Below are 135,396 nucleotides of genomic sequence, written 5' to 3'. Positions count from 1 at the left end.
AAGGGTGTAACTTTGCTTAGGATGGCACTGTTAATCATGTGTGCTAGGCTTTGCTTGGTACAATATTCAAATGAACTGAACTGTTGCTGGATTGTGATAAAAATAATTTTAAATTAACATCACTTTTGGGGATTTGTATTCATATTTACAGTTCTAATAACAAGTAAGATTTGGCTATGGGGCTATAACATGTTGATAATTATTGGTACCAATGAAATTGCAAAACATTAATAAACTTTTTTACTGATTTTGCTAAATCGGTCTGTAATAAGGAGTTAACTCTGATTATATTAAATTTCTGTTGGAAAACATGAAAGGAATATCATGATGCTTTTCAATTGTTTGGGGGAAAACAACTTATGCCATAGAGCTGTTACATTTTAGTGTATACTGAGTGATATATAAATAAAAGATATTGTTTTTGCCAGAAATGTGACATCACTAATAATTCCTGAATATTGCTCCTGGTTAGGCCTGCCAACATTTACTTCTGCCTTTTAACATATACCGGTAACTTGACAGAGGAAAAAGGCCATTTCTACTTTGCTTAATAAGCTAGTATTGTTTGCTTTATTTAGACAGGTAGCTTTACTTTTAAGGATTAAAAGAAGAAGAAAATACTTATCCTTCTTTTCCTAATGATTTTTTTAATGTCTGTACTCCTTTGGCATGTTATGGACCAAGACGGTTTGACATGGTACGGAGATTAGTTTTTCTAGTCATGGGAGATACACAATGCAATTCTATGTAGCGTTTCTCCAGTTTAAGCCCACTGAAGTAACTCTGCCTAAGACTGTACTGACCGTCTCCCATCTGCCTCCAAATGTGACTGCTCACACAAGAAGACCATTTGTGTGGACTTAAGCTGGTTACAAGGAGCCTCATGGTGCAGAGTGGTCAGCTGCAGTACTGCAGTCCAAGCTCTGCTCATGACCTGAGTTCGATCCCAACGGAAGTCGGTTTCAGGTAGCCAGCTCAAGGTTGACTCAGCCTCCCATCCTTCCGAGGTCGGTAAAAGGGACCAAACAGCTGGGGGTAAAGGGAAGCTGACTGGGGAAGGCACTGGCAAACCACCCCGTAAACAAAGTCTGCCTAGTAAACGTCAGGATGTGGCGTCACCCCATGGGTCAGGAATGACCCGGTGCTTGCATAGGGGACCTTTACCTTTTTTAAGCTGGTTACAAATGCCTGAATTGGCTCTCATTTGGTCAATTGAACCCCACCTTGACCTGACATATCCTTGTGTAGCCACCTGGGCAGCCCTGTGGGAGCCAGGATGCCATCTGGGTGCTCCTGACAGCCTGGGCAGAAGGAAATATAGCTGGGCCAGAAAAGACACCAGGATACCAGTGGGAGGCCGGGGACTGCTCCAGCCAGCCACACTGTTAAAAGGCAGCCAGGGGCTACAGGAAGGGTGAGTAGGGTTGCCAGCCTCCAGCTAGTAGCTGGAGATCTCCTGCTATTACAACTGATCTCTAGTTGATAGAGATCAGTTCACCTGGAGAAAATGGCCACTTTGGCAATTGGACTCTATGGCATTGAAGTCTCTCCCCTCCCCAAACCCCGCCTGCCTCAGGCTATGCCCCCAAACCTCCCGCCGGTGACAAAGACGAGATGGTCAAGTCACTGGGAATGTGGGAGGCTGGATTTCCAACTTGGGGTTGTGGCACGAAGAAGAGGAATACCCTTTCCATGCACACAAACATACAACATAAAAGCACCCGGGGACCTAGGACAGGTTTATGACAGTCACCGCTTTTCAAGCTTCTGCTAGATGCTCTTTGTACTCCATCATTCAAAGATTCAGGTCAATTATTAACAGGAATTAAGCAACAGAGAGAGGGGAAAGGATTCAGAAAACTGTCAAAAGGGAGAGAAAGGCTGAGGGCTGCTCTAGCTGTGTTGGTTTTTAACACCTAAGGGACTGATGATGCTTAGCAGCTTGGAAAGAGGAATCTCCAGAGAGCAGAAGCACATGTGGCAAAGGTTGGTTCCTGATTTTTATATAGGATTTCCTTTAAATAGCAACTTTTAAAAATAGCTTTTGTGGTTACTGGCTATGTGATTTCTCAGCTTTTGTAGGAGTTTAGGAATATTTATCTCAAGAATGTGGTATTTAGGTGAACCGTGTCATGTTGCAGCATTAAAATTAGCTCTGTCAGTCAAATGGTTGCATTTGGTGGTGAATGTAAAAGCAAATATATCGTATTCAGTTCACTCATGAAAGTCAGTGGGCTATTTTACAGTACAGTGGGGACAAAGAAACAAATTAATATTGCAAAAAAGCTATAATTGTTTTTTCATTAGGACCAACTAAAAGTAGTAAGTTTTCAGGCCCCTCAGAACGCTTTGTCAGGCTGGATGCTCAGTTAAAAAAGAGTGTGTGTAAAATATAATGGGGACCAGTTAGAAGGAACACACAATACCTATGTTATATTAGCTTTTATTATATTTACCAGTTCATTTCTGGACCCAATTCAAAGCGTTAGTAGGGTTGCCTGCAACCTAGAGAAAAAACATTCCTGCCCCTTTAGCAGGGGCTTAATGGGATGGTATTTATCAAGTGATGTTATTTACCTCTGTGTCATGAAAAGTTTTTAAAGTTAAGCCACTAGGGCAGCAGTGTTGTTTTTTTCCTCCAGGTTGTTGGCAACCTTAAGTGCTGGTAATCGTCTCTATAGCCCTAAATGGCTTGGGACCAGGAACTTTGAAGGACCAGCTGGGCCCCTAACAGCAGCTGTTTCTTTCATGTGCATACCTACATCAGTGGACATCAGACTGAAGCAAGTGCAGGTCAGTTCTTCCACTTTGGCAACCAGGCTTTGGAAAGCAGTCTAGCAGTGGCTCTCCAGAGTCTGAGGTCTTTCACATCACTTACTGCCTGATCTTTTTAACTGGAGATGCCGGGGATTGAACATGGGACTTTCTGTATGCTAATCAGATGCTCTGCCACTAAGCCAGGGCCTCTCTCCCTCTAAGTAGTTCACCTTTGGAGAATGGTAGGGCAAACTCTCTGCATGCTTAAATATTTTCTATCATAAACTATTTTATGTGTTTTCTCATAAAAAGAAAAGAAGATTTTACATAAGATGCACTATACAATACTTGATAAACTCAATAATAGTGTTAGACAATATTATAGAGTGAATTGTAATAAAATATAATTAAAAAACCTGCAGTGGTGATTACTATTATAAATCTAAACATAAATGTCTAAAAATATTTCCCCAATATTAAAAATGAAGCTCATATAATGTTATCATCTATCCATAACATATTTAGATTTTTTCTTTTCAACACCTTTTCAATACAATATAACAGGGATGGGGAACCTCAGGCCTGGGGGGCGTATGCGGGCCCCGAGGACATTTTTGTGGCCTTCAGGAGCTCTGGGGCCTTACTGTGGAGGCGGGGTGCAGGGCGGCCCTCCCCGAGGGTGTTCCTGCGGCCATGGCTTACAGGGGCACTGCGGCACCCTTTGGACCTCCTCTCGCCGACTGTCAGCTGTTGAGCAGCGAGAGCGAGGCAGGGGGGAAGAGGCTGGCGGCTCCTGGCGGCCGAGCATGCATGCGGGAGCCGATTGGGCTTCGGGGGGGGGGCTTTTGTGGACTCTGGGGGGGAGGGCATGGAGACTGGGACCTGGTGGCGGGGCTCCATGCGCCGTTGGGTGTGTGTGTGGGCGGGGAGGCTGGGGCCCGGGCGTGCGGGGCCGGCATGCGCGTGTGTATGTGTGTGGGGAAGGCTTTTCTCCCTCTTTTTCTGTCACTCTTTCTCCTTTCTCTCCCTCTCTTTTTCCCTCTTTTTCTGTCTCTTTCTTTGTCTCCCTCCGTCCTTTTCTTTCTTTCCCTCCGTCCTTTTCTTTCTTTCTCCCCCTCTCTCCATTTCTTTCTCCCTCTTTCTCCCTCCCTCCCTTTTCTTCTTTCTCTGTTTTCCTTCCTCCCTTCCTCCCTTGCCGATCGTTTGCTCGGGCCCACCGCTGGCTGCCCTCCCGCCTGGGAGGGGGGGAACGGGGGTGCCCTGCAGGCCTTCTCTGTGTGGCCTCCCCTGGGGTTGCCAACCTCCAGGTGGTGGCTGGCGAACTGGCAACCCTAGCCTCTCCCCCGCCCGCCCCCCGGGGAGATCTACACCTGGTATGGCCCCTGAATGATGTTATAAATGTGCAAATGGCCCTTGGCAGGAAAAAGGTTCCCCACCCCTGCAATATAACAAAGGGATTAATAATTCATTTATATCTTTTCAACAACCTCCTTCTCCCCATTTTTTAAGAATAATATGAGTTTTTAAGAATAATATGCTTTCCATTTGTCTAGAAATTCTTTGATGGGTCTATTATTCACATAGTTCGTTAATTTTGCCATCACCAAGTATTCAGCTAGTTTACTTTCCCAGTCCTCCTGACACGGACACTCTTCTGCTTTCCATTTTGTTTCAAATATAACTGTGGTTACTGTTATCATATGTCTAAACAATTCTTCCAAGAATTTTAGATGATTTTTTTTGGCAAAATGTCCAATAGCATGCTCTTGGCTTCCATAACAAATTTAATCTTTAAGGTTTGCTGGATTTCAACATGTATTTCTTTTCTTTTCTTTTCCCTTTCCCTTTTCCTTTTTTTTTTTTTTTTTTTTTTTTGTCTTTTTGCACATCCACCTCTTTGCATTTCCAATATTTCCATTACAGTTCTTGTCCATCTTCTCGATATCCTTTGGGGTAGTATACCACTGATAAAACACCTTATACTAATTTTCTCTTAATGTTTGACTTGTAAATTTTATATCTTTCATCCCTAAGGTTCTCATTGTTGGAGAGATATCTTCCTCAAAATTTTGCATCCATCTAACCATGCATGTTTTAACTAGTTCTGTTTATGTGCAAAACTGAAGTAATAGCTTATAAATGTTATTTTTGCTGTCTTATCACCTTTTCGAATTCTGTCAACTCCCTTATTATGCCCTTTGCTGCGTAAATGTCCTTTTTTAATCTTGAAACTAATTGAAAGTATAATAGCCATTGTACTTTTTTGCTTTCATCTTTTGCTAAGATTTGATTTCTCCTTGAGAGTTTATCATATCTCCATATGTTATAAAAAAAATTCTCACATTCTTATTATACTATGCTTCCATAGGGGATATTAATGAGGATATTGGAAGATTTAGCCCATTCCTGACCTTAAAGGACAAAAATCCTTTGAAGGCCAAAAAGGGACTGGGTCGCTGTAAGTGGGACGGCTGCTGCTGGCCATCCCACTTACGCTGTCCAGGTGGGCTCAGGTGTCAGTGGGGGGACTCAGATGCCAGACTCCCAGCGCTGCTGCACCAGCGCCACTCAGGGATGCCAGCTGGGCCTTCCACTGGCGTCCCTACGGTGCAAACCCCCACAGCAGCGTCTTGGGGGGCATACCCGGGGCAGGATGGAGGCGGAGCTTCCAGTAGGCCTCTGTCCCGGCCGCCAAAGGGTCAGGAATGGGCTGTAACTCTTCTTCAGGTAGATTCCCAAATTCTCCGTTGTCCATCTCTAATAACATGGCTTCTATTTTGTGTTGGATTTTTTGACTGGTTTTAAATCCCTAAATCATTATGTAAGTCTTCTTCCAAATTTGCCATTTCTAATTTTATTGTTCTTTGATAGGGGTTTTTAATCTAATCCACAATCCAAACCAGATCAGCTGCTTGATAATATAGTTTAATACTGAGTACAGCTATTCCTCTTTTTCTCATCTTGTAAAACTTTAAATCTGTCTCTTGGCTTTTTGCCATTATATATGAACTTATGTATCTGTTTCTGCCATTCCTTCAAGGTTTTTCTTTTATATAGATTGGTAACATCTGAAGTTAAAAAAGTTAATTTTGGTAATTTAATTTTGGTAAAACACATTTTTAGGAAGTTTACCTCTTTTGGGTTGTTTCTTTGACCTATCTTTTTTTGGATACATTACCCATTTATCTCTCCACTTCTTGGCCTTTTGGCTAAGGTCAAGTGTCATATCTGTTTTTATCAGTATCATAAACACTGTTCAAAATCCATCCTGAGCAAATTCCAACCTATTTGACAGTGTTGCTGTTCTTCATGTAGATACAATCTAGCTGTTGTGATTGCATCCTTCTTATTTTCCCAATCCTGCGGACTGGACATATCAAAACCCAATATTTTGCTAATAATGGCAGATGACCTTGGCTATGGCGATTTGGGATGCTATGGTAATACCACGATTAGGTAAGTGTAATTTTGCAAGTAATTCAGCACTATCCTTCGATCCACAAAGGAGTGAGCCAGGAAATACATATAGGAAATGTGCGTAAATGTTAATAGTACCATGGAAAAACTTAGTTGAAAATGAGCGTATTTATGAGGGGGAAAGTGGAACATAGGATTTGAGAAAAAAAACACCAGAAAATATCCCACTGACAGTTGAAAATCAAAGAAAACATTGGAATAAAATGTGCAGTGCAGTTACTCAGTTTTTTGTTAAATACTTGTGGCAGACCAAGGAATGTTGCCTTGATAGTGGAAATTTCCAACAAGTCACACCTGACTTATGGGAACCTGATAAGGTTTTCAAGGCAAGAGGCATTCAGAGATGGCTGCCTCTGCATAGGGACCCTGGACTTCCTAGGTGGTCTCCCATCCAAATACTAACCAGGACCAACCCTGCTTAGCTTCTGAGATCTGATGAGATCAAGCTAGCCTGGGTCAAATGTTTTCTTACATCAACTTTACAGCACCTCTTGCTTCATTCAGGTTTGTTTCCTGGAGCCAGTGGAAGTTTTATAAACAATTAGCGGTTAGTATAAATTATGCATGAGCAACTCAAAAACAATTAAACCTCATATATAAAAATATTTTGCTGTTTCATATGTGAACTTTGCAACCTACTGATATCAATCAGTAATTCTTCAACTGCTATAAACCTGATTCCCCAAACTAGGAAAGTGAGCCAGTAGTCTATTCTTTATCAGCGTGGAGAGCCATTGTGGTGTAGTAGTTAAGAGCAGTGGTTTGGAGCTGTGGACTCTAATCTGGAGAACCAAGTTTGATTCCCCACTCCTCCACAAGAGTGGCGGACACTAATCTGGTGAACTGGGTTGGTTTCCTCACTCCACATGAAGCCAGCTGGGTGACCTTGGGCTAGTTACAGCTCTCTTAGAGTCTCTCAGGAGGGGAAGGGAAGGTAATTGTAAGCCAGTTTGATTCTCCCTTAAGTGGTAGAGAAAGTTGGCATATAAAAGCCAACTCTTCTTCATCAACATCATTTTTTAGCAAGTCATTTTTGTCTAGTATTGCTGCAGTTTAACTTTTACGTAATAGTGCTCTAATGTGATGAGCAATTGTTAAACTGATTATTCATAACGAAAATTTTAAAAATTTTAAAATTTAAAATTAAGCTATAATATCTGTTTTTGTTAACTACAAGATAGGACATTTTGGAGGTCCTTCATTCACAGGGTCACTGTAAGTTGGAAGCAACTTGATGGCACATAACACAAGTTCAGCCCTCTATATCGATCAGCTAATGAGAGGTTTCTCATTGCTTTACCTTTTCTTGGTCGGTTAGTCATCTGTAGATAGGATTCAGTTGATGATGTAATCATATTAAAGTATCCCTTTTTCATATTTAGGACCCCTAATATTGATAAGTTGGCAAAGGAAGGAGTGAAACTTACTCAACATATTGCTGCAGCTCCACTTTGTACTCCAAGCAGAGCAGCTTTCCTGACTGGCAGATACCCCATCAGATCAGGTTGGCAGTCTCTTTAGTGGGTGATGGGTGCTCATGTACCTGGAGGACAATTCTGTACTAACAATGGTGCACAGAAGACAATGCTGAGCTCTTGCCTTCTGGGCGGCAGGGTAGCATTGGCCCAGGGTATGGCTGGAGAGCAGCATATGGTCCAGCAGACTTGCTGAAGCTAAGAGGCTTGAGTCTGATCAGTGCCTAGACGAGAGACATCCTGATTGTGGACTCTGTGTGATGTTCTGTATCAGAGGAAGGTGAAATATAAATATAATGAAATAAATTAGGCATGCATAACAGGCCCTAGAATGACAAAATAAGGCAAGTTCCTATGCCTCTTGGTCAGCTGTGAAGGAACACAAGTCTCCAGTTGCTGTCTAGAGTACTCATGCCTAGAGTGTATGAAGAACTTGCACAGCCCAGCCATTCCAGTAGTCAAGCTGTAACCACACTGGGTGAGCAGCAACTGATGGAGCCACAGCCATCTGGAGGCTGCTAGCTGATGGCGGTCTTGTGCAGGCCAAGCCGGCGGTCTCAATCAGCCAGCAAGACGTGAGATGTTATCAGTTCATGCTTACTTGATGGAATCATCAATTTAGGTTACATTAACTAGACAGTCTTCACGCATGCCTCTATCATTTTGTATCCTCCAGAAAATGAACATGTCCCTCTGCCCCATTCCTGATCCTAGAAGTAGAATGGACAAGGATGGAAATGGAGCTCATTTTCCCATCTCTTTATATTCCAGGTATGGCATCCAGCAGTAAACTGCGCATTCTTTATTGGACTGCTGGCTCAGGAGGGCTCCCCAACAATGAAACAACTTTCGCAAAATTATTGCAGCAGCAAGGCTATGCAACTGGCCTGATAGGTACAGTATGTAGATCTCTCTAATTACTTTTCATTGACAGGTATGTTTGCCAGGTCTTGGGCTGTGACCTGAAGATTGATGGTTTCAAGCTCCAGCTGAAGAATTACGTCTCAGAGCAAGCATCCATAACAAGGAAGCAAGCTTTTTCCCAAAGGCCTCATTGCAACTTCTCTCCCCATTCGAAAGTCTGAACTGCTTTCTTTAGGGCACTGTGCTGTGCTTACGGACCTTCCAGGAAGCCTCTGGATAGCCATTGTGAGAAAGGCTGATGGACTAAATGGATCTTTGGCCTGATCTAGCATGGCTGTACTTAGATGTAACAGTTTTTCTATTGGCTTAGGCTAAGAATTAATGCAGATCAAAAACTGAGTGGCTATCCTGCAGAAAGCTTAATTGTGTGGCTGCATACTGGTGTCTTTAGAACACTGGTTCCCAACCAGGGGTCCGTGGGCCCCCAGGGGTCCGCGAGAACTAAATTAAGGTCCGCGAAACAAAGTTATAAACCCATAATAAATTAATATTTTCAATTAAAAGTTCTCTATTATAAAATATATATATTCAAATATTATTCTAAGTTTAATGTTTAACTAACAGTTATGATTAAAGTTTATTTTCAAATTCTCAGAATTTTTATTTTGAACCTTGGGGTCCCTGCACCGAACAAAAAAGTCCTAGTGGTCCCTGGTCAAAAAAAGGTTGGGAACCACTGCTTTAGAACATAGTTGGTAGTGGGATTGGGGGGAATTGTCTCTTGAGTATGTGCATTTCCATTGAAATGTGCTAAGCATCACTAGTTGTAAGTGTTTGACAATCTGCCTTTCATAACAGGAGGTAAAGAAATACTTTTAGGCTAATGACTTGTTAAACCATCCGTTTTTGTCTTTTCAGGGAAATGGCACCAGGGTTTGAACTGTGAATCCCGCAACGATCACTGCCACCACCCTTTGAACCACGGCTTTGACTATTTCTATGGCACCCCTTTTACCCTTATAAATGAATGTCAGTCTAGGAAGAATCCTGAGCTTGGAGTAACACAGCGAGCTACTTACTGGTTTTACACAGAGATAGTTACACTTTTGGTTCTCACTCTTCTGCTGGGAAAAGTGACTGGTTTGTGGTCTGTAAAATGGGAAATAGTTGCCTTTATGACATTGTGTGCCATTTTGTTTTTCTTCTGTTGGTTTGCCAGTTATGGATTTGTAAATTATTGGAACTGTATCATATTACGAGATCATGTCATTCTTGAGCAACCAATGGAAATTGAGAATTCTGCTTCCAGGATATTGAAAGAGAGCGTCTCATTTATTGAACGGTAACCAATAAATTTTGCCCCTCCAAAATCCTTTCAGGTTTCAGATGTGTATTCTTATTGAGAATTTTTAGCAAGTAAGTGCTTAGTGTGAAACACAACTCTCTCTTTTGCATTTGTAACTTCTCAGATCATTATAGGGATGCTTTTAAGACACTGCTAGTGTCATAGGGAAGCTTTTAAGAAACTGGGAGTGGGCAGAGTGTCCCTCCTTGTCCTGGTTGATGCCCCCACTTACCACGGTGAGGCCTCTGTGGTGAGCCACTGCAAGGGGGTCCAATGGGCCATCCCCAAGTGGCAGGGCAACAGCTTGACAACAGTCAGAGGCCAGCATCCTTCCCTCAGTTCAGCTGGCTGAACCCAGCCAAGGACCAGAGACACAACTAAGGAGCTTGTTGGCTAGAAGGGGATGAGGGGACAGAATGCCAGCTGGAAGGAGGTGGAGGAAGCCTCCAAGGGCCAGTTGGCCCAAGGAATAGGGGATGGAGCATGTAAAGGCGGTGAGGGCCAATTTAAACCCTCTCAACCTCAGGCCGAGCAGGAGGTGGTTGGGGCTGCTCCTGTTCAAGAGCCAGAGCAGGAGAGAGGGCCAGAAGGGACAAGCATGGAGCACCCTGACAAGGACCCGGGTGAGCACAACACCCTCCCCTCCACATCTGAGGCTTGAGGGACCCATCTCCAGCTGGGAGCCAGAGGGAGGCTCCAGCCGCCAGGCTCAACTCCTCCATTCTCTGCTCCAGTACCCTGTCTGGCTGTGCCAAGCTACATTTCTATGACTACCCTTCACCTGGGGAAAATGGCCGCTTTGGCAATTGGGCTCTATGGTGTTGAAGTCCCTCCCCTTCCCAAACCCCGCCCTCCTCAGGCTCCACCCCAAAAACCTCCTGCCAGTTGCAAAGAGGGACCTGGCATCCCTATGAATGGCCCACTTAGGTCTCCCAGTGAGCATCATAGAACAATGGAGATTTGAACCCTGGTCTTCCAGTTCTTAGTCTGAAATGCTGTTATGCTAACTGTTACACCGCACTGTCAGACTTCAAACTAGGGCTTCATGATTCATAATCCAGACTCTCAACCATTGTTCTACAGTAGTAGGACATGAGCTTTCCCCTTACAAAGTGGCAGTGCTTAGTGTGAGCTTCCAGTTTTAGCCCAACATTGCCAATGTTTTGGCTGCTGAGCCTTGTAAGAGGCACACCACTATGCATTCCCTTCTCCTTCCCTTGTATTTTATGGGCTTGACTCCTGTAACAAATCCCTTCTACTAAGACAGACATAAGAAGGCTTCTCACATAGCAAAAGGAACCGATTTGATCTAATCTTATGAGTCAATGAAGTATATTTCCCACAATATTTGGCTCAATGTTGGATCATAAGGATCAGACCTCTGCTCAACTATGAGTCTAGTTTAGTTTATAGATACTCTTTAATAGGAAAAACAATTAAAGGTGTTCTTTGTTCTTCTTCTTTTTTTCTCCTCCAGAAACAAAAAAGGGCCATTCCTCCTCTTTGTTTCTTTTTTGCATGTCCATACACCTCTTGTCACCACAAAAATGTTTCGTGGGAAAAGCAGGCACAGTTTATATGGAGACAATGTAGAGGAAATGGACTGGATGGTAGGTAAGTCATATTTTTAGCAGTTGTACTTTATGAAGGGACACAGTAATGACCTTCCTGGTACTTCTCTTCTTTTCCTGAATTTGTAGGAACTAGAATGTTGTTGTGTCCTGTCTCCATGTCCAGAAATCTCTGATCATGTTATGAACATGTGTGCATTACTACAGATATAGACTATTATACCCAGCCTTTTTCATGATGTCAGATATTCTCATAAAGGACATCTTTGGTTCATTCCATCAAGATAACTGATAGCAGGAAAAAGGCTAGGAGGAGAAATGAGGGACATATTCTGTATTTGAAGTGATACACTCTTAACATGATCAGGCAGGAATTTTACAGGTGCGATTTCTGATTGGCTTTTTATGAATTCTTGGGACTTTTTGCTATATAGGAAAAATTCTTGCTGCTGTTGATGAAAAGGGATTGAGGAATAACACTTTTACTTACTTCACATCTGACCATGGAGGATTTTTGGAGGCAAGAGATGGAGATGTCCAGCTAGGTGGCTGGAATGGCAAATACAAAGGTAAGAGTTACATGTGTACCTGCAGAACTTTGAGGGAAGGAAGAAAATATTACCCTAGATCTTAAATGTTCTTGATATTTTTTAAATCTAAAAACTGCATAGATCAGGCACTTGTGAAATTTTTCACTAACATAAAACTTGAGTGTAAAAAGATTACCAAATACTGTAACTATTTAAACATGTACAACAAACTTCAGCATCTACCAGTATTATAATAGTGTGAAATGTTTTTTTTTTACAAGCTTTGTTTTTTGGGTTGTTTTTTAAATAGCAAACCAGACTTATATTTCCTACATCTTGGGACTCCCCCCCCCTTTTAATAGCATAACCTATTCATAACTTGTCTCTGCTCTATTATGCTTTCTCGTTTTCCAACATTATTTAATATTTGCCTTGAAATTGTGTGCATGGCTGTGACATTTGGCTGAAAAGGAAGTATGATGCAAGCAGAGGGATGGTTCTTAGTTTGAACAGAATCTGAAAACTCAAAAGGTTTTGGGGAAGAGGGTGCTATACTTCTTCAAGGTGACTCAAAGAGAAGCCAAAACACCAGGACATTTATTAGACTCTGGGGGTGTTATATTTTTCATGGGCCTCTGCCTGAGTTTCCACAATTCATTCCAGAACAGAATGAAATCTTCATAGCCAAAGGCCAGCATTATAAAGCTTCCTGGAACAATAATTGATAGGAGATTGTAACTGACTTCATGAGATCTTGGGCCCTGGGTGGTATAAAAAGTTGATATTCTGCTTTGATAGTTGGTGTATAGTGAAAAAAATGGGTTCTATATTATTTGTCACTATAAGATACTACAACAGAGTGAGAAAGGTGCATAAATTGGTCTTTGCAAGAGGAAAATAGTAAAAATATTTGTCAAAAATGGTGTGTGTGAATGAAACTGAGCAGAACAGCCACAACAAAATTATTGTGTAATACTACTTCCCCTATATATACCAACCTGTCTTATAATGGGGGGGGGGGGTGAACTCTTTTAGCTTAGTTCAAATTACTGTATTTTATGTAAGCAGGAAGACTTGTCTAATTCTGACCACAGCTATAACCTGGCGATAGTTATCCATGCCAGGGTAACATCCAGGATCGATTACTGCAATGTGTTCTATGTGAGCCTGCCTTTGAAGTGTTTGGAAAGCTCAGCTATGAAAAATATGCTGGCCAGATTGTTTAACTTGCACCAACCTCCATAAACAGATTGCATGTGTGTAAAGTGCCATCAAGTCGCAGCCGACTTATGGCGACCCCTTTTTGGGGTTTTCATGGCAAGAGACGAACAGAGGTGATAAACAGATTACCCCTGTATTAAAAGATCTTCCCTGGCTTCCAGTTCGTTTTCAGACAATCTGAAGCATAGATGTTAACCTTTAATGTCTAATTGGCTGGATAACTAAAGGAATGCCCCCATATACTTGGTCCCGCCCAGTCATTTAGATACTCACTTGAGGCCTTCTTCCATATTACCTCTGCTGTCACAGTACAGGCAGGTTATTAGAGACAGAGCCTTCTTTGCATTGACACCCAGTCCAGACTCTAGATTTCTCTTCCTAGATATGTGTTCCTGACATGACATTTGCTTACTTTTAGGTACCAAGTGAAGTCTGACAGACCCTCTTATGCTTTTAACATTTAAGATCTTTTAAATTTGGTTCATATTGTTATTTTTTTTTCCCCTATTAAGATCCGGAGGGAAGCTTTTGAAAGCATTAAACAATTGCTAGCGTGGGGAGGAAGATGGTTGGATTGGAGTAATTAATAGTAGTTTTCTCTCAACCTTTCATGACTTGTCTCTTCTTCTGCTTCTTCCATGACAGGTGGAAAAGGCATGGGAGGCTGGGAAGGAGGAATACGTGTGCCTGGAATAGTTAGATGGCCAGGAGTGGTCCCTGCTGATACTGTTATTGATGAGCCAACACATCTTATGGATATTTATCCTACAGTAGCTCACCTGGCTGGGGCCTCAGTGCCACAAGACAGGTACAGAATGCTGGTCTAAGGTCAATTAAGGTTAGGGATGCCTTGACTTTTTCAGCGAACCTGTCTGGCAGACAAACTTACTTTGTTCAATACTCACAATCAAACTGTGAGTTAATCAGGGAGATGTGTGGATTGCACCGAACAGCTCAAGCCAGTTGGTTCTTGTAGGTTATCCGGGCTGTGTAACCGTGGTCTTGGTATTTTCTTTCCTGACATTTCGCCAGCAGCTGTGGCAGGCATCTTCCGAGGAGTAACACTCAAGCCAGCATGGTGCAGTGGTTAAGAGTGGCGGACTCTAACTGGGGAACCGGGTTTGATTCCCCCACTCCTCCACATGAAGCCTTCTGGATGATCTTGGGCCAGTCACAGTTCTCTCAGAACTCTCTCAGCCCCACCCACCTCACAAAGTGTCTGTTGTGGGGAGAGGAAGGGATAGTGATTGTTAACCTCTTTGAGACTCCTTAAGGTAGAGAAAAACAGGCTATAAAAACCAAAGTTGTCGTCTTCTTCAAACAGCTGCTGCTGAACACTAATTTTTCTGCTGAACGCTAATTTGGTGGTCATAAATCTACTCGCCGCTGATGGGGGATCATCTGAGAGTTTTCTGACCTCAGAATCTTAGCAAAACAGCTACATTTTGAAGTTGTCAAAGAGAAAGTAGAAAGAATTTGTTGGGATTGCAGCCCAAGCTAACAGCTTGGTGTGTGTGGGGCGGGGGGGAGCAAGTGGAATTCAGCTGGGCTTTTGATCACCCCTCTCAAATTTGCTATTTCTGAACAAGTCTGTGCAGATATGGGAGATCAGAAGAACCTGGCTTCTAGCTGTTCAGATGGGTGTTGGCTCCTGAACCCCCCCCCCAAAAAAAAACCTTTGATGGAACAAAGCAAAATTTCCCTAGGTGATTAGAAGCTGACTCCCAGCTGATCTCTCATCAGCTAGGAGTCAGTGTTTGATGGATGCAAGTAGACCATTCCTGCAAATACACACCAGCAGGTTGCAAACAGCCCAATGGGAAGTGAGTTGAAAAGGCAGATGTTTGAGCATCCTTTGTTAAGATGTATTTGATTTCAGCAATGAACAGCTTATAAAAAATAGACTTCATACTGTCATATCCCTGTGTTTGTTTCAATGAAACTTTACAATCTTCATACTCCATGTGTTTTGCAAAGATCTGACCAAGGAGAATGAAAATATTTTAAATTGTTAAAAACATGCATACTAAGTGGAAAGTTAAAAGGGTGATAGTTGTCCATTGACAACTATAAATTTGCAGACATAGTATCCAAGCAGGATGGAGTTATGCCTAACTTGTGGCTAGATACAAACAAGTCTTAATGGTCTAAGTCATGACATGTTTGGTTCATCAGCTTATTAACGGAAGACATTTTTAACAATTTGAATACATGGAACGGTGCTCCCCCACACACACACACATATAAAAGGATACAGATGACCTCAGCTTTTGTATAACCCTGCCCAGATCCACAAATCCATGTTTGCTGAGACATACATACAGATCTCTTGTAAATATGGGGAATGGAAGATTCATTCTAGTCCATGTGTGCCATCCTTTGCACATATAGACAGGTTTAAAGAGGGAAGACAATCGAAGGATGTTCTGCAAGTGTACGGAGGTCCTTGTATCTAGAACAGATCTACTGATTAAATTGTGCAACTAAGCACAAAATCCTGGCTGAAGGACTCTTGTTAAATTTATGAATTGGTCTTTCTTTCTTACAGGTTGCCTTTCAGCTGAAGTATGAAGTTTTGCCAGGAAAAATCAATTTGGGTTCCTTTCAACTAAATACATAAAATGATTTTTAAACCATTTAACTGACATGTATTCCATCATGAAACCCCACATAGCCTTGCTAAAGTACTGACACCAACTCAATGAATTTTCTCATTTCCTTCATATTAGAGTAATCGATGGCAGGAACCTACTACCATTACTGCGGGGATCAGCGCAGCACTCAGAGCACGAATTCATGTTTCACTATTGTGGGTCATATTTGCATGCAGTGCGCTGGTACCAGAAGGAGAGTGAGTATAAAACCTTTGTCTCTGTAGCATATTTCTATATCTGAATAAAAAGAAATCTTAGGTCAATGTCTGAATCACTCAGCATGATCAACTTGACACCCATTTGTTTGTTTCTGTGTTAAATGTTTGAAAAGCTGCACCGCGTGTGGTGGATCCATATTTCTGGGGCTACAGATTAAGTCGCTGATGGTGCCTCACCTAGCTCTGTTCAACAGAGTGAGATGCAACATAAGAAATAGTTTTAAATTAACCTGGAAGTGGGCACATTTTTACGTTTCACATCTTTTTCCAGTAATACTGTTTTCCCTGGTTCCATAACAAAAAGTTGAATGGTGTTGTTATGAAATGCCCCACTAGAGGACAGAAATACCTATAGTTCCCCCCCACACACAGACACACAAATTGTATTTTTATTTCCTTTCCTGAACAGTGACTATCTTCAGTTTTGTACAGTAACAGAATTTCTAAGTGGTTATGATAACTGAATTTCTAAGTGGTTATGATACCCTAGAAGCTAAAATGACTAAACTGAGGCTGTCATACTTTGGACACATTATGAGAAGACAAGAGTCACTGGAAAAGACAATCATGCTTGGAAAAGTTGAAGGCAGCAGGAAAAGAGGAAGATCCAACAAGAGATGGATTGACTCTATAAAGGAAGCCACGGCCCTCAATTTGCAAGATCTGAGCAAGGCTGTTAAGGATAGGACACTTTGGAGGACATTGATTCATAGGGTCGCCATGAGTTGGAAGCGACTTGACTGCACTTAACACACACACACAATATCTGAATTTAAAGGTGACTAGATTTGATCATAGCTAACTGGAGAGCCTGTTAGCTTCTCATGCTGCACATTAGTTCTTACACACGTTGGCTTCACAAAGTTTTCAGCACCCAGCAACAATAAAATGAAAGCTATATCCATGTTTTGATCTCTGTACAAGCTGAATATCAGCCATTAAAAACTTATGAAGAAGTCCGGATGTGGATTTTGTGGAATTACAGTTAACAAAACAGAACAAATAAATGTATCATTCATTGTGGGTTACCAAACCCCTTCTTGAATCAAGTTGTATGCCAATTGTTTTACCTTTATCTCACTACCTAAAACAAGTTAATTATGAGTTGAACCAGAAATGGTGTGGCCCTGTTGCTACAGTCAGAATATCAACTATAATTGATAGCTAGACTGCCTTACTAATCTTTCCCCTCCTTGGGGCTGAACAATTTGAAAACAACTCTCCCCCTCACCACGCCTGTCCTCTCTAGGGCTATTTTTAGAGCTGAAGGCTTTGTGAAGGAAAGAAGTGGAATTATATCTACCCACACAAAAACATTCCTCCAAAGCGGCTAACCGTTTATCATTACTGGCAAAAGCTGTATGCAAATAAAGGTTACAGAAGTAAACAGAAGCATCTCAGCACAATTCCCAAAAAGTGTTCCGTTAAGAGCCAAAACACCTTTTTCAAGAGACTAGTAAAAATCCCCAAAGAGTAATTTAATAGGTTTATATTAGGATTAATCCAAACAAAACAGCAAGCTTTTGAGTTCCACAGAACTGTCCATCAGGCTGGATGTTTGATACAGAACAGAAGGTGAGGGAAGAAAGGATGTTTGGGGCATGGTGGAGAGATGCCTTTGGTGAGTCTTAAAAAGGAATGTTGGATGTGTCCGTGACACAATTCGATCAGATGGTGGTAGGTGCAAAACAAGATACAAAAGGCACCAGTGATGGCCAATAATATTTTGTAACGGCCTGTCACTAAACAAATAAATGAATTCTCTCTCAAGTGATGGCCAAGCTGACGCATAGGCTGAACAAAAGACCTCTAGGAGAGTTGCAAAAAAAAATAAAAAATGGAAATGCTATTTTGAGCATGCAAAATTGTAATTACGAGGAACTTATTGCTATGTAGATATGATTTAGCCCAGGCTAGCCTGATCTCGTCAGATCTCAGAAGCTAAGCAGGGTCAGCCCTGGTTAGTATTTGGATGGGAGACCACCAAGGAATACCAGGGTTGCTGTGCAGAGGAAGGCACTGGCAAAACCACCTCTGTTAGTCTCTTGCCATGAAAACTCCAAAAAGGGGTCACCATAAGTCGGCTGTGACTTGAAGGCACTTTACACACACAGATATGACATGTATCTTATAAGGGTTGAGTAACAGGTATTGACGGAGCAGAGACGTTAAATATAGTAACTCCATTACTGATCATTTTTTTCTATATAGAATTTTATCGAATCAGTACCAAGAGGCAAAATAACAAGTATAAAATAAGAAAACTAAAATATTTTTTTTAATTTCCTTTTTTGGGGAATTTAACGTTAAGTAGATATGTTATAAGTACGGAGTAGAGATGTTAAATAGTAATTTTACTATTGAATAGTTTTTTTATATAGAATGTTATTGAATTAGTATTAAGAGGTAAAATAGCAAGTATAAAACTAGAAAATTAAAATAGTTATATAGGATTAGCAGGATATTAGTGATTCTTTAGCATAGTTTCTGTAATATGGGTGTTATTAGCAATTAAGCAATTAAGCAATTGTATCATATGCAATGTTAGGTATAGGCACATTTTAGAAAGGGGGAAACTGCTGTATGTTTGTTGTGTGTATGTGAGTTTGTTGTGTTTTTGTATTCAATATATAAAATAATTTTAAAAAATTAAAAATAGATACAAAAGGCACCAAAAAACTAATGGGACAGGCCATTGCTTGGCTTCTCCCTCTCCCTTTGAGAGGATAAAAGCCAGCAGTTCAGTCTGTGTCTCCCTAGCGCTAAGATACATATAGGTTTCTTGCAGGGCTGAGAGCAGAAGCAAAACAGGAGTAGTCCTTACTTTAATAAAGCCAAAAGTTAATTTTAGGTGATGTACTATGCATCTATTGTGAACGAATCAGATCTTAATGTCATTAGTAATAATAGAAAATAAATTTGGTGAGAAGAAACTGATTATTTTTGGAACTGCATTGTGTACTTTTTAAAAAAGCTCGTTTCTTTCTTGTAGGTGGTGCTCTCTGGAAAGCCCATTTTGTGACTCCAAAATTTTATCCGGAGGGGGCTGGAGCCTGTTATGGACAAAGGATGTGCCAGTGTTTTGGAGAGGCGGTAACCCACCACACCCCTCCTTTGCTTTTTGATCTCTTACATGACCCTTCTGAACTCAACCCTTTGTCACCAAATTCTGAGCCACTTTTTAACACAATTGTAAGTCAAATCCAAATAGGAGTGGATGAGCATCGTCGGACACTCGTTCCTGTCTCTGAACAACTTGGTTTATATAATAATATATGGAAACCATGGCTGCAGCCATGCTGTGGTACATTCCCCCTCTGTTGGTGTAATAAAGGAAGTGGTAATGAGGAGCCCCGTGGCACAGAGTGGTAAGCTGCAGTACTGCAGTCCAAGCTCTGCTCACAACCTCGATGGAAGTTGGTTTCAGGTAGCCGGCTCAAGGTTGGCTCAGCCTTCCATCCTTCTGAGGTTGGTAAAATGAGTACCCAGCATGCTGGGGGTAAAGGGAAGATGACTGGGGAAGGCACTGGCAAACCATCCCATAAACAAAGTCTGCCTAGTAAACGTTGGGATGTGACGTCACCCCATGGATCAGGAATGACCCAGTGCTTGCACAGGGGACCTTTACCTTTTTAATGACCATATAAGTATTTAAAACATGGGTTACCAAAGAATCCTTCGTAATAAATTTTTTGGGTGTCTTAAACTCAATCTGTCCTGAGAAGGAATTTTGTGCGCAGGAGACTGAGGAAGGCTCAGGCCTGCTTGAATGAAACTTTTTATGTGAATGAATTATCTTAATGGCATCAACAAAATGGGTTTTAATTAGTTTAATAAGCACTTGAAGCTATTCCCTTCAATTCCAGAGTCTGGTTTGGTTCTGAGGATTTTTAAGATAATACATCCAGGTCTGGATGTATTCAGAACTCAGAACTGCCTCTGTAAAACATCACCATTCTGAGTATACACAGGCTTGCTGATGGCATCAGGTCTTTAATGCAGGCACATAATTCTTTATCTATTCAGTGTACAGCTAGCCCTAATCGAAACACTCCAGATTTTGATGGTGCTTCTGTCTACACTGTTCCCTACAGCTAACTAATAGAGGATGTGAAGTCAGCCTAGTTTGATGCTACTGGTGAGCATATAGGCGCTGCCCTTCAGCAAAACATTTCCCATGCTTCTGGTTTTGCAATCATGATCACAATATCCCGAAGGCAAAGTCAGTTACCCTTTCTGCTATCTTTGATGCAATCAATGAGAAGGTTCAAGGAGGCTGTAAATGAAGAGGGAATAAAAGTTGTTTGGACAATTCCATGTCACTGTACAAACCCTTTCACACAGTTTGTACAAGAAGCTTTGAATCTGATAGAGAAACTCTATATGCTGTTTGGCTTTCGCCATCCAGGGGTCTTGCACAAATAACTTGCATAATAAAAAAAAATAGCTGCTCCACCAGTGGCAGCAGATCTTGAAGCCTAGCCGACTTTGAAGCAGGAAGGAATAACCACCACTGTTTTAAACAACTATATATATATATATATATATATATATATATATATATATATATATTAAAATCACTCCTTCCCTTGCCTTTATAACTATACCATCAGCTACAATTTTTCCCATTGCTTACTGATTTAAAATATGCGAAGGAAGACCCAATTCTTTCCCTAAATGGTGAATACTGAAAGGCTAAGTGGCCAAACAAAATCGATATAAACATGTACATTTTGATGTCCTAATATCATACTACTATATTTGAGAAGCTCCATAGATCACTGGGCTCTACGACACAATCAAGAAAGCAATCAGTGTTTACGATCGCAGAATGATTCCTTAGAAAATCTAAATGTGCATTCTTGTGCAAGGCCAAAGTAGTTCATATCAGTAACACCAGCAACAGACACCACACACAAATTCCAATAATATTAATGTGGAAAAACAGGCAGGTGTAGAAATCAAGAAAATAAAATGCTTTATTTGAGCCATTTTATAAAAATGCAAACCAAAATAATAAGTGAAACACACAGAAGGTCCCATTACTTGCTAGCGTTTAGGTATGTACAAAACTTATTTATTCATGCAGGATTACAATAAGAATAGATGTCAAATGCAGATATTGACAGGGAGCACCTGTCCCATACAGCTTGCAAAACTAAATATGTATCAGCAGCTACTTAAGGAATCTCTTTCTAAGAAACAATGGTGGTCAGTTTACAATCTGACATTTTCAATTATGAGACATCCACAGTAAGAGAGAGAAAGAAGATAAGTTTTAGTAGAAATTATCTTAATGCATCCCCAATTAGGTAATGGGTAAAATATATTTTTTCTTGTTTTGGCAATGGTCTCGAATTGCCTTCACAGATATATATCTGCCATACATTCTTGCTCTTTAATGGATTATTTACAAATGAAGTTTCTAATAAGAATTACCCTAGGCAAAAAATGTTTTAAAAACTCAGGAACATATACCAATGGGTATCATATGCTGTTCAATACATTCTCTCAATAAGCTGTATCTCTACCACCAAGAATCTATTACAGTAATAAGTGTGAGTGTATATGTACTTGTTGGCTGAGAAAAAATGCAATGAGGAAAAAATAATATGTTTCAGTGCCATCACTTTTGTTTGAAAAAAGGTACTATCATCTACGTTTTCAGTTATGTATAGGACTATATAAGAGCCCCGTGGAGCAGAGTGGTAAGCTGCAAGTACTGCAGTCCAAGCTCTGCTCACAACCTGAGTTCGATCCCGACGGAAGTTGGTTTCAGGAAGCCGGCTCAAGGTTGACTCAGCCTTCCATCCTTCCGAGGTCGGTAAAATGAGTACCCAGCTTGCTGGGGGTAAAGGGAAGATGACTAGGGAAGGCACTGGCAAACCACTCCAAAAAACAAAGTCTGCCTAGAAAACATCGGGATGTGACGTCACCCCATGGGTCAGGAGGGGAAGATGGATGATGGTAAGAAAGATGCTTCTAAATGTCCCTGTTGGGCTCACTGTGCTACCTGCACATATGTAGTCTGGGGAAAGGCAGGGCTCCAGTGGATCAATATCAATCTTCCGCACATCAGTGCTTTGCATGTGGTGCATTGATCATGCCCAGAGTCTGTTCAGGTCTGCATTACATTCTTTGGACCTTTAATGAAAAAGACCTGTACTCTTCTGAAGCATAGTATTATAGGATATATTTGGTGTAAAGCAATTTCTCATACCACGATTTCAGATGAAGGTGAAAGGACATTTTATGAGGCACTGCAAGTCAGTGATAAAAAGACCTTTGTATTTAAAAATGCATAGGTAATACACTAGCCCTCTATGAGAGAAAGTATGACATTGGTTTCCAAACGTTGATCACATTCATAAAGCAGAAGTTGGTCCAAGAGAAACAACTTTGGCCCAATGCATCACAATGGGCAGACTACAAAGCAAAATGAAAGTGGGTTGGGTGGCAGCAGTATTTGGCAGATTGTGCCAGGAACTAAGCAGGGGGTCTTGGTTGCATCCATAAGGTTCAAGGTTCATTATCTGCCATCTCCAGTTAAAAGGTTGCCAGGCAGACCGGCTGGGTCAAATGCTACCTGCAACCCTGGAAAGCTGCTTCTAGTAGAGACAATGCTTGGAAGGATGAAGCCATGCTCTGATTCAGTAAAAGGGAGCTTAATAAGCCTATTGTATTCCATTCTCTGGGACAAAGTGTTGCCACAATACAGATGCACATACCATATGGCTATTTTTAAGTGCTTTTGTTTTTGATACCACCCCCATCTCTGCAAAGCAGCCAAGGTCTTACCACAGAGACTTTACATACGTGAGAGATGTAAACAGTGATTTAGCTGTAAGCTCACAAAAACAAGAGCTATAATAAAAAGGAATCCAACTTTTTTTGAATGTTTTCAAAGGCATCCTTCCCCAGGTAGTCAATGTGGCCTTCCTCCCATTTTCTTCGTTGATCTTCTGCACTTGGTAGGTCTGGTTCTGGTTCTGGTTGAATAGAAAGCTCTGAAACAGAGCTGGTAACCTCTTCCTATGAACATCAGGGGAAAAAACGAGGTTCAGAAGCTCAGCTTATATTACTTTCACTGGTATAACATCCAAGCCAGAAAGGCGGTTTCAATATACTAATAATGCAAGCACTGAATCTGCAGCTCTCTGAGCAACCGGAATACACACATTACTGCAAAGAACAGTGTGCGTGTGAGTGTGTTAAAACCCTCCAAAATGATAGAAGCAAAACCTATAGCTATAAGAAACAAATGCCCTCTTCGGCCACTGCTAAGCAACCACAACAGTATTGCCAGTTGAAGCCTTGGTTTCTATCAGTAAAAGGCAGGGGGAGAGGTAAGGGCCCTTTCCAGGGCTGTTTTGGCCTTTGAAGGAGGATTCTTTGGGGCAAGGCTCAGGAGCAACCACCAGGCAACTTGCTACCACCTAGGCCCACAGTATCCAGTGTGGTATAGTGGTTCAGGTTTCAGATTAGGATCTGGAAGACCCAGGTTCAAATCCCCACACTCCTGTGGAAACTCACTGGGTGACTTTAGCCAGTCACCCACTCTCAGCCTAACCTGCCTCACAAGGCTGATGTGAGGATTAAATGATGGGCCGGAGAATGATGTACACTACTTTCGGTCCCCATTGTAGAGAAAGCAAGGATATATTTATTATATAGTGGAAGATAGAGGGGCAGATAACGGGTGGGTGGGTGGGTAGGTAGGTAGGTAGGTAGGTTGGTTGGTTGGTTGGTTGGTTGGGAAGGAAGGAAGGAAGGAAGGAAGGAAGGAAGGAAGGAAGGAAGGAAGGAAGGAAGGAAGGAAGGAAGGAAGGAAGGAAGGAAGGAAGGAAGGAAGGAAGGAAGGAAGGAAGCAGAGAAAGGTGAGGAGATGGGGGCTGTAGGAGGAAGGAAAGAGGAAGTAGTATGGGGTAGGAGACATGGGGGATAATGAGGTACTCCCTGCAAGTCCTTGTGGGTTCCCCGCCACACAATTGGGCCTGGCTCAGCACTGCACTTTTGCATCCCAAAAATCAAGACTGCCTCAATCTAAAAAAGGGGAAATTTCTCTTACCTGTGTGTTCTCTTTTTCACAGGTGCCAGAATAGAGAGTTGCACCCACCTACAAAAAAGAAAAAAAATATATAACAAAGTTATCTCAGTAGGACACTGGAGAAATTTTTTGGGGGGTGGGGGAAAGACTCTGAACTACAGTTTATGGGTATGGCTGCTATTTTCTACAGGTTCTTTCTTTAAGCAGAAGTTGCATGACCTTAACTTAGCCCTGACTTGTTAGTCTCCCCCTTTAGGGCACAGTTTGTATTCTGTTTCAGGCTCACCAAGTCCTTACAGTAGGATGGGCTATCTGCCAGGGACCCAGACTCAGCCTCTAGGAACCCCGGCGCAATCCCTTCTCTTAGTGCCGGGATGATCTTGCCAGGAAACAAAAGCAGGTACTTTCCCCATGCCCAAGACTGTTCCACACCAGCATCAATGAGGCTGGGAATTTCCATTATTTTGAAGATGGGACAAAATGAACAGATGGTGTAACTATATAATTGCTTGTAATGTTTTTTTAAATGATGAGTGAATATAGATTATATTGGAACCACAGTTCCAGTTAAAATGAAGATAAATTTTGGCACTAAGTTTCCCATAAAGAAGCGTGCTTACTATTTCTACAGTGTGCTGAAGGACTGGCTGGACAACGGGCAGTGTGGATGACTGACTGGGCTCAGCAACTGTGACATCAAGACTGCCCTCCGCTTTCTGTACCGGCTGCTGAAAAATAAAGCCACAGTTTTAAGTTTGGTTACCAATTGATCTTATCTCATATTCTGGGGGGAGGGAGAGATGATCAGTGTTTGCTTTTAGCACAACTCAAAGCCACCAATTGCTAAATACATAAGTTTTTGGTGGAAGTGTTTTACTTCAAAGTTAAAGTAGCCTTCTTCTTTTTTATATAATTTTTTTATAATTTTTATAACATAAAACAAAACAAAAAAGAAAAAATACAAATCGATACCTTCAATATACATATTATAACTACATTATATGATAAAATACAAATTATCAAGGTATCGTAACAAACCACCACCCACCTTATTAAGTGTCCCATCACCAGTGTAAGAGACTTACGGAGAAGTGTCTAAGCAGTTTAAAGTTAAACATATAATCAACAATTCAATTGTTCTATTATATCTATAACTCGTTCACTATATTAGAAAAATTCATTTTTGCCATTTTTTCCCAATATGCAAAGGCCTTTGACCAAGTAGTTTTAAATCCTTCCAGATCCTTCCCATGAAGGGAATCAGTTAGTTTGGCCATCCGCATATATATCCATAATTTTTCTCTCCAGTCTTTAATTAGAGGTCTATTTACTTGCTTCCAGGATTTAGCTATTATAATTCTCGCTGCAGCAAAGCTATATTGACATATGACTCTATCACTTTTATTCATTTTCTCCTTGGGAATTCCCAGTAAACAAAATGCAGGTTCCATTTTTACTTTAATATTAATCACATTACAGGTCTCTTTCACTACTTCTCTCCAAAATGGTTTAACCTTTTTACATACCCACCATGCATGCATAAAAGTTCCTTTTTCCGTTTCACATTCCCAACATAAATCCGTCAATCCTGAATTCATTTTATTTAACATCACTGGTGTGATATACCATCTATAAAACATCTTGTATAGATTCCCTCTTATTTCATTAGTAATTGTGAATTTAAATTCGTTTTTCCAGAGCCTCTCCCAAACCTCCAAGTTAATATTATATCCTAAGTCCCTCATCCATTTTACCATCACTGGTTTAATCCTCTTGCTCTAAATTTACTTCTATTAATAATTTATAAACCCTCACTATCATGCCTTTAGTTCCTTTATTTAATACTAATTCCAACTTAGATTTATTTCTATTAAATCCCACTAGTTTATCTTTATTAAATATATCCTTTAATTTATAATACATACAATTAAAGTAGCCTTCAATGGGTTGCCAGGTCCCTCTTCGCCATAGGCAACAGGTTTGGGGGATGGAGCCTGAGGAGGGCGGTGTTTGGGGAGGGGAGGGACTTCAATGCCATAGAGTCCAATTGCCAACACGGCCATTTTCTCCAGGTGAACTGATCTCTATCGGGTGGAGATCAGTTGTAATATCAGGAGATCTCCAGCCACCACCTGGCGGTTGGCAACCCTAGCCTTGAGGTTTACTAGTCCGGTTTAGTTGACGAACACCTAATTGTTCTAGAGGTCATGATGGATAACAGCACTGAAACTGCAACGTGATTTCGGGTTAAGTACACTTGGGGCTCCTGATAAAAGACCACTCAAAGCAACATGTTTAAAATTAGGAGATGCCCCCTTTAAAAATACATTTACATAGAAACACAGTCCTATCCAATCAAAAGAACATGCTTTTGTGTAAGCGTAATTAGGATTAGACTGCATGCAAGTGGATGAGGCCCACTACTCTCTGGGCAAGAGACACTAATCTCAAGGCTTTGGGGTGGCTTTGAAGAGAACATGCAAAGCCAGGCTTCTGCATCTCGTCTGAAGTCCATAGATACATACATTTCCCCAAAGAAGATGCAGGTTCTCTGAATAATGTGCTGACTCCTGGTAAGAGGCTCGCTCACCATTCTGCTCTCCCTCTTAGCCAAAGCCACCCAATTTTAACACAAAAGTATTTTATCAAAAGTTTTTTACTATGTAAATCCTAATTTATTAGCATTTCTTTGGTAAGGGAAGCTCAATTTTTTATTTACCGGATTAAAAAGTGGGGGGAAAGAGATTTGCATACGGGGTGCAGTTGAAGATGCACAGACGAAGCTTTTTATCAACCCAACGTTTAATCTCCGAATACACAGTAATGGACGTTTTGAAAGATTTCTAAATCATGGTTCTAGACTCAATTAGCAGAAAGAGTGCAAAAAGAATTGAAAACTTACAGTATTGGCAGAGAATTCACCACACGACTCTACGGTAGTTTCTGTTACATATTCTGTATTCACTGCTACAGGCAAAGGATAGCTAGAGACAAGAGCTTCTTCTTCAAATCCAATTTGATTTTCACTCAAGTCAGGCTAACAAAAAAAAAAGGTGTTGTATCAGCAAAAATTCTCAGCCTCCTTTTCTACTAAAGATCACGTTTTATTTCAAATGGGACGCCCTCTATTCTGGCAGATTTTACTGTATTCCCCCATCAAACTCTTGAAAAAAATTGTATTTGTGGAGGACTACTGGTGCCAGAATGTGACTGGGACACGTGTCTGAGCTCTTATCCCATCTGAAACAGTGGCATGTTGATAGGTACCAATAACTCAGATGTGCAATCCATGTTCAGGTCCTGAAACCCAAATGATCTGTGAGAGCCTAATTCCATAGCAGGGTCGGAGCAACTTTTTAGAATTATAATAGGTTATGTTGACTCATTCTTTATTTGCTGATATTTTATAAGGTGTTTTTTTTAAAAAAAAATACTGAAAAGGTCAGAGAAGAGTTATATAATTATTTCCTTTCCACGTATAAGACTACGGACCGGTCTCACTCAAAACTCACATGTGGCTCTTTGACATGCCATCTATGGCTCTTTGGAGCCACATACCGCAATATGGTACTTGCTCCCATGATCTAGGAAAGTGAGAAAGGGACTTGTGGTTGGGAGGTGGTTCCCACAACTGAAAAGCTGCTGCTGGAAAGACTGGAGGATGGGTAAGTTGCTAAACTTTCCTGAGCTGTGGGCCTCCAGCCAGGGATGAAACTAAAGGGCTAATCCTCTCCAACAGCCCCCCTCCAACAGTGGGTGGTGTGCAGAGCATACAACAGCCATGTGACTCTTTTGGCTGATGGTAAATTGCAAATGTCTCTCTCTGAAAAACAGTGAGAGACTACCAGTGCTATAGTCAATTTGATTGTACTCGTTGTTTTGGACACTAACCCATTCCTTTATATGTAGCTCTATAGCAATACCCTAAAACTCTCCACTGCTGATGGCTCATTACATATCTACGCAGTATCTGTACACTTAACAGCCCCTATGGTAATTTGTCAATAAAAACTTAATACTTGTATACTTAAAAAACTAGATGCTGTATAAGAACATTACTCCCTGACACTCCCTGCACAGAAAATCAGCCACAACACATGAAGATCACGAGGCACGGAAGGGAACAAAAAATAAAGCTTTTCATTGTCAAAACATCATATTACCTCTTCTTTCTGGAGCTCTGACTCATAGGATTCCTGCAATTTTTCCAACAAGGGTAATATACTGGAACTGTACGTCTCCCACCAAAGTTCAAGAAAGGAACGCTGACTTTCAGATACTGAAGCCGAACCATCCTCTATAATGGTTTTTGTCTGAGGATTATATTTGTAGCTCCAGGGCTTTGCTGACCCCAAGAAATGGACTACCTTTGCATCTCTGCCAAAACTGTAATGAGAATACAGGTGTTTTGTTTGTTTTTCCAGTTACCGTAGGCTTATATTAAACACCATTTTAAAATGCTGAGCAGCCTGAATAACCCAGCTTAACCTGGGCACATGAGAGCTTAGAAGCAAAGCTCAGTCGGCAATGGTTAGTATTTGGATGGGAGACCACCCAGAAAGAGCAGGGTTGTTGTGCAGAGGAAGCTAACTGCAAAACCACCTCCGCTCATCTCTTGCCTTTAAAGCCCTATGAAGGGTCGCTATAAGTCGGTTGCAAGTTGACAGCACTTACTTATTATTAAAATGCTGACGCAAAATGTTTCACCCATGCTGCGGCATCATGAAAAGTCATTAGATGTCAGGGTAATGTCACCCAGGATGCATGTAGGGTAAAGCACCAACTATCATCCAGGAGATAGAATGGTAATGCCCACCTTGTTGGATATGCATGTTTGTGCTACCTGAATTGCAGCTGTAGACTACTATAACCAGTCACCCAGTGTATTTCAATACTTACTATCTGAATGCAGGGGCATAAGTGTAGACAGCGTTGCTGCTCAGGTTATAGAGAAATGGCAAGTGTTTGCTAATATCAGCTGTCGACCAGTCGCTGAAAAAACTGTTTAATAGTCCTTGATCGCCTCCTGGAGAATTGAAAACAAGAGTGTGCAAACTATAACATAGGCTAAAGGAAATTAATCAAAGTCAAATTCACTCATGCTGATGGAACAATGTACCTGCCCCAAGTTCCCACCTGGAGAAGATGCAAGTTTCAAAACAGAGCTCACAGATCTCTGCTCTCAAATAATCAAACGACTTGGAGTGGTGGACTCTGTTCTGGAGAACCAGTTTAATTCCCCACTCCTCCACATGAGCAGCGGAGGCTAATCTTGGTGACCTTGGGCTAGTCACAGCACTTTTAGAGCTCTCTCAGCCCCACCTACCTCACAGGGTGTCTGTTGTGGGGAGAGAAGGAAAGGTTGATTGTAAGCCGGTCTGATTCTGCCTTAAGTGGTAGAGAAAGTTGGCATATAAAAACCAACTCTTCTTCTTCTTACAACAACACCATCACATTTTGTATAGCCATCTTTTCTCTATCGGTTTTCCTCTTACTGCATGAACACATGGTTGCCCTATACCAAATCAGATCACTGGTCTATCAAGTTGAGTATAGTATTCTCTGGCTGGACAAAGCTCTCTAGGGTCTCAGGTAGAGAGGTTTTTTTACATCATCTACTACCTGATCGTTTTAACTGCCAAGGATTGAACCTGGGACCTTCAGCATGAAGAACAAGTACTCTACCACTATACTATGGCATCGTTTTGAAAAAAGTTATACTTAGATGCCCTGGGAACCACAAGGCCCATGTGCATCATTGTACTGCACAGCACTATGACACCAAACCTCCATACAGTCCACTTCCATTAAACTTAAATGCCAAATAAAAAATAAAGGATGCTATCCAGCTCAGTTATTGTATGTTGAGAAACAAGGCCATGGATGTACTCCAAAGAACTTTCTTCCAGGAAGTTTTACATACAAGTTAAGCACCTTTTGTCACTTGGCTGCTGGCAAAAACAGACAAAGGTGAAGGCTCAGCATTACCCTCAGCTTTTTTAGAGGGTTGTTACAAAAAAATCCCTATGTTTCAAAGGCTTTGTTTGTGTGGTAGTGGGCAGGTGGATACTATGGAACACATTCTACTATTGTGTCCCTTCTGTGAAAATGTTCATGATGAAATGATCTCTCCGTTGTTGTCCAGGCGGGGACTCGGCGGATAGGGTTAGGGAATTGTTAAGCGGTGAGAATCCTCAGGTCACAAACAAGGTCGCCAAATATTGTGCTGTTATTATGAAGCTTCGTAAATCTCTGCTAAAATGATGTTATTTGTGCATACTGGGCCGCCTTCTCTCTCCACTTAGTCTTTTATGTAGAGTGTGTTTTTAAAATTTATATTTATATATCCTATCATTTTAAATCCGTTTTTTATATTGTTTATGTTGAGGTTTATTGCTGTATAATTTTTACTGGTCTGATTGACTGTATTAATAAATTGATTGATTGATTGACAAAGGTGAAGTAATACAGGCAAGCCAGAGTGGTGGACCTGATAGGGATGCAATGCCTGCATGTTGCACCTTGACAAAGTCATAGGCTACCCAGCATGACAGTTGTGGGCAATCTGGAGCTGTACACTGTGGTACAGTCATGTCAGGAAACAGGGGTCACAGCACCATCCCTCGTGGTCTAAAATGCATAGTAAAATATGAGCATTTTCATATAGATTGTATATGGTATTATAGATGGTTATAAGCAGTATGTGCCCTGACCTGGATGGCCCAGGCTAGCCTGATCTCGTCAGATCTCAGAAGCTAAGCAGGCTCAGCCCTGGTTAGTATTTGGATGGGAGACCACCAAGGAATACTAGGGTTGATGTGCAGAGGAAGGCACTGGCAAACCACCCCGTTAGTCTCTTGCCATGAAAACCCCAAAAGGGGTCTCCTTAAGTTGGCTGCGACTTGACGGCACTTTACACATACACACACACACACACATACATAAGAAGTATGTAAATTTCAAACAAGAAGTGTTCAAACAAAATCAACAGTTGCCATTAAAATAAATACTTTCCATTTATTTGGAGTTTTTTCCCCCTCACTAAATAAACAAAGATGGCAAGCGAAGTTGTATTTCAACAAACAGATGTCTCGCTATGTTTGAAATGAGACAAGTCAAAACAAAGAGGAGGAATAACAAATATTCAAGAAAAATGAAAGAATATGTTTAAGCATCTGTTGAAACTCCCATTAATACAAAACCATTTCCATGGCGGCTTGGGGGCACTTGGAAGGACACTGCCAACAGGCGCCCCCCGTGTGATGGGAGCCACTCAGCACTTCACGGAGTCTCAGCTCGGCTCCAGAAAGGTGATGCGTCCTATGGAAGCGTCCCTGTATTACTTCACCTTTGTCAATCAATCAATCAATCAATCAATCATTTTGTGGGGGCACCTGATCCCCAAATTCCAAAAGTACCCACAGGCTAGTAAGATTGGGAGGCCCCGTACTAGATTTTGAAAGGGCAGTAGGGAGCTGAACATGCAAACGGCCTTTTTTTTTAGTAGCCGATTGTTGCCTAGTACCACACCAGTATCTGGGGGCGGGATTCCTATAGCACTGCCAATATTCTAAAGTTAACATCCCCCCAAGCCCTCCACAATGTAAACTTTAGATTAACAAGAAGCAGTTCTGATAAAGCTTACCATCAAAGCTACCACACTCATTTGCAAACTGCAGGAGGAGGTTGAAGGTTTTTAAAGAAGGACGGAAAACAAAGACACCGCTGTTAAAGCAGTCTGGCCAGCCAGAATCAGGAGCGGCAGAGAGTTCATCCCGATCAAACAGCTCATCAATATTGCATAGTACCTACAGGGGACATGAGAAATTTGAATTACAAGACCCTGACCTGGATGGCCCAGGCTAGCCCAATCTCCTCAGATCTTGAAAGCTAAGCAAGGTTGGCCCTGGCTAGTACTTGGATGGGAGACCACCAAGGAAGCCCAGAGTTGCTACGCAGAGTCAGGCAATGGCAAACCACCTCTGTTAGTTTCTTGCCTTGAAATCTCTATGGGGTTGCCATAAGTCAGCTGCAACACCAGGGCTTTCCACCAGCAAGGAGGACATGAAAAACCTGAATTACAAGAAGTCTACACTATACAAACTCAGGAATCTAGAACTCTCTACTGGTGCAGTCTGCTACATTTCCTTCAGCATGCAGAACAAGTACTCTACCACTATGCCATGGCATCATTTTGAAAAAGTTATACTTAGATGCTCTGAGAACCACAAGGTCCATGTATATTACAGCTGTGATTGTACTACACAGCACCATGATACCAAACCTCCATACAGTCTACGTTGGTATACAGTATAACCATCTATAATACCATATACTATGTGGCTCAGTGGTAGAGCCTCTGCTTGGCATGCAGAAGGTCCCAGGTTCAATCCCCGGAATCTCCAATTAAAGGGATAGGCAAGTAGGTGATGTGAAAGACCTCTACCTGAGACCCTGGAGAGCCGCTGCCGGTCTAAGTAGACAATACTGACTTTGAAGGACCAAGGGTCTGATTCAGTATAAGGCAGCTTCATGTGTTCACTCTCCTTTCGTCTTGTTCTCAGGATGTATATATGAATATGGTTTATTTTGCTTTTGTACTGATGGGATACATTTTCATCCAAGCTGCTCAACCACTGAATTTTACTGCTATCTCAGTTGCTGAACACAGTGTTCTGTAGATTTTTATAGGTACTTTTTATACTGCAGTTTATAGTTAAAATTTGTTCCTATGGTAGGGGGCTTGTTCATGAAGATGTGCATGTGTATCACACAAGTGTCAGGAACGGTGCATGGCCTGACTTTCCCAACTCTACCACAAGTCCCGTGACAATCAACAAAACAATGCCTGCAAAACCCTGGAACATGTTACAAAAGCCAATCAATATGGCAAAAACTCCATACGCTTTCTGACATCACTGTTCTTACCAAAGTGTCTGCATCCATGAAGACGCACTTGCTAAATTGAGTAAGTGTCCAGCAATGAAACTTGGTAAAGGTTACACCCAATTCTGGCCTATTCAGCAGAGCCAAACGCACCGCATCTTTGCTATCAATTTCATCCACATCAACCACAGCATCAAATATGTTGCTGAGGACAGCCCTGGAAAAACACAAGATTGGAAACCTTCAAAGCCCTTCTTTTGTCATTAACAAAATTTCTGATACTTAAAACTACAGTCGCTGGAATTAGTAATAAGTGTCATTCATTTGCAAGGTTTAGAGAAACCACAAGGGAAATAAATACTGAGGAAAGCTTGATTTCCTCAGAGTTCACTTCCTATATACGTTGATCGGCTACATAATTGATCATCCAGCATGAGAATGTCAGAGACTCATTTCATTTCAAATAGTCTGTTCTACAGTGACAGCATGCTGAGGTGAAGGACATTATAGGGGTTGTTCTGTAGTGGAAGTCTGATGCGTGAGAAGAACATAAGGGCAGCCCTGCTGGGCCAGAAAAAAGGTTTGTCTAGAGCAAATTCTTTTTCCAACAGCAGTCAACCAGATGCCCATGGTAGCTCATACAGCAGAGAATGAAAACTCGGGGCCATTATTAGCCCCTGGTATTCAAAAGTATATTTACTTTGGATGCGGAGTTTCCACCTCATTATTATATGTCTAACAGCCAATGATATCCCAGTCTAAGAATTTGTACAATCTTATTTAAAGCCATCCTAATTTATTTTAAAAATTCATGTTCTGCTTTTCATAGAATCATAGCGTTGGAAGGGACCACCAGGGCCATCTAGTCCAACCCCCTGCACAATGCAGGAAATTCACAACTACCTCCCCCTCCACACCCCTAGTGACCAGAAGATGGCCAAGATGCCCTCCCTCTCATCATCTGCCTAAGGTCACAGAATCAGCATTGCTGACAGATGGCCATCTAACCTCTTCTTAAAAACCTCCAGGGAAGGAGAGCTTACCCCCTCCCGAGGAAGCCTGTTCCACTGAGGAATTGCTCTAACTGTTAGAAAATTCTTCCTAATGTCTAGACGGAAACTCTTTTGATTTAATTTCAACCCGTTGGTTCTGGTCCGACCTTCTTGGGCAACAGAACACAACTCGGCACCCTCCTCTCTAGGACAGCCCTTTAAGTACTTGAACATGGTTATCATATCCCCTCTCAGTCTTCTCCTCTTCAGGCTAAACATACCCAGCTCCTTCAACCTTTCCTCATAGGACTTTCCTCATAGGACTTTCTTCCTAAAGTAGATTATCCCAACAACTGAAAGAGTATGATGGACCAAAGGTCACCTGGCAAGTTTCCATGGCAAAGTGGGAATTCAAACCCAGTTTGCTGAGGTCCTAATCCTACACTCTCTACACCTCACAACACTCAACTGGTGGGACCATCACAATATCTTACAGCAGTAAATTCCATTAAAAAATGTACGTACTTCCTTTTGTCTCTCCTGAACCCACGGACACAATTTTAATAAGTGAACCTGAGTCATAATGTTGAGGAAGAATTTTTCCGAGTGGTTTTCTTCATTCTATTAATAATTTCATATAAGTCTTTGTCATGTTCGCCATCAGTCATCTTTTTCTAAACTAAAATACTTTAGGTTGCATTCCAACATCATGCTAAACTGAAGTGTTAAATCAAGCTCTGTACATGGGATGAAGGAGGCACGAGCACAGTGAACAAGTTGTGTTTGCGGCAAGAGGCCAGCAACCCTCTGTTTAAATGGAATGTGTTATGGCATCTGAATGAAACCTGAGAGTAAAAACAAATGCGCTGCTGGGAATTCTCCAGAAAAGGGGAATTCAGATCTCTCTCGTATCTCATATTCTCCCCTGAATGTCTCTAGAGAGCTCCAATGGGATAAACACATAGTTTGACCAAGCCAGGAAGTCCCTATCATTCTGAAACAGGAAGTCTGGGAAGGGATCAGAGCGAGCAAGGTGAAGGGGAAAGATACAAAACCCACTATAGTACGGAAGGTTACGTTTGAACAAACCCTGTCCTTTGAAATAAGAATTTGGGACTCTCTGCTGAGATTGAAAAACTTTCTGGTGGCGTTCTGCAGTTGAAACAGCGATCAGGGTACCGCTGATCTATGCTCAGCTCTTGCACAAAAAGTGGTTACAAGTACAGGGTCACAAGTGGACGGATGCTTTTCAAGAGAATTAAAACAAGCTTGCGACAAGCAAAAATAAGCCCTTCAGCCACATGCAATTTAATTACCCCGACGAGCTGGGAATTACAATATCAATTCAATATGCTGTAAGCTGTTCTTTTGCAATCATGTAATTGCATAATTCCCATTTCTACTTCAGTGCTATCATGTTAATTGCATCGGAAAATGTGTTTTTACCTCATTGCTTTGGAGACTTGGGGTGTAATTAGTACTGCCAGCATCCTGGATGTCCTGTGGTTCCTCAAGGACTGTCCAAGAACCAGCGCTCCATGGCAGTAAACATCGTTGGTACCAAGGGTCACAAAGGCCTGGTCTGTCACTGCAAAAAAACATCCACAATAATTTAAGCGCAAAACAAAGAGGGTTAGCTGGGCAGCTTCTTATCGCGCCCTGCTCGACAAGACAGGTTGCAGCTTCTGTTAAGAGTCCGTGGACTCCCATGAGAAGTTCTTTTGCAACCTAAAAGTCCCTAGAAGGGACCAAGTTCCTGCGTGGGATCTATCAATGCAAGTGTGACAGCAGGATCCTCAAACAGCAGGTGTGTTTAAATGCAGACAGGCACCCCGAGTTGGTCTCACCGTAAAGAAACAGAGTAGTAAGACCTAATGCTTAAGAACCAATTGCATCTGTCTGCAATTCAGTACCACAGTAATAATGCTACACCATTATTTTGCAATATGTTCCAAGATCTTGGGCCTGGGACAGCAGTGGAGACTGACCCAATGTCAAGCCAATCATCCTCTCCAAGCAAGACTTAGGCCTGAGCTGTAAAGAAAGAAATTATCTACAGATGGTGTGTATAAATTGCTATCAAGTCGCAGCCAACTTATGGAGATCCCATAGAGTTTTCCAGGAAAGAAACTAACAGAGGGAGTGTGCCATTGCTTGCCTGGGCTATCCAGTTTAGGGCCTATAGACGGTCCCACACACCAAACAGAATCAGAAAACACACACAAAAATTATTAATGTCTGCTTGAGACGCAAAACAAGCCTGGGCACTTATTTTTTAAAAAGAGAACACATTTGATTGACTTGTGAAAATGTTAAATTTTACCACAGAAGAGTTATTTCTGTGGACCCGCTTAGCAGTTCTCTTGGGGCACCTATCCTAAAATAAGGGATTAGAAAAAGCAGTTATGATAAATGCTTGCTTCTGCAAGAATAGTCTTGGACAGATTTGGGAAGCAGGCAGAAACTCCATTCGTACCTGTATGGAAAAGGAAATTGTAGAGTGCTATAATGCATAAGAGCAAAGCTCTAAAATGGTTCTGGGATCCTTCAAGTTTTAACATAAATCCTCGTACGTGGCAAAAATAAACCACAAGCACTTAAAAAAAAGAATGCTCAGGCTTTTTGAACCAAATAATGAGCGCACATCCCGCAGCATAATGAAAACGACACCTTGCAATTAAATGTTTTTTTTTTTTTACAGGTTAAAAAAAAAAAGACCAGAAGGAGAGGGGAAATCCACTTACCAGGCATCTTTTAAGTTGCTGCTTAACAGTAAAGCCTATGTCACAGAGAGAGGAGACCCAGTCCTGGAGAGGGGGAGGTGGAAATTCCTGCAGTGCTCCCGGCCCGACTGAGTCAACAAATCAGCAGATGGGATCTGCCTCTTCCTTTCCTACAGAAGACGATAGGTGACTTATATTACACATTCTCCACGTCCCCCTGGTGCAAGGCTAGGAAGCTCACCTGCATGTTACATTGGCCAAAACTTCCTCAAGGGGGTGAAACCGGGAGTGGGGTGGGTGGGAGGAGGACACCTGATATTTCTTACTCTCCGTGCCCCACCACCTCTTACTTTACAATAACTGGGGGCGGGGATCCCGACAATGCCATACAAAGCCTTGCAAACCGCACGCACCCCCTCCCCGCCATCCCCTTCAACCAGCAAAATGGGTCCAACAAGTAGTTTCATGCCCCCTTCTTCAGGTTCCCTGAGCAAACCATTAACCCTTTCATCACCACCCGCTGTTTTTGGCACGGTTTGCTAACACAGTTGCAATGGAAAAGATGGTGGGGGGGGAGAGAGAGAGAAGGGACTGACTTTGGAAAACAAGCTATCAGAGACGTTGGGCGAAAACGCACGGCCGCTTTATCCTCCTTTAATCCCTGTTTCGGCCAGGATCGAACGCACATTAGGCGAAACGCATGCCTACGATCCTGGCTGAAACAGGAGGATAGAGCGACAGTGCGTTTTCGCCCAACGTTGGCGCTTGTGTAGTCAAAGTCAGCATCGACCCAGAGAAAGGGGGCTATCAATAATGAATAGGCATGACAGTCCCCAGCACATTTTTTTTCTTCCTTCTGCAGGGGGGGGGATGCCCCATCCCTTCCCTCTGCTCATGCTTAGACAACCCGTGTCTCTTGGTCAACCCTGCAATGCAGCTTCTGCTGCGACGGGACGCTATTGCCCTGCTTGCTTGCCCGCCCCGTCTACAAACCATGCAAGTCCTTGACCAGGGCAGCCACGCCGAGCTGCGCCCTCCATAGGTGCTCCGGCTCCTCCAGAGCTGCTGCTGCCGCGGCCAGCCCACGGGGCGAAAGGCAACCGCGGAGGCGCGCGCGAGAGGGCGGGGGCGAGGCTCGCCGCTCATTGGCCCCGGCGCGGCCCCGCCCCTCCCTCGCCAGCTCTCCCTGCGGGAACGGCGGCGGCGCGGGAGACGCCCGGGCATTCCGGCGGCGGCGGGGCTGTCCGGGTTCCCGCTGGGAAGCAGGGAGGCGCGGGTTCGAGCCCACCTGGGGCCCCTCGCGCGTTTGGAGGCAGGGCCGGGGCTGGTCGGAGGGGCACAATTTTAAACCGATTAGTTTCTTGGGGGGGTGGGGGGGAAATGCAACTGACAATTTGTATATTTTTATTTTAAGTTAAGTAACACAACGGCGGGACTTATATGGAATATAATTAATTATATAATTAAGATAGATACAACAGTGATACTTATATGGAATATAATTGATTATATTATATTTATTATATTATATAGAATATAATTAATTATATTCCATATAATTAATTATATATAATTACGATAAATACAACAGTGGTACTTATCTGGAATAATATAGTTAATTATATTCCATATAATTAATCATATATATATATATATATATATATATATATATATATATATATATATATATATATATATTCCAGATAAGTGTGTGTGTGTGTGTATATATATATATATTCCATATAATTAATTATATCATTAAGATAAGTGCCACAACAGTATATTGTTAATTTATTATATATTCCATATAATTAATTATATTCCATATAATTAATCATATATATAATTAAGATAAGTACCACAACACTGGTACTTCTCTGGAATATAATTTATAAATACATATACACACACACACACACACACATATATATGGAATTTTATATTAAGATAATTAAGATTAAGATAAGTACCACAACACTGGTACTTCTCTGGAATATAATTACATGTACATATGTCATATAATATGGAATATAATTAATTATATAATTAAGATAAGTACCACAACACTGGTACTTCTCTGGAATATAATTAATTATGACGTCTTATAAAAAGTTTCATTTATCTACAAGACATGTTTTTGAAAATTGGTTCGCAATGGGGGGGGCACAAGGAGTGAGCCTTGCCTGGGGCGCAAAAATGACTGATGCCAGCTCTGTTTACAGGGGAAGGAATTACGCTACACCCAGCGTGGTGTGGTGGCTAAGAGCGGTGGGCTGTGATCTGGAGCCGTGGTTCTCAACCTGGGGCCATATGGCCCCCCTGGGGGGGCAGGATATTCCAAGGGGGGTGCAGGTGAAAATTGCATAAATGGGGGGCCACGGCACAAGACTAGGGGGCCACGGAGGGAAGTGAAAAGTGAAGAGAACAGAGAAGTGACCGAGAAAAGAAAACAGAAAAGAAAAAATGAAAACAGAAGTGAAGAAAATAGAAAACAGTGGCAGTGGCTTTGTTCTCCCTTGTTTGTGAACATTGTTGTTTATTAGCATGCTGTGTTCCCTTTTTGTGGGGCATTTTTTTGTAAATTTCAGTTTCCCAATAAGAACTGCATGTGTGCATTTTGTGTGGCTGTTTATGCTTCTTGGTTCCTTGGCTATTTACAAACAAAACATTTAAACAGCTACCTTTCCACCGGTAGGGCAGGGGGGCCACAGGAAGGAAACAAGGTCGGAAGGGGGACACGGTTGGAAAAAGATTGAGACAACCACTGATCTGGAGAACCAGGTTCGATTCCCCGCTCCTCCACATGAGCAGCGAAGGCTAATCTGGTGAACTGGGTTGGTTTCCCCACTCCTACACATGAAGCCAGCTGGGTGACCTTGGGCCAGTCACACTCTCTCAGCTCCACCTACCTCGCAGGGTGTCTGTTGTGGGGAAGGGAAGGGGATTGTAGGCCGGTTTGATTCTCTCTTTAAGTGGCAGAGAAAGTCGGCATATAAAAACCAACCCTTCTTCTACAGTCAACAGACGCACTCATTTTTCTTTGTTCCTGCCACAGGGCGTTGTAGGACGTCTCCTCAATCCCAGATGGGTGAGGGGAAGTTTGAGTCCCTACAGGGACAATTTATTAATAAGTAGAGCAAAACAATGTATTTATAAGTAGAATAAGTAGACAATTTATTTATAAGCACCTTAACAATCGTTTGCAAGTGGATTTTTCCAGTTCACATAGTAAAATCCACCTTCAAAGTGCATTGAAAGTGGATTGTAAGTGCATTATTTGGGCTGTGTGAAAGTGCCCCAAGAGTCCCGTAGCACCTTAAAGACTAACAAAACTTCTGGCAGGGTGTGAGCTGTCGTGAGCCACAGCTCACTTCTTCAGAATCTGAAGAAGTGAGCTGTGGCTCCCGAAAGCTCACACCCTGCCAGAAATTTTGTTGGTCTTTAAGGTGCTACTGGACGCTTGCTCTTTTCTACTGCTAATGACAGACTAACACACTACTCATTGTAATGTATTTATAAGTCCCCCTTTCTCTCGACCAGAAAGCACGCTGCTCATGCACCATGCAGGACTGAGCCCTGCTGTATTTTAAAACTGCAGGAGGGGCTATGGAAGGATTTACTTTTTCTTGATTTTTTACTCAGAAGTGGCTGCTTTAGTTGAAATCTCCCTCTATTTCCAGGGTAACTTCTTAGGCGTATGCTTCTGTTGCATCCAGACTGTTCTCTTAAGCTTTGATGCTTTCACTTTTCCCCTAGTTTTCTCTCTTTAAGGCCAAAATATTTCAACAATCCAAATGCTGACATGAAAGACACCAAGCCATGAGATTCTGGGTGGAGGATTGACTAGTCGTCGAAAGCAGATGCAAAGCCAGAACAGCCAAGCAAAAGAAGAGGGCTGTAGCTAGACAACAATTTACAGCATTTATCAGTTTGGTGAGCTTGTAGTTGGACTAATGGCTCTTGTTCACTTTAAACCCTGTATATTATCAAGTGGCTCTTAACCTTTAAACCACTACCACTGACTGAGTATTTAGTATAATCAAATGTTCCTCAACCTACATAAAAAATTAGGAGAAAAAAGGGTATGCCAACCAAGGCATCTTTATTTATTTAGCTGTATTTATGACGTATGTAGACCTCAGGCCAGCGTGGCGTAGTGGTTAAGAGTGGCGGACTCTAATCTGGAGAACCGGGTTTGATTCTCCACTTCTCCACATGAAGCCAGCTGGGTGACCTTGGGCTAGACACAGCTCTCTTAGAGCTCTTTCAGCCCCACCTAACAGGGTGTCTGTTGTGGGGAGGGGGAGGGAAGGTGATTGTAAGCTGGTTTGGATCTTCCTTAAGTGGTAGAGAAAGTTGGCATATAAAAACCAACTCTTCTTCTTCTACATTTGATGAAACCTTTGTGCCTGATGGCCATCAGCCAAGTCCTTAGTGTTAGGCTGATGCCAATTTGCTGTAAGGGCCCGAAGATGGAATCTAGGACTTCATCCTTAAGGCAGGATGACCTGTGTAAACCTCACTCCTTTGGGGCTGTCAGAAGCTATTGTGAGTGGGGAGAAGAGGCTGGTAGACTCTCCCAGGCCTCCCTCCAAAGTTTTGAGTGGCTCCCAAGAGTTGTAATTTGCTCTATGAAGGGGCCATATGACCCTGTTAAGAATCACTGCTCTAGAGCAAAGATCAAGCACGGTATTCTAATGGTTATCATTGCATTGTTTGGTTTTGCACATCCCACTTCTTCAAATGGCAAGCAGTCTTGGGGCAGTGATACTGGGGTTTGGTTTCCTATAGATATGAGAACAATGGAGACATATGTTGTCTTTGAAACATTTGCTGTATTTATGGAGATTCAAATGAAGCATAGGCACCCTGACAAAGCAACAGATCTGCTACCTTGCATCAGGTACCCTGCGAGAGACTGGGCCCCCACAAGTTGATTCGCCTTCAGGTAACTTCCAGTTCCATCTTTTACCATTTGAGTATCTCTCTGCATGTTCCAAATTGCTCTTTCTTCAATCTCTCTCACACTTGTACATGTGTTCCATCCTCTCATCTTAGGGTGGGGATGACCTTCTCAAAGCTCTGGTAGGTCCATGAGCACAACAAGATCATTATCTGATAATTAATTCCCATTGAGAAAACATAAGCCCTGTTCACAAATTACAGTGAATGCACATACAGTCCAAGTACAGTGTACATTTGATAGTTCTTTGCATGTGCTTTGAATATTTCTCATATTGCAGGCAAGCACGTACAGATGAACGTGTGATCCAAACCAAACGTGTATCCGGGTATTGCCCCCCCCCCCCGTTTCATTTGTAAAGTAAACCTGTGGTAGCCCTTTCTTACAAACAGATGTACGTATATTCCTGTAACACGTTGACAGGACTATATACAGCAGTGAAAGAACGTTAGAATTTTAGATAGAGGTTCTGATTCCCACCAGGTGTCTCTAAACTATAGCAAAAGACACATTCATGCTAATCAGACAGCAAATTTACAAAACTATTTTTATCCCAAAGGCAAAGAGCTGTAATTATACATAGCTCCATATTGCAGAAAACATACAAGCATCTTTATCATCATATTTAAATCACAGATAAGATACATTAAGAGAAGACGCTGGGTGATTCCACATGGAGGGGATTTTCCGTGGTGATCATGTTGCCAGTTGGTTTCAGTCACACTTTCAGCTGAGCTCCAAAAATCACAGGCTCATTGTCAGGCCTTGCTCCCTCCTGCAGGAGTAAAGGCTCTTGACATGAGTTAGGCCAGTTTCTGGCTATATGTCAAGTCCTGGTTCTCATGCCTGTAAGCGTCTGTGTACAGTTTCGTTCGTCCTGTTTTTCACAGCTGTGCTGATGTTTAGTCTCCCGTCCTGGGAACCGCTTATCACGGGGCTGCTTGGCCATGTTTACTTTCACAGCCTGTATTGCTTTTAAACATGTAACCTGCCTATGTTTCCTCATTACTAGCCTCACCTGCCTCTAGGCAGTCAGTCCTTTAATCTGTCTTTTTGCTCCTAATAAAGTATTACTGCTTCAGGAATACCTGCCTGGATGAGTTTGCTGATGGGATGCTAGGGACAGACGCCTGAGCCTGACACTCAGTTTCCCCCTATTATAAGCTGTGGGTTTCTTTCGCACAAGATGCAGAATTGTGTCTGCTCTCCAGGACTGTGGTCATGCCATCATGATTCTTCACTCCTCTAGACCAGCACAATACTACAACCCTTTTTATGGGGGGCATGCATAGCACTGCTCCAAAATAGCTCCATACACATATCTGTGCTCTGCTGTACATGGTTGCCATGCATGTCAGCCTGCACCAGAAAAGGGATATTTGTGTTTTGTATTGTTGCAATTGAAGAACAGTGCTAAGACTTTGCCCTGCCCCACCCCCAAATTGCTGTAAAGCCTTGTATTGTGTTGATGTCAACAGTGAGAACAAGAAATCACTGCTGGGGGTGGGAGGGCAAGTTCACTGAAAATGCATGTGATGGAGGCATTCCCTTTCATTCAAGCACAAGGTCTACCTTCCCCTCCAGACCCATGAAAAACATCAGCCCAACAACACCATAGTTGAAAAGATGGTCTCTCTCTCCCCTCCTCTTTTTTAAAAACAAGTACAGTTTTCAGCAGGAAAAACCAGGTGATGTATGATTCATGCATGGGTGTTATGTGGGGGACAATGTTATGTGGGGGCAAAAAAGCTGAAATTGGGGAAGGGGGGTGTTGTGAGGAACTGTCCACTCTGAAAGGTGGCTAAAGGGGGGGGGGGAAATCCATCTCAATCTCTTATCAATTTTATTTTAAAGGCAATATATTATCTTATTCAAATAATTTCCCATGATACAAAAGTATTCATTAGGCACAATTATTTGGATGCAATGTATAAAAGACAGGAAAGTAGCTACAGCGTTTTAATCTTCCCCGTAAATTTTACAGATCATATATACAACAAAAGGACTAACAGCGATAATGGGAATTTATTACGTATTCAAGTCCTTTACAAAGCGAACCTTTCTTAAAAGAGACACAGAAAAGGTGGGAAATGTCTGTGCTTCATATGTTAGAGGAAAGTCTGTATAAATTCCAGTTGTTTTGCTCAAGCTCACTGAGTGTTCTTCCTTACTATAGCCCCTCTCCCATATGGTTTTTGTCCATGCAAATTCAGTGATCCCCAGCATAGTTTTTCTGGGGGATCAAAGGAGATCCCTCCAACTAGGGAAGGGCCGTGGCTCAGTGGTAGAGCATCTGCTTGGAATGCAGGTCCCAGGTTCAATCCCCGGCATCTCCAGTTAAAGGGACTAGGCAAGTAGGTGATGTGAGAGACCTCTGCCTGAGACCCTGGAGAGCTGCTGCAGGTCTGAGTAGACAATACTGACTCTGATGGACCAAGGGTCCATTCAGTAGAAGGTAGCTTCATGTGTGTTAACTATTTCCACCAGCAGAAAAGCAGGTTGGATCCAAGCTACTGTATTCCCATCCTACTTTTAAAATGCAATGGCCCTCATCCAGAGATCCTTCCATATGGTAGCAGGCTGTTTTTTACCTCATCATCAAAGAAATAGTTGTACAATCACACAGAAAAAAATATGATCAGCATCGCGGAGCTAGCAAGATGGGCCCGTCCATGGAGTGTGCAGACTCAACTGGTAGAACTGGTTTTTAAAACGTAAAGGTAAAGGTCCCCTGTGCAAGCACCGGGTCATTCCTGACCCATGGGGTGATGTCACATCCCGACGTTTCCTAGGCAGACTTTGTTTATGGGTGGTTTGCCAGTGCCTTCCCCAGTCATCTTCCCTTTACCCCCAGCAAGCTGGGTACTCATTTTACCGACCTCGGAAGGATGGAAGGCTGAGTCAACCTTGAGCCGACTACCTGAAACCGACTTCCGTCGGGATCGAACTCAGGTTGTGAGCAGAGCTTTTAACTGCAGCTTAACACTCTGTGCCAACGTAGCACAGCATAATTTGCTCATACTAGGATGAATCCAAAAAGGGATCTTTACATGGTTCAAAATCATTGCCTGGAAATTAGTTTCTGTGGAATTTATATTTTAGTAAATGGGATTTATTCTCATAGGGCTACATGTGTTTCTCAAAATGTTTATAAAACACAATTAATTAAATGCCAATGGGTGAATAGACATAAATGTATTGCTTGCAGTGCATTTAATATCACTACAAGGACTTATTAAGATCCCCTTGATGAGTAATCCTGTCATACAGGTTGCACAAAAACAAGAATAGGTACTAACAAAGCAAATTCAGCTTACCCCTACATAAACAGAAAACATGTAAAAAAGATTGCTGTTTTTCAACAACTTTCAAATTTGAAACTTTATGTGCTATGTTAATGGTGAACTCCTTCAATGCTACGTGTGATCAATTGGTCTGGTTTTGAAAGGCTTATTGTTGTTTTTCAAGTTGCGCCCATGAAACGTTTCATATTGCACAAATCAGATCACACAGCATTAGAATCTGGGTCCTTTTCTTGCCTGATAGTTTAGGCAGCCGTTCCATCTAAAATAAAAGATGGTATGTCAAATTAGAAGCTAGCAATGCATGATTAAAAATGAGACATATGTACTTTAGTCCTGAGCCCCAGGGTACTGCAATGTCTGTCTAGAGCAGCTGCCTTCATCGGAATGAATAGCTAAGCCTTTGCATGTTGGAGAATCCCATATTCAAATCAGAGCCTAGTTGCTCATAAGGAACCACGAATTTGTGCTGCATGTATCATACAACAATCATTTGCTGAGATTATGGTGGTGCTTTTTTGTAAAGTGCAAGCCCTTATATACTTGGGAATATGCAATCGGGAGTCTGGATTTGATGCAACAGCCAGAGAACATCCACAAGTGTTTAGGGTAGGCTTGCCAACCTCCAGGTACTATCTAGAGATCTCCTTCTATTATAACTGATCTCCAGACGAAAGAGGTCAGTTCACCTGGAGAAATTGGCTGCTTTGGCAATTGGACTCTATGGCATTGAAGTCCCTCCCCAAACCCCGCCCCCCCTCAGGCTCCGCCCCAAAAACCTCCCGCCAGTTGCAAAAAAGGACCTGGCAACCCTAGTTTCGGGATGCATTATCTACCACTCACACACAGTGTAATCCTAAACAGTTATATACCCCTGTTATCCCATTGAATTGGACTTATAAATGGTGTCAGTCTGCTCAGTGTGTGTCACCGTTTATGGGTTTACTGTGGGAAACATCAATGTAGCCTCAGCAAACATGATTATGAATGTAAATTATGAATTTGTTCTGACTAGCTAGATTTAGAACTGTTTCTTTTGTAGGCATTCCTCCCTCGCTTGCATATGTTGAGAAATGTAAAAATAGTCAACATATACATTCATCCATATTATAGTTATCCATTTTACAGAAGGACCTCTTGTCTAAGGTCACTGCTACAAAAACATACTAGGAAGGATCCAAAGAACAGCTGGTGAAGCTTCACTTGCAGAATGGGTCTTTCTTGCCTCACCCAAAAAGTGGGAGATCCCCAGACACACTCTCCTTGCACAAGCAGAAAGTCCTTCCTCTTGTACAAGGACATCTTTTGACCCAATATCCGTATAAATATTGAAATGAGGGAATTGGTAACTCAGTTAATGCAAAATGCAAACTAAAAACTCCCATCGGATTTGTTCAATGTAAATAACGTTGAAGAATGCTGTGGCTGTCGTTTTATTATCTAAGAAAACATGATATTGTTGGTTTTTAAAATCTATTTTATTACTTTTTTATTTTACTTCATTTCTACCCCGCCTTTTTCCCCAATGGGGACCAAAGTAGCTTACATCACCTCCTCTATTGTATCCTCAGAGTAACCCTGTGAGATAGGTAAGGCTGAGAGAGTGTGACTGGCCCAAGGTCACCCAGCGATCCGCCAGAGTTTTTTTCTGCAGACACAAGGATCTCCATCTACAGAGTGACTTTGGTCATTTCTGCATGGGCGTTTTACCTGAGGTTCGTTGCTCACTGGACTCACACTTTCCTATTGGAAATTTCTGCACCGGCAGCCTCCCAGGCTCAAATCAAGTCCCGCCCTTTGAAATGCTGCTCTGTAATTGGCTCATTTCGCAGTGCTCATTGTGAAAGATAAATCACCCAAAAAACCCCCAACTGCGGCATAAAAAAGCATTTTAAGAACAAAAAACAAAAAATGGAGCAATCTGAAAGGGGGGGGGGAGAAATCCAAGCCTTGTTTTTAATGCTAGGAACTTTGATAATTTTTGCATTCATTTTCACAGTAACAGTAGGGTTAATTTTTACTTGCTTGTATTTTCTTCTGTCTTGTTTAATAAAGAGAATAATTCCTGTTCTCAATTTAAAAAAAATAGAAGTCTCTACAGGTTTTCTGTCTGGTTTTCTGGTTAAAAGTTCAAAGAACCAAACTCACCCCCCCTTACTCTTTTGTATTATCACAATTAAAGGTTGATCATTATGTTCTTGCTGTCAAGTCACATCTTACTTATGGCGAGCCCTGGTGGTGTTTTCAAAGCAAGAGACATTCAGAGGTGGTTTGCCATTGTTTGCCTCCACATCGTGACCTTGGAAGTCTCCCATCCAAATACTAGCCAGGGTCAGGGCTGAGAGTGTGTTGCTGGCCCAAGGTCACCCAGCAAGCTTCCATGGCACGAGTGAGTATCTGAATCTGGTTTTCCCAGGTGCTAGTCCAACACCTTAACCACTATACCAGGCTGGCTTTCTCATCCATAATATACAAAATTAGCACATTATAGGAAATAACTAATAATTGCTTTCATTGATCTTACCTCTTGGTTTAAAACAGTATCTCTTCTTCTTGTAAGCATTATAGGCAACTAGTCCCCCAACAGCACACAGCACAAGCACAGACACAACCGGGGATGTTATCTGAGCTGTCTTAGTAGCATCAGCTATAGAATGATACGACACATTTTTTTAGATGTAATAGTAGCCTACTCAATTTTAGTGGACAAAAAGTGCAGAGATATGGTAGACCAATTTTTCTAATATTTTGCATTTAAAAACAGAGAGAAAATAATAATACTATAGATCTGGATGGTCTATCAGGAAACATTATAAACGTTTGTCAAAATTTTCATCGATCCGTTCACAATTGCATTAATTAGATCAGACAAAAGATGGTGTAAAATGTGGTAATCCTTTTGCAAATGTTTAAAATATAAACAAGAATGTCTTTCTGATAAATTTAGATTATTTAAGGGTAATGTATATAGTGAGCCCCGTGGCACAGAGTGGTAAACTGCAGTACTGCAGTCTAAGCTCTGCTCACGACCTGAGTTCGATCCCAACAGAAGTTGGTTTCAGGTAGCTGAGCTCTAAGAGAACTGTGACTAGCCCAAGGTCACCCAGCTGGCTTCATGTGTAGGAGTGGTGGAAACCAGCCCGGTTCACCAGATTAGCATCCACCACTCATGTGGAGGAGTGGGGAATCAAACCCGGTTCTCCTGATTAGAGTCCGCCACTCTTAACCATTACACCATGCTGGCTTGCAATACTATACAGTACTAGGAATTATTTAAATTAAGGTATTAGATCTCGTCACTATTCTAGTGACTGTCAGCATGAAACCATACCCCAGCCTTACCAGTATTTCCTCCATTAGTTGAAATGTGTTCGTTCCCATCTGGGTTAGAGGCAATGACAATGGAATTTTAGGGAAAATAAAAGTTTGAAAGGTGAGTATTACTCAATGAAGAACAGCAACATAACAGCTAAGGTTATCTGAACACATTCTGGAATGCCAAACTTGCAGTTTCCCCATCTGAGCCGCTTACAAGTTATGCCCACGACTCACATACATTTGGGCTCAACTTGAAAAACAGCCCTGTTTCCCATGGACTGCTCAATGTATTTTGTTAGCCCAAGCTTACAATCACCTTCCCTTCCCCACAACAGACACTTTGTGAGGTAGGTGGGACCGAGAGAATTTGGAGAGAATTGTGACTAGCCCAAGATCACCCAGCAGCCTTCATGTGGAAGAACGGGGAATCAAACTCTCCAGATTAGAGTCCGCCGCTCTTAACCCCTACACCATGCTGGCTCTGCTGCTTCCCCCATCTTCCCAAGCAGTTCAGTCTTGCAGAGGAGGAAGCCAGTGGGAGAGATGGCTAGCTGGCAACAACAGACTTCATCCTTAGGGCTGGATACATATATAGCTACTAAAATGTATGCGCATTTTAATTTCAAACTTTTCTAGACTCACAGGAGTCTATTGTCATTGAAATGCAGAGCAACTGCAGGCATTTCCTGGATGAAATATCTGCCCTTGACCCGTTCCAGTTTGGCTTTGGACTGATGATTTCTGGATAAGGGCAGTCATCACCATTTATATTGTTATATCTGTCAGTAGCATGGGATGAAAGATAAAACCCTTTTTGGTTCTGTTCTTTTCTAGTTGGCAGGAAGCTAGTTAGATTTAGATGTGTGGGGTGCCACAAAGGTACATTTTATCCCCAATGCTTTTTAAGTTTTATATCAAAACTTTGGCTGAGATTCAGAGTGGGCTGTCACCAATACATGGATGAGCCCCAGTTTTGCATTTCACTCTTTAAGGCTACTGAAGCAGCGGTGAAAATCCTGAGTCTGTTTTAAAGCCATGTCCAAGTGGCTGAGGAAGAGCAAACCAAAGCTTAATCCAGACAAGACAAGAAGTCAGTATGTTTGGCTGGTATTGATTTCCCAGCTTCAGGTGGAGTTTTGCTTTCTTCAGTAGATCAAGTTAAGAGCATGGGGTGCTCTTGAACCCAGCCTTGTGGGTGGATAAAGAGCTTGGTGCTGTTGCTAGCTGCACCTTCTTTCAATTAAATATAGGTTACAAGGTGCCCCCCTTATTTAGACTCTGCTCACTTAGCCATGCTGATCTACACTACCTCATCCTCCACACTGAACGGTTGTAACACCCTCTATGTGGGACTGCCTTTGAAGAAGAGGTCTCAAAAGCTTCAAGAGTTACAAAATGCTGCAGCAAGACTCCAGTCTGGTTTCAGCCACTTAAAACATATAATGCCATTAATTTCAGTACTGTGATTCACAGGTTTGTTTACATACCACAACCCACTCAGAGCCACTTCCCCGGTTAACACTTTTCTGCCGTGAATAACTCACAAGTTATTTCTATGAATATCTTTGTAATGTTGTTCAGTCATATATCGCTTGTGAGAAAGATACAAAAATTCTCAGCTGCTGTCACATTCTCGGCATACTTGTGTCTTTCTTTAGACAATATAAATGTAAGCATTGTGCAGTGCAAAACCGCAATGTGTAAAGTAGTCTGAACATGTCCTCAGAAATAGGGAGATTCACAATAAAGCATGATTACTACCAAATTTGTTCCATAGTAAACTTAACCTGTCTTCTTACTGTTGCTGAATTAGAAATAACAGTTCTGTGTTTGTTTACAGGGCTGCAAAGGGCAGCAACCTTTCCCCACCATTCCCTCACCATTTTGCCATGCTGTAAAAGGGGTTGTAAACTAAAAGAAAGAATTTAGATTGCTATACATCACCTGGGGACCTTGGAGGTAGAGGTTTCCCATCATTAAGATCCAAGTCACTAAAACTACCTAGAAAGATACAACAAGGGTATTAGCCTATCTTTCGAAGATGCGTCCTTCAGCTGTTTGACAGTCTTCAGAAACTGCCTTATTAGTTGTGGTATTAGGGCTAGTCCTAGTATATTGCACACAATTATCTCTGCTGATCTACAAAAGATAAAGCTATCTATCTTTGACTACAAAGTATCCAGATGACATCCTTTGGAATGCTTATATTCAAAGCACTTAAACAAGAAAATCATTGGTATCTGATCCCTCCCAACCAAGAGTTAATGCTGTCAAGAACAAAATTCATTCATTTAAAACATTTTTGTCTGAAGTGCAAAGCACAGGAATTACCTGCACTTTTACTTTATGGCAGTTGCTCGGAAAGCACCATTCTACGCAAGTAATTGTTTTTCTAATGATTAAAGGAAGGACTCAAAGAGAGTCATCCTCCAAAAAGGCAAAGCTGAAAGGGAAGGGCTGTGACTAGGGTAGAAGAGGACTCCATCCCACCCAGGATTGCCTGGCACTGAGATCTTCCTCCTCTCAGAACATTCAGGCTTTGGCAGTTGCCCATCCTTCTATACGCCCAACTAGGCTTTGTAAAGGAGTACAGGATCTGCTATGGGATATAAATGTTTAATGAGGCTTTATGTAGGCTGCCATATACATTTGAACCCTCTGTTTCTTGATAGTACTACAATGAAGGCAGGTTCACCGTTTGAGGCCATGACTAACTGGTTCAGGCAAGAGAGCCAGGCAAGTCCATCGCCTCCTGCACAACAACTGCCCCATTCCATCCTCAGTCTTTCCTATATGTGAAGGATCATGAGCTGAGAGTGACTAATGTCGGGGATCAGCGATAAGGCTAAGGAAGCCTTTCAAGGATAATATCCAATATTTAAGAGTTCATTCATATGCACTCACAGATGTGGAGAAATGAGGGCAACAGGAAAAGATAAATGCAGAATTCGAATAATAAAATCAAAATTGTGTTTAGGGGTAGGGCTATGTCTCAGTAATAGAGCATCTGCTGGTCCTGCGAAAGGTCCCAGTTTCAATCCCTGCCATTGCCAGTTAAAAGGATCAAGCAATGGTGATGTGAAAAACCTCTGCCTGAGACCCTGCAGAGCTGCTGCCAGTCAGAGTAGGCAATACTGACCTTGATGGGCCAGTGGTCTGATTCGACATAAGGCAGCTTCATGTGTTCAGGTGCATTTTCTCTGCACTGATAGCTTCTACCTAATTCAAAACTTACAAGGATTCTCTGGACTTTGTCATTTCCCTGCCAGGTGGGCCAAGTATTCCAAGGTTTGTATTTGAAAACTGACAGAAACCTCCTCCTTGCTGGTCTTTAGTTTAGGGGTTCCATAAGAAGGCACCCGCCCCCCGATCCTGTGCTGCAATGTATCCTCCAGGGGATTGGTTTTGAAAGCATACGGGCCGCCTAAACTCCTGGACAGGACCTGGCAACCCGATATGCAGGCACACAACTACTGTTCCAAGCCGCGCGCCCATCCCAAACGCTACTGGACGGCCGCTGCGCGCTCCATTGACACTGACACGGTCGCTCCTGCAAGCTCCGTGCAGCCAGCAGCTAGGAGCAGAAGAAAGGGCAACCTCCAGCGAACCTGAGACTCCATGTTCCTGTGCAAACTCTGTTCCAGCCGCAGTCATGTCGTGGAAAGCAGACAGTCACATAGTCAGTGCCAACACCCCCCTTTCCCACTGCAACATCAGCAGCTTAATGGGCAATCAGCAGCGATCCTGATATCAGCGATGAGTCGTTCCTCCAGCTATGCAGCAGCGATCCCCAGACGTTTGCAGAGATCGCGCCTATTGTTCCAGAACGTTAATCACTTCAGCAGAGATCTCCCGGTTTCTCCCGGGTTGCAAAAGCCATTGGAATCAGAATAGATTTCCAAATTCTCACCATCCCCACCCCGGTAACCACAGATTAATCCTTTTGTCACCTTTTGTCACCTGGGAACCTAGGAGGGGTAAATCCCCTCTCCCCGCCCCCAGAAAAACAGTATATCTGGTGTGCCCCCAGCCCATTGAGTTACCTTAGGTCTTTCCTGGCATCTTTGCCGTTACTCTTATGGTTTGGTTTTGCGCAGCCTGACCACGCTCCCTCCCGCCTTGCTGGCCAAGTCTACGGGAACCCCTTGCCCCTGCCTTTGCTCTTAATTTCTTCTGTCTTAGTCTACGTGAACTTGAACAACACCTCTTCAAGAACGGTAAATATCACCCCATCAACGATCCCTGCCATGTTGGCATCTGTGCTTGTACTACTCTCTTTGAATTTCTTAGATTTCTCTGTATGTGTGTATGCATCACTGATTTGAAAGAAAACATAAACTCTCTTAATTTGGAATCCTTTGCTTCTGTCTTTATTTAAAGGTCACAGTTACCGGCTGTGGTATACAAAGGTTGCTCCCACTTTATAAATATTGTAGTTTGCCATCTTGCTTGGTAATTCCCCAAGTTAAAGAGCAATTTGGCTAACAGTTTTGCCCTTGTGCCATCCCATCCCTGGCTAGCTGCTGGCAACCCTGCCACCTGTTTCCAATATGCTATCTCACTCTGCTTCAGGATCCTAAGGAAGTGACATTTCTAGGGAATTTCTGCCCTGACCTGGATAGCCGCAGGCTAGCCTGATCTCGTCAAATCTCAGAAGGTAAGTAGGTTGGCCCTGGTTGGTATATAGTTGGGCAACTTCCGGAGAACACCAAGGTCATGACGCAGAGGCAGGCAATGGCAAACCACCTCCAAATGTCTCTTGCCTTAAAAACCCTATGGGGTTGCCATAAGTCAGCTGTGACTTGACAGCACAAAAAAGGGTGGGATTTCTAGGCTCTCTTGTGTGGGACTGGGACATGATCCTGGCATGGGATGGTAATGTATGGCAATATGTATCTGGCACAAGGCAGAAGCAACACCTTTGTTGCAGGCTGCAGTTTGCATGCAGTCTACAGGGCTGCCTCTTGTCTCTGGCTGTTTGTCTGCTCCATGCTGGCTGCTCGCCTGCCTATCCCCAGCATGGGTTTCTTTTCCCTTGGTGACACCCAGGTAGCATGCCATTTGTGTGAAGTAGGTGTGTGCCTTTCATGAGGAGGAAGAGGAGGTGTTTACTGGTAGGGTTGCCTAAACCTTTCCCCATAGAAGATCTTTCCTCCTCCTCTTCTTCAAATCATCCTTCACAGAATCATCAACTTTTATTATTTTATTTTATTATTTTAACCTAACTTTGATTTTTACTCAGAGCTGATACTGTATCAAAAAAAAAAACTTGATTGATTGATTGGTAGGTTTGCCAGGTCCCTCTTTGTCACCGGTGGGAGGTTTATGGGCAGAGCCTGAGGAGGGCGGGGTTTGGGGAGGGGAAGGACTTCAATGGCGTTCCTCTCATTGCAGGAGCAGATATACTAACTGCCTTGCTGTAATTCCTGATGAAGACAAGGGTGGAAACAGGGCGACACCCGGACCTCTGTATTGGTGAGACCCGTGGTCCATGCAAGGAGGATCGTGCATCAACCAGGATATTTTTCCACGTATGCACTACATAAGAAACTTACTACTCCTGACTGACCTATGTTTTGAACAAGGATACTGTTGTTATAAGGAAAAGTCAAAGGAGTGATGTTGAACATTTAATTTTGTTTTGGAACTGTGGCTGGAAATAGGCTTTCTGTTTATTGTTTATATGCTTATGCACTTATTGTTTGAATACAGCACACTTCTGTACTATATATAGTGGGTTGTTTTTCTGCTGCTAATTCCTGTCAGCGCACGTTGCAGAAGGCTGGCCATTTGTGTTGCCAGTACCTGGAAGTTGGCAACCCTATTTATTGGGTGGGCCAGAAGCATGTGTGCATTCTTGCCCCCGGTTCCTGACCTTCAGGACACGTGTGCTGAGTGTGGGAGGAGGAGTCTGGATCCCTCCAAGGGTTCTGACTGTTTTTACTTGCAGAATTCCTGCCATGTGCAGCACTGGCCTCCTAAGGGCCAAGGGCATGGAATGCCCTCCATTCCCCTGTCCTGTGCCGTATTCCAAGTGTGGTCAGTGCCAGGGGTCATGTTGGCCAGCAGTATCCCTGGCTCTCACAGGGACATAAGCAACACACTGTGATATCGTAGTGGGCTGCCAGCAGTGTTGCTGGGGTCTCCAGTGTGATAGCACCGCTCTGTGCACTTGGGTGAGGGGTACTCTCTACTGTGGAATGGGCATAGGATGCTGACCGGTGGCACCAAGGACTCACTCACATAGCCTCCCCACCAGCATCTGCGTCTCAGGCAGTGGCCGCCTATCACCACGTTAAACAACTTTCAGACTGAAAACACTTTGCCCCAGACGTGTAAGAATGACATAATCAGATATCTGAAACATTTTAAAATGTCAGAAACTGTTCTTACCAGAATCTCCGTATCTTCCTGGTTGTGGTGGAGGACGTGGATGTGGCTGAGGTTTCAGGTGATCATCTACAGTACAGCAGATAAGTTCGACGTAAGTAAGTATAGAGGACAATTGCATTTTGTGATTAGTACATATTTTAATGCCTTTGCTGACAATAGTTCGAAGATTTTTAAGTGAGTTGGGAAGACAGGACCAGATTAGCCAAAACGAGTGATAGGAATCTTCGTGTAAAGGTTTGCTTTTTAAAAGTTAAGTCAGTATGAAACCCTTATGGCCAAGTACTGTGTCCACATGGGCAGGGACCAATCATCTTTTCTCCATGTTGTCAGAGAGGAGGCAACACAGCAGAACTGTGAAGCCTGTACTTTAATGGCTTGGTTCCTTTACATTGCCAACTCCAGAGGTCAATCATAACCTTGTGGCCCAGCCCTCACCTCCACCTGTTTACACCGTGCTGCTTGGCCTGCTTTCCCCATCTGTATCCTTCTCCCAGGTCCTTAAGCTCCTGCCTAGTCGCTGCACCCTTCCTGCAGAGTTAAGCCAGGGGCAGCCTATCCGCCCGGGTCCGGCGTTCAGAGTCCCTCCTGGCTGCCCTTGGGGCCAGGATGGCTGACTTCTGAGGCTTCAGGAGGCCTGGTACTTTCCTGTCTACAAAGGCCCCAAGGCTGCCTGCCCACAGCCGTCAGTCATCTCCCCCCTTATCACTGGAGCCTTTTATTCCTCTTCACCTGGCCACTCCTAGTCCCTATTCCCTGCTTCTGTTCCAAAGCAAGCTCTTCCTCTCAAGGAGGCTTTTATCTGAGAGGAGTCCTGTTTCCCTTCTCCTACTGCTCCTGTGCAATCCCTTCAAGTAGCCCTTTATAACAGCGCAGTCCTTGCTCCACAGAAAGTTAGTACTGGTGGGCCTTCTTTCTGAGTACTCTTCCCTTGCTGTTGCCACCCCACCTGCCTCTCCTCCCAGCTCCTTAGGGCTGGGCCTCCACTCCCCGCTTCTCCCTCAGAGATAGAGAGCCCTGGACTGTGACAGTGAGGTCATTTTAAAATAAATGCCTGATTCTTGAACTTTAAATCCCTATATGATTTTACAAAACCAGGAAAGGTCTGCAATCAAATTACTTTCTAAGTTTTGGTGCATTGGGCCAAGAAAAAAAAATAGCATATTTGCTGGTGTTATGTTGTTGTTACTCATGTACTATAGATAATGCTATGTAAAAATGCTGTGCCACAAAGCCCATCATTTGCAATAGATTTACAGCCCCCAACAATCTTCATGAAATATTTTAATCTCCGGTATGACTCAGGAATGACCTTTCAAACTGGATCACAGTGAGGTTAAAGCTATGTTATGAAATGAAAAGCTATGTTTGATCCTACATTCCCAAGCTACAGGATCACAAACCTAGAACATTTAGATTAGATCTGGTGGAAGATTGCCCAGGCTAGCCAGATCTCATCAGCTCTTGGAAGCTAAGTAGGGTTGACCCTGGTTAGTATTTGGATGGAAGACCTCCAAGGAATACCAAGGTTGTGATGCAGAGGCAGGCAATGGCAAACTACCTTTGAACATCTCTTGCCTTGAAAACCCTATGGGGTCGCTATAAGCCAGCTGTAACTTGATGACAAAAAAGTAACAAATAAAAAAAGATTGTGGTGCCTGTTTACCAGTATTAATATTGAACTTCAGAGTCTTCTCAACCAATGTATTTTACTCCAGCAACTTAAACCAGGCAGTAGAAGATCTTGTGCAACAAATACGTTTTTGTGGTATAGTAGCAACAAGTCAAAAACTTGAACAACAAAAAAGCATTTACAAGAGAACACAGAAAACAGAAACATTTCATATGAGATCGCAAGAAATATGGACCTGCTTTTCTAACTAAAATACTGCCTTGTGACTATAGATGCATGCAGATAGCGTAGTGCAAAGCAAGGCAGGCAACTCTCATATTACAGAATGACAGGGATCGTTCTCTTCTGTGAAAATAAAGCATGACTTCTCGCCCACATGGCTCTTAGCCAGCTCCACTGGACACAAGAACTAAGAGCCTGGGACAGTTGAATCACACTAGAGAGCTCCAAGAAATTACTTTTTATTTGTAAACTGGATTACCAGGACAATCCTCAGCAGAGTTACACCCTTGTAAATCTATGGAAGACAGTGGGTTTAGAAAGGTCTAAACTTTGTTTCGGATTGCCTGGTACATGACTAGGGTTGCCGGGTCCCACCTTGCCACTGGCGGGAGGTTTTTGGAGCAGAGCATCAGGAGGGCGGGGTTTGGGGAGGGGAGGGACTTCAATCCATAGAGTCCAACTGCCAAAGCAGCCATTTTCTCCAAGTGAAGTGATCTCTATTGGCTGGAGATCAGTTGTAATAGCAGGAGATCTCCAGCTAGTACCTGGAGGTTGGCAACCCTAGGCTGTCTTAATTTTTATCCAGATTAATTGGATTTAGACCAGTAATTTTTATTTTATTTAGCTTATTGTAAGTCAGTTACGCATTACTGGTTTAAATCAGAGTTCACTGGGTTAAGCATAGGGTTGAAAAAAAGTAGGAAGACATGCTGCCAAACACTTAAAACATGCTTACCATTACCACCAAGGGCATCTCCTAAGTCAAAATAATCATCTAAAAGAAATCAAAATGGATTAACATTATAAACATAGATAAAATGAGTTTAACAACAAAAGAATACAAGTAAATTTTTGCAAGAGTCAACACAAGCAATTGGGAACTAACAGCACAATCCTTAACAGAATTACAGTATTCTAAGCCTATTGACTTTAATTGGTCTAGGAGGGTGTGATTGTAAGTGTAGCTGTCATAGGACATGTAAAGTGCCCAACACCGCACATGTACATCTCACCATTTCATTTACAGCATACTGGATATATTTTTTCTGTGGCACCAGTGTCCAATGCCTAATGTTCAATGTTTCAGGAAAACTATAATCTCATTGCTAACTAGAGATGAGCATTTCTCCAGCAAATATTAAATACTCGTTTAATATTTATGCTAATTACAAAAACAAAGAAGTTAACCTTTACTGTCAAACACTGCAATAATTAAACTATAAAGAATTTACAATTTAATGGGTTGGACTATGTCAAACAGATCTGCATGTGCGGGAAGGGGAATGGTGTTTGCTGATTCACCCCTCCTGTGGCATCCCTCCTACTTCCACCTCATGCAATTCCTGAGATTCCTGTTTTCTATGGGTGGAAATCCAGTTGCTTGCAGTAAATTCTGATGGAATCTAAGCCAATGAATTTACAAAGATTGATGAAAAAACTCAATTCGAACAATCTCCAGTTTACTCTGATGTCAAGATACAGATGTCTTACATTTGAATTATGCAAATAACTTCCCACTGGAGGTTCTTTAGGCTCAGAAAACAGCTGGGGGAGGAGCAGGAGCCCCCTTCTCCACCATACCACTCGTCCTCAGCAAATTCAGCTTCTGAGGTGTTGAAAGTGACCTTCTTGCAGTTGCCAACTTCCAGGTGGCACCTGGAGATCTCCCACTATTACAGTTGATCTCCAGACAATTGAGATCAGTTTCCCTGGAGAACATGGCTGCTTTGTAGGGTGGATTTTATGACATTATATCCTGCTGAGGTCCCTCCCCAAACCTCACCCTCCTCAGGCTCCACCCCCAAATCTCCAGGTATTTCCCAACCCAGAGATGGCAACCTTTCCTGTGACTCTGATTTAGGGTTGCCAGCTCTGGGTTGGGCTAAATCTATGTTTACATTTCTTACTACAAGGTTCTTGGTTGAGATTGATCTAATTTAGAAAGCTTTGAACTTCCCAGCAAAACCCTAATCCAGTGTAACCAAGGCTGCCTCCAAACACACACTCTTCCTTAGCTGGCTGAAAAATAGGAAGCAGTGTGTAGTGATCAATGGTCAGTTCTCTCAATGGAGGGATGTGACTAGTGGGATCCCTCAGGGATCTGTGTTGGGACTGGTGCTTTTCAACCTGTTCATCATTGACCTGGAGTTGGGGGTGAACAGCAAGTTGGCAGGTTTGCAGATGACACCAAATTATTTATGGTAGTTAAAACAAAATCAGACTGAAGAGCGCCAAAAGGATCTCTTCAACCTGGAGGAATGGGCATTAAAATGGCAAGTGTGATTCAATATGAGCAAGTGTAAAGTGTTGCATATTGGGGCAAAAAATCCCAACTGCACATATACACTGATGGGATCTGTGCTGGCAGCAACAGACCAAGAAAGGGATCTTGGGTTGGTGGTGGATAGTTCGATGTCAACCCAGTGTGCAGCTGGCCATAATTGGACGAGGAATAGATAATAAAACTGCTGCTATCATACTGCCCTGTACAAATCTGTGGTGAGAACACACTTGGAATACTGTACAGTTCTGGTCACCACACCTAAAAAAGGATATTACAGAGCTTGAGAAGGTGCAGAAAAGAGCAACCAAAATGATCAGGAGACTAGAGCAACTGCCCTAAGAGGAGCGATTAAAATGCTTAGGGCTGTTTAGCTTGGAAAGAAGCCAGTTAAGGGGAGACATGATAGAAATCTATAAAATTATGCATGGTATGGAGAGAGTGGACAGGGAGAAGCTTTTCTCCCTCTCTCATAATACTAGAATACGGGGTCATCTGCTGATAAAAGGAAGTATTTCTTCACACAATGTATAAACTGTGGAACTCCCTGCCCCAGGATGTGGTGATGGCTGCGAACTTGGAAGGCTTTAAGAGGGGAGTGGACATGTTCATGGAGGAGAGGGCTATTCATGTCTACTAGTAAAAATGGATACTAGTCATGATGCATACCTATTCTCTCTAGTATCAGAGGAGCAGGCCTATTATCTTAGGTGCTGTGGAACACAGGCAGGATGGTGCTGCGGCAGTCGTCTTGTTTGGGGGCTTCCTGGTTGGCCACTGTGTGAACAGACATCTGGACTTGATGAGCCTTGGTCTGATCCAGCATAGCCTTTCTTATGTTCATGTTAAAGACAGGCCCTGCTTTCCCCTTATTTGACAATATGAATAAGACTCTGGCTCTACCCTCCTCCTTCTCCGGCAAATTGAGCGGCATACCTGTAAGTCCACTTTCCTCATTCCCTGCCCATTTCCTAAGGCTAAAAAGGAATTTGAGTTAGGTAACTTTAGTCCCTGCTTTACCATCTCACTTTACCTGTTTTGCCTCTTGGCTTCCCCTACATGAGTGGTGCATACTACAGAGTGTACTTGGAATAGATGGCTCTTAATGTGGGCATTCCAGTGTTGAGTATGATTCTAATAGCTTGAGTTGGTTAGTTATCCAGGCCAGGGGCTTCTGATTTCACTGTGTTTGGATTCTCAGTATCCCTTTCAAGCTTGTAGAGGAACTTTACCACTTCTATTATAGCTGTTTCCCCTCCCTTTCCATTCCCTTATAGGTGTATGCTTGGGTTACTGCCCTGTTGGGGGCATTCCTTTAAAATGGGATTATAACCAAAGTCGACAGCTTCAGTATGGGAGTGGAAGGTGATAGGAGGGTTTCTTTCTTATGCTCAGGTACGAGCTGAACTGGAAAGTCAGATGCTTTCACACTGATGTGTCCAGGGGACATAGGTCTCCATAAGCACACACAGTGGCACGTTTGTGTGGAGTAAATGAACTCCAGTTCACTGAAATTCCTACATTCAAACAGAGCAGTGAACTGAAACTTGACTGAACTGGCAACATCTGTGCACAAAAGAGGGAGCATGTGCCTGTGTGCGCACTGCATAAAAACTGTGTTTGTTCCCAAATGGATGGAATGCTGTCCCTCACTGTTGCCTTCACTTGCTAAAGAGTTACTAAATGAGTAAGCAGCCCTCATCACTACCCCTGCTGAAGAAACACACTGAGAATCATTAAGGAGGGACATCAAGGCCATAGAGCCCAATTGCCAAAGCGACCATTTTCTCCAGGTGAACTGATCTCTATCGTTTGGAGATCAGTTGTAATAGCAGGAGATCTCCAACTAGTACCTGGAGGTTGGCAACCTTAAGAACCCTAAGAACCTTTGTTGCCAATTACTCTTTAGTGCAAGTTGTTTGTATATACAGTGCACTTGTTATATGTCTTATAGTTAGACTTATACAATATATTAACATTGCATTACTATATTGTTTGGTGCTTTTTTACTGCTGTTCTTTGTTTACCAATCCATTTTGCAGCAGGCTAACTTTTGTTTATCAGTACCTGGAGGTTGGCAACCCTAAGAATCACACTATTTTTAAAAAGTCAGTTGATTGATCTATTAACAACATTTGGCCTGTCAATTAACACTCAAATTAAACATATTACTAACAGATACATTGGGTAGACCGGGTCTCCTGTTTCAGTGGGAGTCCTCCAAGCCTCCCTCTTCTATTCCAGCCACCATTTTGCAGGGCAGTGGTGAGGGGGGGGGGAACAGCTGTAAAAGCAACCTTGCATCAACAATGCGATGTCACTTCTGGCAAATACCTGGAAGTGATGTCATATCACCAACATGATGCTTTATGATTCAGCCAAAACTCAAGCTTTGGTGCATCCGAGGGTTTCATGTCAGTGTCACATAGGTGGTGTGATGACACTTCCAGATCATCGCCAGAAGTGATGTTGCACCGTTGTTGGCTCAATGTCATCCCCCCACCAATCCCCACCTCCTCTCTTTCTCCCATTGTTATATTAAACTCTTATAAATCTTTAAAATACTTTTTAAATGTATCTTAGGGTTGGCAGCCAATCGATACATTAGCATTTTCAACTGACAGCATTTTCAAGATTTATAAGAACCCATTACAAAAGGGAATTTATGACAACTTTAAAAACTTAAAAATCTTAATAGCATTTCTCTAACACAATTTATGCATTCCTACAAACTTGCTGAAAAGTTAAAAAAATCTGTGGAAAGAAAATAATCTATGGGAAAAAACAAAACTTTCAAAATCACTAGAATGAAGAACACCTTTGTAGATTATAACAGTGGAAATAATTCATACCTCTATTTCCATGGCCTCCTGGTTGTGGTCTCAGAGTTGGATATAGAGGTTTATACCCTATAAAGTATAAATATTTCCAGATATTTACTCTCATCAATTCAACATTCATTTTCTTTCTTTAGCTAAGGCAGGAGTGGGGAATATTTTTTCCGCCAAGGGCCATTGGATATTTATAACATCATTCGTGGGCCATACAAAATTATTAACTTAAAAATTAGCCGACCAAGCCCGAAGCAGGCAGCTGCCCCACATGACCCCCCCCGGCATGGGCAAGCAGGCAGGCATCCAACCGGTGGTGCACTTGCCCACCTGGTAGCACAAGATGGTATGTTGCACCAGCTGGGCGTAGCCGTCCAGCCACACGCCGGAGTTGCTCCTGCTCTGCATGGTTGGGGCTGGATTCTACAGCCAGCTCCTGCTACCTCTGCCTGCAGGGATGAAATGAGGACACACTGGCTATGAACTCACCCCCCCCCCCGCGCATTCTGGCCCTGCCCCCTTTAACCCCTCCATTGTTGCCACTTCCGCCCCCAGCCCTCTTGAAGTACAGAGAGAATACATTTCTCCATGACCCGGGTGGGAAAGGGTTAATATAGTTTCTTGGGTGGTCCTAGCAGCTCCATAGCTAACGACTCTTCTGCAAGGGTGAAAAAAGGTTCCTTTTCTCGGCAAAACAAACTCACATCCGCCTTGAATAGAGGCTGTTCCTGTCTGCGGGAGGGGGCGGATTGCCAGTCTTAGATCCTTCTGAGCTAGAGATCTATCAGGACCCACGAAGGGCCAGACCAAATGATTTTGCAGGCCTTAAATGGCCCCCGGGCCTGACATTCCCCACCCCTGAGCTAAGGTATCATCCTACCTGGTATCACTGTAGGAGTTTTTTCTGACTCAAATGTGGTGAGCACATTATGTAAGTTGCAAACATTGTTATGCTTGCCAAAATTTTCTATATAATTTGGCAAGTTGGGGAGGATGTGACCAAAAAGCTATTCAAGTCAGGGAGAATGTATATATATATATATATCTACTGTTAGTATAAAATAGGGTTCTCCAATGTGGCGCAAATGGGTGCCATGTCACTACTTTCCCTGGTTCCCGTTGAGCTTTTCAGAAAGCAGATAGGGCCATTAATAAGGGCAGGGCTTGTTATTGGCTGCCCTCATTCAAATGAAACTGTTTTCCATGTTTGCAATAGTAGCTAAAGCCACTGGAAGATCATGAGGACTGGTAAACACCAGGGCTCTCCTTAGTCAAAGTGGGGTTCCCCCTTCAGACCTGACCAACCGTTGTGATGAACTTTTGTAAAGCAGAGAGGGAGCTTGGTTCTAGAATCCAGGGAGCTGGGTTGGTTTATAAGGGGAGATGAGTGGTCAGGAGCAGAACCGAGCCTCTCCTTCTTCAGGCATGAACAAGGGAGGGAGGGATTGCATTTGGCTCCACCTCTAGTGGCTGCCATTTTGGAGTTGTGCACCCACACCCCTCTCAAAATTAAAAAGCTGCCCGCGTGTTCAAAAAGATTGGGGATATTAGAAGTACAAGATTTACTAGGTTAACTGAGAGACCAAAGGTTAACATAGTGGGACCTTCAAGTCCTGCCAGATATGTTTGTTGCTTTCGGGAAAGGTCTAAGATGCACATCTGTTGATTTGCTCGGGCCAGGCTGTCTAAGGGCGAAAACGCACGGTCGCTTTAGCCTTCTTTATTCCATTTCAGCCAGGATCAAATTTTTCTGAACGCATGTGTTTTCGCCCAACGTGCGTTCGACGTGCGTTCGATCCTGGCTGAAACAGGGAATAAAGGAGGCTAAAGCGACCATGCGTTTTCGCCCTAAGTATACTATTTTACTGTTGGATGCTGCGTGTTTTTTCCCCATATAGCTCTGTTTTATTCTTTTGATTTTTAGATATTTTTATATTTGTCAGATGTCTTGAACTTTTGAAAACACAGCACAGAAATGTGAGAGAGATACATCATTTCATGCCTTATCAGTACTATAAGACTGATACACGCACAATTACTATTTGCCCTATTTCCTTTAATTAGTTCAGATCTCTCAACTCATGCCATGTGTCTCTCTCACCTTCAGGCTAACCAGATGTCAACATATTTATGTATTGCCTACACATACAAAGTAAAATTTGGGACATCTGGCAGTTGTGAAACTGGCACAGGTATGTGATTCCTCTGCCAACCACCCAGCTGAAGAGCAGCTGCTTCTTTTATGGCTAGAAGCCCAAATGTTTCACCTGGGCTTATTTTCTTGAAATTTTTATCCATGGTCCTAGGCCACTATTCCAAAACAAAAAAGGTCTAGTTTTTTTTTTAAGCTAGAAGGGGATTTTCTCATATAGTCCTATGGAAAAGGAGCAAAACATTCAGCACCACTGCTTCCCAGGCTTCAGTTCCCCCTGAAAGTTGATAAAAAATTTCCTCTCATTCTTTCTTTCTCCTATAGCTCATCAATAATGAATTATTCTTTTCGACCTTTTCCAGAAAGGTATATCTCATGAGCTAGAAAGAACACAGTTGGAATGGCCAGGTGGCACTCCAAAGTAAATATCAAAATTCAGTACAGAATGGAAAATCTGAAAAGCCCAAAATAGATATCTGGAATTGATACCACATTACTAACAATACCAGTACTGCCCAAAGGCTACTCGGAAATTCCAGTTATAGGCTTGGAACATGTATGTGTGAACCTCACATTGTGGTTTCATTCACTGATATATGACATGTATGTTTACTTGGACAACGGAAGTCTGGTACTTACCTACAAGTGGCTTTTTGGTAGTAGGAGGCTTTTTAGTAACTGAGAGAGAAAAATCAGAATTAGTGCATCTTTCAGTTATGATCTATTCCATTTTTATCCTGTTCTGTCTCCAGTAAGCTCAGGGTGAGGCACATGGTTCTCCTCGTCATTTGATCCTCACAGCAACTTTGTGAGGTATGTTAGGCAGAGGGAATGACCTACGGAAACTCACCCAATGACCTTTCATGGCAGTGTGGGAGAGCCGGCGTAGTGTAGTAGTTAAGGTTTGGAGCGGTGGTCTCTGACCTGGAGAACCAGGTTTGATTCCCCACTCCTCTACATAAGCCGCGGAGGCTAATCTGGTGAACTGGGTTGGTTTCCCCACTCCTACACATGAAGCCAACTGGGTGACCTTGGGCAAGTCACACTCTCTCAGCACCACCTACCTCACAGGGTGTCTGTTGTGGGGAGGGGAAGGGAAGGTGATTGTAAGCTGGTTTGATTCTTCCTTAAGTGGTACAGAACGTTGGCATATAAAACCCAACTCTTCTTCTTCTTCTAAACCTGGGTCTTCCAGTTCCCAGTCCAACCATTACCTCACACTGGCTTTCCAGTTATAAAAAGGCAGTATTTCTGTCATATTGATTGGATATTATATTTCCCAGCCTTACTAATTAAAATATGGCCTGCTTTTTTTCTTTAAATTATCAAGAACTCAGTGACTCCTATGGGTTTGTATTTTGATAGCAGGAGGCATTTTATCAGGCTTGTTTAAAATTCATAAGCAATTAATGTTGGCTATCTCCAGATTCAAGAAGGACAATCAAGTTCCATAACATTTAGGATAATGTTAAAAGTTAAGAGTTTGTGGTTTCGTATCTAAATTAATGCACATGTGTGTTCTGGAAACAGAATACTGAATTTAAGTGAATTTTAAAAGGGTTGTTGTTCCTGAGAGCTTTTCAAAAGAAGAAACCATGAAAAATACCATGTACACACTGTGGCATATGGTCTCATTTGAAAACTTCTTGTACCCAATTGCCAGACTGGCTTTGGGATCTGAAATTTAAAAAAACAGTTTGGCAGCTCTGGGAAGGCCCCTTCTGTACTTCTGCAGTCTTCCAGAACTGCCAAACTCTTTACGATTCAGATTATTTTTTTAAATGGGGGGGGGGGAGCATGTGCAGAATAAACATAAGCTCCCTGTGGTCAAAAACAGAAAAAGTAGCTCTCCAGCTAACTAACCTGAATCATTATCAATAGAGTTAATCAAACTGATTATGTTTTGCATGGTGCCTCTGCCTTTCTGGTAACACCTTTCCCACCTTCAGACCTGAATATAAGGGCTGATGGACATTCATTCTTATTTGTATCCGACAATGTGAGCTTTGACTCACAAAAGCTTATGCCCTGGAAAATGTTGTTCGTCTCTAAGGTGCTACTGAACTCAAATTTTGTTCTGCTACAACAGACCAACATGGGAACACACCTGAAACTATCAGTAAAACATGCATCACAGAACAAAATATGTGATGCAGAAATTATCATCAGACTGGTAAATATGCTGGTCCTTAGGCTGAATAGTATTTTTTAACTTCATTTGCTTTGTTGTTTGACTAAACATAATTAAAAGGGCTTTTTACAAAAGAAAGAAAAAATGTATTCAGAATTTTGTGGTGACCTCTGAGAAATTAAGAAAATTGTACTGCACACTTGTTCAAGTTTTTATTTGCTTAAAACCATAAATCATCAGTATTCACTAAAGGAATTCACAGAATATACTAATATTTACATCTGAATCCAATGGTTTGATTGACTAAACATAGTTGTGGTTGCTTATCCAGTTATACATACCTGAATCTAGAGCATCTGACAAGTCAAAATCTTGGCCTATCACAAAAACACAAAAATCACGTCAAGGGTTTATAAATGCCATGTGCTTTAAGGATTATTGTATATTTTATACTTTCCACATGGAGGCTCAGCAAATGTTCCTTCATGTCTCCTTTCTGTATATCCTTCTACCAGTCCCTTTCGTCTTAGTTCATTGTGACTTCTGTCTCCTTTCACTAAGCTATTGGATCCTGTGTTCTCTTTATCCTTTGACCTTCATTGTCTCGGCAGCCTCTTCCCTCCTGTCAAAAGCGCATAGCCCTTACAAGAACACAAGATTAGTCATGCTGTATCACGTCATTTCTCTGTCTTATCCAGCATCTTGTTTCACACAGTGGTCAACCAGACGTTCCTGGAGGGCCTACAAACAGGGTATAGAGACCAAGGCCTTCCCTGCTGCCTCTGAAATGGATACTCAACCAAAGGGCAATCACTATGGCAGAGTTTACAAAATAACAAAAACCAATGATATTAAAGCAAATCTTGTATTGTTTTGTTCCTTCACAAACACTGTTATTTAAACCACAAGTATATTACAGGACCAACAAACACAAATCAAGACAGAATTCCGGTATTCATTCTGTTTCAAAACTTTCCTCAGTTGGATATTGTTAAGGTCCATAGAAAGGTAAATATTGTCCTCAAATAATAATCTTGTATTTCTTTTCCTTTTCAGGTGCTTCTTCGTTTTATATTGAAGAAGATGAAGCTCATAGGCAATGAAGCTCACAGGCACTCCCACGCTGTTTCTATTTAAATTAGTTAAACATAGTTTACAAAAAATATCATTGGAAACCATACAGAGTATTAAATATACATGCAAAAACTATACAATAAATACTTACAGACAACTTATCACGTCTTCTAAATCATTATAAAGGCTCTCTGAGTCAATTTCTTTATATTTTGGTGGGATACTAAAAGGGAATCAGGTTCGTCATTTATAGAAACGCCGACTCAGATGCTTCCCAGAGACTGACTTTTTTGTAAACTATGTTATTATTTGAGGACAATATTTACCTTTCTATGGACCTTAACAATATCCAACTGAGGAAAGTTTTGAAACAGAATGAATACCGGAATTCTGTCTTGATTTGTGTTTGTTGGTCCTGTAATATACTTGTGGTTTAAATAACAGTGTTTGTGAAGGAACAAAACAATACAAGATTTGCTTTAATATCATTGGTTGTTGTTAATTTGTAAAATCTGCCATAGTGATTGCCCTTTGGTTGAATAGCTTCTTATTGCAATCCAAGTTTACTTGCCTCCGAAATGGAGACAGCAATGGAGGAGGCAACAGCAGCAGCAGCTTTGGCCTTCATGCCCTCCTTGTAGGCTGTCTTTGAGTATCTGACCAATGTGTGAAACAGAAACTTTGGTCTGATCTAATATGATTGTTCTTGTGTTCTAGGGCGACACAGCCCGGTTTTAGTTTATTACATCATTAATTTCCACAACAATCTTTGGAGATAGGTTAAGGTAAGAGTTATTAGTTTGCTCAATAAATTATCTAGCTGGACAAATCCATACTTAACACCTCACATTTTGATTTTTATTCGTATGTACTTCATTTTCCCCCAACAGAAATAAGGATAAATTTGAAGGATAAAATATTAATTATACTTCTTTGTGTAAAAAAACAAAATTACTTCCAGATCCTGCTACTGTCACAAAAATCTGCAAAAATATTTTTCCCCCCAAAGAGCCAGGGCTGGAGCTCACAGTTACCCTTGTCGTGGGAATGCAGCCAAAAATAGCTTTCCTGTGGTTTGTGATCCCCATTCCCTGCCATAATGTATAGAAGCATTTTTTACATGGATTACCGACTTCATATGAACTTCCAAGCTCCTTCCATTCCGCCCCCACCTCCCATCAAGTCACAGTTGACTTATGGCGACCTGTGGTGGTGTTTTCAAAGCAAGAGACGTTTAGAGGTGGTTTGCCATTGCCTGCCTCTGCAACACGACCCTGGTATTCCTTGCAGGTCTCCCATCCAAATACTAGCCAGGGTCGATCCTGCTTAGCTTCTGAGATCTGACTAGATGAGGCTAGCCTGGGCTATCTAGGTCAGGGCAGGCTCCTTCCATAGCATTCAGAAATGTGGAGCAGGAACTCAGAACATGATGACAAAGATCCATGTGGTAAGTAATTAGAAGCATTATGACTAGGATTCAGAAACTACTACGTATTCCCAAGATCTTGGGCACACCCAATGGAATTTTTTTTCTTTTTTCCCTTTGGCTAGCAGACCCACATTCCATATCACAAACTGCTTATGAACACTGCCTTGGTTTCATAACAGAGTTACCTTGAAGCATAAAGATGCCGTGGCAAGTAATTCACACTCCAGCTACTGGTTGAAATGTATAACTTGTTTAAGGATGGGAGCCAGATTTTATAGGGGCAAACAAAAATTTGGTAGAGAACATTAGGACTGCAAGAACAAATCAAGTGTTCCTAATGGGACTATAAAAACTTATTATTTGTTTTCTTTTGGGATTGGTTATAATGTGAAGAAAACAATTACAAATAATTCTATTAAATGTGCCTTCTGAATTTACCCACAAGCATTTCAGAAGTGTACTCTAATTGGCTTCTAGACTCCAGTGGCGGCATCACATATTTCAAGAGTCATACTTATCGACTGTGTTTAGTGTGGTTTATAAAGAGCCCCGTGGCGCAGAGTGGTAAGCTGCAGTACTGCAGTCCAAGCTCTGCTCACGACCTGAGTTCGATCCCTACGGAAGTTGGTTTCAGGTAGCCAGCTCAAGGTTGACTCAGCCTTCCATCCTTCCGAGGTCAGTAAAATGAGTACCCAGCTTGCTGGGGGTAAAGGGAAGATGACTGGGAAGGCACAGGCAAACTACCCTGCCTGAGACCCTGGAGAGCTGCTGCCGGTGGTCTGAGTAGACAATACTGACTTTGATGGACCAAGGGTCTGATTCAGTATAAGGCAGCTTCATGTGTTCATGTGTACCCCGTAAACAAAGTCTGCCTAGTAAATGTTGGGATGTGACATCACCCCATGGGTCAGGAATGACCTGGTGCTTGCACAGGGGACCTTTACCTTTTTACCTTTTTAGTGTGGTTTATGAATGAGATTCTAAATGTTCTATTATTTCAATTTACAATCAAGTGGCTCAACTGCCTCAAATATAGCATATTTCCTGGCAAGTTGTCAGTTGGGTATTGTGATGGGAAAACGTCTGGTGAAGGTTTTATCACTAAAAGGTTGCATTGTAGCATTCATCAGGTCTGATAAACATGCTGCTGTCACTATGTGCGATAAATGTTCTATACTTAGCTGTACTTTCTTAAAAGATTTATAGTGCAATCCTAATCAGAGTTACACCTTATATTGACTCCCATGGATTTAGAAGGAAGTAACTTTGCTTAGGAATGCACAGATACACCTTCACGTGGAAGCTGTCAATCCTGGATCTTCCCAGTGATGACTCATGGTAATATGTTCACACTGTGGTGGCAATTCATGTAGCAATGCTCTACATCAGGGGTGGGGAATGTCAGGCCTGGGGGCTGTTTAAGGCCCACGAAGACTTTTGGTCTGGCCCTTCGTGGGTCCTGGCAGATCTCTACCTCAGAAGGATCCAAGACTGGTGATCCGCCCCCTCCCGCAGACAGGAATAGCCTCTGTTCAAGGCGGATGTGAGTTTGTTTTGCCGTGAGAAGAAACCTTTTTTTACCCTTGCAGAAGAGTCGTTAGCTATGGAGCTGCTAGGACTGCCCAAGAAACTGTGTTAACCCTTTCCCACCCTGGCCATGGAGAAACGTATTCCCTCTGTACTACAAGAGGGCTGAGGGCAGAAGTGGTGACAACGGAGGAGTTAAAGGGGGCAGGGCCAGAATACACGGGGGGGGGGCGTTCTTAGCCAGTGTGTCCTCATTTCATCCCTGCAGGCGGAGGTAGCAGGAGCTGGCTGTAGAATCCGGCCCCGACCATGCGAAGCAGGAGCAACTCTGACGTGTGGCTGGACGGCTATGCCCAGCTGGTGCAACAGACCATCCTGTGCTACTAGGTGGGCAAGTGCACCACCGGTTGGATGCCTGCCTGCTTGCCCATGCCGGGGGGGGGGGTCATGTGGGGCAGCTGCCTGCTTGGGGCTTGGTCGGCTAATTTTTAAGTTGATAATTTTGTATGGCCCACGAATGATGTTATAAATATCCAAATGGCCCGCGGGGGATAAAAAGGTTCCCCACCCCTGCACTAGAGGAAGCAGATGATATCTGAAGACGTGACTAATAATAGGAACTGCAAACAGATCAGTAAACAGAACCTTTTTTCCTATTAAAAACAGTTCCCTAGGGAATCCCTTTATACAGTTGAAATAATTGTGTGTTACTTATATTTGTACTGTATAGCTTTGTTACAGTGAGAGTTAACCTTGACTGGTACGAGGATGCTCTGAAAAAGTTATAAACAAGCTGAGACTTGTGGGGGCCAGTTCATTTCCCCCTCTATGCTTTCCCCACACTATTTCCTCTTTTTTTTATCCTGGCAATCCCCATAAACTCTCCCCTTTCCCTGCTTCCTTCTCTCCTTCCCACCCACCCACCCACCTTGTTTAATCTGCCCTCCCAGTCTTCAGCTTTACTTATTATTTTTATCCCAATGGGGACCCAATGCAGCTTTTATCATTTTCCTCTCCTTTGCTTTATTCTCACAACAATCTTGTGAGGTAGATTAGACTGAGAGAGAGTGAGGAATGGTCACTGGTCAAGCTTCCATGGCAGAGTGGGGATTTGGATATGCATCTCCCAGATTGGGTTGCCAGCCTCCAGGTATTAGGAACAAGATAAAGTACCAAACAATGACTAGAATGCAAACACAGATTTAGTGCAAATTTCGTGCAAGTAAGACATCAGTGCAGAAAGTGGAACAATGACAAACATCACAATACAATTCTAGAATATATTGCTCCCAACGGAGTCTTCAATGAGAACGTCTAGTACTCTTTGCAATGGTCCCAAGGACTTCATATAAGAAGCAAAAAGCAGAACAGGTCAGATCGTGGTCGAAACGCAGTCCGGATTAACTTTGACGTTTTCACCACCACGAAGGCGGCTTCATCAGCAACTCTGTTCGGTATCAGGAGACAAGGCTCCTAAATAAAACTCCATCAATCCTGAGGATAACTTCCAGCTTGACAGTTTCCAGCCAGCTCTCTTCAGCAGCTCAGCCTTGAAGTAGAGTTCCTTGCCTTGCTTAGTCCAAAAGGTAATTCTTCTGGTTCTCCAGTCCTTTCTGGATAATCATGTAAACAGTGGTTCCAGCCAGCATCCAAGCTAAGCCAAGACCAAGCTCTCTCTTCGAACAGAGTTGCTGATGAAGCCGCCTTCGTGGTGGTGAAAACGTCAAAGTTAATCCGGACTGCGTTTCGACCACGATCTGACCTGTTCTGCTTTTTGCTTCTTATATGAAGTCCTTGGGACCATTGCAAAGAGTACTAGACGTTCTCATTGAAGACTCCGTTGGGAGCAATATATTCTAGAATTGTATTGTGATGTTTGTCATTGTTCCACTTTCTGCACTGATGTCTTACTTGCACGAAATTTGCACTAAATCTGTGTTTGCATTCTAGTCGTTGTTTGGTACTTTATCTTGTTCCTGATTCCCGTATAAGTACCTAGTGCCTTCTTTCTCCAGCCTCCAGGTATTAGCTGGAGATCTCCTGCTATTACAACTGATCGCCTACCGATAGAGATCAGTTCCCCTGGAGGAAATGGCTGCTTTGGCAATTGGACTCTATGGCCGTGTTGGCGAACCTATGGCACGCATGCTGGACTTGGCACACTGAGCCCTCTCTGTGGGCATGCGCGGGTAAGTTGAGCAGCTGTCGCGTCTGCCTTCCCTGGACTTCCCGCCGCCCAGCTGTTCAAAAGCATGCCAAATGCAAACTTTTACTTTTCAATAAAAAGTTGTTTGTATCATTGAAAGCTCTTATTGTGTTTTTCTTTTAGGGCAAAAGATGTTAATGTATGTGTTGTTTTTTCTAAACTAAACCCTCAGTATTCAGGTTAAATTGCCGTGTTGGCACTTTGCGATATATAAGTGTGTTTTGGGTTGCAGTTTGGGCACTCGGTCTCTAAAAGGTTTGCCATCACTGTTATACAGGCTGGAACTGCAGATATGGGGTTTGGGGTGGGTGGATAGAAATTAATCTGCTAATTCTAAAGTAAATAAACTAGAATAGCCTTTGTTTGTTGTTTGCATTTTTCTGTAATTCTGTAATCCTAGTACTAGTGCACAGTTTGTTGGTGGTGAGGTTGCCTATCTCCAGGTGGGGCCTGGTGATCTCATACAATTACAGCTGATTCCAACCAATCTCCAGACGATAGATATAAATTCCACTGGAGACAATGGCTGTTTTGGAGGGTGGACTCCAAATTGGAGCCATGAACAGACAAGGCCAGTCTTTCTACAAACCTGAGAAAAGCTCTAGCTTTGCAGAAAAATTCTGAAATCTAAAAACAACACTCTTGGGTGTTAACCCCCCCACCCCAATAATAGAAGCAGTACCTGTAGTTTTAAGAAATGATGCCCCAGTGGCTGTCGCTAGGCAACGAAAACAATATTGCCAATATTGCCTTTCCCTGCAAAAATTCTACCCAAGTTGCTGAAGTCACGTGGTAGCACGTTTTTTAGGTGAGTTGTGTGGTGGCTGCTGTCCGGTCTAGCCAAGTCTTGCAGGTTGCGTGGCGGCTGCCACTGAACCCAGGTAAGTTGTGCGGCATCAAGTTGTCTGGTAGCTGCCACTGCACCTGGGTGAGTCATACAAATTGCATGGTAGAAAGTTGCTTGTGGTTGCTGGTCAGGGCTGATGTGTCCTCCCTCTAGGGTAGGAAGCAGGAGTAGACAGCGATCAAAATAGCCCTGGAAAGGGGCCTCCCCCTGCCTTTAACTGACAGGGAAAAAAAGTCTTGTAGGCTGGCAATATTGCTGTAGCTGCCTAGCAACCCCCACAACAGCCACTGAGATCTCCTTTCTTAAAGATACAGGAACTGCTTCAAGGATGTGAAGAGGGGGCTAGCCTCAAATGTACTTAAAAAAAATAATATTTAGATTTTTCCGTGAACTCAGGGCTTTTTTCAATTTCATAGAAAGATCTGTCTTGTATGTTCATGGCTTCAGTCTCTGGTTTTAAGTGTCCACAGAAGGGATCATGTTGAGAATCATATTGATAGTTTAAATTGTTTTCTTAAGAGCAATTGTCCTGGAAATCTGGTAGGGTGGGGTTGCTTTCTAATGGCAAACCGGGAAAGCTTGAAGCACTAAAGAACAGATCATTATTCAGTTCTTCTACATAGTCAAAGGGAAACCAGAAAGGAAAGCCGTTACGCCAGTTTTAGAGAATGTGTCAGGCAGGCCCACTTAAGTGCTCCTGTTATTTTCCCTTGAAGCACTCCTCCGGAAAGCATTTTCATCTTAAACAAGAGGCTGTTCTATGCACCTGCCATTTTTAGTGGGTGCTGATAACTCACCCATTGGCCAACACAGATCTTTTTTTTAATATTTTTTTTATTTTTCTTCATTTAATATATCCATAAAAACAATATAATAACAATAATAAAGAGAGAGAGAAAATATTTTTCTAGTTTAACAATCAAATGACTTCCCCCTCTCCCTCTTCCGTCTAAAATTAAATTGTATAATCTTTTGCTAACGGGACTAATCCCAATATTATTTTAATTTGTCTGTTCTTTTCATATCCAGCATTATAAAATCAATACCTAATATAAAACTTAACCCAAAATATGAATAAGGGATTAGATCAATGAGTATCCTTTAAATGGTCCCTCCAACACAGATCTTTTGAAGAATGTTTATATAAACTATTCTTCCTGGGGTAGCAGAACTGATCAGTACCAATAGCAGGCATCTCCTCCTATGTCGATTGCAGTGTGTTCAAAGCATTTCAGTTACAAGCTCTAAATTTGGTGACCACCCTGAGGCATCAGTTCAATGGTAAAAGGAATGTTCCTTTCATCACTAAACTGATGTCTCAGACCAGAACCATAGGGCTAGTGTGACTTCAGAGAACTAGGGCAGGAACATCCCTTAGGGCGATATGGTACATGACTCAAAGACTTTGTGACTAGGGAGAAAGGATCAGGCATGCGTCCCTCAGACATTGTTAAGCATTTGCCAGAGAATGGCCTGAACAGAATATTTCAGATGCTTGAAACTATAGTGGAGTTGCAAGAGGTCTGACTTTTTGGCATCAGGTTGTTACCTACACTAAACTCGGGTCTGAATGAATTAAAGTTGTGATGACAGGAATGGAAGACAATGATGAATCTTCCAAGGCTATAGTTCTGGTTTGGCGCTATGATATCTCGTTTTAGGTTCTTAGATGGCTTTTTTTTTCATAGATTTTTAGATGGATTTAATGCCTATAAATAATATTACTTTCAAAAAGTTTTCCTAGTTGTAATATTTGACAAAACATGTGATCCAGTCAAACTTGGCAGTTTCTCATATCAAGAATTCACTAAACGACTGACAGTGTGTAGCACAAAGAAGAGTGCTTATTCAAGTCTGGCAAAGAGGGATAATCCACACAGTCTCATTAAACCTGGTATGTGGAATTTCTTGTTTGGGAAAACATACTGGGAGTTGCCTCTTTATGCAGTATTATCTTTGAGGCACCTAATTTCCAAATACACAGGCAGTCTTGTATACAGAGTAGCAAGTTTTATACCTGTTCCTTGCAAAAGTGATACACATTAGTGCATATTGGCAGTATTTTACTAGTGTTTTCCATTAAAGAACAGTAGAATTTCTTCTTGGTTTCTTTAAGTACCTGGATGTTGTTTCACCATTTTACTTATGAAATCAACGAACGCATTAAGATTCCTTTTTATCTACTGGAAAAAAAATGACAAGTATTTGGTTTCATTGTATACAGCTGGTTTCAGCCAAAACAGCAAGTAAGAAAAATAGTATTTGTAGTACTAACCCAAATCCAACAAACTACGCAAAAACTGTATAACCCATGTGAAAAAGCTGGGTAATTAAATAAAGTAGCCGGTTGTACAGAAAGCAATTCAGAACCCAATGAATGTATGGAGTACCTTTAGCAGGCTAGAGCAGACCCCCAGGGTTCCTTCTGCTTCTATACCTGGTAATGGAACAGCTGTACCGATGCCTGGAACGTACTGTCCTGGATAAGTCTCCTTTTTGTAGAACTCCAATTTTTGTTACTTATTTTACTATTTTAGAGAACAGAGCAAGGTATACACACCTACCACATTAAAATCTAACTAAAACCCACCATATTCTTTTAACTTACCTGAACTGTATTGTTTTGATTTAAAATTCAAGCTGCCCCCCCCCTCCATAAGGCTTTACTTATTTGACAAGAAGTTTGTGGATTACATTTTTTAAGAAAGCTGGAGTTGCTATTTGGAGGAAGGCAATGGCAACCCCCCCTTCCCCGCTCCTCTCTTGCCTGGAACCCATGGATGAGGTCACCATGACTTGGTTGTGTGACTCAAAGGCATCTTTCTTCTTTACTAGCTTTACGAACTGTATTTATAATGTTGTGTTTTTAGTAGCTAGCAGCCTTGGTGGCCCTGATCTGGTGGAAAAGTGGGACATACATTTTGTAAATAAATAGTAATAATAATAAATGCCAAGATTAGTCCTGGAATGCATGAACAACAGAGTATCTCTGACCATATAGAGCGCATTTCAGTACTGAGTAACATCAGCCTGCCCACACATATCTAGACAGGCTTTGTATTAAGTCTGAGTCAGCTACCTTTCATTTTAGAATTAAAACTCTGAAAACAGGAACACAATTTTTTAAAAAAAACCATTACAATAGGATTAAACGTTTTAGTTTAGCCCCGCAGCCCAACTTGAACAGTGTTCAATAGCTTCTTACCTGACGCGTGGAGCAGAAAACAACCCGCACACAAAAGGGCCACTGTTAACTTCCCCATGATCTCCTCTTCCACTCTCTCGGAGGCTTTGTCTGACAAAGGTGTTAAAGCCCTGCTGGTTCTTTCCAAAGTGTTAATTTCAATAAAACGACTAAGCAGGTAACGATATAATTTCCCATTCAACCACGTGCTACTCCCATTCTGCGTTTGTCTGAAAAATCCATATCGTCCAAACAAGAAAAGGTTTGGAAAGTCAAAATCCAGACACAAATTGCACGAGACAGGCTTTTGGCTCGGTCACAAAACACCCACATATCCACATACTCCTTATTAACCTATCAGCAAGAGGTATGTAGGTTAAGAAAAGGGGAGGGCAAAACTGCTTGTATCACAGCCAGAAAAAAACAGCCACCATCCAACCCTTCTTCCAGCTCACTTGCCTTCCCCAGCAGCCTTTCAAAATAATTATCATATGACTACCAAGTCAAGTCGGGTGTGGCATAAACTTGCTTCACATTATTGCAAAACAGATTTTTGTTTTCCACCCGTGTGATGTAAAGCTGCTTGGGAGCTATATTGTTCACATCTTTACTGGTTGGAGGCTAAGGACCTGTTGTGGAGTTTTTATTGGATTTCTGTCTGGGATTAAAAAAACCTAAGGCACAGAAAAGACAGAATGGGTGCCTAACCTTTGTGCAGACTGCTTGTCAACGACTGCCAAACTGGCCCTCCGTGGAGAGCTATAGGTGGTGCAATGCAATTTAAACCAACTTTTAAAAAATTCCAGAGTTAAATCAAATGCTTGTAAACTGTTAACTTTTCTCTAGGTCAGTAGGTTTCTGTATTAGGAGGCCTCATTAATCAGTGATACCTTTTTAAATGGAAGGTCTGAAAATGCTGCCATCTAGAGAAAGAGAAAGTAGATTTTTTTTTGTGCAATTCATGTGAGCTACTGCATTGCAAAGTGGAAAGGGAATGTTCCCTGAGTAAGCCGAGGCAGTGTCTCCTCAGGAGTTTCTTTCAACTTGAACTGATAAAGCTTCTGAGACATAAACATCTTGTAGGAGTGAATGAGACTGCACCTGAGGATGAAAAAAGTTGTATTCTGGAATAGGCCCTTTCCCCCCCCTCTCATGACCCTGTGGCATCCAACTGTAAAGCAAGGACAGTTGCCCCAGAGCTGCTGAGGGAGAAAGTTTTCCATTGTGTTAGTCTGTAGAACAAAATTTGAGTCCGGCAGCGTCTTTAAGAGGAAAAGAGGAAGACCCAACAAGAGATGGAGTGACTCAATAAAGGAAGCCACAGCCTTCAATTTGCAAGATCTGAGCAAGGCTGTCAAAGATAGGACATTTTGGAGGACTTTTATTCTTAGGGTCGCCATGAGTCGGAAGCGACTTGACGGCACTTAACACACACACACCATGGTACATCCAGAAGGTGTTATGGATTGACTCAATCAAAGAAGCCACAGCCTTCGATTTGCAAGATCTGAACAAGGCTGTCAAAGATAGGACATTTTGGAGGACTTTCATTCAAAGGGTCACCATGAGTCGGAAGCGACTTGATGGCACTTAACACACACGCAGCGTCTTTTAAGACCAACAAAACTTACACGGGTATAAGCTTTAGTGAATCAAAGCTTACTTTGTCAGATATGGAGAAAGACATTCACAAAGCAGATCAGGAACTCCACTGTTGCAATGTCTGCTTGGGCCCTGAAGGAGAGACAAGCCTTGCTTCTCATGGGGTGGTTACTGAGGTCTAACGAGACCTCTTTTCTCTCCTCACACCTTGACTGAGGGACATGACTGTGGGGTTAACCTTTATCTTGATGCAAGTATCATTGCAGACCAAGGGGCAAGGAAGGAGAGCGAGCCCGGGGGTGGGGGGAACCACACTGTCATGGGTCAGCCTGCTGAGACCTCCTCAGACAAAGAGGAAATAGAGGGAGTCAGTTTAAGAACAGAGGAACAGCCACATACAGAAGAGGTCTCAATGTGACAGCAGTCTTTCAGCTCAAGGGCTCCAGCTGTGCTTGAAACGCAGCACCAATCAGCATCGCCAGAGGGCTCAACAAAGTCTCTGGAGCAAGAGAAGACAGCTTTGATTTGAGATGCAAGAAAGACGACAGAGTGCCTGGTTGCAAGCTCAGCATAGATCACTCCCAGACAGCAGCAATGAGGCAGTGCAAGGCTGATGCATACCGCCTGGCTTGGGATTCCAGAACAGCCTAATTAACAACAGCTGGCTCTGCTATCCCAGTGAGACATGGGCCTACTCATGCAGAAAATTAGATTGGCTGTTGTGGGATCAATTAATCACCACTAACCTGTGTATTGGCCACGTATCTCTGTTGTACTTCAGATTCCTAGTATCTTGACCCCAAATCACAACTTGGGCTGCCCTCTTCTTTATTGACACTTTGGACTCTGATGGAACCATGCTTGACCTTGGACTGCCTTACTTTGTGCCTCCGGCCCTTGTTATCTGCCTGCTTCAGGACACATACATTGCCTGCCATCCAATGTTATATCATCGCCCCAGCCCGCCTGCCAAGGGGAAAACTGCAGAGTGGCAACCTGGAATCTTCACGGGCATGAGCAGGTGCATGAGTCCTCTGACACTTGGTGGTGAGATCCAGCCTGCAGCCCCCAAGCTGACCATGCAGCTGCATGGCCCCCACCCCCAAGACCCATTATAGGGGGCCCCAAAACAGGGCACATAGGCATGACCTTCCCCCAAGTGGATCTGCCCCAATTCCCAAATTGCCACAAAAGCAGGGCAAAAGCTGCTCCGGTGTAGGGTGGGCCCGGGTGTTGAGCCGGCTAAATAACTGGGGAGCAGGTCCAACCACGTGGTCACTTGCCCAACCCCCCTCTGACATGCCAAGCAGGAGCCAGCCTCCAGCCCCCGTGGCCACACACCCGTGCCGCCCAACCCTGGCACTGTTTCGGCCTATATGTCTGACTACATGCAGCTTTTCCCTTGCCCAAACTTACATGGTCACTACTGCCCAGGATGCCCACTACTTTCATCTTTTCAACCAGTTCTTCACTGTTTGTGAGAATAAAATCCAAGATAGCAGACCACCCGTTGCCCTCTTCTCTTTCTGGAAAATGAAGTTGTCAGCAAGACAAGTCAGGGATTTATTTGACCTTTCGACTTCCAACAGATATCCAGGTAATTGAAATCTCCCATGACCACGGTATCCCATTTCTTTGAGAATTTAGTAATCTGGTCTAGGGGTTTTCTACCTGGTTTGGTGGTCTATAGCAGAACCCCACCATAATATCACTATTATTTCTTACTCCTTTAATTTTACCCAGAGACTCTCGACTGAATTTCCATGCTCAGACTCATATATCTCATCACAAGTATACACATCCTTGATATATAATGCTACTCCTCCCCCTTCCTTATTTGTCTAACCCTTTTAAACAAGTTGTACCCTTCAATACTAATATTCCAATTGTGAGTGTCATCCCACCAAGTTTGAGCGATGCCTATTAGGTCATGGTCCCCTTCCCATATTCACACTTCCAAGTTTCTCATTCTTGTCTCTACACTAATGGGCAGAGCATGGGAAACATCGCAATCTATGGTTTATGAGCCCTGAGGATTTTGTTTCTGTACTTACTCATGAGGTAATGCTTCCTAACATACGTGCCACTCCCCACAAATCTTTAGTGTTCTCATCTCTAGTTATTGGCATCATACTAGGCCTCACTGTATATGCAAATCTTTTATTTAACATTCAGTATCCTAAGAATTTGAGGCTTGTTTTTTTTTGTTTTTTTTCGTCGTGTTGAACTTGCCTTCCCAGCTATAAGTACTAAAATCACGTAGTAGGCAGCATTCGGCGAATTCACAGAAACCACTAAAAAACAAAACAACCCACCACACCCATATAACTCACAAACTGCTGACTGTACTCCAAATCCTTTTCTAATACACCCAACCCAGATTGTCTACAGTTGAAGAACCCTATTACAACATTCAGACAAACAAAAAATAAGGGTTTTTAAAATATCAGTTTATTAAAAAAAGAAAACAGAAAATCACAATTCTTTCTTGATTACCAGTTCTCAGAGGTTCTCACAATCTAAAGATCCACAGCCCCACTTGAAAGTTTAACCACCCAAACAGCTATTAATCTATGAGTTGTTTTAGCACAAAACACTGTACATGAAATACTGGTGGGATGAGTGTAGACAATGTTTGTGATTAGCTTAGCGCCTGATGTCCCAACCATATGCAGGTTTATGGAAAAGTAAATCCCATTGAGTTTATATATCACCTGCCCTTCCTCCAAAGAATTCAGGGTGGCATTCATGGTCACCTTCCCCCATTATACCTTCACACCAGCCTGATGAAATAGACTAGGATGAGAGCGAGAGATTGGCTTAAGGTCATCCAGTGACTTTAAAAGCTGAGTAGGGATTCAAAGCTTGTCTCCCTAGTTGTAATACTTTAGCAAATCCTCGGCACACCTATTAGGAAATCTGCCACACTGAATTCTTAGCCACCTACACACAGGATTTCTTATAGCTTCCATGACAAAGTGTGAGTGAATGTCTTTTGGACTAATTCTGCTTCTTAACAAGGACATGGTAACAACTTCAGAATCAAGGGCACTCAAGTATTCAGTATAAAAAAAAATTAAGGCATTGCTCTTGGTTTACAAAATGAATTTCACAATTAAAAATAAAATATTGCCACTAAACAAAAGTTCTTTGCTATCAGCCAGCTTGTAAACTTTGCTTCACACTGAAATATTTTTAATGGAGTCACAACACCACAATCCTCTGCACCATTATTCTCAGGTACTAGCTCAATTTATAATGTGATTGCCAAATGGTATGTGGTTTACTGTACAGATGAGTTATTGCAAATGGGAAGAAGAAGAAAAGAATCAAGGCTTTCAACACCTTGATTCATTCCTTCTGCTTGTACTGCTGGTGTAGCCCTGACTTCTTCCTGATTATTTTTGGTTATATAGATGTTTAAAGACTTTTCCAGATTGTGGGTTCCTAAGATTTTTAACCAGTTTTTTTAAAAAAAACATTCTAAATGAATTCCATTTGTTGCATGTAGATTATTCCTATCTACTTTTAACAGAAAGTTGCCACCCAATATTGGTTTTCTCCAAAAGGATGCACATATAGAAATTCTTAATCATATTCTAGAATTTGTTCAATTTGCATTGCTTAGCTAATGCTAAATTTCAGATCACAAAAGCAGACATACTTTTAAACACGATTTCATCCAATGAAAGTAGTCCATTACATTACTCTCAGTTACCATCTCAAGGTATTCCTCCCCATTAAACAAACCAATGTGGAGCACTCGCTCACTTCATTCTGGTCAACTGCTTGCTAGTGATTACTTGTCTTAAATAGCACTTCAGGATGAGCCATATAAGGCACCTGCAACTGGGCACAGGAATTATACTTTGAACAAATAGCTAATAAAACTAAAAAGTCATGAGGATATAAAATTTGGGGGAAATACAAAATAGAGTTGGCAAGTATCTTGTGAATAATGAGGCATACCCTACAGCACAGACACAAGATGTCAGGCAGTTCCAATGAAGAACTGCATTCACCAAATGAATTTCCACATGATACAGCCTCAGGCGTAGCGGCTGCGCACGTCTTCAATTTGTTTTTAATCTGCCAATGTGTACAGCTGGGAAGGGAGAGAAAGATCTGCATTATAGAGGAGAAATATACATTTCATTCTCAATTATTATCTTTGCATTCTAAGGGCAATACCAGACAAGATTATTAAGAAAAAAATATTTTCAGAGTGGCTAGTATTAAGGCAATGTGCAATGCATATCTCCATTTCCTGTGTATTGTACAGGAAGACAAAAGTCCATGGCTTTAAAACCAGAAGGGGATTTACTGACTTCCTGAAGAGCAAATATCTAGAATTAAAAGCCTATTCCCAACATTCTATCAGCCTCTAGTGTGACCAAGAGAGAGAACCCAAGATGTAGCCATGCAAAGTTGGGTTGATTCCCAATGAGTGGGGTTTCTCTGGGCCAACAGGGACAAGGAAAAGGTTTACTTTTCATTCCCAAATGGCATTTCCAAGCATACCCATAGTAAAGCAATGCTTAGAAAAGTAAAGCAATGCACTTGAGGACACCAACATGGTAGAGAGCACTTGGGTGGGTCAGGCTTCATTGACAGAGGAGTCCTGCTTTACCAGGGGTGCAATGTGTGTCTGTGCATGGATCCTGCAGACGCACACTACATCACTAAGGAGTCCCTGCAACATATACAGTGCAATCCAATGTGACTTACTCCAGCCTAAGCTCAATGAAGTAGACTGGAATAACTCCATATAGGATTGCGTTCAATAGACTTCGCTCAATGACTTGTCTGTCAAATGATGCTAGGAGAAAAATCAAAAGACAATTCAAAATCACCTCATCTTTAACATTCTCACCACAAAATGAGAGATGAGACTTCTGGCAAAAACGTTTTAAAGCCAAGTATCAGCAACACTGTTGCTTCAGAGTTAGCCATAGATGATACAAGTATTTTGATTTATTAAAGCATCATGCTCCTTCTCAAAGAAATTTTAACACAATTATTTTAAGTCTCTTTTACAGCTCCATGTTTCGCTGTTGGCACGTTGTGGTACTTGTCAGGTGAACATGCATATTTTCCATCCAGTTTTGCTGGTCTTTTCTTTAAATTCCATTATGATTTCTCCAAAAGAGTGCGCTGAACTATGAAAGAAATAGAAATTATTAAATATAGCAATATAAATACCAGTAGAGGTATCAGAAATATACAGGATACGGTTAAAATTCCTTCAGCCTGACTCTAAACATGTTTATTTAAGTTCTGCTGAGTTCAATGAAACTTATTTCTCAGTATGCTGGGAAAAATAAAAACGTCTTGCCCTAGATGTCTGAAATCCTAGAATACCAGATAGCTAAATGGACTAGGTGAAGTTATTTGCTCTGTGGGGAACACCAGCAGAAGCTCAGATCATAGGTATCTTGCTTAATTTGGCTTTTAAGCAGAGTTATACCCAGTGCCCCTGACCTGGATGGCCCAGGCTAGCCTGATCTCGTCAGATCTCAGAAGCTAAGCAGTATTTGGATGGGAATACCAGGGTTGCTGTGCAGAGGAAGGCACTGGCAAACCACCCCTGTTAGTCTCTTGCCATGAAAACCCCAAAAGGGGTCGCCATAAGTCGGCTGCAACTTGACGGCACTTTACACACACATATACCCAGTGAGTTGGATCCCATCTAAATCCATGCAAATAAGTGCAACTTCTCCACCTCCGCCTGCCTGCTGCAACCCAAATGAGCAGTATGGGAAGAGTTAAAAAGCTGTTGCGATGGGGATGAAAACAGTGGAAATCATGCCCCTCCCTTTGTGCACACAGATTGTTTTTTATGTAATATCTCAACTGTGTCTAGGATGGCTCTGTTGAATCCCAATCATACTAAACCCAAGAATTCTTAGGCGCTGACGCTGCCCTACACTATGGAGAAGGAACAAACTAAGAAAATCCTCTTTCACCATCATCATGAACATAAATAAAAAGGAGAAATTTCTGCATTGTTCTGTCTTTTATAGGAAGCTTCTTTGTTCCATACAACAGTACGTGAGCCAAGTTAATCTTTCTTGCCTCCAGCTTCCTTTTATACAGCCTCTGTTCTGTCCAAATTCTGTTAACATTTCCCTTGTGCCAATTCTTTGTTTTATTGGTCTAATCCATGGTCCAACAATGAGGGGGATGCTGTCGGATTTCCAGCACATTCCAGTACAATGACGAGCAACTACAGTTGATACAATTTTTCCCATTTAAGCTTTTATTGTTCCAGCCCTGTAATTTTTAGATTAATTAATAACCCATATCCATCATATACATTGATATTCCATTATTTATTGCCCTAATTATTCAATACAATGTATTATTTAAGGTTTTTTTTTGTAATCTATGAATTACTGCTTACACAGGCTTTGTGGTTTTGATCATGCACCAACATATAAAAGAACAAATAAAATGGACAACTTTCAGAGTTAACTAATTTTGTACTGTGCATTGTATATGCCCAAAGCTTATTCATGCAAAAACATATATATGCCTTTATTCACCAACAGATGGAGTCCTTTTGGTATCAAGAATTTGTTCAAGAGGGTAGGAGCTCCTAGAAGGTTTGTATATTTTGATTCAGCTATAAGCTTTTTATGATGTTTACTGTGATTTTTAACAGAAAAGTTGAAGTAGTTTTCATTTTTGGTGATATTACTGGTTTTAGGCTGTAAGCTGCTTTGGAAACATGGCAGAAAATGAGACTCAAGTTTTAATCAATAAAATTAGGCGCTTTATCCCTTCATCACAATCGCTTCCAAAGCAGTCTCTTCTCCTTAGAATGCACCCAGGCACAAGTAGTACAGTGTGAAAAGATTCACACTTTGATGTTGTACAATGATGTTGTATATGGTTATAATGGGAGAAAGCAGAGGCGGTACCAAAATCAGCTACACCTATCAATGAACTCCAGGGACAAGAGTAGATGATAACACAGATCAGGTTTTATCTCAACTCAGCCATGTCTCTGATTGAAGCTACTTCATTTTTTCATCATAAAAGACAGGCAATTCTATGGACTTCTGTGGGGAAAGGTAAATATAAGCTATTGTTAAGATGGTTACTTTCCTAGCATGAAATGTTTAGTATGTGTTGAACTTTCTTCTAAGAGCTCAAAATGTTCTATAAAGGGATAATAAAACTATTAGCATGTAAAATAAATACTGGAGATTCGTAATGGTCTGAAGACATGTAATGAAATTCTACTGCTGAACAGGCCTAACCCTATACGGTGCCATTATGGAAGGCTACCTAGACACCTAATCCTGATTCTTCCTTGAGGAAAATCATAAGCTATCAAAATAAGTTTTTCTTTTTTATGGACGCTTTCCTTACCAGGTGGCTCACATTGTGCTCCTTGTTGGCTTTCCATATTAACATTCTCTTGATCTGCAGACATAAACAGAGTTAAGACACCTACCATATAAGCTTCATGGATGCATACACACACACAGTACCAAACTGTAAGCCTCCAGCTAGGTTAGGAATTACAACCCTAATACAGTATTTAGGAGGAGGCTATTCTATGTAGGATTTCCCTGCCTTCATTGTCACATAGGGAAGGAAGGCGGCCTAGTATAGGCTGATCTCATCAGATCATGGAAGCTAAGCAGGGTCAGTATTTTGATGGGAAAACCACTAAGGAAGACTCCGCAGAAGGAGGCAATGGCAAATGGCCTCTGCTTCTCACTTGCCCTGAAAGCCCTCGCTGGTCTCATCATATGTTGGTCACAACAAGACAGCACTTACATACCATATTTTTCAGTCTATAAGACGCCCCCATGTATAAGACAACCCCTATTTTTTTAACCTAAAATTAAGAAAAAATAGGGGTCGTCTTATACATGGTGGCATCTTATAGGGCAAAAGAATCCTGTGCCCTGGCCGGCTGGCATCCGATGTTCAAATGGGTCGCCGCCCACCCAACTGGTTTGGGGGGCAACCGGTTTGAACGCCGGATGCTGGCCAGCCAGGGCAACAGGACTCTTCCGCTCGCTCTCTTTCCCCACCCAACAGCTGACAGGAGAGGAAAGAAAGCGAGCAGGGAAAGAGGCGGCTGTTGCCGCCGGCCCTCCGTGTATAAGATGACCCCCCAATTTTGGGGCTAAATTTTTAAGAAAAAAGGTTGTCTTATACAAGGAAAAATATGGTAATTGTCACATAACAGCTGGGTTAAGCAAGTCATCATGGGAAACATCTCAAGGATACCAAAAACAGAAAGGAAGAAAAGAAAGGATAAACTCACCACTTTGTTTAAAGCAGAGCTTCTTCTTCTGGTAAGCTATGAAGCTCGACACAGCTCCAACCACTGCTACTGCAACTGAGCTAATAATGCCAGCTAGCATTCCGCCTCCTGTGAAAATAACATTTCCCTCCATTAGAGAAGTAGATTTAACACAATATTAATTCAAGTTCAACTTGCACATAGAAGCTTGGGAGTAATTCTCAAAAACAACTAATACATATGCCAATCCAATGCATATCTTAATCATCAGTAAATTATACACTGTTCAAGAGGTTTTACTCCCAAGGGCACATAGAATTGTAGCCTTAGCTATTAATTTTCACTGAAAGACAAGGTTAGGCATATTTATTTTCATGAGAAGCTGACTACTTTTACAACTTACAAATACCACAAAATGGAAATAAGGTTTTTACATGGCCCGTCAAACAGGCGAGGGAGGTACAACTCCCCATGACCTAGATGTGTTGAACAGTATAATTTCTAATATATCCTAACTTTTCTATTGAATTTTGAAGCACTGCTTCCAAAATCCATATGTTATTAATCTGAAGAATCTTTGTTTGTAAGCAAAGCCACAGTAAGTTGACAATGGCTTTGGCCTGCCTCTCAACAAAGCATGTCTTCTCTGCCTATCCTCTCCTGCTACAGTCTAAAATGCCCCCAGGAGTGCATTCATAAAATATTGGCTCTGTTCAGACATAATGTAAAACCATGGTTTAATTAAACTAACCCGAGTTAACTAATTGTCTGAACCTGTGCTGTCATGCTAGCTATGGGGAGTGGTTAAAATGCTTAGGGCTGTTTAGCTTGGAAAGAAGGTGGTTAAGGGGAGACATGATAGAGGTCTATAAAATTATGCATGTTATGAAGAGAGTGGACAGGGAGAAGCTTTTCTCCCTCTCTCATAATACTTGAATGCGAGGTCATCTGCTGAAGCTGGAAGGTAAGAGATTCAAAACAGATAAAAGGAAGTATTTCGTCACACAAAACATAGTTAAACTGTGGAACTCCCTGCCCCAGGATATGGTGATGACTGCCAACTTGGGACACTTTAAGAAGGGAGTGGACATGTTCATGGAGGATAGAGCTATCCATGTCTACTAGTCAAAGTGAATACTAGTCATGATGCATACCCATTCTCTCTAGTATCAGAGGAGTATGCCTATTAGGTGCTGTGGAACACAAGCAGGATAATGCTGCTGAAGTCTTGTTTGTGGGCTTCCTAGAGGCACCTGGGTGGCCACTGTATAAACAGACTGCTGGACTTGATGGGCCTTGGTCTGATTCAGTACGGTTTTTCTTATGTTCTTATGTTAAAGATGTTTACTTTTAGGTAATAGGATAAAATACAGATGATCATTAACAATTAGAAAGTTACCACTTGGCAAGCTGGTCATCTCAATACTCCTACCAAGTGGTAAGGATTTTACCAAGCATTGTGTGCTTACATGCACTAACAATATGAGGCATAATATTTGATCAACCAGTTTCTGTAGCCAACGTAGTTTACAACCAATTAAGACTTAAAATACTATTACAAACACATGCACGCTTACCTTCAGCAGCACCTTCACCAGTGTTGGAATCTCCACCCTGCCCACCTGTGAGAATAGTTCTGTTAAAATGTTTTTCTTACAACATACAAATCCCATTCTTTCCTGCAATGCCTCAGGAAAGAATATCTTTTGACCAGTGTTAGCAAAGTATAAGATGTTAACTTTCAGGCAATGCTGTTTGCTAAAACAAGAATCCATGTGGGATCAGTGCTTTTACCAAGATGCATCATAACTACAAAGCCTTGAGGCACTTTGTATAACACTAATTTTTTTGCTCACTCTCCAAACAGCAACTGAAAACAAGCTGCATGCATATGGTGTGATAACTTTTGTTAAACTAGCTGGTGTTCCTTGCCAAAAATGTTTGTCCAAAGTCATCCCAGTACTCATAAACTAGTATTTATCCTATGGGATATTAAGTTATTGGAGAGGAGTAACACCTCTGGAGTTCACTTTTCCCTTTTTAAAAAAAACAAACCAACCCTGTTTTACAGAGCCAAATACTGTGGCATTAAAATGCTGACTGGAAATATTTTATTTATTTAATTCTTCTATCCCACTCTCCCCGACATAGCCGGGCTCAGAGAGGCGTTTTGCATTAAGGTGAAGTTATATTATTACATTTACATCTGTATAAAATTTACTCAGATCCATGAATGGTGCCTTCCTGTGGGAACCTGCCCTAGCTGAGGTTTGCTTGGCAGGAACTAGTGGAAGTCCTTTTCAGGTACTACCCACAAACGATGAAGTCTCTCCCCGCTCCCAGGAAGTGAGATCTGAGCCATTCATGCTATTAGGTGATCTTGTGATAATTTAGAAGAATTTAATATTTTAACTGGTTAACAGCCTGGAGGACCCACTGGGTGGAAAGGTGCTTTATTCTAAACAAATCAATAATCAATCCTGAGTACAAGCACCAGACCAGATACAACAGTTATTCCAGCATAATATAGCAAAAATTCCACACTTGCACGGAATTTTAAAAATTAGCCCAGCATTTTGACAGGAAAAAAAGTCAGAAAGCTGCTGTTCATGTTACATTTCAAGTTAATGCTACTCAGAAGCAACTCAGCATACTGCATTTATTTGGAACAATTTATGATCGGGAGTAAAGCAAACACACTATACAGATCACATCGCTGGGGTGTGTGTGTGTGTGGGGGGGAGACTTTACTAAACATTTCCCGGTTTAATCTTCCCTAAAAATTAATACACTTTAAATACACCATCTTCCTTATTTAAGCATACTGATGTGTAACTATTGTAACAACTTTTCCTGAAGAGGTTTAAATTTATCACCACTACAGAGAGAGGAAACATTCACATTGTCATTGCTTCCCCCCTTTTAGCTGTAAATCTGCACAGGTATGTCCTTACCAATCACCAAACATGACAGGGTATGCTGCTGCCTAACTATGCTGACAAGAATGCAGCTTAGATCCAAAAAAAGAAGGGGGCGGTTTTATTTTGGCTTATTTCAAATGAAGTGGTTTTGATAAGGCATTATTCACAGAGAACATTGATTTGATTATGTGGTAGTGGCTCCACAGGTGAGATTCCTTGAGCACACTTAACCAAAAAGAGTCTAGAACACAGGATGGCTTTTTTCATTGCTTGTGCTCCTTTCAGGCATTTTCTGGAACGGCTGCTTATTAGTACTCTGGGAAAAGGTTCTCATGGTCTCTGTTTACACTTGAAAAAGCAGACAGGTGGCAACCTTCAGCATTAGTCCATGCTCTTTACAGTGCAATGCTAAACAGAAGTAAATCCCACTGAGTTCAATGGGACTTACTCCCAAGTATGCTTAGGATTGCAAACTTTGTGTTTGAACAATTGTACTGAATGGCTTTATGCAGTGCATAGTTGAAAGGCAATAAGCCAAACTAGACTCCGTGTTTTTTTTTTGGGAGGGGGGGGTTAAGACGACTGAACTGTCTCACAGAACATTACACAATCCCATAAAAAGGATTTATTTTTAAACGGAAAAAAAAAGACATACAAGAAGAGTTGTACCTAGTAGACCTTAAATGTCTTGGTGACAAGTCCAGACAAAGAAATACTACAAGGGTACACCCTCCCTGAAGACTTTGCTACTAATTCAATTTACTTTGACCAAAGCTCACATACCTGCAGAAGGATTAGAAGCACGGCCTACATTAAGAGACAAAAAGTTGTGCATAACTGTGTTCAAAGCAGAATTTAGCCACTAAATTATCACTCAGAAAACCCAGAGATTAGTTAATTAGTCGATTACATATAAGCATCAAGCCCAATCTGGCCCTACCTTTTTATACTTTTAAAGACTGCACATAGAATAGCATTTTTAAAACTCTGCCAGATGCAGCCTGATGCATATACCTTGCACAACCAGCCCAAAACTAAAGTGCAAAAATCATCAAGCTATTTATCATGCACAAATCCATTAGAAGCACCGGGCAAAATAACAGCCAAGAACAATCATCATGAGTATTTCCATGCACCATATAGTCTTGCTTCTTTCAGATTTGAGCACCAGAACCACACCAGTCTGGACACCACCACCCTCTCTCAAGAGCAGAACTCTCTATTTCAAAAAAATGATCAACACAGATAAACTATTAAAGGGAATAAACATTAAATGTCTTCAGAGGTGGCCACAGTTAATAGCATTTTTGCTATGACAGTAAAGCCTCAAGGAAAGAAAGAGAGAAAGAAAGAAAAAAAGAGAGTGAAAGAGAGAGAGAGAAAGAGAAACACAAATGAACCCCTCTGAAGAGCGTGATAGCTAACAGGATCTGATACATTAACAAATGCTTTCCGAATCTGAATCTGTGGGTTCAACTGATATTGCGTGGGGCTCTAAGGGCATGCATCTCCACTCACACATGTAAATATTCTGAAGGACAGACGGACCATACCTCATAAGGCAGAACTGGTCACTATATTGCTAAAGCCTGCTAAGCTTGGCAGGAATTTTCCAATCCTACTTTAAGCATTGTAGTCAGTAGTACATCCTTCAACTATTGCTGCACATGCCATACAAAAGACTCAAGGGAATGTACTGTAACTAGCTACCTCTGCTGAGATTACTTGGCTCAAGGGCATATCCCCTAATGTTCACAGATCAGGACTCCAGTTTGCATTCTGATTTATTACATAAGATGTGGGGGGGGAATCTTGTTGGCAGCAGCTGAATTCCATCTGGACCAAGTTCCTCTCACTCCTGGGACTATAAAGCTTGGGTGTGGCCAGACGTGCAAGTCAGAGGGCAAGAATCAATGGGTGTCTAGATACCTGTAAAATAGGCATATTAGGGACTTGATGGCTATTGGCCCATGGCTCACATTCCTTGGGTGTATCAGCTACTGAATCCCAACCGAGCCAAATACTGGACATGTTTTATTTGTTTATGTATATTGTGGGGTTTTTTTTCTGTTGTGAGTTGCTTTACGTCCCTTCAGGGAGAAAAGTGTGATATATGTGGTTTGCTAGGAAGAAAAGAGAGTTTGTCAAAAACTTACCCCCTGGCTTTTGCGGAGGCAGTGTCCCATCAAATAAGTCAGAATCACTGAACCCCTCTATAAAACAGATTTTTGCAAAACAAACAATTTAAAATGGTTTAAAACAGTCAAAACAAACAATTTAAAATTAACAAACTATTAATAACTTTTAATCGTTTCTATATCTGGGCCAAACTAGAGGGGACGGCTTCCTCGTGACTGCCACAAGGACACCATTGCCATTTTGAAGTCATTATAGAACGCCACGTGGGCCTGATCCTGATTGGTGCCTCCAGTGCAACCAGATGAAGTGCTCTTGTTCCCCTGCTCCCCAGTACCTTATAAAGTCAAAAAAGCCACAGACTCCCAGCTGTTTCGGTACTTGACTAGGTGCTGGGTGGGGGACAAAAGCACCATGCTTTTCGGGCCGCTGCAGCATCTTTAAATGACTTCAAAATGGTAGCGCCAGCCATGAGGACGTGCCAGCCATGAGGACGTTGTCACATCTAGTTTGGCCATGAGTGGCTTCTAAAAGCAAACATACTGGTATGCTTGAGGAAATCTTCAAAAGTTTCATGATACTACAGGCTATCCAGTACATACTTGAGTCACCGTTATTATCTCCTCCAATACTGTTTTGATTGTGCATTGGGGGGAAAAATATTTTGTGACTATAACCACACATAAATCAAGGGGTTGGCACAATTTATAAATAAAGTTTATTTCCTCCTTTGAAAAGGGGTTAACAGATTGCAAATAGATACATGGATACATTCTAAATATTATCTTCCTAATGAAATAAAATGTCAAATTTTATTGAATGATACAACAGCAGAGATCACTGTGGCAGTGGCCAATTTCTTAGTCGATGTGTTAACAATGGAAAATTTGGGAAACTCTGTGTTATGATTTTATGTTTGTTTTAGCTTTTTTAGCTGATAGTTGTATTTATACTGTTTTTCCCCTCTTTGTAATAATGGATATGCCATTAAAGGTTTATTGATTGAGATTGCAAATAGTTTCAAGTTCTTTGCCAAATAGTTATATCATAGCACTTCTGCTGGGCATAGTCAGTAGGAAAATGGTACAGTTAAAATTTGTAAGTTTAAAGGCAAAGAACAAGTTATCAGCCAAGCTTATAGTCTTATTGTAACTTTTAAGTAGTTAGACCTTCTTATTCACTTTTTAGGAGATACTCTTCCCCCTGGGTAGGACTCCTAGTGACCTTTAAGCAGACACTACTCTGATCTTTTCATCTTTTCACCATCTTAAAAAGGCTAAAATGTTAAGAGTCAGCCTCTCCCAGCAAGTACATGTCATTAGCCTGCCTCAGAAGCCACTCTGAGACTTAAACTTAATACAAAGAAGATTTTTACAAAAAGTGTGTTTAGATTAAAGGAAAACCATGATCCATACGATCAGACAGGGATTTCAAGAAGTGCTTCTAAAGACTCTTACCTCCAGCGTTGTCATGACCTCCGGGACGACTTCCAGGACGCTGAGTTTCAGTGGGTTTATCTATTGATAAATATGGTTAAGAACAAACTTCAAAATGTTCAGAATAAAAAAAACAAGGTCTAAGAACACAGGAGTGCTTCCAGAGCTGGACTCTCTATTTTGCCTGTCTTCTTCATAAACTCTGTACTACGCATAATGTTCTTATTTATCAAGTGGGATATAATCCTGTAGTTAACAATCAACATTTACAGTTGCTAACAAAGGGATCCAGATTAAGGACACAGACATACATACACACAACCACCATGTTATTCTTTCAATTTTTTATTCAGCAGTGTTCATTAAAGTGTGGCAGGGTGAGGGGGATAAATAGTTAAACATGACAATTATGAAAAGGGTGGTCTAAAGACAGTATTGCAAGAAATATCCCTGAGAACTGGGGTGATGACCAAACATCTTCAAGAGGAGTTGCAGGGTATGTCTGGAAGCACTCTGTGCATACAGTTATTGTTTCTGGGCACTTATTGCTATATTCCTATTTGTATCAAAATACTGCCGTAAACTTTCATGGCTATTTCTATCCTTGGATTTTCTATTGAGATGAAACTGGGAACAAGCTGTCACACAAAACACTGAAAAGATTTCATTTGTTTAGAGAGAACCAGGCCAGTAATTTATTGTTTGGCACATTTTCAATAAGAAATAGTTTAAGGGGGGAAAGAGGTCTGTACCTATGAAATCAACTTCCTACTCCCAGGCATCTAAGAGGACTTGCACAGAGAACCAACTATGTGGGAAGGGCCTCCAGACAAAGAGTAGGTTGAGCAACTTCTGTGTCACTTTCAGTACCAATGTTACCTACTAACAAAAAAAAATCAATTGCTAGGCCTGGAGCACAAACAGAGCTCTATGTAATTATCCCTTTTTCTGGAGGGAGTAATAGAAAACAAAAAAGGGTGATTCTCATTCTGCTTTTACATTAAAAAAAACTGCCATTGGACTCTATGGCATTGAAGTCCCTCCCCTCCCCAAACCCCCGCCCTCCTCAGGCTCTGCCCTCAAAGCCTCCCGCCGGTGGCAAAGAGGGACCTGGCAACCCTACTACCCACTCTACCCCACCCCCAGTGTCACATTCCAGGACTTATTTACGTCGTCCATCTTGTTCCAAATTCTTGTGGTCCCAAATTATAGCAGTAGAATCATCTAAAGATGCTCCACAATCACTCTGAAACTACCTAGGATTATGTCAGTTAAGCAGAATGTAACAGTTTAATTCAGAATGAAATGCTCTTTATACTGCACCACTAGTATTATTGCAAAAAACCCAAAAAAAAACGATAATTCATAAAGAGTTCACATGACTTTTGTACTTACCAGTACCAAGTGCATCTCCCAAGTCAAAATCTTGCCCTGTTCAATGGGGGGAAAAAAGTTTATTATTTTCCTTCTGAACTATAATTGTGACCGTATCTGCCTTGAACCATGAAGAATGGTCAGACATAAATGTTTTAATAAATAAATAAACTCCAACTTTTTAATATATATTTATAGCCCTCCCTCTCCCTGCTTAGCAGGGCACAGGGCGGGTAACAATTTAAAATACACTAAAAAAATACATAGATTAAAACAAAATTAAAACAGTACAATAGATGGTGCTTAAAAAGCAACAGTGTGCTTAGGGCATAATGTGGGATAGGGTCGCCAACCTCCAGGTACTAGCTGGAGATCTCCTGATATTACAACTGATCTCCAGCCGATAAGAGATCAGCTCCCCTGGAGAAAATGACCATTTTGGCAATTGGACTCTGTGGCACTGAAGCCCCTCCCCTCCCCAAACCCCGCCCTCTTCAGGCTCCCCCCTAAAAATCTCCTGCCAGTGACAAAGAGGGACCTGGCAACCCTAGAGAGGGCCCTCCCAAGGGTCAGCCTGGCTGATAGATTTGCTGTATACTGTCGCTGCCCTCAGCTATATGCCTGGTGGAACAGCCTCGCCTTACAGGCCCAACGAAACTGAACTAGATAGTTTAAAGCTTGGGCCTCCCTAGTCAGAGCGTTCCACCAGATAGGAGCCAGGGTTGAGAAAGCCCTGGCCCTTCTCGAGGACAGCTGGATAGCTCTCGGGCCAGGGACCACCAGTAGATTTGCAGATGATGACCATAAGGCTCTCGAGGGTGTGTATTGGAGAAGGCGGTCCTGAAGTTATGATGGTCAGCACCAAAACCTTGAACCTGATCCAGTATGCAACTAGAAGCCAGTGCAGCTGTCAAAGCACAGGCTAAATGGACCCTCCATGGCGCCCCAGCAAGCAAATACGCAGCTGCATTCTGGACCAGCTGCAACTTCCAGAGCACTCTCAAGGGTAGCCCCACATAGAGCGAGTTGCAGAAGTCCAATCTGGAGGCGAGTGTGGCCAGATTGTCAGGTGACAGGTAAGGCAGGAGCTAGCGCGCCTGGCAGAGAGGGAAAAAGGACATCTGGGCCACATTGTTAACAAGAAAGAGAGTCATCCAGAAGCACGCTCAAACTCTTGACAGAGGGAGATGGAACCAACTGCACTGTGTCAAGGGTTGGACGTTGGACTTCCTGAGCTGGAGAACACACACACACCCAGACCTAACCACAGGACCTCTTTCTTTGTTGGATTTAACTTCAGTCGATATAGGACAGGTGCAGATGTAATGTAGTTGAAAGTGACTTACAGGATGTTCCATCCTACAATACAAATTCTACCCCCATTCCCAGGTTGCCAACCAGTGGCACCTTCAGCCAATGGTGTTATGCCATCTAAGGAAAACGTGGAAGTGATGTCAGTCTGCTCTAGGAGTCACTGGAAACTCTATGTCCTCCCCCTGCCCCAGACGTGATATAATGCTACTGGCAGATAGTGATTTTAAAAAACCTTTTTTTCCCCACCAGCTGCAGGAGCAGCAGCAAGAAATGGGACCTGGGGGCAGGGGATCCCCACCCCTGATTGGACCCTGTTAGCCCCACTCCCCCCCCTTTGTAGGGCTGAGGGCAGGCAGCGTAGTTAATTGGCGGGCAGTTGTTCACCTAACTGGGAAAATGGCAAGCCTAATCTTAAATTGGCCCAACACTACAAGGGAGAAAGCATGATGTAACATCCATCAGCACTGCAACCAGGCTTCATCAGGCATGGACACCCTGGTGCCTGCCAACACCTTTTCTGGTGCCCACAGGGTCTTTTTTAAGGAAGGGCAAGGGAGGTAGGATTTTTGTCCATCAAGGCTTCTGAACTGCTACTGGAGATTTGATTGTCTGTGCAGACTTTTTTAATGTTGTTTTGCAGCAGCTGCCACCACAGCAGAAGGATCTGAAGTTAACTTGTGGCAATGATTTTTGGCTGCCTCCGCCTCCTGTTTTTGATGCTGCGTCCACCATCCCGTGTCAGAATTACAGATGTGCCCACAGGCTCAAAAAGGTCGGGGACCCCTGGCCTAGAGCAACAGTGAAGCCCACATGCTTGGGAGAAGCAAGAAGAAGAGTTGGTTTTTATACCCTGCTTTTCTTTACCTTTAGGAGTCTCAAAGTAGCTTACAATAACCTTCCCTTCCCCTCCCCACATCAGACCCCTTGTGAGATAGGTTGGGGCTGGGAGAGTTTTGATAGAGCTGTGACTAACCCAAGGTCACCCAGCATGTGGAGGAGTGAGGAATCAAACCCAGTTCTCCAGATTAGACTCCGCCATTCTTCACCACTATGCCACACTAGCTCTTGAGGGGGGAAAGCCCTCAACTTGCCACCTAGCTTATAGGCCTCCCAGAGACATCAGATATAGGTGAACACAAAACCTAGCTTGGGGAAAGCAAATGTGATGCTGGTTACTGTATTCCCCCGATCACAGGGTTTGAATCTGATAAATATTTGCTGTATCACCTCTGGAAACTGCTTGATAAGAGTGTCAGATGTTAGCAAGTTTTAAAATGGAGGGGCCAGAGTATGACTCATGCGACAGCAACAGACAGCCTGTTCCAGAATTAGTCATCTCATACTATGCAGGGATTTGTGGGCATCATTCTTTCCAGGGCGGCAAAAACTCTGACAGAATGTTTAATTTGCACTGCCAAGCAGCCCTTTATAGTTAACTCTGCAGCGTGGAGCTAGACAGACTTTACACTGTGCTGCAGTTTCTCACATTTATGTATTGTGTACAATTATTCCAACTTAAATAGCTGCTGCTTGTACCGATGGAGTCTCCCATCCGGAAGAAACCCTTCAAAGTGCATTCTAAAATGTGCAACATCAAAAGCAGACTCCGCCGGAATAAGCTGGGGTGGCCAAGGCACTAAACCTAGGAGATGCGGGTGACCATCATATGGCCGTGTGTCCCATTATTTTCTGCTCTCATACTGAACACCAGGCCTCTGCTACCCAACAGCTTCCTGTTTCTAGCAAGTCACCATACTGCCAACTCCTTTTTCTTTCTTGATAGTCCATATTACAGAACTTATTTTGTGTACATCTTCCTACTATGATCACAAGTTTTATTCTTGAACTCCTTTCTTACCTAGGCTTGCCAGGCCCCACAGCTCCACCGGCGGGAGCTGGCCTTAGCGCGTGATGTGCCTACGTCACTTCCGGTTTAACCCGGAAGTGACGGGGACGCTCTAACGATCCCGGCCAAAGGTTAGCCGAGGGTGCTAGAGCATCCGCATCACTTTCGGGTTTACCCAAAAGTGATGCGTGCTCCGCATCCGCGCGTGCCCGCAATGCCCACCGGCCCTTAGCTGGCCGGTGGTTTACCCGCCGCCACCGGGTAATTGGCAACCCTATTCTTACCCCATGTTCAGCCACTCTCCATTTGTGCCACTTCCTATTTTGTCTAATGGCTTTGAGCGTTAATCCATGGAGACTTTTTTTACTATTACTATCGCTACCTTTTTGTCCTCCAGTGCATACATAGGAGAGTATCTTTGAGGCTCGCCTGTTTTACTCTCCTTCAGGCCAAAACATTTTATTATTGCTCAAGTTTTTTAACTAAGGTGTTCCATCTTCTTCAGCTGTTGTTATTCTCAGCTTCTAGCCTGAGGAATGTTTTATGAATATCATTTTAGGCTGCTGAGAGGTGTTTTAGGCTGTTTCCATTACTTGGCCAACTGTTGTGTTGTTGCTTTTATGAGTTTATTGTATTGTTTTACTTTGTGAATCACCCCAAAACGTCTCAGGAGGGGCAGCAACAAAGTTACAAGTCCCCCTGAAATCAATCAAATGAATGTGACTATTTCATTGGGACACATATCTGGCTTTATGGAGTGTTCTTGTAGGCTATCCGGGCTGTGTGACCGTGGTCTTGATATTTTCTTTCCTGATGTTTGGCCAGCAGCTGTGGCAGGCATCTTCAGAGGAGTAACACTGAAGGACAGTGTCTCTGTCTGAAGACAGTAACACTGAAGAGACACTGTCCTTCAGTGTTACTCCTCTGAAGATGCCTGCCACAGTTGATGGCCAAACGTCAGGAAAGAAAATACCAAGACCACGGTCACACAGCCCGGATAGCCTACAAGAACCAATGAACTCTGACCGTGAAAGCCTTCGACAATATTTATGAAGTCTGTTTAAACCAAGCCAACTTTATTTGTTGATATTCTAATAATCTTTGTGTAAACCAATGGTTTCTAGAATTTGATATTCAGAACACCGAAATTATACAAAAGGGATTGTATCATAACTATAACCATGACTGCACCATAGATAAGTGAGTAAATAGTTCCACCCCAGCCCTTCCCCAACACTCCACGTTCCAATTCTGTGAAATTCCTTTCCAACAACAAATTTTGCCTCCTGAATTATTGACATTTCATACACATTCTGATTTCAATTTTTTAAAATTGTTTTTGCTAGTCATCGAATAGGGCAAAGAACTGTGTGAGACACTGAAACACTGGCAATCATTGTTGTGTGTCATTGTTGTGTTGGGTTCAGAGTGTTGGACGCAGGCTTCAGTCACCCGTATTTAATGAAACTCACTGGGTGACTATAGGCCAGACACTGTCTTTGATCCTAACCTGACCCGACCGTATAAGAATGTTGCATGGATAAAATGGAAGGGTGAGAGGAGGCAGCCTTGAATTCCTTGAAGAAAGGGTCCTTGAAAAAGTGTCTAGGTAATGATTAACAACTAAAATAATTAACTGCCCCCCCATATGGTTCCTGCTCAGTATCCTTTGGCTTCTGAGATTTCAACACATACATGCACATTTAATGTTATCTGCAACATCACAACGAGGGCTAGAAATGTACCTTTTTAAAAAGCTGAATTATCCAGTGTTTAATTCTATGGAGGTGGAAAGTGCCACAAAGTGGCAGCCAACTTATGGTAACCCTATAGGGCTTTCAAGGAAAGAGATGTTTGGAAGTGGTTTGCCATTGCCTGCTTCTGCGTAGCAACCCTGGACTTTCTTGGTGGTTTCCCATCCAAGTACTAACCAGGGCTGACCCTGCTTAGCTTCTGAGATCTGACAAGATCGGGTTAACCTGGCATCCAGGACAGGGCATTTAATCCTGCACATATTAGTAAATTCAATGTTTGGTCAGAGTATGCAATGACTTGTGTGTAATTAAGAAAAAGACCCTACAGAGACTGGTGCTATTTGTTTACTAGAAGAAAACAACAACATTAGGATCAACTAAAACAAGGGAACAGTGAACAAGCTTTTGAGATTTCAAGACTCTCCTTCAGGCTGGATATTAAGCCAATGCACACACATTCAAGCCACAAAAGCAATGGTCGTTCTCCCTTTGAAAATATAAATGCCAGCAAGGAACCAGAAATGCCTCCATCACTAACCCATGCAAACATATCCTTTGTAAAACAGAAAGAGGAAAAGATCTGACAATTAATAGAGCTCAGTCTCATACAAATAGGTTCATCTGTCAGAGGCCCTATCATGTCACGGTTCTGACATCACCACCAGGCCAGTCCTAATCCACTGGGATAGAAGTCATCGAGACATGCTCTGGAGTACCATAAAATAAAGCCAAATTCTCATGACACACAAGTTCTTTTCAACTATATTGAGCCACAGGGGGAAAGAAGAACAATGTACCGTATATACTCGTGTATAAGCCGAGTTTTTCAGCCCCAAAAAAGGGCTGAAAAAGCCGAACTCGGCTTATACACGGGTCAATACGGTAGGGGAGGGGGGAGGGGGGAGGGGGGAGGAGGGAGGAGGGAACTTACTGCCGCTGCCGGGCCCACGCCGCTTCCTTCTGCCAAGAGCGGCCTGGGGCGGCCTCCTGCAGCTGCAGGGAGGCTGCCCCGGTCCTCGCCCGGCCGCCCCGGCCCTCGCCCGGCCGCGCCGCCGCTCCTCGCAGCCGAGAGCGGCCTGGGGCAGCCTGGGGCAGCGGCCTCGGCCCTCACCTGGCCGCCCCGGCCCTCGCCTGGCTTCGCCGCCGCTTCTCGTAGCCGAGGGCGGCCTGGGGCGGCGGTCTCGGCCCTCGCCTGGCCAGGCCGCCGCACCTCGCGGCCGAGAGCGGCCTGGGCCGGCCTGGGGCGGCCGCCTCAGCCCTCGCCCAGCCGCCCCGGCCCTCCCCCGGCGGCGCCCGGCCTCGCTGCCGCTTCTCGTGGCCGAGGGCGGCCTGGGGCGGCGGCCTCGGCCCTCGCCCGGCCGCCGCACCTCGCAGCCGAGAGCGGCCTGCGGCGGTGGCCTCGGCCCTCGCCCGGCCGCCCCGGCCCTCGCCCGGCCGCGCCGCCGCTTCTCGTGGCCGAGGGCGGCCTGGGGCGGCGGCCTCGGCCCTCGCCCGGCCGCCGCACCTCGCGGCCAAGAGCGGCCTGGGGCAGCCTGGGGCGGGGGCCCCGGCCCTCGCCCGGCCGCCCCGGCCCTCGTGGCCGAGGGCGGCCTGGGGCGGCGGCCTCGGCGCTTGCCTGGCCGGGCTGCCGCACCTGGCGGCCGAGAGCGGCCTGGGGCAGCCTGGGGCGGCGGCCTCGGCCCTCGCCCGGCCGCGCCGCCGCTTCTTGTGGCCGAGGGCGGCCTGGGGCGGCGGCTTTGGCCCTCGCCCGGCCGGGCCGCCGCACCTCGCGGCTGAGAGCGGCCTGGTGCGGCTGCCTCGGCCCTCGCCCGGCCGCGCCGCCGCTCCTCGCAGCCGAGAGCGGCCTGGGGCGGCCTTCTGCAGCTGCAGGGAGGCTGCCCCGGCCCTCGCCCGGTTGTGACGCCGCCGCCGCCAGGCCCGCGCTGCTTGCTGCCGGGAGCCCAGGTAAGCCTGTGGGGGGGGGGAGGGGTTATAAGCCGACCCTCGGCTTATACGCGGGTGCCTAATTTTTCCCCATTTTTGGGGAGAAATTAGGCACCTCGGCTTATACGCGGGTCGGCTTATACACGGGTATATACGGTATGACTCTTTGAGACCCAACTGCAGAGAAAAATGGGGTATAAATAAATAAACTTACACCCACTCTTGGAGACTGTCCTGCTATACCATACATAAACTAAAATATTCTGATGTCCACTGCAAGCTTCACAAAGAACTGTTTTGCAACAAATGCAGTAGTCGTGTACAAATCAACACCATGTCTGGATACTAGTGATGGGTTCAAGTCCCATCCAGCTCTAAGAAACCCTGTTAAAACTGAAGAGCATATTACAGTGACCTGTTTTTTTTAATTGATGATCAAAATTTATAAGGAAGTTTAAGCACCAAACAGTTAGAATGAATGGACTAACTGAAATGCTTCCTTCCCCCCTGCAACATAATGAACGAATTACTATGAAGTGGTAGGCTAGTCCTTTATATTAAAATTTGAGTGAAGGCACACAAATGTATTAATTTTTTATCACTACTATAATTAGTACTATCAAAGACATTTTCCACATGTCTCTTAACTACAGTTTACAAGCAATTCTATATGAACACAATTGTTTTGCTACTATTATTATTCATTTTCTTTCACACCATTGCAATTGCAAATTCACACCAAATGTCAAAATATTAAGACTGTGTGAAAAACTGTTTAGGATAGCACAGGCCAATCTGTGAAAGACTCAGGAAAGGAATACATATTCTGCTGTGACCTCTTACAGGGTAGAGTTGGCAGACGGGCAGAGAGTTGGCAATCTGAAGTGTTTAACCCTTCCCCTCTCTGCTGATTCTTCTCTGCAAACAGCCCTTGTGTGGTTTCTGGCAAACAGCTGGCTTCTGGCAACCCTGTAGGGTTTTCGAGGCAAGAGACGTTCAGAGGTGGTTTCCCGTTGCCTGCCTCTGTGTGGGATGAGAGAGTTCAGAGAGAACCCTGACAGCCCCAAGGTCACCCAGCAGGCTTCATGTGGAGGAGTGGGGAATCAAACCCGGTTCTCCAGTTTAGAGTCCACTGCTCTTAACCACTGCACCATGCTGTCTCTTTAAAGAAAAACCGCCCTTATAGATCTTTAAAAAAAAAAAAAAACCTCCCCAGTCAAACTCTGAAACTGGAAACAATCCTGACTATGGGGAAATAGTTGTGAGAGGGGCAGGGGCATTTACAGGAGATAAGCAAGAGTTAAGCAACACATTCCACCCCAACATAATTTTGCCCTGCAGGTACTCCCACCCACTCACCCTTCCCCTGCATTATCCTGGCACTGTTTTGCAAATGCAAAATGTAGCTCTATCTTCACGGATAGGTTATTTCAAAGTTTACAGAAGCAAACCACAAAGCTGACTTCATTCTTTTAGAAACACACAGCAATTAGAGTGATGCCAGTTTTCTTCAGATGACTATATTTTGGAAAGTTCTTTTATGCTAGAACTTTGCTCTTCCTCTCAAAATCAGACTGGATACGAAATTAAGGTTAACAGGTTCTCGTTCAATGTCAAATTCACTCCATTCACATATCTTGCTCCACCTTCCTCTAAAACAACTAAAAAATGTACACAGCGTCATTACAAAGATACAGGCAAACAGGACAGAACAGGGCTTTTGTCTCAGCTCAGGTTCTATTACTGAGACATCAAAGGTGCAGTGAGTTCTTGGGAGCTCTCTTTCACTCATTTATTTACTGTATTTATATACTATTGTTTGTAAAATAACCACAAAAGGTTTCAAAACCAATATACAATAATAAAAACAACATCCTAAAAACTAGTAAACATTATAACATTATAACAACCAAATTCAGCCAAAGGCCCTTTCTGCCTTCTGTTTTTCCCCCAAGGTCGGACCAGAACCAACGGGTTGAAATTAAATCAAAAGAGTTTCTGTTTAGACATTAGGAAGAATTTTCTAACAGAGCGGTTCCTCAGTGGAACAGGCTTCCTCGGGAGGTGGTAAGCTCTCCTTCCATGGAGGTTTTTAAGAAGAGGTTAGATGCCCATCTGTCAGTAATGCTGATTTCTGTGACCTTAGGCAGATGATGAGAGGGAGGTCATCTTGGCCATCTTCTGGTCACTGGGTGTGTGTGTGGGGGAGAGATAGTTGTGAATTTCCTGCATTGTGCACGGGGTTGGACTTGATGACCCTGGTGGTCCCTTCCAACTCTATGATTCTATGAAATGCAGAAGAGATGAAACAGCCCTGAGACATTTGGCAGCCCATTCCACGGGATGAAGCACGTACAACAAATATTCCTGCCCAGGCTGAGGCTGTCCTGTCCTTTCTGAAAGCTGGTCCAGAAAACTGGGGCAGGGGGAGATCAAACAAGCTGCCCAGAGTCAAGTGAGGAGAGGGTAGTCCTCCAGCAGTACTGGAGTATTGGTTTCCCACTAGCAAATTAAGAGACAACTGGGTGGGGGGCAAGATGCAGGGAGATGTAAGAGATCTGGCAAGGAAGTCAGTATCTGGTTTGGAGCATAATCCCAGAGCTACCCTCATCTTTGAAGGCTTCCAATCCCTGGCAACCTCACTGAGTCAAAAGCAGGTCAGAGAAAGGATGTGCACATATGAGGCAGCCAGTTAGCAGGGCCAACTCAGGATAAGCGGGCCTTTTAAAAGCCATGGCAGGAGCAGCTGCAGGCAGGGCTGCAGGCAGGGCTGGGTGAAAACCAAGGGGGGCGCCGGGATACCTGAGGTTGGGATCCCTCATGAAGAGACACAGGATCGTTTGGCCAACATGACCTTGTGGGAAGGAATAACAGGGGGCAGTGCTAGCAGGCTAGGGAAGAAGGAAGCAGATACTCCCCAGGCTGTGGGTGGGGAAGAGAGATATCCTGGGAGAGCTGGGGGAACAAGGCGGTTGCAATTCCGTCTCCTCTCCATTTTGAGGTCGAGCTGAGCCTCTTCTGCTTGACAATGGACTTATTGGTGGGATTGGCTTCTGCCCCCACTATGATGTTGGGGGCAGCACATCACAGTCAACATGGCAATCTCTCCCATCATTACTGGAATGGGAAGCAGTTGCCTCAGAAGTGCTTCATTCTGAAAAGGGGACAGAGATACTCACCGAGCACTAATACAGGATGTCTACTGTGACCTGTGCAATAATCAAAGCTTGTTTTCAGCTTAACTCTGCAGACCGAACCTATGTTGACTTCATAGCTCATTACCTACTTCCTATGAAAGTGGAGTACTCCTTTATGGTGGGGTGAGTGTATTTTTGACTGAAACAGGCGGCGTACTTGCCATTTACACAGTCCTATGCACAAGAGGAAAAAAAACATGTTTTTGCTACAAAACATCTTTAGGGTTGCTGGCAAAAGTCCAAGGGTTTTTGAAGAACAGGGTCCATGACATATACCATTAATTTCCCAACAGCTTGTCTTCTTACAAGGACTCTGTTCGTCTGTACTGGTCTTTTGACACCGTTCTTGTTGTAGTCAGGTGCTACATTATTGCCTGATGAATTTACAGTGGATTAAAGCTGTTTCTAGTTCCCTTAACTTATATTAAGACAGTTGCAGTTTTAGAATGTTCTCTCCGGAATAAATCATTTTTGGCAGCAAGCCCCTGGGCACCATCTCCCTCCTGCACTTAGGGGGCTTATTACCACTACCTATTACTATTCACTTTTTGCTATGTGTGCATGACATAGGGCACAGAGATATAGCCTCATGCCATACACCCTTTCATTGGATTATGAGTGGCCTGGCTTGGGAGTGGTTATGACTGGCTGCTCACTTACCCAGCATTCTAAGCTGAGCCAGTGCTTGACAACAAGGCTGTTGATTTTTTTTTCTTGGATGGGCCCTTATGGAATTTATTTGAGCTATACCTGCTTTTTAGGCTGTGGAATGATGCTCCAGGCCCTGACCTGGATGGCCCAGGCTAGCCCAATCTCATCAGATCTCAGAAATTAAATAGGGTCGGCCCAGGTTAGTATTTGGATGGGAGATCACTAAGGAAGTCCAGGGTTGCTATGGCAGGCAAAAGCAAACCACCTCTGAACGTGTCTTGCCTTGAAAACCCCATAGAGTCACCATAAATCAGCTGCAACTTGACTGTACTTTCCACCACTAATGATGCTCTGGAGGCATATTCAGGACTGGAGAGTTTAGGCAGCTAAGTCCCACTTCACCCTTGGCATGCCCCTGACAGCACCCAGTTCTGTTCCAGCATATTGAGTGATTCTAGCACGGCGCTGGCAGGACTTAGGATGGAACTGTTAGCTTTCTACAAGTAAAATTGCTAATATGTCCAATAGTACAGGGAAATAGCTGCAAACTGCTCCACTCTATGCTTCTTAAACACATATATCTTAGCTTATTCCATCTGAAGGATAGGAAAAATGAAACTTGAAAATATAGAACAAATTTTGTAGTGAACAACAGAATGTTTCTGTCCTAAGCATACACTATTCCATATAGTTACAGTAGGACTAGCAGCATATTTGGATATAAACATTTGAAACACTTAACCCTTCAACAGGAGTCCACCAGAACTTTAGGAAACTAACAAAATTAATTGCAGCATAAGTTTTTGTAAGTGTCCATTCCAAGCAACTAAATTTATACTCAGAGTTCAAGCAATAGAAAAAGGGACCAGTGTAAGAGCCAATCAAAGAATAATCAATCCATTCAGCGTGGATGAGAATAATTTCCAACTGTTGACAGATGGATAGGATAGGATTAACATACAATCTAATTAACAACAATCCTACTAAGATGAAGAAATTGTTGGACCACATTGCTTGTGAGGATTTCTGGAAGAATCCATAAGAAAACTATCCATCAACTATCCATCAACAGTTTCAAAAGTGATATCTCTAAGGCACAGTTTCGGTTCTTGACAGCCTCATCAAGTGCCCTAGCAAAAAGTGAAAAAAAACCTGCAATCTGTGAAACTAGATCAGATGGGAACAATGGAGCTACAGCTCCCCGTTGGCTAGAAGAACCATGCAGTTATCTCTCATCACCAGACAGAAGATAACCAAGATTGTTTTACTTTTTAGTTAAGTTTGGAGTTCCACACTTTCACAACAGTCAGTAAACGTTATTTATCAGCCAGTTTCCTAATGGGGATTTGCCTGCAGCCAAAAAAAGCAATGGCAGTAGGGCAATATGCAGATCTTGTAATTGTTGCTAAATGTTTCCCATGTTCTGGCTGTCAAATTGCAACTCCAGGAATGAACATGTACATAACACCAAGTCAGCATCTGACAAAAGTGCCTTGCTGGTGCTTGCTTATTCATAGTTTTGAGCCTGCTGTATAAATAGCTTGTTCCCTGCATTTGTTTCCTCCCTAGTAAATGCCACAATAATCAGTGGAACTTGAAAATAAATGTGCACAAGATAGCAGTCTTAGATTATAAACAGTAATCTCCAGCAAATTCCATGCTACCCAGCAGATACAATTTCATCTGAAAGGTTATTTTCCCCATGTTTTCCCCAGTCTCTGGCCCAACCTTCAAGAAGGTTTACAGTCATATGTCGTAAAGCAATGAAAGTTAATCCAACATACTATGACCTAATGGGGCACAAACAATAGCCCCAACGGCCTCAGGGCAGAGCAGGAATCCCCCAACACTACCTTCTGAGACTAACCCCCAAAGAGGACTGGGCCCGCCATAGCACAGTGTGCCTCAGCCCCAGCGTTGACAGGCAGCTCAGTAGAATATTAGGGTCAATAGTATCAAAGGAGCCCTGTGGCGCAGAGTGTTAAGCTGCAGTACTGCAGTCAAAAGCTCTGCTCACGACCTGAGTTCGATCCCAACGGAAGTTGGTTTCAGGTGGCCGGCTCAAGGTTGACTCAGCCTTCCATCCTTCCGAGGTCGGTGAAATGAGTACCCAGCTTGCTGGGGGTAAAGGGAAGATGACTGGGGAAGGCACTGGCAAACCACCCCGCAAACAAAGTCTGCCTGGAAAAGTCGGGATGTGACGTCACCCCATGGGTCAGGAATGACCCAGTGCTTGCACAGGGGACTACCTTTACCTAGTATCAAAGGCCGCCGAGAGATCCAGCAGAACTAGCAGGGTCACATTTCCCTTTTCTAGATCTCAATACAGGTCATCAACCAGGGCGATTGAACCAGTCTGTTCCAAATCCTGGCTTGAAGCCAGATTGAAACGGGTCCACAAAATCAGTTTTCTTTCTTGGCAAGGAAGTGATTATTATGTACATTAATCACAAAGTTCAATGGAGATCGCTTACTTAATATGGCACTTAGCACCTCAATATTGGCCCTAAGTGGCTGTGCGTATATAAGCCTGTTTGAAATAGTTTACTGAATTTTTATTTATTGACGTTAAAGTGAATACTGCAATATGTTATTTTATTTTTATTAGTACTTTATTTATATACCATCTTTCTCCCCAATGGGGATCCAAAACAGTTTACATCATTCTCCTGCACTTTATCCTCACAACAACCCTGTGAGGTAAGTTAGGCTGAAAGTGTGTCATTGGCCCAAGGTCACCCACTGAGCTTCCACAGCAGAGTGTGGATTTGAACCTGGGTCTCCCAGATATAGTCTAACACTCTAACCACTACGCCACACTTGCCCTCAACTTTAAAAGGGGGATTGGGGATGAGAGTGTGAATTTATGATTTATACCTTGTACACAAAAAAATAAGGAAAGCAATTCTGAAAAGTTCTTGACAATATTCCTAACCATATTATATGGATACAAGCTCTATGAAAATCTAAACTTTTTTCCAAGTAGATTCGTTTAGAATCGAGGTGGGCAGGGTCAGGAATGGGCCACAATTGCTTCATTCAGGCTATTTTTCAAAAGTCTGCTCTCATAAGAAAACAAATTTCACTTCTAAAAAGAAATATTGTCAGACTTGCTTTGGCAGAGAACTATTTTGAATTCAAAGGTGTGCAGCAGTTGCCTAGCATGGAAGTTTGTGCCAGAATGTCAAAGCTGTATTCAAGGAATTTCCCCTCCTTGTTACGATAAAATTTATGAAAGATGAATACTACACACTTGAGGTATAGACTCCTTTCACATGTTCATGAGCTGCTTTCATACCACAGATGTCCCACATTTCAGCCACCCAACCAGTGCTTTTTTTCATGTTTCCACATGATTTTGTTTTCTTTTTGTGCACAGATAGTTACCAGCAGCCTTTTCCTGCCACACACACACAAAACTGCTTTATTTTAAGCTTGTAAAAAACCCAATTTGATTATTTCTTGGACAGGACACTATCAACACAAGCAGTTTCTTGTGTCTGAAAGGGAAACAGTGTAATTGAAGCACTTCAGGGAAGGGCTAGTCAATTACTCTATTCATTTGTTGAAGATGCAAGGAACCAGTCCTGGGAAGAAACTAACAACAGAAGAGAATTGCCTGCCTTTTAGACAGAGGGGAGAGGATCTTTGAAATCTCTGCAAATACAAGTTGTTTTTTTTACCTCTCCAGCATTACTCATGCTCATGGGGTTTTTTAAAACTTGGGGGGGGGGAGAGAGAGAGGGATCACCAACAGCTCAGCCTGCCTTTTAACAAGTTGTTGGAGGTGTCTACAAATATGTAGGAGTTTTTTTTTAATTTAAAATTTTTGAGAAGGTATTGCATTCTTTGTATGCATCATTACCCATGCTTCTTAATATTTTTTTAAAAATGAAAATAAGGTGGGCAGATAATCCTGAGGGCTATATGAGAACAGGACTCTGGAATCTCCACTGTAACGATAATCTCACACAGAATTGCATCAGCAATAGGACTACCACAGAAAATCATGTCAGTGTGGAAGACTATGGTTTCGAGCCACCCAAAAATCATGTCTTACCAAAGTCAGTGATATTTAATCACTCATTTGTGTGCTTAGGTTTCCTCGATGTACTGGTACTTTCAGAGCAATCCTGACGCCACCTCCTGAGAGGCTTCCCAGCCCAAAATTAAAAAGAAAACCAGCAATCCACTCTTAATACATCGCTGGGAATACAAAGTGCGGTAACCCCCAGGATTTTTGGATACTACGGCTTATAAATGGTTGGAAAATGTCTTCACAGCTAAAGGGGCCAAACAAAGTGCGAACAGTATTTTTTATAACGTTTTCAAACTCTTAATATATCGGTGGGAATACATAGAGGGTTACCGCACTTGTATTCCCAGCAATATATTAAGAGTTTGAAAATGTTATTAAAAATACTGTTCATACATTCTCTCGGGGGGGGGGGGTTACTGCACTTTGTATTCCCAGCGATGTATTAAGAGTTTGAAAATGTTATAAAAAACATCGCTTTAAAAGGGTTTTTGGATACCACGGCTAATAAATGGTTGGAAGGCGTCTTCACAGCTAAAGGGGCCAAACAAAGTGTGAACAGTATTTTTTATAACGTTTTCAAACCCTTAATACATCGCTGGGAATACAAGTGCGGCAACCCCCCTTTGCTGTGAAGACGTCTCCCAACCATTTTTTAGCCATGGCATCCAAAAGCCCTTTTAAAGCGATGTGTTTTATAACATTTTCAAACTCTTAATACATCGCTGGGAATACATAATAATGCGGTAACTCCCAGAGTTTTTGGATACTACGGCTTATAAATGGTTGGAAAAGGTCTTCACAGCTAAAGGGGCCAAACAAAGTGCGAACAGTATTTTTAATAACGTTTTCAAACCCTTAATGCATCGCCGGGAATGCAAGCGCGGTAAAAAAAAAAAAAAAAAACCTTTGAAAGCGATGGGTTTTTTTTACATTTTCAAACTCTTAATACATCACTGAGAATACAAAGTGCGGTAACCCCCATAGAAAGTGCGCCCAGTATTTTTTATAACGTTTCCAAACTCTTAATACATTGCTGGGAATACATAGAAAGTGCGAACAGTATTTTTTTTTGTAACGTTTTCAAATCCTTAATACATCGCTGGGAATGCAAGCGCGGTAACCCCCCCCCTTTGAAAGCGATGTTTTTTTACAATGTTTTCACCTTCTTAATACATCGCTGAGAATACAAAGTGCGGTAACCCCCATAGAAAGCGCGCACAGTATTTTTTATAACGTTTCCAAACTCTTAATACATCGCTGGGAATACTTAGAAAGTGCGAACAGTATTTTTTTTATAACGTTTTCAAACCCTTAATACATCGCTGGGAATGCAAGCGCGGTAAACCCCCCCCTTTGAAAGCGATGTTTTTTACAACGTTTTCACCTTCTTAATACATCGCTGAGAATACAAAATGCGGTAACCCCCATAGAAAGCACGCACAGTATTTTTTATAACGTTTCCAAACTCTTAATACATCACTGGGAATACTTAGAAAGTGCGAACAGTATTTTTTTATAACGTTTTCAAACCCTTAATACATCGCTGGGAATGCAAGCGCGGTAACCCCCCCCCTTTGAAAGCGATGTTTTTTTGCAACGTTTTCACACTCTTAATACATCGCTAAGAATACAAAGTGTGGTGACCCCCATAGAAAGCGCGCACAGTATTTTTTATAACGTTTCCAAACTCTTAATACATCACTGGGAATACTTAGAAAGTGCGAACAGTATTTTTTTATAACGTTTTCAAACCCTTAATACATCGCTGGGAATGCAAGCGCGGTAACCCCCCCCCTTTGAAAGCGATGTTTTTTTGCAACGTTTTCACACTCTTAATACATCGCTGAGAATACAAAGTGCGGTGACCCCCATAGAAAGCGCGCACAGTATTTTTTATAACGTTTCCAAACCCTTAATACATCGGCGGGAATACTCAGAAAGGGCGAACAGTCTTTTTTATAACTTTTCCAAACTCTCGCTACCTCCCTGGGAATAGAAGCGCGGTCACCCCCTTCATGCCTTGGAGCGCGTGCAGAGCGCCTTCTCCTCCCGGGCCCCCCTCCCAGCGCCAAAAGCAAGCTCCGAGCGCCAAGGGCGTGGCAGGCAGGCCCCGATCCGCAGAGGGCGCATCCCAGACGGCTACCAACTAGCTTCTCCCACCCGCCCCCCCCCCTTACCTCTGCAACGGGCCGCCAGCAGCGCACAAGCCAAAGAGGCGACAAGGGCCAGGGGGCGCATGGTGGCGCGGTCCTCGTCCCCAAAAAAGGGCTGGGGCGCGCCTCGCCGGCGGAAAGCTCCCGGCCCGCGACCTCTGGGCGACCCCTTCCCCGGCAGCCCGCGACCCCCCTCTCCCTTGCCCGGAAAGGTCACCCCGTCCAGCAAACAAGCCGCCCGGAGTGGGAGAGAGAGGGAGAGACCCGCCGCCGCAAGTGGGCTCGCGCTGGACGCGCTCCAAGCCTCCAGGGCCGGCCCGCCGGAGGAGCGCGGCCAATCCCGAGGAGGCGCTGGACCCCGGCGGCCAATGAGAGGCGAGCGGGATCTCTGTTCTCTCCCCCCCCTCCCCGGGATCCAGGGCAAGGGCTTGAGTCATGCCTCCCGAGTAACTGGACACCCGCCGCCGGAGGGCTCGGGCGTGGCCGCCTGGCTTCCCCGAGCTTCAGGGCGGGGGGGAAAGAGGCTCAGCCCGAAATGGCCAAAGTCGGTTTCTATATGCAATGAGCTGCTTATGGGAGAGAAACCGCAGTGGGTCGCCTGGTTAGTCTGGCTGCAGTAGTAGAAAAGGGCCAGAGTCCAGTGGCACCTTAAAGACTAACAAGAATATTTTCTGGCAGGGTGTGAGCTTTTGGAGCCACAGCTCACTTCTTCAGATACAGCTAGAATGTGAATCCATCTGTCTTTAATTCTCAGTGGGTCGCCGTGTTAGTCTGTCTGCAGTAGTAGAAAAGGACAAGAGTCCAGTACCACCTTAAAGACTAACACAAATATTTTCTGGCAGGGTATGAGCTTTCGTGAGCCACAGCTCACTTCTTCAGATCTGCAATAGTAGAAAAGGGCAAGAGTCCAGTAGCACCTTCAAGACTCACAAAAATATTTTCTAATAGTGTATGAGCTATCTGAAGAAGTGAGCTGTGGCTCACGAAAGCTCATACCCTGCCAGAAAATATTTTTGTGAGTCTTTAAGGTGCTACTGGACTCTTGCCCTTTTCTACTACTTTGTTCAAGGCTTTCTATTTCCTTGGCTCCACCATCAACCCAAAGGGGAGACTGCAACCAAGGAATCAGAAGGAGATTGAGACTGGGAAGATAATTCACAGCGGGTAGCCGTGTTAGTCTGTCTGCAGTAATAGAAAAGAGCAAGAGTCCAGTAGCGCCTTAAAGACTGACAAAAATATTTTCTGGCAGGGTATGAGCTTTCGTGAGCCACAGCTCATTTCTTCAGAAAGCTCATATCCTGCCAGAAAATATTTTTGTTAGTCTTGAAGGTGCTACCGGACTCTTAGTATTTTTTATAACGTTTTTGAACTCTTAATGCATCGCTGGGAATACATAGGAAAGTGCGAACAGTATTTTTTATTCACCGTGGGTAGCTGTGTTAGTCTGTCTGAGACTAACACGAATATTTTCTGGCAGGGTATGAGCTTTCGTGAGCCACAGCTCACTTCTTCAGAACTGAAGAAGTGAGCTGTGGCTCACGAAAGCTCATACCCTGCCAGAAAATATTTTTGTTAGTCTTTAAGGTGCTACTGGACTCTTGCTATTTTCTACTATGGGAGAGAAAGGTTGTCTGCCTGGTGTGTTTTTTTCTGCGGGGAAGGCCACTGTGGTCTCTTGTTTTGCTAGAGGCAGGGAGACTTGACCCTCTGGGGCGGGGAATCTCCATGCAGAGCGAAGGGGTTAAATCTGTTATATAAGTTTGACAAGAGAGCGCGTGATCATCAAGAAGGGACAAGCGTGCGTGAGCACGTGAACACGTGAAGCTCCCTTATACTGAATCAGACCCTCCTCGGTCCATCAAAGTCAGTATTGTCTGCTCAGACCGGCAGCAGCTTTCCAGGGCCTCAGGCAGAGGTCCTTCACATCACCTGCCTGCCTGGTCCCTTTAACTGGAGATGCCGGGGATTTAACCTGGGGCCTTCTGCATGCCAAGCAGACGCTCTGCCACTGAGCCACGTCCCGTCCATTTGCGTTGGTGTCAAAAAGGGACAATTTGTGGAACAGTCTTTGGCAGTCTAGACGGCCCCAAGAAGCGTGCCTGCCTTGAACACATGAAGCTGCCTTATACTGAATCAGACCCTCGGTCCATCAAAGCCAGTACTGTCTACTCAGACCGGCAGCGGCTCTCCAGGGTCTCAGGCAAAGGCCTTTCACATCACCTACCTGCCTAGTCCCTTTAACTGGAGATGCCGGGGATTGAACCTGGGACCTTCTGGATGCCAAGCAGATTCTCCACCACTGAGCCACAGCCCCTTCCCTTGGAAGGCTTTAAGAGGGGAGTGGACATGTTCATGGAGGAAAGGGGTATTCATAGTTAAAATGGATACTGGTCATGATGGATACCTGTTCTCTCCAGGATCAGAGGAGCAGGCCTATTATCTTGGGTGCTGTGGATCACAGGCAAGATGGTGCTGCTGCAGTCGTCTTGTTTGGGGGCTTCCTAGTTGGCCACTGTGTGAGCAGACTGCTGGACTTGATGGGCCTTGGTCTGATCCAGCAGGGCTTTTCTTATGTTCTTATGACAAAAGAGCCTCAAAAGAAGCCGGTTCCAGTTTCAGTCAAATGACAAGATAATAGATACAATCGAGAGGAAGAATGCTACCGTCAACAGCAGGGTCAGTGATGAACTAACCTTGCCGTGTTCAACAGCCCCAAAGCTTGAGAACGATATAAAGAAGCACGTTAATGTATAGTGCATACAATGTATTCTATTGTATCAACTGGTGAAGATGGTTTTACAGATAAAATATTTTCATAATGGATTGAAGTATGTGTTATTTATTATTTTTATGTTATGTAACTTTGTTCTTTATTGGTTAAGTGAGAATGCAGATTATAATTTATAGATAGAAATTATAATTTATGGGCAGTTGTATTTAAAAGGGAGCTGCCAGTGTAATCCTAAACTGCTACGTTTATTGAAATCAATGGATTTAGAAGGGTTTAATCATACAGTTTTGCAAATCTTAGAGTGCCCTCCCAATGTTATGATGTCACTTCTGGTTTTCACCAGAAGTGATGTCACATACCAGTGTGATGCCAGTATGCCTGTGCCCCCCTCCAAATGCTCCCATGGGTTCCAAGTAGTGTCCTGGCAATCATTACTCTGCTTGGGATTGAATGACGGTATTTTGAGGACTTGCCCTAAGAATACCTAGCCTTAGTTTGCTCTACACTAAGGCTTTGAGACTCCTATATGTTTGAGTTTCTTTTCATGTTGAAGGTTTCTTTTTAAAAAAAAAAACTATTCCTCATTCTGGTAATCTGTATCTGTGAACCCAAAAATATTACACAAAGAAGTCTTGTGGCACCTTAAAGACTTTTATTCTACCTTTCACAGACTTCAACCGTTTGGCCTTTATTTTTGCTGTAGCATTCTGTTCCTCTGGAATTAGTACATAGAGCAGTTATTGCGATATTTGAGGCAAAAGCTTAAAATGGATGCTGGTGAACAAAGGGAAAAGAAAATGTTATCTTCATGAGCAGCATGTCACTGGATAGTCAAAAGCATATCCCTAGCAGTTATAAATAACACATGCAGAATATTAACTTCCACACCTATTTCCAATGAGGTTCCCGAGCCAAAAGTACAGGAATGAGGGAGTTGCATTGGCATAGGTTATGCTGTCAGGTTGATTGATTAAGATTTGCAAAGTGATGATTCAGTTTCTGGGCTCTCTTTGGAACAGACTGATGCTGCTGCAGTGAACGTCCAGCAGCAGACAACAGAATACCCTTTGCCTGCATCACAAAGGCTGATTGCAGAATATTTTGCTACATTTTCTGACATTGTACATGTTTGTAGAGGCTTTACAGAGAAACTGTATATCTTTTTCAGGATCATCTCATATTTGCAGACTGTTCTTTGCTGAACCCAGGACAGCGTCACCCAGCCAGAGGTTGCTAGTTGCTTGCAATGTGCTTTCCTTTCTCCTTTCTTTGTCATTTTACACTGGGAAAGAATTGGCAATATCCCCAATATAATCCAATAACTGTGTTGCACCATGACTTCTCCTGTTATTTTTTTTTTTGATGTTTTCCTATCTATATTACTATCAAAGTCACCATGACCAGGCCATGTAAAATCCCTGTCTAAACCTTGTTAGATTCAGAACAAGGAGCATGACTGCCAATATTCTAATAAGAGGCCAATAAAGTTGTTAGTCTATATATTATGCAGTGGAAATTGTTATGGTACATATGAGGTGCCATGACTTGCATTTAAACTTGTGTCAAGCTGGATGTAGGGAGATGGTATCTACCAATTTCAGCCATTTTTACATTGCATTACAGTTTTATCCCATTCTTCCTCCAAGGAGCTCAGGGTGCCTCCTCCATTCAGTTCTCATAATTCTGTTAGGCTATGTTGACAGTGTGTGTCTGACCCAAGATCACCCCATGACCATTGTGGCTGAGTAGAGCCTTGAACTCTGGTCTCCCTAGATCTAATCAATCAGGCACTCTAACCACTACACCGGATTGATAATCTCACACAGCCATGCACTTTATGCGGTAATTACTGGTACCAATTACCCCTGTTTTGAGGAATCAGAGAGGAGCTGAATCCCCAATATGGTTAATCAAACTGAACCATTTGAAATTGTCTGCAATATTCAGCAATGTATTTCATCTGTGTGTACATACTATGCTGTGGAAGGAATGTACATGAACTGCAACTCTAAGTGACTTGGCAGCCCCTTGCAAAACTGCAGAGTCCAGAACTTTCGAGACGTGATAATAGCCAAACCTTCTGTACAAAATTTCTGACTAATATAATGCCACTGAGTGCTAAATTTACATGATTAGATCAGTGATGTTGTACAATATGAACAGGAAAAAAAACAGGACATGTTTTACATTATTTGACTTGGCTATGTTTGATGAATACAATGACGTGCTCTTGTTTGGCAGGCGTATGCCCTTTTAAAATCAAAATAATCTATTCAGTTGAAACTAAACAACTTCAGATACGATCAGATTACAAATTTGAGGAGTGTGAATGTTTCAGATGAAATAGTCCCAAGTAGAAAAGTACCACCATTATTTTGAGCTGGAAAAGCATTTCTATAGAGACTAAATAAATATTTAGAACATGATCCTTCATCTATGATGCTGAATTCAAATGTATGACTTAAAAATGAGTTTCAAGAAGCCTAATAATGCACTTTCAATGTACTTTGAAGCTGGATTTTACTGTGGCCATTTATGCATGGTCAATTTTGATGCTCACTCAAAGCTCTTTTTTTAAATGTGACTTTAAAAATGCCTATTCACGGTCCCGATGCAAAGGGAGAAATTCCACCCCCACTCGCCTGCTCCTTCGTTCCTGTTTGCATAGCCATTCACATGTGCATAGCTAACACATCACTATTATTTTGCATGGTTCCTTCAGGGGATTTTTGTGGCGGGGCGGAGCAAACCCCAAAGGTTGCATTAAAGGGGCTCTTAAGTAATGCGAAGCAGGTGTGCGCCAGCTTCGCAGTGACTTTCGGAATAACGGTTCAGTGTGAAAAATTCAAAAAAATATTTGGGGCAATTCAGCCTGGAACGCGCTGCTAATTACCAAGCATAAATGGTCTCTGTGAAAGGGCAAAATCCACTTGCAAACAATCGTTAAAGTGCATTGAAAGTGGATTGAAAGTGCATTAATCAGCATGTGTGAAAGTGCCCGAAGTCACATTCTTGTCAGGGATTGCTGCAAGAACTTTGGAATCATCAATAATTCAGTCAAAAAGTAAAGCCAATATTAAAGTATGGGAAACCAGCCACTTCAGTGACTAGTGTGCACCCTAAACATGTATTTCCAGATTCTCTAAGGGTGTGGAAAGGAGGAAATCAGTATAAGAGCAGGTGTGTTCACTTATTTTTAGCCCACTAGAGAACTCACAGGATTGTGCAAGGAATTAGAGTACACCAGAGAAACAATGGAGTTGACAATTCACAGTGGGTAGCCGTGTTAGTCTGTCTGCAGTAGTAGAAAAGAGCAAGAGTCCAGCAGCACCTTAAAGACTAACAAAAATATTTTCTGGCAGGGTATGAGCTTTCTGAAGAAGTGAGCTGTGGCTCACGAAAGCTCATACCCTGCCAGAAAATATTTTTGTTAGTTTTTAAGGTGCTACTGGACTCTTGCTCTTTTCTACTAATGGAGTTGACAGTGTTTCCTCAGGACAGGGTGGGAATATACTTTAAAGTATATTCTGATTTGGGAGTAAGTCACCCTGAGTTCAGGCTGCAATCCTATGCACATTGATTTGGGTGTAAGCCCTATCAAAATTATTAGTTATAAGTTATATACTTGGGCTGTCTGTTTTCTGAGTAAATACACATAGGATTGGACTAAAATGCTCACTGATATTTGTCCCACTACTGTAATTGTTTCGCTTGTTTGGGTACATCTATAGTCCTTTGCTGTTTGTCCCTGGTCTCTTAGGCCTATTATGCAAGGACTCCCCACCCACAACTGCTTCAGGGCTTCCTTTTGATTATGCATGCATTTTCCGCCTCTATTCTCCAGCTGTTGGCATCCATATATGTTTCTCTTTCAGTGGATTGCCCTTCATCACTGATAACATCAGATTCTTAGAGCTGCTTCTAATCTTTCCTGGACAGATAGAAAGAGCAAAGACATCTTAGTGGGTACTGGCAAAAACCAGGGAATCCTTGGAATGTAGTTGCTGTCTTTGGACAGATTTGCTCTCCAAGTACTCCACCTACAGATTTTGCAAATAAACAGATAGTTGCAAATACACCAGCACTCTCTACTTACCCAGGACATGTGGACCTTGAGGAAGGGAGAAACAGGAAAAACAACCCTCCCACACACACACATCTCTTTCCACTAGAGAAAACAGCATGTGGGGAGAGGGGATTGGAAGCCCCTTCTCCCTCCTTGCAGCACTTCAAGCCGTGCAGAGCATCTGAGTGTTTTCTAAGGGGAGTCCCTGAGAGAATGTGTGACTGTGAGATGCATCGGGGATACCTGACCTGGCTAATGACACATGTATCATTTAGATGTATCCTCAAATCTGTAACACATCTCACTGGTAGGGAAGTGTGCTTTTCTTAGTTAAATACTAATTTAGCCCTTCATCGTCTCTCTGCGCTGAAAAGGATTTAAAGTCAGCAGCAGGAAAACATCTGGGAAGGCGAGAATTACAGAATGTCCAGAAACATCTCAGGAGTACAACCATGCCCTGGAAATAGGAAAACAGAGATACATCCGGTAGGTGGAGTTTCCTGGTGCATTCAATGTCCACTTATCCAGACAGTGGAAGATAGAGTGGATTTAATATGTTAGGGCTGCCAAGTGGTCAATATCTTGGTGAGTGGCCAAAAGCTCTGCCAAGATGCAGGACGGCTTAATGAAATATAATCAAGAAGAAGAAGTAGAAGAAGAGTTGGTTTTTATATGCCGACTTTCTGTACCAGTTAAGGGAGACTCAAACTGGCTTACAATCACCTTCCCTTCCCCTCCCCACAACAGACACCCTGTGAGGTAGGTGAGGCTGAGGGAGAATGACTTGCCCAAAGTCACCCAGCTGGCTTCGTGTGCAGTAGTGGGGAAACAAATCCAGTTCACCGGATTAGCCTCCGCCGCTCATGTGGTGGAGTGGGGAATCAAACACGGTTCTCCAGATCAGACTCCACCGCTCCAAACCACCTCTCTTAACCACTACACCATGCTGGCTGAACAGGGTGTGAATGGCAAGCCTTAGCTTTGAGTTTGTAGGACTTTCCATGGATCACTGTGATAAGGGTTATCAGGTGCTCATCCAGAAATAAGAGGTTCTACAGCTGTGCCGCCTCCCACCCTGTTCCTGTACAGGTTGTCTCATTCACCCTTCTCCCCTGTATGGTGGCAGCACATATCTATGGAGGAGAGACAATGTCCTAAGAGAAAAAGGTTTTAGAGTCACTTTTCTCTGCATTCTGCCAAAAAAAACCCCAAACAAAACATCTACAATAAACCTGGGGTACCATGTCTAAGTTGATAGAGGGCTAAGCTTGGAAGTTATTTCTTTTTCTCACACTATTCACTGAACTTTCATGTAAGAAGCCCATGAAGGGTGGTAATGAGAAATCTGTGAGTAGATCATCATCACCCTTCATGGGCCCTTTTCAGGTGGTTCGTTTCTTGTGCTCCAATCCTGTATAGTGGGAGAACATGCTCCGTGCCATCATCTCTGTACACTCAATTGTTATTTTGTGTGAAAAGGGCAGCACATGCATTTTGGAGTTTCAGTACATGTGAACACATATTCTCCCCCAAATATTATTTTTGAGTAGCATGTGTCAAGACACTGACCTTTCTGTAGCTGTTTCTTGGCCTTTCAAACTGGTTCAAGCTTTTGGGCCTAGTAGGGCTGCCAACCTCCAGGTACTAGCTGGAGATCTCCTGCTATTACAACTGATCTCCATCCCATACAGATCAGTCCACCTGGAGAAAATAGCCGCTTTGGTAACTGGACTCTATGGTATGGAAGGCCGCTCCCCTCCCCAAACCCCACCCTCCTCAGGCTCTGCCCCAAAAACCTCCCAACGGTGGCAAAGAGGGACCTGTCAACCCTACTGTCAACCCTAGGGCCTAGTAGGTTACAGAAGGTTCCTCTCTGGGAAACTAATGTCATGATGACTTGCAGTTCAGAGATAGAGCAAAAAGATGAGATGGACCCAGGTGGCAATGAAATTGAGAGAGCTTCAAGGCTAAGACCAAGATGGAGTTTTGCACTCGCATTCCATCTCATTAGCACAAAGATCCTGGACAAGGGTGAGTGCTTGCTTGACTGTGGGCATATACTAACTGCAGAAGTACATGGTCATGTGTTGTAGCAACACATCTGATTGGCCAGTAGGGTTGCCAGGTACCTCTTCGTAACCAGCGGGAGGTTTTGGGGGTGGAGCCTGAGGAAGGCGTGGTTTGGGGAGGGGAGGGACTTTAAGGCCATAGAGTCCAATTGCCAAAGGGGCCATTTTCTCCAGGTGAACTGATCTCTATCAGCTGGAGATCAGTTGTAATAGCAGGAGATCTCCTGCTACTACCTAAAGGTTGGCAACGCTATTGGCCAAACAGAATCAGGTCAGCTGCAGACAGTCGGCCATAAAGCAACACCATTTATTCTAGCTTGTACTCTTGGGTCATCCTTTTGACTAGGTTGCGCCTGGTGTAGCCAGAATACTTGCCTTCTGGATTTTTGACTTTTAAAATTTACCTGGGCTTAGGGTGCCAACCTCTATGTACTAGCTGGAAATCTCCTGCTATTACAACTGATCTTCAGCCCATACAGATCAGTCCACCTGAAGAAAATGGCCGCTTTGGCAATTGGACTTTGGCACTGAAGTCTCTCCCGCTTTGGCAATTGGACTTTGGCATTGAAGTCTCTCCCATCTCCTCACCCTCCTCAGGCTCCGCCACAAAAACCTCCCACCAGTTGCGAAGAGGGACTGGCAACCCTACCTGGACTCTGTTTTAGTATGGTCAGGTAACATCTGGCTCAGAGGACCAAAGCCTGTGTAAATATCTTATTTAGATTTTATTATCTTTACTCTCTTGCACTGCTCTTATAGTTGTATATTTTTGCATCTTTCTTTTAATAAATTTTATTAATTATATTTATGAGGTGTTATTTGGGTTTGGGGGCTTCAATCTAAACCCAGTACCTTGGCCTATTTGGCTACAACTACCGGTACCAAAGTAATTGCTTTTGAAACTCAACTTGCAAGTGCCCTACCCTGCAAGGCTGACTTATTGTTTAACACCTGTTAAGGCTAGAGACTTGGAACCTCAGTCTCTTACAGTGCATTCCTGAGAGGAATGCCTGCGCCAGTCATAGGAGGCAGTATGGCCCTGCTGAAACCTCCTCGTGGTGTTAAAAATCTGTGCAACCCTTCATAGGGTTGCACGGGAGATATGCTGCCTAAAAAGGTGGTGTATCTCTCGAAAATAAAAAAGGGGCGTTCCCGGCCCGAAAGGGCTTTGGAGGCCGCCTAAAGGCGGCTCCTCCCCCAACTCGGTACCGGAACGCCCTGGGGATGCCCCAGGAACGCTTCCCGGGATGCTGACGCTGGCTTTGATGGCAGTGGATGCCGGCAGAAGACCCTGTTGGCATCCCGGGATGGTGTTACTGCGGCCCGCAGCAGCCGACATTGGGGCCTTCCCACCGGCGTTCGGGCAACTTGTGCTGGCGTAAGTTGCCCGGACGTTGGCACGGCGGCCCCCGACCGCTGGCACAGCGCCTTCCTGACCTCCTAAGGGATTTCACCCTTAGAGCTCAGGAATGTGCTGTTAGGTGAGGGTTAGCAGAGAAGCTGGTGGAGGCTTGTTATCCTGGGCAGTGAGAGTTCACTCTTCAGTTTTGTTCATTTTGCTTGCCTTGACCTGTCACTACCCTTGACAGAATGTACTGAAGCTGCAAAATGCATGTGTTTGACACCATGACAACTGTACTTCCCTGGTACACAAGACTGAAGCACCAGTAACTTAATACCTAAAAAGGGGTATGGCCTGTTACAGTTTGTTGCCAAAGAATATTGTGATGAAGAATGCCCTTAATAAATGAAAGGGAAAAATCAAGTGAGAAAACTAGGGGTCTTAATCACGAATGGCTTGAGCACCTCCTCACAAGTTGGCACATTCTTGTCGATGATTGTGAAAAACAAATGACAAGGATGGGATCCTTAGATATATCTGGAATTAGTCACGCCAAGTGATTCATCGCACCTTAACTTTAACAATGAGCTAGTGTGTTCTTACACACAGCTTTTCATCTCTGATATATACTTATTACTAATTTCATTCCACATCACAGATCTTCCAAATAATAAGACAGCCTTTCGTATCCATTTCAGGACAATGAATATATTTAGATGAAAAATCTACAGCTGGTATAAGCCTTATAGGAACCGATAGGCTTGCCTATTTTAGTTGTAGTGCAAGGTAGACACTGACGTGTAATGCTGGAACAAACTCTGTGAAATATTCTTCTGTCAGTGGAGGGGAAGGAAGGAACTACATTCCACTAAACGTAGCTGGCAACAGATAACCACAGCAAAAAGCACATCTGCCTGATAAAAGGTTGTGAAACTCTTACATTATGTTAACATTTGTTGGGGGTAACAAATGTCACGTCTACTAAAGCTGGAGAATATCAGATTCTGTGCATGAGTAGCATGGTAGTATTTTCAAACATGTGGGAAGTTTGTAACTCAAGTAGAATTTTGCTAAAACATTCTAAATTGATGTTTTGTTAAACAAAAAGCATTTATTGATGGCATGACTTTTCAAGAGTCTGAAAGAGGTTAAACATGGGGCCCCTCAAAATTAAATTCTTTCTACGATACAAGGATCTGGTGGCATTTAGAGACTAACAAAATTTACCTTAGCCTAAGTTTTTGTGAGTCAGAGTTGGTCTTCAAGCAAGGTGCCACTTGATTCCTGTTTTACTGCACTATTACATGCTAACTTGGCTGCCTATCTGGAATTATCACTATGTTTGTGTGTCTGGCAGGTATCTCTTACCTTGATAACAGATGGTGATGTATAAATGAATATATAACATTGCCTGGGCCTAAAAGGAGAGGGGAAAAACCCTTAAAATCTAATAGTTTTGGTGTTGGGATAGTTTTTTTAACCTTGGTCATGTAACATTGGGCTAAAAAGGAAAAAGGAAAAAAAGTCAAATTTATTATTATTACTATTATTACCATTATTATCATCAACAACAACAACAACGTGTTAATGGCCCCCTCTAAGTCTGAGGTGATTTTTATGAGTTCATCTCTGGCAAGTTTTATGAGTTCATCTCTGACAAGTTTGGGGAGAATAGTCATATTGGTTTTCCATAGAAGAACTAGATTCAAGTCCAGTAGCACCCCCAACAAGATTTTCAGGTTATGAGATTTCAAGAATCAAAGCTCCCTTGCATCCGATGAAGGGAGTTTTGATTCTAGAAAGTTTATACCCTGAAAATCTTGTTTGTCTCTAAGGTGCTACTGGACTTGAAGCTAGCCCATCTCAGATTTAAATAGTTGTAATAAAATCAACAAATCACTTTACAAATGTCAAGCTGCCATCAATATAAGAAGATCCCCACTGGATCAGACCACAGTGGTCTGTCTAGTCCAGCATACTGTTTTACACAGCAGCCAACCAGTTGCCCAGGCCCCAGGACAGAACACAAATAGGACATAGAGACTGAAGCCTTCCCTTATGTTGCCCTCCAGCACTGGTATTCAGAGGTTTACTCATCACAACACACTTATATATTCTATGTGCTATTGCACGATCATGCCTACTTAAGTCCGCTAGAGATTAAAATCAGCAAGGACATAATTTAGGATCTCTCAAAGAACAGCTTAGTTAAATGTAACAACATCAAATGCCTTTAAAAAAACCCGTTATAATAGTGATAGATCTTCAAATTAACAAAAGGTAATAAATTATAGAGTTTGAATGGCCTGCTCAATTATATTCAGTCTCCTATGTAAACAATCCAGTGACTCTCTCTCTCTTACAACCCTGGGTCAGTCTTGAAGAATGGTATAATCAGTTTTTCCTCCCAGAATTGTAGTCTCCTTGTTTTTGTGGCATGGTATGTTCCCTATATAGTTAGTGAATCGATGTAGTTTCCTATGCGGGGGTGGGGATGGATATATATCCTAACAATTAAAGTGCAAAAGTCAGAGATGTGATCAGTTTTATATGATGGGTTGTGACATGGCAGAAAGTTGTCTGTCAATGGGGAAAGTCTGATTTTTAACAGTGCCTTGCTAAACAGAGTTAGACCCATCTAAGTCAATTGAAGTCAATGGGTTAGAAGGGTGTAACTCTGCTTAGGATGGCACTGTGAATCAACAATAATTTTTTTTGTTGTTTAAAATGTCTCCCCAAATAATTGTAGAGCTTTTTATTGACTTGGTTAAATGAGCACCCCACCCCTTTTATAAGTGGTAGATTAATGAGACCCCCTTTTTCAAAGTGTTTGTGTGACTGCTCTTTAGGGAAGATTGGTATGTTGGTGCATATTTTTTTGGAATGCCCCTTGAATGTGACTCTTAGGAATCAATTTGAATGTACTATTAGGACAACATTTCTCTTTTACTTCCCTACAAGATAATCTCACTCCCTTTATTTAATATATCTCATAATATTATCCTCGCTGTCCCTAATTTTTTTTTAATTGTTTGGGCATACAAGCGCAAAGATGATATTTATCAGAGGAGGGTATATGACTGCTCAAGATATCTGATCCAAAGAGGAAGTGAAAGGAAAGGGAAAACGTCTTCTTGATACATTTTGAAATTTACTCTTTCCCCAAACAGAAAAGCGGACTCAGATCCAGGCTGAAACAGTGGCTTCCCATCAACAGGAATACATCAGCACCTAGTGGATAAACAAACAACAAAAACAGGTTCTGGGCTTCTTTTTACTAATTTGATAATTAATAAAATGTGTTTATTGGCCAACATTGTTTACTGTTGTGGGCACACACAAAAATGTTTTCACGGGCTTCTATTCACTTCCTGCCAAACCTGTTGCCCGTGGCCCATTAGCTGTCTGATTTCTCAGACTGTTGTCATCATTGTTGGGTTTTTCACTTAGCAACAGCTCTTGGGGGCAGGGTTAGTGTAAATTACCGGTAGGTCTTGCAATGCTTCTTAGCAAAAGAATAGAGGATCAGCAGGAAATGATTAGCCACCCTAAAAAACCCTGACCAAAACCTTAAAACTGCAGTACTGGATTTCAGAAAATCTGGGTTCCTGTTTTGTTTTTCGTTTCCTATCAATGCTCTTTAAAAAGAAAATCAAAGCTCCTTTGAATTTAGTAATGACTCCTTCTGTTATAGATATACGAAGTATATCTTCAAGCAAAATAACCAAGCTGATATCCCCCCCACCCCTACTAGGGTGGCCAGGTCCCTCTTCGCCATCGGTGGGAGGTTTTTGGGGCGGAGCCTGAGGAGGGTGAGGTTTGGGGAGGGGAGGGACTTCAATGCCATAGAGTCCAATTGCCAAAGTGGCCATTTTCTCCAGGTGCACTGATCTCTATTGGCTGGAGATCAGTTGTAATAGCAGGAGATCTTCTGCTATTACATGGAGGTTGGCAACCCTACCCCCCCACACACACACACTATATACAATTTGATGGGTTCCAGCATTCCAGACCTGTTTGTTTGTTTGTTTATAAAACACACTAAAACTATCAAATTGGCCTTCTTGTTCTTTCCAGTCAGGTAGAGAAGATGAATGACATCTGAACTGGTGGAGGTCCAAGTTGCAGATTAAAGGTAAAGGTCCCCTGTGCAAGCACCGGGTCATTCCTGATTTATGGGGTGACGTCACATCCCGACGTTCACTAGGCAGACTTTGTTTACGGGGTGGTTTGCCACTGCCTTCCCCAGTCATCTTCCCTTTACCCCCAGCAAGTTGGGTACTCATTTGACCGACCTTGGAGGGATGGAAGGCTGAGTCAACCTTGAGCCAGCTACCTGAAACCAACTTCCGTCGGGATCGAACTCAGGTCGTGAGCAGAGCTTTTGACTGCAGTACTGCAGCTTACCACTCTGCTCCTTACCCTTTCTGAAATCAGGAAAAAGAGTACAAGACAGAGTTTCATGACCTTCTTGCAGTGAACATCATACAATCAGCCATGGCTAAGGACTAATTGTAATATTCTTTAGGGTTTTGTTTGTTTTTTAATTTTTGTTTGCAAAACAATGTCATGCTCAATTCTCCTACAAGTCTCTGGTTTGGATCCAGTGTAATATTTCCGCAGATGGAGGGGGCACTTTTACTAACTCTCTCCCCCACTGCAGACCTCCAATTCCCCCTTCATGTTGTCCCTGAGGGTCCCCTGTCCCCCAAGATCAGCATTCTGGGCTTAAGCAGGAGCAGGGAAGCAACTGAAGTCCAGCTCCACGGTCAGTGGAGATTTTCCATGGGATCCAACCCACTAGCATGAAAAAGTTATTAAACGGACAGGATTTATTCCTTTGACTACCGAGCAGCTGACGTACGGTGAGCCCATAGGGTTTTCAAGGCAAGAGAAGTTCAGAGGTGGTCTGCCATTGCCTGTCTCTGCGTGGGCTGAGAGAGTTCTGAGCGAACTGTGACTGGCCCAAGGTCACCCAGCAGGCTTCATGTGAAGGAGTGGGGAATTGAACCCGGTTCTCCTGATTAGACTCTGCCGCTCTTAACCATTACACCACGCTGGCTTTCATGTATATTATAAAAATCCTGACATGAGTCAGCACATCAGTGTCTGTAGAGTGCGGTATCAATTAGGGTTCCCCACTCCTAACCCTGGATGGGGGCCAGTACCTTTCAGAGCTACTGCCTTCTGGGAAAAGCCAGCCTTGGGGCCAAACATGATGACATGCAACAACAGAGAAAGATACTGATAGCCTACCTCTTAGCAAAAGAAGGAAGGTAATTTTCAGTGAATGATCCATTCTTTCTGCCTGCTGTCATTCCCAGTCACATACTCTCAGTCCTGACCCTGGCTAGTATTGGGATGGAAGACCTCCAAGGAATACCAGGGGTGTGATGCTGAGGCAGGCAATGGCAAATACCTCCAAATGTCTCTTGCCTTGAAAACCCTACGGGTTGCCATAAGGAAAATGTGACTTGATGGGGAAAGGGGAGGTTCTTACAACAGATTAAAAAAAAAATCTAAAAGAAATCCATCTTTCCTAGGACTCATCTCTATGATCAGAATCAGCGGTAAGATTGCCAGGTCCCTCTTCGCTATCAGTGGGAGGTTTTGGGGGCGGAATCTGAGGAAGGCGGGGTTTGGTGACTTCAATGCCATAGAGTCCAATTGCCAAAGCGGCCATTTTCTCCAAGTGAACTGATTTCTATCAGCTAGAGGTCAGTTGTAATAGCAGGAGATCTCCAGCTAGTACCTGGAGGTTGGCAACCCGAATCAGAGGCAACTTTGACTTCAGTTTGACTTGCCTACTCTGAGATAGGGTGTGAATGTGGCCTTATATTCAGATGTCACAGAACAACTTAAAATAAAACATATACTTTGCTTTCCCCCACCCCCAGTGGGAACCCAAAACAGCTTACTTCATTGTTTTCCCTTCCTCACAACAACCTTGTAATATAGGTTATGCTGAGAGAAAAGAATGACCTCCATAAAACTATGATATTCCCATATGTGTAGAACCTGCAGTGCCTTGAGCATCTTCCAAACCTGCTTTACAGTCTAGGAAAGCTGTAGATCTGATCAAAGTTCTACAGCAGGTAAGACTACATAGCTGTATCTCCCATTACCTACAGATCTTTCCTAAACCATAACCTCCTTAGAGCCAGACAGAATTAGACAAAACTAATCAATATTGTTGCATAAAAATACAAAAAGATGGCAGAGCCATCCCTACCATGAAACAGGCTGGGATGTACTGATTGCCAGGAATGATGACACAGCCCTAGGGTGTTCCTAAAACAACAAAGAAAAAAACATATAGATTATTTCCTGTCTTCTATTCTAACACAGAGTGTTTTACTAAAATCTCAGCAATGCTGTCACCCCCAATTTAATGTATAGATTGTTTTTCAGTAGTCAAAGCACAACACTGAATGTTTTGAAGCCAGGAAATTGTTGTTATGCTCCCCCCGCCAAAAAAACCTCCATAGATGTAGCAAATCATGAAAGGTCTGCTGACTGTAAATTGCCAGGTTTTTCAGCTAGAAGAAGAAATACAGAGCAATGTCTGGTGACCTTTTCTATACATATTACCCTAAGAAGTAGTGATAAGCAGTACCAATCATTACTAAAACAACCCTGGAGCTTTCTTTTCTTTTGCGCACAATTACTACCCAAAGCCAGATAAAAGTTCATAAACAAAAATACAGATAGTGTACATTCCTGGAATGACAAACTGCTACCAAATTTGAATAGCAAGCACAACCATGATTGTACAAAATGCTCTGGAGGGTTGATCTGTGATATTTTTAATTCATTGACTTGAGTGCAGAAACTAGCCTTCCCTGATTTTCAAATATATTAATCTGGTAATCAACTCATAACTCATGTAATCTTTTGTTGTTGTTTTTTTTTAATACTATGTGTAGGTATTTGCCAAGAAATGACATTAGCATGTAATTGGGAGGGGGGAGTATGGTTGCCAACCTCCAGGTAGTAGCTGGAGTTCTCCTGCTATTACAACTGATCTGTAGCCGATAGAGATCAGATTACCTGGAGAAAAGGGCCGCGTTGGCCATTGGACTCTATGACATTGAAGTCCGTCCCCTCCCCAAACCCCACCCTCCTCAGGCTCCACCCCAAAAACCTCCCACTGGTGGCGAAGAGGGACTTGGCAACTAGGGTTGCCAACCTCTAGTTAGTTGGATAAAGATAATGGTATCAAGCTCAAAATGGTATGCAAAAGTGATATATTATTTACAAGTGCAGATGTTATATGTATAACATCTGCACTTGTAAATAATATATCACTTTTGCATACCATTTTGAGCTTGATACCATTATCTTTATCCAGGTTGTCTAAAGGTATCTGTGCTTGATTTTTGCTTAACCTCCAGTTAGTAGCTGGAGTTCTCCTGCTATTACAACTGATCTCTAGCCGATAGAGATCAGATTACCTGGAGAAAAGGGCCGCGTTGGCCATTGGACTCTATGGCATTGAAGTCCCTCCCCTCCCCAAACCCCACCCTCCTCAGGCTCCACCACAAAAACCTCCCGCCAGTGGCGAAGAGGGACTTGGCAACTAGGATTGCCAACCTCCAGGTACTAGCTGGAGATCTCCTGCTGTTACAACTGATCTCCAGCTGATAGAGATCAGATCACCTGGAGAAAATGGCCACATTGGCCATTGGACTCTATGGCATTGAAGTCCCTCCCCTCCCCAAACCCGGCCCTCCTTAGGCTCCACCCCAAAACCTCCCGCCAGTGGTGAAGAGGAACCTGGCAACCCTACTGGCAACCTGTAAGCTCCTGACCCTTCGAACCAGAAATCACCACAGAGTCGTATAGAATCCAATCAGATGGCTTTTACTGGTCAAAAAGGCAATACAGTGCATACAGGGAACTATGGCAGCTATGAGAGTCTCACTAGCCAAACGATAATATAAGGCAGTAAATGGCGGGAGATTATACAACATTAGCATACACAGACAGAGTCAACTTTCCCAGGAGCAGTGTTCCCAGGCCTTGGTATGTGTGGTCGGCCTTGAGGCTAGACAGTACAGTACCAACACAGAAACAATACTGAAACCGAGATAGCAGCCTGACATCCTGCTCCCCTTAAGGCCCCCTCCCAGTCGGTAAGGGGGATGGCCTGTCCGGGTAGGCAGTGTGAAAGGCATCGATTAGTTTGGGGGCGGAGACATCTCGTGCACGAACCCATTCGTCGTAGGCAGGGGGGAAGTGCTTCCACCGGACCAAATACTGTAGGTTTCCATGGTGAACACGGGAGTCAAGGATTTTGGAGACTTCGAAGTGCTCTTCCCCCCCCACCATAATGGGCTGTTCGGGGGGCGGATCGGGATGCCATCGTGGAGAGGCCGTATGGGGCTTCAGGAGGCTAATGTGGAAAACGGGATGCACACGCCTCAGGGTTTTCGGGAGAGCTAATTCCACCGTGACAGGATTTATGACCCGTGTGATCGGGAATGGGCCAATGAATTTAGCATTGAGTTTAAGGCACGGACGGGTGGAACGTAGGTTTTTGGTGGAAAGATAGACCAATTTTCCCACTCGCAGTTCGCCCCCGGGGGAACGATGTTTATCAGCTTGTGCTTTGTATTTGCGCTTGGCTCGGTCGAGATTGTTAATGAGCCAAGGCCAAGTGGTACGGAGGATGTGTGCCCAGGAAGCAATGTCAGGATCTCCCTCCCCCTCCACAGTGCTTGTGGGAGTAACAGGACCAAACTCTTGCCCATACACTGCATAGAATGGGCTAAAACCTGTAGATTGATGTACAGCATTATTGTAGGCATATTCTGCAAAAGGCAACATTTCTACCCAGTTATCTTGGTGGTAGTTAACATAACAGCGTAAATAACATTCAAGGACAGCATTTACATGTTCAGTTTGACCATCGGTTTGGGGATGGTATGCAGTAGACAATCCCTGTTCTACCCCCACCAACTTGAGAAATGCTTTCCAAAACTTGGAAACAAAGCCACTGCCGCGGTCACAGATTATTTTGCGCGGAAACGAATGTAATTTGAAGATATGTGTCACGAAGAGGCGGGCCATTTTTTGAGCAGAGGGAATTCCTGCGCATGGAACCAAATGGATTTGCTTAGAAAACAAGTCGGTAATAACCCATAATACAGTTTTTCCCCCGCTGAGAGGGAGATCAGTCATAAAGTCCATAGCAATCACTTCCCATGGTCTGTTGGGTGTTTCTAGAGGTTGCAGTAGCCCCGGGGGTTTGCCTTGTGAGCGTTTCATTGTGGCGCAAACAGGGCAGCTGCGAATAAAAGAGTCAACATCGGAACGCATTCCCCCCCACCAAAATTGTCGGCGCAATAAGTGGAGAGTTTTTAGGAATCCAAAGTGTCCAGCTGTTTTTACTCCATGAGCTAAGTGTAAAACGTCTTTTCGAAGTGCCTTGGGTACGTACAATTTAGAGTCTTTGTACCATGAGCCCCCCTGTTCCATTACCCCAGGGGGTAGGGTGTGAGTGGAGCGTTCAGAAAGGCAGTGGTCCCGAAGGGTATTTAAAAAGGATTCGGAGATGGGAATCTTGGCGGGACACCCCCCCCCCCGGCTATAGTAGTTTTAGGAGTAGTTATGGGGGTAGAGCTTACGTGCGGTGGTGCGCAGGTCGTAGGCGGTAGGGCAGCCGGTGGGGTTGGAGGATCGGGATCGTCGGTTCGTTGCTGTTGCGAGGGCGGTTGGGTAGCCGCTCGGGTTGGAGGTGCTGGAGAACTGGATCTGGGATGCTGTCGCTGAGATCGAGTTTGCACGGCCAGTACAGGAAGGGCTCCCCTTTGCGTAGGGGTGAACAGAGAGTCAGTCGGTCTCTCGAGTTTTACCAGGTATTGTGGCAACCGGGAGAGGGCATCTGCGAGAACGTTTTGCTTCCCAGGAACATGCTTTAGGACGAAACGAAACTGAGCGAAGAATTCAGCCCAACGTTGTTGTTTCGCTGATAGTTTATGGGACCCTGTGAGGGCAGCTAGATTCTTGTGATCGGTCCAAACCTCGAAGGGGATATTGGACCCCTCTAAGAATTGCCTCCAGAGAGTTAGGGCATGGTGAACGGCCGCTGCCTCTTTTTCCCAAATGGGCCAGTTCAATTGTGCGTGCGCAAATTTCCTCGAAAAGTAAGCGCAGGGGTGAAGAAGGCCATCCGGACCTTTCTGGAGAAGGGCCCCTCCCATAGCTACATCGGAGGCATCGACTTGCACAACAAACATTTGGTTTGGGTCCGGGTGCTGTAATACGGGTTCGGATGTGAAGAGGCGTTTGAGAGGTACAAACGCAGCTTGGCATTGATCAGTCCACAGGATTTTTGCGGAAGGTAAGGTAGCCGTGTTTGCTTTCCCTTTGGTTTTTAGTAAATCAGTAATGGGTAGGGCCACTTGGGCGAAGTTAGGAATGAACCCTCGATAAAAGTTTGCAAACCCCAAAAACTGTTGCACTTGCTTGCGGTTGGTGGGGGGAGTCCAATCGAGAACGGCTTGGACTTTGACAGGGTCCATGCGAAGACCTTGGTGGGAGATTATGTATCCTAAGAATGTGAGCTGGCTTTGATGAAACTCGCATTTAGCCAGTTTGGCAAAGAGTTGGTGGTTGCGCAGGCGTTGCAGAACTTCTCGGACTAAAGTGACATGCTCTTCCATGGTTTTTGAATAAATAAGAATGTCGTCTAAATAAACCACCACCCCGCGATATAGCAAGTCATGAAGGATTTCGTTGATGAGTTGCATGAAGACCCCCGGGGCCCCTTTTAATCCGAACGGCATCACGAGAAATTCATACATACCGAAACAGCTAGAGAAGGCAGTGAGGTGCTCATCTCCTTCGCGGATGCGGACTCGGTAGTAGACTTCCACCAAGTCTAGTTTGGAGAATATCCGGCCCTCCTGTAACTGTCCCAAAATATCAGAAATTAATGGGATAGGATAGGCGTTGGTTTGGGTAACCGCATTGAGTTTTCGGAAGTCAATGCATAAACGAAGGTCGCCCTCCTTTTTTCGGACAAAAAACGCGGGGGCCGAGTTCGGGGCATTCGATGGGCGAATGAACCCTCTGGCGAGGTTTTTGTCAAGGAAGTCCCGGAGAACAGTGCGCTCGGAAGAGCTCATAGGGTAAATTTTGCTTTTGGTTAATGTGCAGTCCTTGACTACCTCAATTGTACAGTCCGAGGCTCGGTGGGGGGGTAAGGTGTCACATTCTTTAAGGTCGAAGACATCCACGAAGTCTCGATAGACGTTAGGTAGGACTGGAAGCGTTGGGACATCGGAGGCCAATGCTGGGACGGGTGGGTATAACAGCGCAAAGTTCTGCCGGTGCTGATCGCACATAGGACTGGCGAAGGAGATAGTGTTTGTTTCCCAGTTAATGCTGGGACTGTGTCCCTTAATCCAGTTAATACCCAAGACCACTTCAAAACGGATAGGGGCTATAGTGAAGTCTATTTGCTCCCAGTGGGAGCCAATTCCCATTGCCACCCCTATGGTGCGGTGATCAACTGGACCCCCCTGGAAATGGCTTCCGTCCATTTGGGCAAATTGGACAGGGGCGGGTAAAGCCTCAGAGTCGGCTCTGAGTGCAGCAAAAGTGGCTTCGCTTATGAGAGTGCGACAGCAACCGGAGTCAATTAGTGCTTTGACAGGTAGTTGTGGGCCACCGTTAAGGTGTTGTAAAACTGCATCCACGTAGACGGTGGAGTCCACTTCTTTGATTTTGGTAGGAGCATTCGGTTTGATAGGAGGATCCTGAGAGGTCTGTGGAGACGCTCCATTCACCACAGACCGGAGCCGTTTTTTGACAAGTCGAGGGGAGATTCCAGGTTTAAGGCTGGAGAATTCCAAGGATTTTCCTCATCCGAAGAGGGAAAGTTGTCCCCCAATGGGGCACTTGTAATCCGAGACCCGGCGGGGTCGTTGGTAGAAGGCAGGGAGGCTGGGTCCCCGGCATGGAGTGCAGAGGGTGTGGGTCTTCCCGGAGCTGCGCTGCGGGTAGCCGCGGTGCCTCTGCGTGGTGGACGACCTCTGGCGCGGGTTGTCGTGCTGGGACGAAATAATTCATGGCGGTGCGGGCAAACGGCTGCAAAGTGGCCCATTTCTCCGCAAGTAAGACAGGCACCCCTCTGAAATCGGGCTTCACGTTCCTGGGGCGGACGTGGAGGATTTCGTGGGACGAGCAGTGGTGCCTTGGGTTGAGGCTTTTGGGTGCCTTTTTCTTTGTGTTTTTGACGGACGAGAGAAATAAAGTGTCGGCGGCTTTCCACTTCCTCGGCCAATAGGATCCAGTCTTCGAGGGTATCGGGATCGCCCCGCATGTAAGACCAGTTCAGAACGTCAGGATGCAAGGCTTCCCTGAAATGATGGATCAGGGTGGTCTCGGGCCAACCTACAATTTTACTTGCCAGTCGTTGAAATTCATCGGCAAATTCTCGAACTGTAGCAGAGCCTTGTTTTAATTGTAAGAGTTCCGTTTTGGCTCTTTCCCCCAGGAAGGGGTCCTCAAACCTCCTCCTCAGGGCAGTCATGAAGTTGTTGAGGGAACGAATAGCACGAGAGCGGGTGTCAAACTGGAGGACCATCCAGTCAGCCGCTTTACCTGTCAGAAGAGAAGCTACATAACGCACCCGGCTATCTTCCGTGGGGAAAAGTTGTCCTTGTTCTCGCATATAACTGTCCACTTGATGCAAGAAACAAGGCAAAGTCTCGAGAGATCCGTCGTACGTAGTCCTCAATTTGAGTTGCTTCCAAGGGCCGGGCGCAGGTTGGCCCGGTTGCACGGGTGGTCCGGGCGGAGGAACAACAGGAGCTCCAGGAGGCAAGGGTGGAGCAGGCACATTAGCGGGTGGTTGGGGTGGCTGTATGGGTACCCCCTGACCCGGTATCGGAACGGGCTGTCTCTGGGCTATCAGGGTTTGTTGTAATTGCCTGTTCTCCTGAAGCATACGTTCCATTAGTTCCTGGAGTTGATCAACACGGTCGGAGAGCTCCCGATTCTGGGCTCGTAAGAGGTGAACCTCCTCACTTGGGCCACCAGTAAGATGAGGTTTACTGGTCCGGAAGCTTGTGGCCCATTGAGAGCTATCCCCATATAGATCCTCGTCTTCAGACTCTCCTGAGTCTCGACGTCGGTCAGCCAAACGGCGTGCGCGTTGGGTCGCGCGCGACGGGACAAACGCCGGGGAAAAAGACAGACCTGATAGCCCTTGTACATTGTCCTTGGGGCGCGTGTCCATGTTCGCCCGATCCCTAGCTCTTGCTGCAGCCGCCCTGGCTGCTTCAGCAGCTTCTCTCTCTCTTGTGACCTTAGCCGCTTCGGTGGCTTTCTGATCTGCAAGAACTTTGGCATTCTCAAGTCTTAGGGCAGCCTCCGCCGTAATGCGCGGCAAAAGTTCTGTCTCCAGGAGTGAGAGTATGGGGTCGGGTTCCCCGCCCAGCAGAGGTTGTACTCGAACCGCCAGTGCGGGTGCCTCGGCTCCAAACGTCGAGGTCAAAACTTGAGCCAAGGTGGCTACCGGGGTGTCCTTTGTACATTCCACAAGGAGAAGAGCGGTGCTAATAGCGACTCGCTTGGCCTCAGCCTGACAACTGGCTGCATCCGGGATCAGGGAAAAACCCTCCGGCGGGGCTCCCGCCATGGTAGAACTAGAGGAAAGAGTTTCTCGAGAAATAAGATTATCCAAAAGTCCAGTTAGTACTTGTAAATCCTCAGTTGCCAACCGGGCATCGTCCAGTAATTGATCCAAGTCTTGAAGATCTAAACGAGTATCAGTATCCTCCGACGTCAACATCCAGAGAGTCCCTTTAAGAGATTGCCACTGTTCCTGTACCAGTCCCCTCAAGCGGCAAACCTCTAGGGTAGTCCTGAAGAGTTCAGCGACTATGTCCTGTAACAGGGTGGGATCCTTCCGAGAGGAATCCAGGATAATAGGTCACTCGGAGAGCTTCTCAGCTCCCATCCAAGCGGCAGGCGAACCCTCCTGGGCTCCAGCCTGACTAGTAGTACAATAAAGAAGGAGATGGATAGCTGCCATAATGTAAGCTCCTGACCCTTCGAACCAGAAATCACCACAGAGTCGTATAGAATCCAATCAGATGGCTTTTACTGGTCAAAAAGGCAATACAGTGCATACAGGGAACTATGGCAGCTATGAGAGTCTCACTAGCCAAACGATAATATAAGGCAGTAAATGGCGGGAGATTATACAACATTAGCATACACAGACAGAGTCAACTTTCCCAGGAGCAGTGTTCCCAGGCCTTGGTATGTGTGGTCGGCCTTGAGGCTAGACAGTACAGTACCAACACAGAAA

General features: G+C 43.3%; 4 protein-coding genes across 4 annotated transcripts; 1 reads left to right on the top strand and 3 right to left on the bottom strand.

The window, feature by feature from the left end:
- Positions 1-1,927: 1,927 nt before the first annotated feature.
- On the top strand, positions 1,928-20,210 carry LOC130488508 (arylsulfatase H-like). Its single transcript, XM_056862179.1, has 11 exons — positions 1,928-1,986; positions 6,073-6,213; positions 7,617-7,738; positions 8,481-8,603; positions 9,492-9,915; positions 11,396-11,532; positions 11,924-12,058; positions 13,886-14,048; positions 15,970-16,091; positions 19,105-19,477; positions 20,084-20,210. The coding sequence occupies exons 1-11, from the start codon at positions 1,928-1,930 to the stop codon at positions 20,208-20,210; spliced, it is 1,926 nt and encodes a 641-aa protein (XP_056718157.1).
- A 2,736-nt stretch (positions 20,211-22,946) lies between these two features.
- On the bottom strand, positions 22,947-36,790 carry GYG2 (glycogenin 2). The gene is made up of 10 exons (XM_056861921.1): positions 36,782-36,790; positions 35,484-35,625; positions 33,088-33,262; positions 31,805-31,967; positions 29,059-29,185; positions 28,323-28,545; positions 27,062-27,196; positions 24,780-24,887; positions 24,181-24,228; positions 22,947-23,144 (listed from the first exon to the last, which is right to left on the bottom strand). Exons 1-10 carry the CDS (start codon positions 36,786-36,788, stop codon positions 22,977-22,979), a joined length of 1,296 nt encoding a protein of 431 aa, XP_056717899.1. The 5' UTR covers positions 36,789-36,790; the 3' UTR covers positions 22,947-22,976.
- An 8,417-nt stretch (positions 36,791-45,207) lies between these two features.
- On the bottom strand, positions 45,208-67,685 carry LOC130488507 (glycoprotein Xg-like). The gene is made up of 10 exons (XM_056862178.1): positions 67,625-67,685; positions 66,325-66,360; positions 64,492-64,530; positions 61,722-61,778; positions 57,325-57,363; positions 54,737-54,802; positions 50,288-50,344; positions 48,368-48,406; positions 47,550-47,672; positions 45,208-45,287 (listed from the first exon to the last, which is right to left on the bottom strand). Exons 1-10 carry the CDS (start codon positions 67,683-67,685, stop codon positions 45,271-45,273), a joined length of 534 nt encoding a protein of 177 aa, XP_056718156.1. The 3' UTR covers positions 45,208-45,270.
- Positions 67,686-82,871: 15,186 nt separating this feature from the next.
- LOC130488506 (CD99 antigen-like) lies at positions 82,872-110,947 on the bottom strand. The gene is given in 10 exon segments (XM_056862177.1): positions 82,872-83,011; positions 85,230-85,283; positions 86,140-86,247; positions 87,696-87,740; positions 89,823-89,846; positions 91,196-91,250; positions 92,371-92,399; positions 92,633-92,692; positions 94,007-94,042; positions 110,887-110,947. Coding segments are annotated over 10 exon segments (501 nt in total). The 3' UTR covers positions 82,872-82,982.
- Between the last annotated feature and the right edge of the window lie 24,449 nt (positions 110,948-135,396).

The sequence above is a fragment of the Euleptes europaea genome, chromosome 16 (assembly GCF_029931775.1).
Source record: "Euleptes europaea isolate rEulEur1 chromosome 16, rEulEur1.hap1, whole genome shotgun sequence".
Lineage (NCBI taxonomy): Eukaryota > Metazoa > Chordata > Lepidosauria > Squamata > Sphaerodactylidae > Euleptes > Euleptes europaea.
Note: the sequence above shows the minus strand (reverse complement) of the source record. Positions and strands in the feature narration are given on the sequence as shown.

Coding starts and splice junctions, on each gene's coding strand:
- LOC130488508 (XM_056862179.1), top strand. CDS start 1,928: ATGATGCTTAGCAGCTTGGAAAGAGGAATCTCCAGAGAGCAGAAGCAC. Junction 7,739..8,480: donor CAGATACCCCATCAGATCAG/GTTGGCAGTCTC, acceptor TTTATATTCCAG/GTATGGCATCCAGCAGTAAA. Junction 11,533..11,923: donor GGAAATGGACTGGATGGTAG/GTAAGTCATATT, acceptor TTTGCTATATAG/GAAAAATTCTTGCTGCTGTT.
- GYG2 (XM_056861921.1), bottom strand. Junction 29,186..31,804: donor TGAGTGTGGTAGCTTTGATG/GTAAGCTTTATC, acceptor TCAATTCTCCAG/GAGGCGATCAAGGACTATTA. Junction 24,229..24,779: donor TTCAGCACACTGTAGAAATA/GTAAGCACGCTT, acceptor TCTTTTTTGTAG/GTGGGTGCAACTCTCTATTC.
- LOC130488507 (XM_056862178.1), bottom strand. CDS start 67,685: ATGAAGGCCAAAGCTGCTGCTGCTGTTGCCTCCTCCATTGCTGTCTCC. Junction 54,803..57,324: donor AGATGCCCTTGGTGGTAATG/GTAAGCATGTTT, acceptor GCTGTACTGTAG/ATGATCACCTGAAACCTCAG. Junction 48,407..50,287: donor TCTACCTCCAAGGTCCCCAG/GTGATGTATAGC, acceptor CCTCTAACCCAG/ATGGGAACGAACACATTTCA.